The 131,871-nt window shown below is 33.2% G+C and overlaps 5 protein-coding genes across 7 annotated transcripts; 4 read left to right on the top strand and 1 right to left on the bottom strand.

Annotated features, from left to right (window-relative positions):
* The first annotated feature begins 9,730 nt into the window (after positions 1–9,730).
* Positions 9,731–17,636, top strand: LOC132735830 (S-adenosylmethionine-dependent methyltransferase Rv2258c-like). The gene is made up of 6 exons (XM_060722835.1): positions 9,731–9,887; positions 10,590–10,771; positions 11,722–11,725; positions 11,876–11,975; positions 13,471–13,605; positions 15,501–17,636. Exons 2-6 carry the CDS (start codon positions 10,605–10,607, stop codon positions 16,061–16,063), a joined length of 969 nt encoding a protein of 322 aa, XP_060578818.1. The 5' UTR covers positions 9,731–9,887; positions 10,590–10,604; the 3' UTR covers positions 16,064–17,636.
* Positions 17,637–27,064: 9,428 nt separating this feature from the next.
* On the top strand, positions 27,065–35,075 carry LOC132735834 (S-adenosylmethionine-dependent methyltransferase Rv2258c-like). The gene is made up of 5 exons (XM_060722842.1): positions 27,065–27,193; positions 30,957–31,138; positions 33,119–33,312; positions 33,756–33,890; positions 34,333–35,075. Exons 2-5 carry the CDS (start codon positions 30,972–30,974, stop codon positions 34,893–34,895), a joined length of 1,059 nt encoding a protein of 352 aa, XP_060578825.1. The 5' UTR covers positions 27,065–27,193; positions 30,957–30,971; the 3' UTR covers positions 34,896–35,075.
* Positions 35,076–54,551: 19,476 nt separating this feature from the next.
* LOC132735833 (heat shock 70 kDa protein 12A-like) lies at positions 54,552–60,205 on the bottom strand. Its single transcript, XM_060722841.1, has 5 exons — positions 59,738–60,205; positions 58,655–58,960; positions 58,224–58,445; positions 57,761–57,917; positions 54,552–56,775 (listed from the first exon to the last, which is right to left on the bottom strand). Exons 1-5 carry the CDS (start codon positions 59,738–59,740, stop codon positions 55,724–55,726), a joined length of 1,740 nt encoding a protein of 579 aa, XP_060578824.1. The 5' UTR covers positions 59,741–60,205; the 3' UTR covers positions 54,552–55,723.
* A 16,118-nt stretch (positions 60,206–76,323) lies between these two features.
* LOC132735832 (heat shock 70 kDa protein 12B-like) lies at positions 76,324–83,244 on the top strand. Its single transcript, XM_060722840.1, has 5 exons — positions 76,324–76,678; positions 77,310–77,615; positions 77,834–78,055; positions 78,373–78,529; positions 81,197–83,244. Exons 1-5 carry the CDS (start codon positions 76,676–76,678, stop codon positions 82,246–82,248), a joined length of 1,740 nt encoding a protein of 579 aa, XP_060578823.1. The 5' UTR covers positions 76,324–76,675; the 3' UTR covers positions 82,249–83,244.
* Positions 83,245–88,631: 5,387 nt separating this feature from the next.
* LOC132735831 (heat shock 70 kDa protein 12A-like) lies at positions 88,632–128,914 on the top strand. Of its 3 annotated transcripts, none has more exons than XM_060722837.1 (5): positions 88,632–88,725; positions 108,282–108,590; positions 124,232–124,453; positions 124,714–124,870; positions 126,751–128,914. In XM_060722837.1, the coding sequence occupies exons 1-5, from the start codon at positions 88,723–88,725 to the stop codon at positions 127,800–127,802; spliced, it is 1,743 nt and encodes a 580-aa protein (XP_060578820.1). In that variant the 5' UTR covers positions 88,632–88,722; the 3' UTR covers positions 127,803–128,914. The 3 variants fall into 3 exon arrangements, with proteins under 3 accessions (XP_060578820.1, XP_060578821.1, XP_060578819.1); XM_060722838.1 differs by lacking the exons at positions 88,632–88,725; positions 108,282–108,590 and adding exons at positions 122,636–122,892; positions 123,708–124,013 and having other exon boundaries at positions 126,751–128,910; XM_060722836.1 differs by lacking the exons at positions 88,632–88,725; positions 108,282–108,590 and adding exons at positions 122,957–123,208; positions 123,708–124,013 and having other exon boundaries at positions 126,751–128,910.
* Positions 128,915–131,871: the final 2,957 nt, after the last annotated feature.

Below are 131,871 nucleotides of genomic sequence, written 5' to 3'. Positions count from 1 at the left end.
TAAAAAATTCAAAGGCAAAAATCCTTTTTCCCCCCAAAAAAAAAAAAAAATTAAATTTTTCCCTTAAATCTTTGATTTTATTTCCCCAAAAACCTTTTATTGTTATGATTGTTGTTTTATTTTACACATAATTATGGTGGCTGATTGGAACGCCTTTTTTGCCAAACGCGTTGTCGGACTTTCGTCTTGTCATCCTGTCGCTAACTATGCTGGCCAAACAACGTGTTGCCGCGATGTCACATTGTTGCTTGGCTAAAATCGAAGGATTGGCTTATAAGCCAAGCGACAGGGCGACATCGCGACAACTCGCCGCACGAGAACGCGCCGTTTGGCTTGCGCTAGAGACAGGACGACAAGACGACAGTGGGACAACGCGCCGTTGCGCGTTTCGCTAGCGACAAGACGAAAAGGCGATAACGATATAGGTTGTGTTGTCGTTTTCGACAACGCAACGCACAAAGTGTACCAAATCAGCCAACATATTTATCAGAGTTTCAGGTATGAAACAAACAAATAACTAAATCAATCAGCGCGTTGTCGGAGTTTCGTCTTGTCGTCCTGTCGCTAGCGACAACACGCCAAACGTCGCGTTGTCGTGCGGCGCGTTATCGCGATGTCGCCCTGTCGTTTGGCTTATAAGCCAATCCTTCAATTTAAACCGAGCGACAATGTGACATCGCGACAACACGCCACAAAACAACGCGCCGTTTGGCGCGCCTCGCTAGAGACAGGACGACAAGACGACAGCGCGACAACGTGCCGTTGAACGCTTTGTCGTGTTGTCGCTAGCGGCAACGCGACGCACAAAAGCGTACCAAATCAGCCACCATAGCCACCATATAAATCAGCCACCATAGTTTTTAGTAGATTATCTTTTGAATGTATTCGTAATCTCGCGTGCAAAGCGGGCATATTAATTAGTAACTTTCTTGAAGTTGAAGACATTAGGGATGAGAACTTGATAATATTTAGTCGAGTATAATAATATTTCGGAATAGATTTTGTTCTTAACGCATGGAAAAAAAATACATTTAAGGAAAAAGTGGAATTCGTCTCCCAAATCGTTGCGCTGACAGTGGCGACACTTACGTTCCTCGTATTGGACAAATGACTCTCTATCTATGGTTGTGTTGAAAGGCAAATAAAGTTTACGTTTTTTTAAAGAAATACTAGTAGAATATAGAGAGTGATATCTTTAACAACTCATAATTATTTTGATTTTGTTTTTAAGTCGATAAAGTGACAAAAATATGTGAATAGTAAAATAGTATATGAAATTTCTTAAACTTTTGAATACTAGATAAAGAGGAGATTGTTAAAAACATTGTAAATGCAATGCATTGTAACATTGCTTCGTAACATTATTCTGATAAAATTTCGAAAAAAAGGAGCATTAAACCGACACCTGGAATGAGCAGTGGTACTCATTTACTCTGAAACAATTCTTCTTAAAAAAATCACCAGTTGTTTGATTTCAAAATGACACCCCCCCCCCCACAAAAAAAAAAAAAAAAAGCACCCATAGCCATGACTTACTTTGCTGTTTATAACGGAAGCGTCCTGGTGCCAATTCATAATGTTCTATATAATTTTTTTTATAGAACATTATGAATTGGCACCAGGACGCGTCCGTAGTTTATTATTACCTAAGGAGATATGGTTACATTTAAACCAGGTTATTGAGAATGTAGGACACGCTGTTATCCACCTGTGTGCAATTTTACATAAAAAATCGCCCGATTAAATATATAGTGCCATCCATAAATACCTTATTTTAACATAGTTTCACTGATTGTAGTATCTCTTTCATGTACTAACTATGCCTCTGATATGGACTGTCCCGTAATATTTTAGTTTAGGTTTAACAAGGTTTAAGGGGCTTTTAAAAAAGCCTAGTAGCGACTTAGCTTTCGTAATTTTTTTCCAGACTTTCAGCGAACCCATCAAAAATAAAAAGTTGACATAAAGTTATTGGAAAGGCCAGTTTCACTCAGTTTAACAAAGAGGAAAATATGAGTATATATGAAGATGCATGTAAAACAGATAGAATGAAGTCCCTATGTCTATGCAACATTTTACTATATGCCTTTTGACCTTGACCAAATAAATGTTAGATAGGTAGAATTCCATAAAAGATGTCTCTTTATACGAAGTTAAGTTGTAATATGATATTTAGTATTTAGGAATGAGTGACAGACACAAGTCCTAAAGTAAACACAAGTTGTCAATTACTTCAGCCAGAAAAGCCGGGATCCTATTAAAAAATATAGGGATCCCGGGAATTAACCAGTCTAAGATGCTTTTCAGATAAGCCGGGATCCTATTAAAACATATAGGGATCCCGGGAATTGACCAGTTCAAGAATATAGTTTTCAGAAAAAGCCGGGATCGTATTAAAGTATAAAGAGATCCAAGGAATTGGCCAGTTCAAGAATATAGTTTTCAGAAAAGCTGGGATCGCATTTAAAACATAAAGGGATCCCGGGATTTGACCAATTTAAGAATGTAGTCTTTGATTTTTCCAATTAATTAGGCATATAATTATAAGTATTGTGATTTTTAAGTTTGTTGATAAATAGCTCTAAATATATTTATATCCAAAGTTTAATTAATTTAACGTTCATTACATACAATAAAAAAACTTAACGTTTAATGGCCTTTCATTACGACAATAATCAACACAAATATAGTTTAAAAGTTTTTCCTCTATATCTTATACGATCCCGGATCCCGGCCAGTCTGGGCGTCCCGGATCCCGGCCAGTAAATATATGCACTAAATATCGGAAAGGTTAAAATGACCGAAAAAAAAGGAAAAAGAAAAAAATGCACAGAACCAGGTGTACACTTATATTAATTAACCAAACGAAAACTTACTACAGAGGAACAGGTGAAATCGCTAAATCAAAAGTCAGTGTTAATATGATTTATTGAAAAGAATTCATGAAAACAAACATTTTTAATCATCATAATACCTTTGCGCTCAAAATAAATTCAATACTTTGCTGCTTTTTAAATATGGCGTGAAAATTGAAGGTTTTTTGACGCTATGTAAGATTAAATTTGATTGGCTAAATAATTTTGGATCCTAGCCCTGATAGATAAATTTTTATAGAAAGCTGGAAGCCAAGCTTCGATTAAATTTTTGGATGGATTCGGAGTTTTAGGTTGTTTCTCAGTAAAATCCTAACGTAATACCGGCTCGCCGTGGCGAGCCGGCATAAATGTACATGTTTGAACAGATCTTGAAGGTTGCCCGGGTTTCCGATCGCATTTAAATGTACTAGTAGCAGTGTGCCACAAATTCTTTCAAATGTTATGAACACTGTACGCTTTTCCATCCAAAGAGTCACTGTATGGTTGCTTGAAACAACAACAATGGTATTTGGAGGCATATAAGTGTAAAAAAATTCAAATGTGGTCCATTTCAAACAACAACAACAACAACAAAAAAAATCAAATATCAATGCCAAAGTTAGATATACTAAGCAATCGGAACACCTCGGCTTTTATTCACAATAATCTCAGACTTGATATGGATTGAATTGATTACTTGCATAACCTTCCAAGCCATTTTTGATTTCCTTAAAAAAATAAATACATTATTTTTGTTTATTTCTTCTATATATGTCTTCATTAGTTTTAAAAGTAACAGTCAGTTGTACCAAGGGAATAGTGTAACCAAGTGAATAGTGTAAGTTCTGAAGACAGGTACAGTGATTTCGTAAGAGATGTTAAGGTATTTATGGACCGCACGGTATTAATTTTGTACAGTATATATATTTTGGGAGTCCAAACCAAAGAGGTTTTTTGCGATTAAAAAAACATTTTGGGGAAAAGAAAAATTACATTTAGTTTTTTTACGGGGTTTTTGTTTTAAAAACAGGTAAACAATTTTTTTAAATAGTTTAACAAATTAAAAAGAAGGGTTTAAATGTTTCTTAAATAACTTGTGTCCATCACGCATTATGGTTTAGCCATAGGGTTTTGGGGTAAAAAGAAAATGACTTCCACTTACACGAAGAGAACAACTATAAAATTAAGAAATTTTAAAAAACCGTTTGGGGTTTGGGGGAAAAAATGGACGCTTACCCTTTTGTGGGAAGCAGGGTTTTTTGTCGGGGTCTCAGGCGAAGCCTTTTTTATTGTATTTTTTTTTGGGAGACATTTTAAAAAATACCGGGGCCCGATATATGAAAAATTTTATTTCTTATGTTCTGGCTTCCTATATGTCTTAATATTGGGGTTGAACTGCGTTTCTATAATATTCAAATTATATAACGACGGGAAATTAACCACTCAAATAATTGCCAACCCCTCCACATAAATCAGAGGTGTAGTACGAATGTCGTTGATTTTAATTTAAAATGTTATAAAGAACGTGTGCGTGTTTAAAATTTTATGATATTTTTATGTCAAATTACACAGCTCATTGCCAATAACTGTTTAATCAAAGATTGTTGCTGTATTTTCAATTTTATTCTATTTTTTATTTATTTTAATTTATTCTTAACAAAGTATAAATATAAGGAGATATCAGTAGAAAAAGCAGGAACAGGTTAAAGGTCTGTGTTAACTAACCATGTTACTTCCTTAAATATTTCTGTTGAAATTCAGAACAAAAAGTGCACAACACGACATCTTAAATGACAAAAAAAAACAACATTTATTCTGCAACATTTTACTTCTCTTTGAAACAAAAAGAAAAAAGATTAAGTCATAAGTTTGCATATAGATTAAAGTAACATACCCACAGTCATATCAAAGTTATATGCTACTTTGCTATTTATTCATTAAAGGATATATGATAATGTAGGGCATGCATATTGTTATCAAATTACAGTTTACGTGTTTTATAGCTATGGAACGCCACAACTGTCTTATGTTGTCACGGTCTTTTTATGTCCCTACTAGGAGTCTCAAATTACCCAATAATTCCAGTAGTAATAGTGATTAAAATCAGTAAGATGATGACTAAGGCAATTGATAGTATTTGTTATATGCTCAATTGATGAATCTATTCTTTTTTAACAAAATTAAAATTACACCCAATTCAAATATTTAGATCATATACTCGTAATAATGACCTTGGTCAGTGTAGGGGACAAGAGACTAAAAATATTAAAAGCTATGTACGTAAAAGGTCTGGCGTTTGAATGACAATTTAATTTGCAATAAAGATTTTTAAGGGCTCATAACTTGAATATCTATGGATGTTATTTCAGTTTAAAGCATGATTAAGTAGATTAGTCGGATATATCTGATCATGAATGTCACACTTACCAACAACATTCATATATAATTCTGCGTTGTTTGTTGTCTTGTTTGGCAACATAATTTTTTATAGTATTGCAGACATTGCATTCACTTAAAGCATTTAACTGGTCAGCAATATGTGCTGTGCCTTATTCATGAAATCTTTTATCTAGATAATAATAATAATAATAATAATAACGAAAGCAAAAATGTTAAATATTAACCGATACGCATTTCAAAGTAAACTCTTTAAGGGCTTAACAATATACACTGTACAACATCACTAGTATTAATATTAAGTGAACATTTCAAGGAAAGAACTTTGCATGGGCGAAAGACTGAATGTTGATGGAGAAATGTGGCACGTGTATTTTAAAATGTGCAAAAGCCACCATCTAATATATACATTCACTTTTTTCTGGGAAGTCTGCCACACCCCACCCCTTCGGTAAAGGATTTGATTTTAAACTTAAGCAACACAGATGGACATTTCTATTTCTTAATCTGTTCCTGTAACGGTCATGCTAATTTGTCCAAGTTCAGTCGGTGTTTACGTGTCTAAATAGGGGCGTCCGTGGCCGAGTGGTTAAGGACTTTACCTTCAAACCACTTGTCCCTCACCGCTGTGGGTTCGAATCCCGACAGGGAACGTCGGTGGTTCTACTCAGGTGCCCGTTCGTGCCTGAAATAATGCATGGAAAGGCTCCACCAGTAAAGCTGGAACGTCGCCAAATGACGTATACTGTGTCGGTGTGACGTAAAACCTAATAAAACAAACAAACAAACAAACAAAACTTGTCTAAAAATTTTCTATGTCAAACGTTGTCTTATCGAAATATTGTACTGACTTATCTAAACAAACACTGTCTTATTTGGTCAAACATTTATGTTTCCTTGATCGAATTCAATGATGACTTATCTTATTTTAAATGATGTCAAATAATCGTTTTGTCTTGTCAAATCGACAAAATGATATGTTCTATCAACATTTGCTGTCGGAGAGTTTTTGCCCGACCAAAACACGAAAAGAATTATCATTGTTCCAAGAGCATGGCGGCCGATTATGTCAAAGTCAAAAAATAAAACATTAATTTCTCTCATTCCATGAACAAAAATGACACAATGAGGTGACCAACATGAATAAAAGTACAATGAGTCTCAAATAGCAGTTGATTAACTTGTGAAATGTATAACCAAACATGTGCTGCTGAAATCACTCCGCCTATCAGATATGGCTAAGGTAGCAAGGCTACACAAGATGATTGCATAATCAAATGTGTGATAAACGCTCTGTCAACAAACAGATGGAAACGGCCAAAAAAGATCAGTAAAGCGGATGCATTAAAATGCTATGAACAATTACCAAATGAACTATCGATATCGCATACTGAAAAAGGGAACTGTATTGCTACCAGGCACAAAAATATGCGATCCGCAAGAACTGCAAGAATGCGTTGTAGATCTAGCTCATGAGGGTCACCCGGTAAAAATATAATGAAAGGCGTTCCTGCGTGAAACTATCTGGTACCGTATATGGATATACTTGTAGATTATGTTGTTCAGAATTGTATACCGTGTCAGGCTGCTTCTACAAAAACAACTCCTGATCCAGTAAAGATAAGTCACGAAATGCTGTTTGGAGTGAAATTTCCGTAGATTTCTGTGGTCCATTCCCATCAGGTCATCAGTTCATGCTTATAGTTGATGACTACAGCGGCAATCCCGTTGTCGAAAGACTTACGTCTCTGAAAGCCAACCAGACCTGGCAAAGCGAGATGCTATAATTTTAATGTTCGGCATGGTCTCTGTTGTTCGTATAGACAAACGGGCCGCCCATTAATAGCTACGCATTCAAACAATTTGCAGAGCAAGCAGGATTAATTCATCGTAAGATTACACTTTTACATCCATTTGGCATGCAGCCGCGTGAAAAAGCAGTAAAAACAGCCTGGCAAAAACTACATCATAATCATAATTAAATATTTTTTTGCTGAACTATAAAAACACACAACATTCAGCAACAGATCGAGTAACTCACAGCGAACACTGTTTAGAAGAGCGCTTCTCACAAAGCTACCGAAGTTCACATAAGATAGACACTTCCGTTCGAGATAGAGACAAATTACATAAACTGAGACATTAATTTTAAACCCTGCCGAAAACCGACGTGACTTTTAAAGGTAACTGCAAAATACAATTATAAAAAACGATAAATCACAATGTATCACATTTTAAACCAGTTTTAGGCAATCATTGAAACGTATTTACATGTCAGCCGACGCTATCGACCAATGTATAACCGATAAACAGCCGCAAGAACCTTCTAATTAGAAACTAAAAGAAAACAACAACAACAACAACGAAAGATAAATTAATGTGTTCGAGTGAAAAGTCGCAGATTTTATACTAAATAAATGTTTCTTGTAAATTTGTTAACAACAAACAAACTAACAAACACCCCACTCCGAAAATCAGTATTCTTAATCATGGAATTCCAAAAGAGTGTGCTCTGAGTAAGTTTGACTTGAGATTAAAGTAAGTTGCTTACACTTGGATAGGGTGTCAGAGTGAAATAAACGAACTGTACGCCGGAAATAACAGATCATAAACGTATAGACGCCATTCAAAATTACTAATATCTTTACTGAACAAAGGTTATCTCTGGGGGCAGAAGGATGTCTATTAATAGCCAAAGTTCTAATTCTAATTCCGCGTCATCACTTATTTCACGGTAATGGCATATTTTCATGTGATCAGTGTTAAAATTGGTCAGAATTTACATATTTTATTCAAACACCTAAACAACAAAGTTTTTGTGCAAAATATTTTAAATCTATAGATTTTTACGTAAAACAGTAAAACATTTTACAAACTTCTGCAAAAAGCAACAATAGTCCGTTAAATTTGTACATATGTCTGAAACAATCATCATTTTCAAAATGTTCTTGTTTGTTGAAAAAATAAATTTTGAGTTACAATGTAAAGATACTTATAATATTTAAAATTATGCAAAGTAACATGTAGAAATTTTAACTGAAACATGAAAAAACTGAAATAAAACACCATTACAGCAATTTAAATGATGACATTCTGTTTTCAAAAGGGCCGACATATGATCTACGTCTGGCTCATTTGAACTGATTTTGACTAAATATATTGTTGTTTCCTTGTGCCATACAGCAGAAATACCTATTTGTTACAGCTTATGACAATTGTTGTACCATAAGTTTCATTTGTTGTTTTCTTTCTTGCTTCAAAACGTTAAGTACCGTGAACTAAGAGGAGCACAGTATACTAAACAATCAAACTTGTCACGCAACATAAAAAAGTCTATGTGGCAAAACGCTTGGTCATTTTTATAAAATGTATAATGGAGAGAAAATAATATTATTTGTTAGTTGCCAGGGCTTTTCTTTCTCCACAATGAGTATTTAGGAAATCTAATTATATATATAAGTAATGACATTGTGTTTTCTGTGTTTTGCCTATTTGAAAACCACCATTAAAATCTATTAAATTGTATAGAGCTATATCTCTGATGCCTGCATTTTTTTCAATTTAAAATTGAAAAAGTATAATATTCCAAAATGCCTGTATGAAATAGATATGTTGGTACATGTTTATTTCATTTTGAGTGAAGGCGCATGCACAAAATCATTGCTAAACGGTAGAAAACCTACTTAAATTTGCAGCATAATATTTTGTTACGGAACATTTTATTATGTTAATGCACAGTTTTTATGTGTTTTCAATGAAAGAAACATTCTTTGTTTCAACTCTTAAGAGAACCGACCCTGATACGGAAACATCATTTTACCGTTTTTGAATTTTATAAAAAATATTTTATTAGATAAAGTAGTAGTTTTATAACCTTTTACTTTATTTTATTTACTAATACATAATATCCTTAATTAAAAAAATCACAAATATCTGAAACATATTAGATGTATTCTGCTTATGATAACAATAAATGTCTGATTTATGTGAAATAACTTCTCCTTGAAATTTATCAGTCAACAGCACTCTGGCACATGAGGACCTGAATTTGACCTAAGATTCTGCAAGGCTTCTTATATTAGTATGCAGACATTCGTAAATTTCTAAAAAAAAACATTAACTGTCAGATACTTTGTGGGTTTGTAACGCTGTACCTGATTGATTGATTTAGTTTTGTTTGTTTCATACCTGAAACTCTGGTAAATGTTCAATGTCAGTTACACATAAAGACAGTCATTGCCTTTGATTTGACCCGTGAGAATATAAACATTAAGTGGTCAGTTCCTTAGTTCCAAACGCTCAATTCATTGTTAGCACTTTTTCTTATAGTAAAGTATATTATCCGTCTGAAGAAAAGGAAGAATGCTGTGTGCTGCTGTCAGTTATTATAAGCCCCGCCTCATATGTACAATCCTTGCTATGCATCTCTGATATTTATTAGTTAGTTCTTATAATACACTTGTACAGTACACATTAAAAGAAACTGTTGTTTGAGGGTCTGGTTCTATTTAGAACACTATACATATGTTAACGTGCGTGGGTATAAAGTTTATTTTAAGTAGGGTCATAATAGACTTTCAGAATAAAAATATTTTCACGTCAATTTTAACGGATTACTATAGTTTAATAATTCAGGTAAAAGATTTTTCCATTTTAATACTAAAATGACAATATCAAGTTAAAAGCTGTGAGAATGTTTTAGTGTTTGAAGGTATACACTGTGATATTTTTGTTACACCTTCTCAAACTCAAATTCAATGTTCTAGATTTATTCGACTTTTACAATATCATAATTTTAACATCTTAAATACTAGCGATTATGAGTTGTTGTTCAAGCAGTATTTATTGTATTAAAAAACGATTTCAAATATGAGTTTTTTTTCAAATCTTAAGGCAACAAAAATATTGCGATTTTCTTAGTTTTCTTTGGTTTTTGTTGTTATTTTAAATAAAAGATAAATATTTCGATTCTTTTAATTAAGTGTTTGAGAAAAGCAATTTATGGCATCATTTTTCTTATGCATACAAAGTTTTAAAAAGAAGGAGTTATTGTTTTCAAATGCTTTTAAATATGAAAGTTGTGTTTTTCTTGGCCAAACTTTGCGACAATAGAAGTATTGCGATTTTCTTTGTTTTCTTTTATTGTTTTTTTTTTGGTATTTTAAAATAAAATTTTGACCAAAGAAGTTAAAGAAGATTTCGATATTGTAATTAAGTGTTGGAGAAAACCAATTTATGGCATCGTTTATCTTACGTATACAAAGTTTTAAAAAGAAAATTATGTCTGAGTGAAATTATATCATTTTGTTCTAATGTACATATATTTTTCATGCACAGTTTTGATTAACAACAATGGAAAAAGCAGAATTTGGCAAATATTTTACAAACATATTTCAAGATGGGTTCATCATGCTATCAATTGGCATTGGGCATGACCTTGGATTGTTCAAGGTCATGTGTGAAGCTAAGGAACCTATCAGCAGTGAAGAAGTGGCCAAGAAGTTAGATCTTAAAGAGAGGTAATAAAAACAATTTTTATCTCACCTGCGCAAAGATGCTCAGATGTGAGATTTTGTGAAAGCAGTATGTCCGTCGTCCGTTGTACATCGTTATCCACATTTTTCAACAACATTTTCTCCTAAACCACTTAATGAATTTTGACAAAACTTTACAGGAATTTTCTTCGGTGATCCGCTACAAAAATATACCCAAAAGTCAAGTCAAAAGATTTATTCAGTAAATATGCAATGTGAAACATCGCAGGTTACAGGAGCTTACAAAGACTTAAAAATCTTCTTTTTTGGAGGCGCAATGCCTTGTGATGAGATATTTTACATAAAGCATCGTATAGTTGGGCCCTTATAGTTTTCTTATCATCACCCTAGAGAAAAAATTGACCCAACCAGGGGTCATGGATCTTCAATAAAAACTTGCTGTTCTCTTAACAAGAAATGTCCTGACCTTAACTATGTGATATGATACATTGTCTTGTGGATTGCTATCTAGTTAAATTCCCTTAGCAACCAATGACTAGATTTTCAAAAGTTTGATATCTGTAGAACTGTCATAAATGATCATTCATCTTTGAACACTTTCCGACGTAAGACCTCGATTTATATCTGACCTTGATCATACGTTTTGTGTTAACTGACATTACGATATCCAATTTTTTAAAAACGTTTATATACAAACAAATGCAATCCTTTATACAAAAGAAAAAAGAAATTTGAGTTATCTATACACCGTATACAATTTCAAGTTGTAAGTATATATTGGTGTGTCCGCCATCAGTTTATGTAGAGCTTTTCGTTCAATGATGGCTGAAAGAAAAAGTTTACAAATCAAATATAAACTAAATTGGCAAAGCGATGGAAGATTTGTGTTCAAGACATGAAGAAGATACAACACAACAATACAGAATTCCGTCTCTAAAATAGCTAAATTTAATGTATGCATATATTTTTGTCAGCAATGTAATGTTTGATGAGTTAGTCAATGAATATCACTAAAACTTCTTCCATTTTTTAGGTTTCACGAGGGGAAAGGGTTTTCAACAATGGTTGGGAGCTGTATCATAAAACAGGGCAGGATTCTAACCCTTTCACAGTCCCCAGCAATAAAAGACATCATTTGACAAAAAATGGGGGTTTTCGCCGGCTTTATTTGCTATGGGGATGAGGTCGAAGGCGGTAAAAGAGGCCTTTAAAAAGGACGGTCCTTATGGTAAAAGCATTCATTTTTCAAAGCAAATAGGCAGCAGGAACACTCGTGTTTCTATTATTTTTGATAATTTTATCTGATTATTTTTGTATTTCATTCACAAAATGGCATTTTTTATAGCTTTACAGCTTTTCAGGAATGCCAGATGTGTAAATATGTCAATCGCAACCACTCGGTCATTTCCGTCAATCTTCAGATATGGACCTCGGAATTGCAACTTAATGGTCACAGATTAGCTGTGAAAAAGCACGGGTGATGAAACAGTACTCAAGAAAGGAATACTGAAACCATCCATGTCGAAAAAGCCAAATAGAAAGAACTAAAGTACCACAAACACAACAATAGTGCTGAACGATCTATATTCAAGCTCTATTCAGCTTATTTAAATCAAATCCGATTGGGCCGAAATACAATATCCGTTCTATACTATTGTATATCTAAAGTCTGACGGAAAGGGCCGAGAAGTTGGGCTTGAAGGTTAATAATATTTCATACTTCTCATGGTGTAACTTCCCTTCACTCATAACCTTTAATTGATACTTCGTTACTGAAACTACCACATTTTAATGGCCATTATAAAACAGCAAGTGGTCTCTATTGTAGTTACATTATGCCTTTGCCTCTCTAATACCAGACATTCTCACATAACAACATGAGTTAAAGTATACACAAAATGAAGTAATCTTACTATCATTCTAAATTAATATAACAGTGTCATAAATGGAAACGTGGTTGCTCGAACCAACGATTCCAGAGTTAGAAAACACTTTTATTTTAAATACTTTCTATGTGTTTCAATTAGATATTTTAGGGAAACTTATTTATATTTTTTCAAACGAGACATGTCGGTCGCTTGAATGTACGATCCCTTGTCTTTTGAGACAGACAAGTGTACCGCAAATCCACTGCAACCTCCTTTTAAATTTAATATTTAAAACAAGCTAATTTAAATAGATTAGGAACGGAAATGAAACCCCACTTTTTGTAATTGCATTGCTTAACATATTTCCATGAAACTTACTTATAAATATTATAACCTTTGATTTGGCAAACTTTCACTTAGTTTGTGTTTTCTTGACAAGTTTTGTTTCTAAACAGAATACATGTTAAAAGAGTTTTCGCTTACATGTTCAAGACAATTTATTTATAATGATTCAGATTTTCTTTATAAACGGAATGTCTTTTCATGGATTAATCATTATGAATATATTCTCGTTTTCTACCTCATCAATGTTTGTTAATTTAATATTGTTAATTCTATATCAAAATAAGGATTTTATTAAATCCTAAGGCATATATAGTATTGTAATTAAAATAATAAAATAACATAAGTATGGATGTTCAAAGTGATAAATACAAATCATCAACATAGCAAAAGTCCAAAAATTTCAAAGAACGCACTACTTATCAATGCAAATTGTTATATAATTATATAATGTACAATGCATTCTTCGACTCGCAGTTTCTTTTTTTAAATATGATTGTGGTTCTATTTCAGGTATAAGTTACCACGATGAACATGCTTCCGAGTTTTTGCATTGGTTAAATAGTTATAGGGCACTGATGTGCGATGAGACAGTAGACAAGAAAATTATACCTTTGCTAGACCAGCAGGGAGTGGTTTCGAGACTGAGTACGTATTGTTAGCAGTCTTGACTGAATAAAAGTTAAAACTTTAAGAGTAAAAAACAAGATATTTTGTGAAACATGGATGTTCTCCTGATAGAACACAATAAGTCATGACACAAAGTCAATACGGTCCATCAAATAGTCACGAGGAGAGCGGTGGCACAGTGGTTATGATGTCTGCCTCTCAACCCAGAGATCATGGGTTTGAGCCCTATTCGGGTCACGACCATGTTTCTTCATATGACACCAGTATACTGGTTGGTTCCAGGAAGCGGACTCGAAAGTGATTAATATAAGTTGAAAGAACTTGTTTCGCAATCGAGCTAAAATAAATATGTTTAAACCAACCATATAGTCATGACACACCTCCTCACAAAATATAAGGACAGTAGACCTAAGCGTTCTAATTTTGTTGGTCATACGAGTTCTTTAATGTGACCGATTGGTAACCTTGACTTTTGACCGACTGATTCCAAAATCAACATGGGTTATCTGCCTCCACAACAAACCTGACATATGCGTTTTGTGTTCAAGGCAACAATGACCGTGACACATAGCTAAACTAACTTAAGTCAATAGCACCCATCTACTAGTTATGACCAACCTTTGAACAAACCTAAAAAATTAAGGCCTACTCTTTCTTCAGTTGTTCGTGTTCAAGACGATATAGTGATCTTTGCCTTTGACTTACCGGCATCAAAATATCTAACATACTAGTCATGACCAATCATAGGACTGTAGATCGAAGCATTCTTTATCTATTGTTAAGAAATTTTTTTTGTGTCCAATCAATGTCATTGTGACCTTTACCTTTGACCGACTGAAAACAAAAGGCTGTTTTTAACAAACTTCATGATATCAACCCTTGTGATAAATACCATCTCTGTCTCCCCTTTACCGTCGTGATCAAGTTATATGCATAATTGGACATTCAAGAGTAATACATTCTTAGCTTTTTAACGTTTTGATAAGAAACGATGCTCCATTTTGTATAGCTTGCAATGAATCTTTTTCTGTCAAATATTTCCATATTTGAATGCCATGTTCTTGCACATGTTCGAGATAGATTTAATTGAGTCAATTCACTTAGAGTTTTTTTTTAACCCTGATTGATAACTTAAAGGACCTAAACTTGTATTTTAAGATTTATCTAACTCACTTGTAAAAAACTCATTTTAGGCCTTACTTATTACACTTTTCTGCGCGTATGACCAGTAATGTGTCAGTGTCGCCGTTAAAGCCAAACAAACAAAAGATAGCGCATAAAAAGAAATTGACTCATAATCTAATTGAATATCGACTTACTTTTGTGAGATGTTAACCATTAACCATTATTTGAGTAAAAAGCGTTGCAACACTTTTCTTTTAAGGGCATTTTGCGCAATAAAAATGATTATTCTGGAGAAAATGGTGGCGAAAGAATGTTCTGAAAAAGTGCACACAAGTTTTTGTTCCAGGCTTAAATCCCGGAAAAAATATTTCCAGTCCAGCCCAGTCTTTTAAAAAAAAACATCAAATGTTGGGACTGTAGGCCTAGAGCTTTCCCTTCTCTTTGGTCAGGCATACTTTATGTGGTAAAGGCAACGTTGACCTTGGCCTTTTAGCGACTGATCACACAATCATTTACTCATGACCATCCTCTTTACCTAATCTTATGTTTGTTGTTCTAACCTTAATCCTTGCTAGTATTCTTTTTTAAGTCTTTGATCGGAAAAGAATTTTACTATGTCACTTTTAACCTAGAATTATTCCTCTCAAGAATTTTACATGGACAGACTTGTCTTTGGGCACATTAAACATTCAAATTGTTATATAGCAGTTATTTCAGTATCTGAAAATTTGATCATTGTTGTTTTTTTAAGATAACATATACATGTACTAGTATTTAAAATATTTTAGAATCTGGCATCAAAGTTCTCGACTTAGGATGTGGAGCTGGTAACCATGTCACTGCAATGGCGCAAAGATTCCCAAAGTCCACGTTCATTGGTTTAGATTACTCGGAAGCTGGTATAAAGCATGGTAACAAACACAAACAGGAAAAGGGGTTAACTAATGTCACATTCACTCAAGGGGATGCGCACAATTTACCGGATGAATGGGCAGAAAGTTTCGATTATGTGTTTGTGTATGACGTCCTACATGATTTACCAAACCCCCACAAAGCTCTAGGACAAATCTACAAAGTATTGAAGAAAGATGGCTTTTTCAGCCTCATAGAACTGGGTTTCCATAGCAACCCAGTCGACAATGCAGATGATAAAGGTGCTGCACTGTATTATGCAGCTAGCACTTTCATATGTCTACAATCCAGTATGTCAGGAGAACCTCATATAGGATATGGTGCCTGCTGGGGAAGAGAAAGTATTGAAAAAGCATTGCTTGATGCTAACTTCAAAATCAATGGAAAATCATCATTGATTGAGATTGACGAGGAAGCCTTTTTTCTCTGTACGAAGTAGTTAACAATGGAAAGCCAGCAAATGACATATTTACTGAAACATTGTTCAGTAACTTTTCAGATATGTTCTAAAATGATTTTATACTCTTCTTTTAATAGCTAGAATATATTTTTATTTATATCTGTTTGCATTTATGTATCAAGAAAAATATACTTCCTGTCGTATCAAAATTATCAAAACTTTACTGAAAGAGCTTAACAGTACACTGTATTCGAAAATCGTTGTTTTCAAAATATCAATAATATATTCAGTATATATATAAGACTGTTTGAAACAAGATTTATCATTAAGTTAGATTCACAAAATAAAGCAGATTTTAAAGATGACCCATGCATTTACAATGCATATAATGGTTTCGAACGGTAACTCAAATTAGTTATTTAGATTTTAAATGCTATTACATGCATGGTTATGGTTCTGCTCACGTTTGGATAAACCAATTTATACTGGATGACATATTTAACTTTGTAGTGGACACAAATGTACAAGATTACACCATAAGAAACAAAATGATTGTTATGCCCTAATGACCAGCGAAGATAAAGCAGTAATATTTTCTAGTGTTGGGCTGTCATGTTTCTCATATATGCTTCTTTTATGCTAAATACGCTTTTGGCCATAACTCAGCTAATCTCCATTCAATTTGAGACAAATTACAAAAGTGGGTAAATGTTCATTATGACTGTTAAACATCACAAAGATTTAAAATTTACATTTCTTGCCTACTTAGGGGGTCATAATTCTGCCAATATCCGATTAAAATTGCGTTAATTCATAAGTTGTTCCTCGAATAAAGTTTCATTTGGTATCACACACGGATTAATTGGAATTCGACTTGACTCATTTCCTTATTTTGATGCCAATCATATAAAGATATTTTAAAATCTAGTACGTCCATAGTGACACAAGTTAACAAGTGATATTGCAGTGCGGGGACAACTGTCAAACTTTTCTCATTTTTAAAAGCAAACACATCAGAGAATGAATATAGAGTAAAGAGTTTTCAAAGAAAACATCATTGTTTTGTACAAAATTTCATATTTGACCATAACAGTTAGCGTTGTCATAATAGTTGTTTTGTCCCAGTATGATCCAATCTGTTCATTTATAACAAAGTTATAAAAACTAATGAAAATTTCAGAAAACTAATCAAAGGCAATGTATGCCACTTTAAAGTCAATGTTTATTCAACGTACAATGTATTAGCTTTGCAAAAAGCATTTGTTTAGTCCAAGTTTGAAAAAGTTCGTGATAACGTAATATTGTTTTGTTCAACTTCAATATTTTTTTACGGTCAATGTGTTAATAAGATCAATATCATACTTAAATTACTCAGCATATTTTTTTCATTTCAAGTATGATAAAACAAAGTCGTCACAATGTCAGCAAAGTTCAATTAACTGACATTGACGGTAAAGACTTTTTAAAGATATATGTTAACCTTAAAAAAATTCACCATGTCGATTTGTCATCAATGTTGTTATGTCAAAGTATGGTAAGAAAATAGTCAAAGTCGTAAATGAATAACGAAGTTATAATAATTAAAACTAAATGAAAGAGCTTGAACATAATGGTCATAAGATTCAAGATTTCAAGATTTTATTTCAAAAGGCATAAACATTTTACAATGTCCGTCGCCATAAACAGAATGACGGTTACAAATAGTATATGAGAAAAGTATGTAACTGAATACAAATAATTTTTACATTAACATTCTTATATTGTAAAGAACACATATCTAATGTATAACAATATATATGTTTGTAAATAATAGTATTCTTTGTATACCAATATCAGTATTTGAAAACAATCAATCATTCGTTCTATCACGTAATACATTTGCAAAGTAGATATATTTTGATAATCTATTAACAGTTCCATGCTTAGAATTTTTCATTAAAGATATAAATTTATGTAAGGTAGGCCAAGAGCAATAATATTTTGGTAAATGTTCTTTCCTTAATTCCCTATAAAATGGACAAACAAGTAAAAAGTGATATTCTGTTTCAATTTCATTCATATTACATTTTAAACAAATTCTCTGATCTCTGTCAATATTCCTAAATCTACCTTTTTCTATCATAAGTCTATGTGCTGAACATCTAAATCGTGACAAAGCTTTTCTAAACTTTGGATTTATTACTAAAGAAAGGTATTTTTCAAAATCAAAACTATCTTTTATAATCTTATACGTCTCTAATTTTGATGAATTACTAATTTCCGATAACCATTGTTGATTATATTGATCATATATACGTTGAATGATGGTTTTTAAATCAATAACATTGGGATTATCAAAAATATTAGCAAATCCTAAATTTTGAAACACTTTTTTTAACATCAATCGACCATTTATTAACATATTGATTATTTCTATCTTTCATCATTAACAATTTATACATAAGAGAATCAGGCTGTTTAATTATTCTATACCAGTATTTAACAACACGTATTTTGCGTAATATTAACAATGGTACCCTTCCAAATTCACCATATACAGCAGCATTTGCTGTTTGCTGTCTTACACCCAGAAGTTGCTTCAAAAACTTTTTATGAACATGTTCTATGTCTGGTGCATTATGCAAACCCCATACTTCAGAACCATAATTGAGAATAGGCATAATCATGTAGTCAAATAATTTTAACTTTTCCGATATTTCTAGAGATACCTTATCAAAAAGTGAATTAAGTGAGTAAAGTGCCTTTAAAGCTTGTTCTGACAAAGATTTTTGTGCTTGAAACAAGCTACCGTTTGACGAAACAGATACACCTAGATAAGTAAATTTATTAACACATTTCAAAATTTGGTCATTATACATAAATACATCATTTTCTTGTCTAGTACCTTTTTTACATATCATAACAACTGATTTTTCTGGATTAACAGTGATTCCCCATTCATGACAATACATATATAGTTTATCTAGTAACAATTGTAAACCACTTTTCGTATATGAAAACAAAACTGTATCATCGGCGAACAATAACAGAAATAATTTCATATCTTCTAACGTAAACATCTCAACATTATCATCATACAAATATTCATACATATCATTGATAAAAAAGATAAACAACAAAGGAGATAATGGTTCGCCTTGTTTAACACCATTATTACAGTCAAAATAATCAGTTACAGACCCATTAACTCTAACACATGCTTTAACATTTTCATACATAGCTTTTAACATTTTGACAATTTTAGAGGAAGCTCCATAATTCAATAATTTTAACCATATACCATTCCTATATACAACATCAAATGCTTTACGAAAATCAATAAAGGCACAATATAATTTCTTTTTCTCACTATTAATAACTTTATTAATTATAGAATTTAAAACAAAAATACAATCTATGGTGCTTTTGCCGTTACGAAACCCATACTGGTACTCCGATAACAAATTGTTAGTTTCGGCCCACTTGCGCAAACGTGTATCTAACATTGAAGAAAATATTTTAGAAAAAACACTGGTAAGGGTAATACCTCTATAGTTGTTTACATCATCAGCATTACCTTTTTTGGGGATTGGAACTATCATACCTTTTGTCCATATCTCAGGATAAACACTATTCAGAAACATAAAATTAAACAATTTATAAAGAGAAGGAAGTAAAAGATCACTACATTCTATAAATATTTCACTAACCAACATATCTACACCCCCACTTTTACCTCTTTTCAAAGAAGAAATAGCTGATTTTATCTCAACAATACTAAATTCTTTATCAAGTTGTTCAATAACATTTTCATCTAAACTTTTCTGATTCAATTCATCCTCAACCTCATTATTAATGAAAGCACTATTTTCCGCAAATAATGTTTTAAAATGATTGAAAAAATGTTCTTCAGAAATATCTCCAGCTTTAGATTTGTTGTTTTTAATTTTTCGTATTTCTTGTCAAAACTTTTGAGGCTGGTGCTTGGCTAAATTTTGTAGATTTTTCCTCTGTTTCCCATTATACTCAGATCGTGCTTTTCTTTTAGCTTTTTTATATACTCGTCGTTTACTTTTTAACAATTCAAAATTTACTACAGATTTATTCTTATTAAGAGATTTATTAACAGTCCTAAATTCTCGCCTAGCGGTCTCACATTCTTTATTAAACCATGGGCTCTTATACGTTCTAACACATGTATTATTTTTATTACACGTAGTTTTACCAAAAACACTTTTAGTTTTATCATACAAAATATTAGATATTTCATTTATTCCAGCGCTAACATTAGTTTCTTTTGAAACAATACAACTAACAATGTCATTTATATTAGACAGCTCAGCAGAAATAACGTCTCGGTAATAATCAACTTTTTCATTATCCCATACAATTTTTTCACATAATGTAGAATTATTTGTAACATTACATTGTTCATAACTATTTACATTTAAATCAACTTGGATAGGACAATGTGGTGAAAAAGTATATAAATCATGTACTATAAAATTTGAAACCAGGGGAAATAAATCCTCCGAGCATATAGCATAGTCAATTAAACTATTACCGTTCGTTGACAAATAAGTAAAACTTCCGGTCCCGGCATCATCGCCAACTCTCCCGTTTATAATATATAAATTACTGCTTTGACATATTTCTAACAATCGATTTCCAGATGTATTTACAACAGGGTCCATTGAAAGTCTACAAGGGATATTAACAAATTGATAATCATCACCGTCGCTATTTTTATCAATTACAGAAATAAATTTATCATAGTGCGAACATTTTTGAATAAAATCATTCTTACCGCCACATCTAGCGTTTACATCGCCAATCACGGCAATTTTTCCTAAAAGAGAGTATTTTCTCACGCCTCTTTCTAATAATTCAAAAAAGCCTTCTTCGTGCATGGTAAAATATATAGAATTACTGGGCGGGATATATAAACAACAAAGGTAAACATCACTATCTAAATTGAAAAAAGATTTACACAGTTTAACCCATATAACACCACTATTGTCTATTTCAGCTACTGTAATACCACTTTTTAAACGACTTCTGTAAAATAAACATACACCCCCGTGACCTCTTTTTGAGTTTAAGCTTTCGGGTCGGGGAACTGAAATGCATTCATACCCATCTATTTCGTACACATTATTGATTTTTTGCCAAGTTTCACATAAGAAAACAATATCAAAATTTACAACAAAATTCAAAAAGTCTTCATCATTTGAACAGTTACCTAAACCTTCAATATTCCACGATACAATAGATAAGGCATACTTTTCTCGTCTGTCCTAGAAATTTGGTACTCCACGAGATTCCGGATCGAACAATATATTGTTTATATAGAGTTTATCGCGCACTAATACTGCTCTTTTGCCCTGCTTTCTGGCCTCGATCATTTCCGGTATAAGAGCCTTTCTTCTCTCTTTAACTTCTTGGGGATACTGCTCAGTAACATTATAATTACTGTGTTTTAAGTTTACATGTTTTAACGCGCTTTTAATAACAAGCTTTGATTCGGTGTCTTTTAACTTAACCACGATCGGACGTTCTTTGCCGTGAACGAATTTCCCAATTCTATGAGCCCTATCAATCTGTACTTTGTTATCAACCTCCGAAATTTTCAGTACATTTTTACAAAAATCTATTATTTTGGCTTCACAATTTTCATAATTTAAACCTGACGTCATATCCGGTATAGCAGACGATGTCGTTGACTGACTGGCCTCATCCGCTACGTCACTGTTTGCCCATGCTGATGTGGTTTCACTATGGCCTAGATATTGATCACCTACGACCTCCGTATGAACTACTTCTTGACCCATACCTGTTAACGGTGATTTTGACTGTAATTTGCCCTCGGGTATTCCAAAAAACATAAGATTGTCACGCATAGAGCGACATTTGAGATCAATTATTGAATCTTTCATGTATCTATTTTCTGTTATCAAATCACGATTTTCTCGTTTCAAAACTTTGATATCATTTTGTACAAGCGTTATATTGTCCTTGTTTACAGTAGTGCATGTAGAAAGCGTGTCATACTGTTCGCTTATGAATTTCTGACTATTTTCAATGTCACTCATTTTCTGCTCCATACTATTCAAACGTGAAGTAATATCATATACCGATTTTTGTATAGAATTTAACTGACTAAGTTTCTGATCAACATTGTCCAGCCTTTGTAATATACACTGCAAAATTTCATGATGCTGGTTCGATTGGCTTTGTTGAGTAGGTTGGTTTTGATTTTGTTGAAATACAGGAGACCCTGAGTTAAGATTCATATATGTTGGCGTATAAGGGTATACAGGAGGTACCGTAAAAGATTGATTACCCTGATTGCAAGCTGCTGGTAATGGTGTCGATATATTCGTAGACATAGTATGTTGTTGTGCAGATGTATTGCCCGCCATTCCGCCTTTTGTTTGCCTTTTTGTCTGAGAGTCTTTCTCGTTAGGTGTAATATCTTTCCGTTTCTTACCCATTAAAAGCAATAAATCCAATCACTTGAATAGTTAGAACAATAGTCCATAGTTTAACACCAAATAAAGTCCAATTTATCCTTTAAATCATTGCTTATTTATTATTTTTCACACAAGTTTCAAGAGAAAAAAAATTGTACCGCCATTCTCACGCATGCGCATTATAACCAATAGACATTCTAAGGTAACATTTTAATTACTCACATGTCGGTTTTGTCATGAATGCTGTTTAATCCAAGTATAAATTGAATGCGTAAATGAATTACAAAGATTTAATACATACCCGTGCCTCTTTTTGCAACTCCGTAAAATGGTATTGCACGGTCGTAATATATGTCACTGACATACATGTACATGTATTTGATTTATATGTTTTGCCATCAGTTTATTTCATGCTTTCCAGTGTTTTATTGTAATATATCAGATGATTATATTCTGATAAACCACTAGTGAAATTTATAAAATATAATTTTCACTGTAGCCGGACTATATCTGAATGCGGATGAAAAGAAAATCATATCTAAATGGAATAACAGGCAAAAATAAATGCCGTCGTACGTAAATTTTGCTTCTTTAGGAAAAGTAAGTCGAACTCACCATAAATCATGTTAAAAATGTAACAAAATTAAGGAAATTTAACAGAACTGTATTTCAAAATTGATGATGTGACGTCATGATATGATGACGTCACAAAGGAGAATGCGCGACGTTACGCGGCAAAATCAGTAAAACATACTTAAAATCACTTAAAAAGCATGAAATAAACAGAAAATTTATTTGTTTTACATATAAGATTGAAATATATTTCATTCGTGAACACCAGCTATGATATTTTCACTTCTGGCTACGCCACTCGTGAAAATATTGCATCTGGTGTTCACTCAGTGAAATTATATTTCAATCTTACATGCAAAACAAACAAATATCCTCTATGTAATTGTGTTCGAATAAGAATTAAATCTATCCATGAGACAATTACAAAGTTTTGACAATAAGTTAACCTAACCTTGACAGTCAGTTGGATGAAATTGATTGATTAAGCGAGACTTACCTGTAAGTTGAAGGTTGATCATAATTTCATCCAGCACAAATCTCCCTTAGGGCTCACACGCCCACCCACCCTTCCCGTTAGATTTGTTTCCTGCTTTGATTTCTTGCACGCAAGACATTGTTCTAAAGTTTGACCAAGCTTGGTGGTTGATGCTGCGTCGGTAGTCTGTGTGAGCCGTAAGGGAGATTTGTACAGGATGAAATTATGATCAACCTTCAACTTACAGGTAAGTCTCGCTTAATTAATCAAGTCATTTATACTAGCTGTACTACGGCAAGTACAATGAAAACTGCGCTAAGCTTTAAAATAAGGGTCTACTTAGTCAGCTTCACAGATATATGATGACTGTTATATACACGGGGTCTCTGTGTTGTCTAATAGTGACATATAACATTTCAAAGCTGCATTCGTCCAGGTCAGCCCAGGATCTTTTTTCAAAGCTTATGTTGCTACTGTGAAAATATCTAAATCAACAAGATACCAAAATGACAGATATAGAAATTGCTGATATTGTTGGTATATCATCGGGATCCGTTTATAAGATTTTGACTCAAGAGTTAAAACTAAAAAAAGCTTTGTGCTCGATTGGTTCTGCATCATAACAAAAAGCCACCTATGTAAAAAATGCCAAATACTTTTATAAGTACAAAACACTTGACAATCGGAGAAGTTTCTAACTGCTTACACGTAATGAAAATTGGGTGTATTATTTTGAGACCCAGAAACATGTCAAGAATAAGCAATGGTAATGCAAAGACCAAAATAGACCAGTCATTGCCAAACGAATAAATTGCGCGGGAAAAGTTTTGTATACCATATTTCTCGATTCTGAAGGAGCTATTGTTCATATATCAGTTCCCGACTTAGAGGCCTTTGCTTAATTCAAAACAATGTAGCTGCTCACAAGTACGCGCTTGTTCAGGAGTTCCTAGAAAGGAAACAGTGGTACTATCTCCCTTAGCTTATTCATCGGACCTGAGTCCCTATGGTCTTTTTCTTGTTTCCCTTATTGAAAAAAAGTCATAGGCTTTTCAAGTGTCTACAGGGTGTGCCAAAAGAAGCGTACTTTTCTGCCTTCACAGAGTGCATTTCAAGGCAAGAAAAATGTATATTTGTTAAGGGTGAATACTTCGAACGGTTAAAGTAAACGGTATATGACTGCGCCTCATAACGCGGTTTAAAGAATCACAGTGACAAATTTAAATGAACGCCCCTTGTAAACCCGTTACTCTTATTTTATCAATTTATCAAACAAAAACAATATAATTTGTACTTAATGTTTTTGTTATTGTTGCATTAAAAGTAGTGTACTTTTACATAAAGTCTATCTCTATTTATCACAATTGATTATGTTTGTAAATCAAGGCCGGTTTGCATTAAATTAAAGAATAAAACGTGAAAAATGTTATTATTTTATAATACTGCCAATATTGCATATGATTACAAAATTTATAAAATAAAGAAACAAACGGAAAGTTGTAGCAAACTTGATTGCGCGACTCTGGAGTAAATTCAGTTTATCGAAAAATGAATCTTATAGATATCGGATGGTAATTTTTAGGAACAAAGCTACTGTATATCTATCTACTGTATATTTATCATTAACATGAGATTTCACTCCCGAAAAAAGAAAAAGAAAAACGAAATGGTACTTAACCATTCAGTCAACATACATTTAACCAGAATACAAATGATTTATGTGTGCAAATAGCTCCAGAGAAAATTATTTTATTCTTTATCATATAAAAATATTGATTCCTTACACCAATATTACTTATTCAAATCGTTTAAGATATACTCCACATGCTTTTCTAATCAGTAGTTTTTGGCTGTCACATCGTATACGGCCTTTAACATTGTGTAAGGAAACTTACCAAATTTGTTCAAAACCATATCAATTTAACATTGACGCAATACATGTTCAGAGTCGGTTTTAGTCTTGAACGAGTTTTGTTTTAAGTAAATATAGTAAATATTTTATGTTATATTTTTCTGGTTCTTCGGGATCATTGATTCTAGCACTCTTAACTGTTGGAAATTTAGTACTCCACAAGCTGATGCTAGGGGAAGTGAGGGTTGATGCACTTTTTATAGTCCCTTATGTACAGACTCAATCAAACTGAGTCTGCAATTTTCATGTACTTTTGCTGATTTTAATGCTTCCGAGGGATCACTTTTTCCAGATACTTATAAATCACAACAGTAGGTGTCAAGTGCCTTGTGGCAGCCTTAACAATTAGCCCCGTACTTCACTTCAGTGTTGTTATAGTTTTCTGATCCTTCGGGATCATTGATTCCGGCACTTTTAAGTGTTGAAAATTGAGTTCCGCTCAAGCCGTTGCTAAAGGCCGAGAGGGATGTTGTACTTTTTTTCCACTATACTCACTCAGGCCGAGTCTGCAATTTTCTGATACTCCTTAAGGCCATGAAAATATTTTTTCTATAGTTTTATATTTTCAACAGGAAAATACATTGATTTTCAAATATATTTATTTTTATTACATATGTTTATTTATTTACCTATTTTTATTTGATCGTCGTATAAGTCAGATACAATTACTGTATTTTTTTCAAGTGTCTTCTTACACAAACAATTTAAACTCGACTCCACCACGGACAATTTGTTGTTTATCCTTGCAAAGCGCCTGTAAGAAGAAACTTCTAAAGAAAGATTCGTTCTGTATCAATTACATAATTTTACGGTTGCCAAATATACATTTACCGTTTGTTTTTTACATGTTTACATTTAAACCAGGTAGAATGTAGGACATGCTTTAACCTAGAATGTTGTTTATGCATAACTACGCTCGATGAAATATACAATACTATCCATAAATACCTTGACAAGGCTTAGAAAATTCATTTTGGTTGATATGTGCAAATAAATTCATAAATATTTATTGTAACTTAAAAGTATAAATAATATAAATAACTGTAATCAAAATAGATAATAAAGTAATTTTAGGAAAAGCGAAGAAAAAAATAACGTCAATTTATGCGCATTTACAATTTTACAGAAACTTGAAAATCGTTTGAGCATCTTTCGCATGTACTAACTATGCCTCTGTCAAACAGTAATATTTAGTCAAAGTATAATGAATAAACATTTTCAAATCTGGAGGATTGCTGGGGTTTATACCACAAGTTTTTACAGACGTTGAGGTCGACATTACAAAAAACACTTTACGCTATCCTGCACACAAGAACAATGATACTTGGACAAATATTAATTTTAAAACAATTTTGAATTTGGTGCATGAAAAATAGAATAACAAACCAAAAACAATCAAATATTCATGTCCAGGTTAGAAATATATTAAGATGTACATAACTATTTACCATACATGTATAAACGTGCATAACCTTTTAATCCCATTTTTGATATCCTTCAAAATTTGTTAATATGAATAAGTTTATATTATTTTTGAAACCTTTTTCATTCATTTAAGCTAAGAAACAGTCAGTTTACTAGGTATATAAAACAGGGTTACGCATATTATACACAAATCAATTTTCTAAGTTACGGACGGCACTGTATTTTAACAGGGTGTTTGGTTACATTACAATCAAAATGCATAACGGCCTTGCTGATAATAACAGTTTGAGGGAAATGCGCTTCAATTTGTATAGGATATCTCGTACATTCAGGTAAAATATTTCCTTATTTTGTATACTTTAACAATAACCTGATGCTTTGGTGATTGCTTGAAATATCCGCAAATACAGTTAAGTAGAAAGCTGTTGTACAGGATCTGTTTCGTTGTCTTCAATGTCGTTTTCATTGAAAAAACCCTGACACTTGAATTTGTTGTTGATATTACATGTATAATGCAATGTGTCCAACCATCTGTTGCAGCTCATTTTATAATGACTTGCCGGTTTTCTCGAAAGAAAAACGACATTGGATTATTTGGAACAGAACTGTGCGAAACTGAACTACTGATAGTACTAGTATATGTACATTATGTGCACATTGATTCTTTTAGCAGTAGGCCGTCTGTCATGGATTGAGTTTCTGTAAATTACACAATGATGGGTGGAATTATCCCCTTTTCTCACAAGTGCTCCGTGAAAATATATTAGATCACGGTGCTTTGTGGGTGAAACATTCATTTTTTATTATAAAACAAAACTTATGGCCCTTGATGGCATGAGTGGATAAACAATAGCAAATAATCTATGATACAATTTATGTTACAATGAGGCATTAAGGCAGTAACACCGAAATTCCACATAAGCTTGTTATAAGTGCTTGATTACAATATCTGTCATATGAATCAGAAATAATTTACATTTTAATGATAATGACATTAACTCTGGAAGCTCAAAAGCTATCCAAAGCGAGGCATAAAAAAAAACAAAAAAAAAAACAACACCTGAACTTACAATATCTCATTTTAACAGTAGAAATCAACTGGAACCCGTTTTTATAAATTCCATTTTCAGTCACCATGATATTGACATTGAAACCGGTGGGAACCTAAAAGCAATCCCAATCTCCACATAAGCTTGTGTTCAAATTTCACATCCATTTTGTCAAAATTGATATAAATGCATGATTAAGTGGCCTTCTTTGCGCATATTGTGCAATTTTGACTGAGTTGTTCTGTAAAGATGTACCTTGTTACATCTTAGATAATGTAAGCAGACCTAAATATCATTACCTTGTTACATCTTCTTAGATAATGTAAGCAGACCTAAATATCATTTAGATAACCAGTTTCAGACACATGCAAAATATCTTCTGTTATTTTGAAATAATTCTTTCCCCAGATAATTTCAACTAAAAAAAACCATCGTAAAATCAAGTTTCAAATTGTGTTGTGTTATATCTGTAAATCTTCGGTCTACTGAAGACAATAAAAAGAGCTGCACCTTTCTTTATTGAAATTGCGTCAGGGTTAAATTGTATACCCACAAAAGCACGTTGCGTTGAATGGCGTTCAGGTACTAGTTACCTGCACCCTAGTTACCGCACTGTCTGTCGGGGATAAACTGCTAGTTAATTGGCTACATTTTTCTGAGGTATAAGTTTTAAGACGACAAGGAAAGGGATAATGATACAAAATCATATCCAGATGCTCTTACATTTCTGGTGTTTTGTATTGTGACGACAGGGATTTTTGTTGTGTTTTTGCCTATAATACAAATGAGAAAAGACATCAAAACACTTGGCAATCTGTAGTCAAGTGTTTTGATACTCAATCTTTCCTATCGCATAATATTGTTGTTTTTTGCTTGTTAAGCTTTAGAATAGCATGCTATTTTAAGCCATATCCCTTATCATTTTCAAAAGTAAAATACCGAAAGAAAAAGTGGTTGTATAATGAAGTAAATGTAGATTTTGTAAATGATCTAAATTATCTTGGTATTATATCTTTAACTATTGAAGCCGCATGCCTCCAGAATCATGCTAATTTTCATGAAAATTTTGAAAATGTACTAAAAAAAAACATTGAAGTAAACAAAACAGTAATGTCTTGTAAATTACTAAAATAGGTCAAAATATGCAAAAATAGCCCTGACTGCGTTAGTCAAGTAGTAGAAATATTGTGGTAAATACTGAAAAATCAGTCATTTATAACACATAACATATAAATAACTTGAATCTTGATTTAAAAAAAAAAATCGTAAAATCTTAGTGCATTTTTCTCAAGTTTTATTTTCTTGAAATATTTTTGGCTAATCTGGAGGTATGCAACTTTAAAGCACGTTTACGTTGAATCAAGAACAGTTATTGGCAAAGCTGTGTATAAAGCCTTGAATATTTTATTTAAATTATTTATAAATCGTAAAAATTAGTAAACCATTTAACTCTTTTGTAAGATCAATTCTTTATTACGTAACTTATATAGGTATTGTGTTACAGTAAGTCAATTGAAATACAAAGAAGCCATATACGTTTTTGTAAAATGATATTAAAATAGTGTTAAAATAAATGCATGCAGTTAAAGAAGTATTAAATACTGGTTATTGCTACTACAGATATTGTAAAAGTTTCTATAATGATTGTTATAATGGTGAAAAGTGGTTTACAAATGTTCAAGATATATATTGTTCAAGTATGAATGTCATTATTGCTGTTAAATTATTGTAATTCCGAATTAATACAAACGTATTATCTAGCATACAAATAAAAACATCTTCTATAATATGTAAATAGATACATTGTTATTGTACTGATTTTAGGACATGCATATTGAAGTCAAATAACTTAACTAGCTGTTTGCAGTTGTTTACATATTTATACTTATGGAACGCCATTGCTGTCGTACATTGTTTCAGTTTTATTTTTATGTTCCCTTAGGAATAGGGGGAGGAGAGGATAGGGCCAAAATGTGTAAATCGACCAATTAATTCCAGTAGTTAATTGTGATTAAATAATAAAATGAAGTCTGAGGTAATTCATAGTATTTGTCATAAGTTCAACTGATCAATCTATACTTTTTGTCAGAATCAAAATTATACACAATCTAAATGTAAAACATATTCGTTACTCAGGGGTCATGACCTTTCTTTTGGTCAATGTAGACGAAAGTTTTAAGAGCCCATCTTTGTATTTACTGTTAAATTATTTGTCAAAAGGGCTGACGGCTTGAATGACAATATGGACTGCAGTCTAATATACAGCTTTTCAAGGACTAAAGATATGAATATCTATGCATGTTGTCTCGCATCAGCGCATATTAAGGCGGTCGCTGGAAAGCAATATGTACAGAGTCGTATATATGGATTTTTAATGATAATAATAATAATAATAATAATAATAATAATAATAATAATAATAAAAATGATGATGATGATGATGATGATGATGATGATGATGATGATAATAATAATAATAATAATAATAATAAGGTACTTCCTGAGAAGGTCTCCCAGACACCATCTCTCGCTTAAGGATGTCGGTGATAACATGTTTTGTTTGGTTTGACGGTTTTTCATTATATCACCATAAAACTATTTACAAACGATTTAAGATAAAAATGGCGTTCCATATGTCTACGTTTAATAACGGAATGCAGTAACAGTTTTCGTTTTTAACACTATTATGACAGACAATATTGTGTTAAAACTGTGTGCGTGTAGAGTAGTGTATGTAGTTTTTGCAAGTATGTACTGTGTGATATTTTCTTACACATTATGTAACTCAATGTTTTAGTTTTAAAATCAAACTTCAGACGACATTTGCAATCATTTTTTCCTTTTATCTTCGATAGTAGCGCTTAGGAATTGTTGTTCAAAGACAAATTATTATATTCAGACGCTTTAAATAACGTAACAAGTGTTACAGTCTAAAGCAAAATAAAAGGCTAACTTTTTCTTATGTATGTTCTTAAAAAAATATTACGTCGAAGTAAATTTATATGCATGCTTGACTTACCTTCATAATTATATCTTTCATGCACAGTTTTGATCAACAACAATGGACAAAGCAGAATTTGGCAAATATTTTACAAACATATTCCAAGATGGATTCATCATGTTATCAATTGGCCTTGGGCATGACCTTGGATTGTTCAAGGTCATGTGTGAAGCTAAGGAACCTATCAGCAGTAAAGAAGTGGCCAAGAAATTAGACTTTAAAGAGAGGTAATGAAAACAATTTCTAGATTAGAGTCTCTACCTACACACAAAGTGCTTAGAGATGAGTTTTTATGATAACAGTGTGTCCGTCGTTTATCGTTATCAACTATCTCTTCTCTCTTATTTTCCACTCATCAATTTTGACCAAACTTCACAGAAAATTCCTTCAGTTGGTCCTGTTCAAAATTATATAAATAGTTCAAGTCTGATGCATAGGTATGTCACAGGAACTTACATATCGTTTTTAAAAAATCTTCGGAAGGCCTTGTAATTAGACATTTAATAAGAAACATCGTGTGGTAGGTCTTTAACGTGTTTAGAATTAAAACAATCGACTCGAAATTGTCATGGGATTACCTTATATGATTACTATAAAAACCTGGAAAAATACGCTACTCCGTTCATGCAAGGCTAGAGCTTAAAAATTTGGCATGAACATTGTCTAGTGTATTGCTACCAAGTTTGTTTAAATCATAGCCCTTGTGTCAAAATTGAATAAACAGCCATTGACTTGCCTTCTTTCCTAGTGATTTCTATTTAAACCACGACTAATGGCTTTCAAAGCAACCAATAACTTTACTTTGCAAATATAGACTTCCAAAACAACAAATGGTTTTATTTACATCCATTTATTTTTCTTAGCAACCAGTGAACAACTATTGTCTTTCCATAGCAATCAGTAACGTTTTGGTGACAGATTTCAACATTGATATCAGTTGAACTAAATTTGAAGTTATAACTACTTTTCATTCAACATTAATTTTCCTTATCATCTAGAGTCATTTTAGTCAGTTAAGCGATACAATAGAAGGGGCATCAAAGTGCCCTCCTTTTATTGGCCTTATAGTGAACGTTTTTCTTATCTTTCTCTGAAAAGAGTCAATGTATATTCGTAGTTAAACTCTCTCTGATAAACGAATCATGTCGATTTTAGTACAAAGATAAAATGGTTGTCTTTTTTTTTTGGTAAGAAAATCGAGAGTAGATCTTGGTCTACATAAAGTAGGAATGTGATGTCTGAAAAACTTTCATAAATGTTTTTTTTCAACCGGACATTATCTGACGTAAGAACTGGTCTTATATCTGACATAGGTCTTATTGGCATGAAGAACACTTTTATACATTGCAAAATTAACCCTGAAGAGTTATCTAAACAGCTTTTATAATATCAAATCGCAAGTATACATACGAGTTTGTCAACCAACAGTTTCATGTTAAACATTTCGTTCATCATTCTTTTATGTGGGGAAGCTATCCAGCTAGCTAACGGAACGTCGTTGGTTCTACTCAGGTGCCCGTTCTTGCTTGACATAATGCACGAAAGGGTACCTGAGGTCTTCCTCCACCAGTAAAGCTGGAATGTCGCCATACGACCTTTTCTGTGTCGGTGTGACGTCAAACCCAATAAATCAAACAAACATTCATGGCTTTAAGAAAACATGTTATCACACACCCGCGCCGATTTTGCGACTCCGTAAATATGGTATTGCACGGCCGTGCATATATTTTGACGTGACGTCATTAGCGATATACAAACATAGTGTAAAGACGCGCTAAATGTTAGCGTTATACTATAGGCGCGTCAATGAAAAATGACTCTTATTTCACTTTAAACGGTCTTTATTTTGGGTATGTAATAAATAGAATATTAAATTCGTGTAAGTTCATTACTGAATTTATTGCACTCTTTGAATAAAATAATATAATGCTCGCCAGAGGCTCGCATAATATGATGTTATTTAACTCGTGCAATATATTCAGTATTGAACTTACATTATAAACTCAATAATATAAAAAGCACCCCTATGAAAGTTTTTGAACATGACATAAATATGGTGTTTTATCCGTTGTGTACTGTTTTGCTCGCCAACTATATAAACTGAAACTTCTTCACATTTGTATCATTATTGTTATTATCATTATACTAGTAATGTTTGATGTGTGTAAGTCAATGAATATCACTAAAACTTCTTCACATTATTACAGGTACACGAGGGAATGGTTGTCAACAATGGTTGCTGCTAGTATCATAAAGCAGGACAGAGATTCTAACCTGTACAAAGTTCCCGAGCAATATAAAGAAATTATCATGACAAACATGGGGTTTGCGCCGGCTTTATTTTCTGTGGGGATGAGGGCGAAGGCGGTAAAAGAGACATTTAAAAAAGACGGCCCTTATGGTGAAAAATTTTCTTATATCTCTTTGAAAAGACTCAATTTTCTTATAAAGTAGGCAGCAAAAATCCTTGTGTTTCCATTACACTAATTACATTGCTTGCGTTCGAATGAAACATTTTGACAAAACTTGCCAATAAAATACCGATATTTAAAACGAGGAAATAATGTCGCTGTAACCAGGACTCTTTATATTTCGGGTTTTTTGAACAAGCCAAATTATTTTGTAACGTAAAAGAAAACACTATTGTTTTTGTTATTACATTGCTTTTTTTAAGTTAAATGAGATATTCTAATGAACTTGCTGATATATCTATATCTAAATCCTTTGCTTTGGCAAAGTTTCACTTAGTGAGCTTATTTGTTGGTAAGCGTCGCTTCATAAATCAAAATAGACTAAATGTAAAACGTGTTTTTCGCGTTTATGTCCAAGATTGATCTATTCTAGGTATAAATTTCAATGGCGAAGAAGGAGCCGATTTCTTCCAATGGTTTGACGGTTACAGGACATTGATATGCGATGAGACAGTAGACAAGAAAATTTTGCCTTTGCTTGACCAGCAGGGAGCGGTTTCGAAACTGAGTAAGTATTGTAATCTTATTCAATGAAGATTCCTTTATGTTAAATTTACCCTTTGTGTATTGAAAAAAAGTTTCGTGAAGTTTGTACGATATACTTTAGAGTGAAACGTTTTAAACCAAACTTATATGTACTTGTCTATGTACTTGTCACGGTGACCTTCACCTCTGACCGGCTGATTCCAAAATCAACATGGGGGGTCTAGTTGTTTTCAGCAACCTCCGTACCAAACCTCATTTCTGTATGCCTAAACATTCTCTATTTATTCGTCGGACAGGCGTTGTTTTATGTTCCATGTTAAACTTCCATAACGGACTCGCCCAAAAAATAATAAGGCGTTATTTACTTATCATGACAGACCTCCACACAAAACTCAACGTTCTCCAGTTGTTGGTCAGACAGATGTTTTGATTTTTAATGTGCACAAGTATTTGAAATATTTCAGAATCTGGCATCAAAGTTCTCGACTTAGGATGCGGAACTGGTAACTATGTCACTGCATTTGCGCAAAGATTTCCAAAATCTACTTTCATTGGTTTAGATTATTCGGAAGTAAGTCTAAAGCGTTGTAACGAAAGTAAACAGGAAAAAGCCTTAACAAATGTAACATTCACCAAGTGTGATGCGCACAATTTACCGGATGAATGGGCAGAAAGTTTCGATTATGTGTTTGTGTATGATGTCCTACATGATTTACCAAACCCCCACAAAGCTCTAGGACAAATCTACAAAGTTCTGAAGAAAGATGGCTTCTTCAGTCTCATAGAGATAGGCTTTCATAGCAACCCAGTCGACAATGCAGATGATAAAGGTGCTGCACTGTATTATGGAGTAAGCACTTTCATATGTCTACAATCCAGTATGTCAGAGGAACCCCATATAGGATATGGTGCTTGCTGGGGTAAAGAAAATATTGAAAAGGCATTGCTAGATGCAAACTTCAAAATCAATGCGAAATCATCACTGATTGATATTGATAAGGAAGCCTTTTTCTTTTGTACGAAGTAGTTAACAGTAAAAAGCCAGCAAATACATATTTGCTGATACATTGTACAGTTACTTTTCAAATGTGATTTTAAAGTAGATTTTTTATGAATTCATTATAATACCCAGACTATTTCTTATATTTGTTTGCATTTTTCGTGTATCCGATGTACTCTCTTCCGAATTAAAATTATAAAAACTTTACACAAAGAGCTAGTTGTGTTGAAGAGAATAGGTGCTCAAAAATTATTGTTTTCGAAATGCTGATATCATATGAAAGGTCTTTGTTGCCATTACTGGACGGCGCGACATATACGATTAACAAGATTTATTATTCTACCCGTATACTGCCTGTTTAAAGCCAGGACTAGAGAATTGATACCGCATGAAAACAAAATGGACGACAATAGATCGCAAAAAGGGGCGCCGAAATGGCACGCCTTTCACTATGTTTTCATAAGGCTACCTATATAGATGTATATAATTAAAATACTATCTTTCTGTAATAATATCGAAACTAGTGTGTAAGCTCCTATGAAGTAAACAATATCTAGAGTATTCCTTTTAAAAGAACTTTTAAAAGAAGAGGCATTAGCTCTGTTCTTCAGGAAGAGGTCTATTTTAACCCAATTTATATTCGCGGATATGAACTTTCGCGTTTTGTCGATGGTCGACAATTGCGAAACTATCTATATTAGTATACACCTTCAAAATTTCCGAAGAAAAAGGTTTCACAGACCCGGAAGTGCGATAGTTTGTTAAAAAAGTATTTTACCGGGCAACCATAATCGTGGTTAATTTATGTTTATTTTAACTATAACAGGTACCTTCAAATAGTTTAGAAACCAATTTGTACACTTTACTGGATCACAATTCGGCTAGCACTATGTGCATATAAACACAATTTTGTGTACTTCATATTATGACAATGATCTTGATATCAAAACAAACATAAAATTGAGTTTTTAGATGTTTTACAACAATTTATTATATTTTTTGTTGTGCACTAATAGGTGCCTAAAAAAATCCGAATACTTTCGGTTGTGTAACTTTGTGTCAACAACGTCTGGACGTAAAAAAAAAACCAACACTTTTTAAACAATTTTTTCGCAAAATCCTGCAGACGTATTAGTACAGTCCCCGAGGACCTTTTGTGTGCAAAAAAGGTCCATAGATAAATGTTATACCAATGTAAAGCTAAATGTTTGAAGTTTACAAAAATTTTGGGTAGACATGTCAAATCATGGTACGTTTTCAGAAATCCAAGATGGCCGCCAAGATGGCCGCCAAATTATTGAAAATGACTAATACGCAATTTATATGATAAAATGAGTTCTTTTTTTGTATTTATTTTGGTACAGGTGATGTTAAAACTTCACATCCTATTGGAACAATATGAAAATGGAGGCATTTCCATTATTTTTTCATATTCTCAAAAATTATCAAAAATTGATATGGGGCTGACATTTTTTCCTACCAGCTAAGGCATAGCGGTGTAAATGAATATTTTTACCACATACTATAAGGTTTGAACACATTCATACTAATACCACCCTTATTTTTATCTTTATTGTAAAATAATGTGGATTCTGATATTCTTGAAGTGGGTGGGGTAACAAAAAATAAGTCTCTGTATTTTGTTTACTGATTTGTTATGATAATCAAAACTATGTATAGTCAACATGTATTGCACTTTGGCATGTACCTAAAGTTATAAATAATTAAGAAACTTAGACTGATATTTTGTTAATCAATATTCAACATGTTATGTTGCCATGGCAACGGAGAAGTAAAATGAAAGACACAATGAAATGAAATGAAATGACACTTTCAACTTTTAGCATTTAAAGCATGTTGTTAAGAATGACACAAACTTATAGATAGATAATCTGTGCACAAAGCCATGGTAACAATTTGAAAAAATAAATGTAACATTAAAAGAATAGAGTGAAATAAGAATCCCTAAAGAAAGCCCAACGCGACAAAATTGAAAATGATGCAGGCTCGGTTTGATTGAGCCTGTTCAAAAAGTCACATTTAATTCTAGCAAATTATCAACACAGATAACAGCCGATATTTTGAAATTAGATGAATAAATTTATTTCAAGAATTTGCATCATGCATTTGCTTTTTTCAAACTGCTATACATAGAAAAAGGTCATGTCAAATGTGAATGTTGTATGTTTGGAAAGGATAATTAATGGTGATAATAATAAGTAAAAGGCAGTCTTAAGGTAGAAATGTATATAAACATTATCAAATGTTTGAAACTGTACATAGGGTAAACATTTAAGACTTTGTAGCTAAAACCAGAAATGAATAGGTCTCTACCTGGTTCAAATTCTAGGTCAACCAATATCAAATTTTAATGACAATTGAATTTATTGTTGAGTTCAAACTTTTTGGTTGTAGCTTGTATTATGAAACTCATGCTTGCATTAGATGAAATTCTAGGTCAACTGATCTCAGTGTATAATTCTGCATCTAAAATTTTACAATCAAAATACAAAGAGATCACTAGAACAGATTAAGGTCAGCTGGCATGTCATATTGTATCTGTTATCAAAATTTCTTTAGCTTCAAAAACAAGAAAGTAGTTCACGAGGTCTTAAATTCTAGGTCACCTTATACCAGTGGGGCCATGATTTGAACAATCAAAGAAGAACACAAGACAGTTCTTGCAACCAAATGGTTTTGCATTGTGGTTTCTGACATAAAGAGTTTTTTTATATAAAAATCGACATCTAGGCAGGGCCATTTTTATGCTCCCCGAAAAATTATGGGGGAGCATATAGTCGCGTGTGTCCAAAACCTAGTCATGGAGCATCAACCGGTTCAACCGGCTCTTGTTTTAATCCAGACTCATGATCATTATTTGATGCCTGCAAACTTAGCACTTTACGGAGAGTGCCGGATGTGAAATCCAGGCGTCTCTTGTTCCACAGACAACAATTGATCTCGGACATTGAGTTTTACGATCATTTGTCTGTCAAAAAAGTTAGTACTGTAGCTTAGTAGGAATTGGTCATTACTCTTCTGGTTATTTATCCATGAAAGTCAGATAGTTTATCCGACCTTCAAGTTATCAACAAAGAAGTTTTGAAATTGGCGTATAACCCAGACCCGGCCCTTTCATGATTTGAAGAAACATGGTAAAAGTCTTCTAGAAATTGTTTCACATGCTCTAAACAATGGGGTTAAAGGGATGATTTTATAAAGGATTTATATATAAGTTAGCCTATGTAAATCAATTGACCCCTGGGAAAGGTAATTATAATCAAACGGATCATGACTTAACCAAGCTTAGAAGTTGTGTATTATATGATTTATATCGTGACATAAATTGATATGGTCATAGAATGAATGCTTCACACTTAAATATCAAAGCATTTTATTTATGGAGAAGAAAGTTTTCAAAGCCTTTTCTTTATAACACAAAGTAAAATGACTCCTGGGGTTAGGTCAACTTTGACCAGATTGTCAAGATTTGAAAAATAAATTAAAGTTTTTTTGACAATGCTTTTAACCCAAAATCTAAGATCTGGGCATTTAGTTTTAGAAAAAAATATGATTTTAAAACGTTTTCCTATGGGTCTCCATATGAAATAAGTTAACCCTAGGGGTGGGTTAAATTTTCATTTGAATAAATTTTGTACTGGTCTAAACAAGGCTACAACAGAAATAATTAGCTATAGGCATCGGTTTGGGAGAAGTTATTTTTTTTAGCTTTTCCTATATGTAAAATGAAGTGACCCCTGGCATAAATGAATTTGACCACAAGGTCGTGATTTAAGCAAATTTAATAGTATTCTATACTAGGTCCTGCAGTTATGGAGAAGAATATTTTCATGTTTTTCCTATATTTACGCTGTGTAAAGAAAGTTTACTCCAGGACTTCGCAAGAAACATAATTGTGTACTTCTTGACCGTTTACCAACCGCGACCTTGATTTTGGCATAAAACATTTGGGTCAGCCTAGGACCTCTGCTACCAAAGTTAATGTTGCTGCCTTGGAAAAATCTAATTAAACAAGATACCAGAAAGACAGATGTAAAAAATGCTGATAGTGTTGGTGTATCATCGGGGTCAGATCATGAGATTTTGACTCAAGAGTCAAAACTTAAAAAACTTTGTGCTCGATGGGTTCTCGATGGGTTCTGCATCATAACAAAAAGCCACCCATGTACAAAATGCTAAATACCTTAAAAAAGTACAAAACATTTGACAATCGGAGAATTTTTTAACTGCTTACAGGTAATGAAACTTGGGTATATTATTTTGAGACCAAGAAAAATGTCAAGAATAAGCAATGGTAATGCAAAGACCAAGATAGACCAGTCATTGCCAAACGAATAAAATGTGTGGGGAAAACCTTTGAATACCATATTTTTCGATTCTGATGAAGCTATGGTTAAGTTCCAGTTCCCGACTTAGAGCCCTTTGCTTAATTCAAAACAACGCATCTGCTCACAAGTACGCGCTGGTTCAGGAGTTACTAGAAAGGAAACAAACAGGGGTACCATCCCCCATGGCTTATTCATCGGATCTTAGTCCCTATGGTTTTTGTACTTTAAATAAACTTTTAAGTGTTGAAAATTGAGTACCTCTCATTTCGGTGCTATGGGGCGTGAGGGATGCTGCTCCTTTTCATAATCCCTAATGTACAGACTAAATTAAACCGAGCGTACAATTTTCATGTAATTTTGCTGATTAAAATGCTTCGAGGGATCGCTTTTTCAGATATTTATAAAGATAGTTATTCATCACAACAGTCAGTGTCAAGTGCCGTGTGGCACTCGTAAAAAATGCCCCGCACTGCACTTCAGTATTGTTATATTTTTCTGATACTTCTGGAGCATTGATTCCGGCACTTTAAAGTATTAAAATTGAGTTCCGCTCAAGCCGTTGTTTTAAGGGGCGTGAGGGATGTTTTACCCACTATTCCTCAAGTACAGACTCAATCAAGCAGAGTCTGTAATTTTCTGACAATCCTTAAACGCCATGAATTTTTGTTTTTATAATTTTATATTTTCAACAGGAACATACATTGATTTTTAATAATATTTATTTTTTATTACATGTGTTTATTTATTTTTCTTTTGACTTTATCATCGTATAAGTCAGATAAAATTACTTGCATTTTTTTTCAAAAGTGTCTTCTTGCACAAACAATTTATCCCCTGCTTCGCCATGAACAATTTGTTGTTTATCCTAACAAACTGTCTGTAAGAAGACACTTTTGAAGAAAAATTATTACTGTATCTATAACATAATTTTACGGTAGCCCAATACACATATACCGTTTGTTCTTTGCATGTTTACATTTAAACCAGGTAGAATATAGGACATGCTGTTATCCATATGTTGCACCTAGAATGTTGTTTTTTTGCATAACTACGCTCGATGAAATATACAATGTTATCCATAAATACCTTGACAATGCTTAGAAAATTCATTTTGGTTGATATATGAAATAAATTCATAAATATTCACTGTAACTTCAAATAAATAACTGCAATCAAAATAGATAATGAAGTTATATTTAGAAAAGCGAAGAAAAATAACTTTAACTTATGCACACTTACAATTTTACAGAAATTTGAAAATCGCTTGAGCTTGAGCATCTTTTGCATGTACTAACTATGCCTCTGAGATTGTCAAACAGTATTATTTAGTCAAAGAATAATGAATAAACATTTTCAAATCTTCAGGAATGCCGGGTTTATATTTACAGGTACTAAAACTGCTAATTTACCACAAGTTTTTACAGACGTCGAGGTCAACATTACAATTTTCCCTGTATGGGTCCTGCAGACAAGGACAATGATACTTGGACAAATATTAATGTAAAACAATTTCGAATTTGGTGCATGAAAAATAGAATAACAAACCAACAAAGAAAAACAACAACAAAAAAAAACAAGAAAAAAACCCCCAAAAAACACACAAAAAAACAGTCAAATAATCATATCTAGGTTAGATATATATTAAGATGTACATTACTATTTATCATGCATGTATATACGTGCATAACCTTTGATACCCTTCAAAATTTGTTAATATGAATAAGTTTATATTATTTTTTTATTTTTGAAACCTTTTTCATTCATTTAAGCTATGAACAGTCAGTTTAGTAGCTATATTAAACAGGGTTACGCATATCATACACAAATCAATTTTCTAAGCGGTGTAAATGTATTTATGGACGGCACTGTAATTTAACAGGGTGTTTGGTTACATAACAACCTAAATGCACGACGCTTGCAGATAGATAGCAGTTTGAGGGAAATGCACTTCAATTTGTAAAGGATATCTTGTACATTCAGGTAACAGATTTCATTATTTTTATACTTTAACAATAACCTGATGCTTTGGTGATTGCTTGAAATATCCGCAAATACAGTTAAGTAGCACGCTGTTGTACAGGGTCTGTTTTGTTGTCTTCAATGTCGTTTTCATTGAAAAAACCCTGACACTTGAATTTTTTGTTGATATTACATGTATTATGCAATGTGTCCAACCATCTGTTGCAACTCATTTTATTATGACTTGCCGGTTTTTCTCGAAAAAAAAAACGGGAGCAGAACTGTGCCGAAACTGAACCACTGATAGTACTATGTACATTATGTGCACAGTGATTTTTTTAGCAGTAGACTGTCTGGCATGAATTGAGTTTCTATAAATTGCACAATGAAGGGTGGAATAATCCCCTTTTCTCACAAGTGCTCCGTGAAAATGTATTAGGTCGTGCAAGTCATGGTGCTTTGTGGGTGATATATTCATTTTTATTATTAAAAAAACAACTTATGGCCCTTGATGGCATAAGAGTGGACAAACAATAGCAAATAATCTATGATACAATTTATGTTCAAATGAGGCAGTAAGGCAGTCACAGAAGCTTGCTATATGTGCTTGATTACAATATCTGTCATATGAATCAGAAATTATTTACATTTTAATGATAATGACATTAACTCTGGAAGCTCAAAAGCTATCCAAAGTGAGGCATCCAAAAAAAACAACAACCGAACTTACAATATCTCATTTTAACAGTAGAAATCAACTGGAACCCGCTCTATAACTTCCATTTTCAGTCACCATGACATTGACATTGATACGGGTGGGAACCTAAAAGCAATCCCAAGCAAAATCTCCACATAAGCTTGTGTTCGAATTTTTCTTAAATGTTTCTACATCCCTTTTGTCAAAATTGATATAAATGCACGATTAAGTGGCCTTCTTTGCGCATATTGTGCAATTTTGACTGAGTTGTTCTGTAAAGATGTACCTTGTTACATCTTCTTAGATAATGTAAGCAGACCTAAATATCATTACCTTGTAACATTTTCTTAGATAATGTAAGCAGACCAAAATATCATTTAGATAACCAGTTTCGGACAGATGCAAGATATCTTGTGGTTTAAATTTTAAGACAAGGAAAGGGATAATGATACAAAATCATATCCAGATGCTCTTACATTTGTTCATTTTTTCTGGTGTTTCGTATTGTGACGACAGGGATTTTTGTTGTTTTTTTGCCTATAATACAAAAGAGAAAGAACATAAAAACACTTTGCAATCTGTAGCCAGGTGTTCTGATGCTCGATCTTTCCTATTGCATAATATTGTTGTTTTTTGCTATTTAAATTTTAGAATAGCATGCAATTTTAAGCCATCTTCATTCATTATCATTTTCAAAAGTAGAATGCCAAAAGAAAAAGTGGTTGTATAATGAAGTGAAGGTAGATTTTGTAGATGCGCGCCTAAAACCGGTTTAAACTCCAAGTGGTTTAACTACCACTGACCGTTCCAAGGCGGTACCCCTTTGTGTTCCTTCACGTGTTTTTCTTTTCTGTATTGTTACTTGTTTTTGGATGTTTACATGTTTTGTGATGTCTGTCTTGTTGGTTTGTCGTTGACGATAGGTATTTTCTCTCCCCCACCTCTTCCATTTACCCCCCCCCACCTTTTCACCCGTACAGCCCTTTTCCCTTTAATTCGCTTATGGGCCTGTTTTTGTTAATATTATTTCACATTACATGTCCCGCTCCTTTCGCCCTTGTGTCCACTCCAGGTACTTGTTTGGTGCCTTCTGGGTGTCCTGCTTGGGTGTGTCCGAGGGCGGCGTCCTGTGAACGTTGCCTTTGCCTTGTTGATCTTTATTCTTGTTATTTTGTAAATGATCTAAATTATCTTGGTGTTTATCTTTAACTATTGAAGCGGCATGCCTCCAGAATCATGCTAATTTTCATGAAAATTTTTAAAATGCGAGTACATGTATACTAAAAATAAAACATTTTGAAGTAAACAAAACAGTAATGTCCCGTAAATTACTAAAATATGTCAAAATATGCAAAAATAGCCCTATCTGCGTTAGTCAAACTGTAGAAATATTGTGATAAATACTGAAAAATCATTTATCACACATAACATAAATAATTATAACTTAATTGTTTTTTTTTAATTTTCGTAAAATCTTAATTAGTATATTTTCTTCAAGTTCGATTTTCTTGAAATATTTTTGGCTAATCTGGAGGCATGCAGCTTTAAAGCACAATTACGTTGAAGTTGGCAAAGCTGTGTATAAAGTCTTGAATATTTTATTCATAAATCGTAAAAATTAGTCAACCATTTAACTCTTTTGTAAGTTCAATTCTTTATAACACGCCGCGCTGCACGCAGCGTCTAGTAGATATGCATTCGTCTACACAGCAATGGGGAAAATTTTAGATTTGATAAATGTGTATTCTTTTTTGTTTAACAAAATCACACTGTTTTCAAATTTTCTTATAAAAATAGTTTTTTGATGTACAACATGTCACTGAGCTTTAAGGCATTAAAATTAACGTTTAACTGAAGTGATAGTGCCATGTCTGAATGTCATATTCTTTTTATCATTATCTAATTTTATTTACCTAATAAATAACGTGCCAATGAGCCATTCTAAAGTCCTAAACAGTTGAGAGAGGTAACGACTGAGGCAGTGTCACTCACTTCATTTGCTCCGCCCATGTTGAAGTACGGATCCGCCTTAAATTGTCACCAAATTTAATACGATGCTTACTCTGTTTGCCAGCATTCAGTCTTCGTTGACGGAGGGTAGTAAACTAGGACAACTACGATCAATATCACTTCCCTGCAACATTAGGACGAATCATTAAATTGCAAGTTACAAAGCCTAAACCACGCCTACTATCAGAGAGGCGGTTCTCTCTCAATCGTTAGCTCCGAACCCGTGAGGCAAATATGCAATCGTGTGTTTAATCAAGTAGTTTAATCTTTTAGAAATAAGAAAACAATACGAAACTAAAAATTGTTTATATTTAACAATTTATTCTTAACTATTATTTGATATTACAGACATATTTTTGCTATTTGTAAAACAACAGAACAGTTCGTCCTCAAAATCATTCGAACATTATACAATTCGCACCAATATATAAACGGACATATTCTCGACGCAACGAAGATATTTTTTTTACCTCTGTCTTTGTCTTGAATTTATTTTAAGTATACCAATCATTTCAATTTTACTTGTTATCCAGTTTATTTTGCTTTGACAAGACCTTTCAATCTTTGTCGCAACAGACAAACATTTCAGAATTTCAGACAAGGCATTACTTTGGGAATTTATGCATTAGGTTCTACTGTTTCACAAAAATATGCAACGTAATTATTATACAACGAACACATAAAAAGGACATGGAGAAAAAAATAACTAGTGCTTTGGATACTCAACTTTAATAGAAAACGATTTTCAAGGCTGATTTTGTGCATTACCTGTTGATGTGACTGTTCACATCATTTGGCGGCGTCTTTGATGTGAAGCATGTAACGTGTTATGTAAATTATATATTGTGTTACAGTAAGTCAATAGAAATACAAAGAAGCCATTTACGATTTTGTAAAATGATATTAAAATAGTGTTGAAATAAATGCATGCAGTTAAAGAAGAATTAAATACTGGTTATAGCTACTCAAATATTGTAATGTTATCCTAAAATGTTTTATATTTATTGCTATAATGGTACAAAGTGGTTATCAAAGGATCAATATATATATTGTTCAAGTATGTCTGTCATTATTGCTGTTAAAATATTGTAATTCCAAATAAATATAAAAGTATTATCTGGCATACAAATAAAAACATCTTCTATCAAAGGTTAAAATATTCATTTGTTTTGTAGGCTCTGATTTGAAGTGTGATACGCGAGTTGGCATATTGTGTCCAATAAGTGATAGTCATAGTGATTTTGCGGTTGTTTATCGATGATTTATGAGTCTATTATGGGGTACTTCCTATATTTGCGCTTTCGGTAGCGAAAAGTCCCAAAAGCCTCATGCCTCATGGTATTTTACTGGGTTAAATTATTTGTCAATGGGGCTTGACGGCTTGAATGAAAATATGAGACATGCAGTCTAATCGGGTAACACACTTCCTTTCATATATAAGACTCTTTATAGCATTATATTCTCTATGGCATGGTTGTCTCGGCTCAGATTCACCTGCATATTCAAATGTCGGTCTGCTGAGATTGCCAAGCCATAACTATTTGACATGTGAGCTGTATTATATGTGGTTGTATTTGTCTTGATAATGCAATAATGAATTTTGACGCAACTATTTTAAGGACTTTAGAGTAAGTTAATTATCTCGTCCCCAGAATAATCATAATCTAGAATCAATAATAATTAACCATCTAATTAGGTTTTTTTACTTGCCTTGGTCATATATCGTGCGTCCTCCACACCTACATCTGTCTGCCTTAACGGAATGTGGTTGGATGTAAATCGTTTGGTTTTGGTTTTTACGGTTTTTCATTATATCAACCCACTATATAAACATATTTGTACCCAACGTTATTTAAGATTGAAACCTCGTGGCGGTTCCTATATTTACTACGTTTAATACCCCCCGCTCTGTTCGGAATGCAGTGACAACATATAGTTTATTCGGGTTTTACTCATCTAGTATGAGCAGACCAATTATTCCTGTAGTCACGTAGACCTGTGTTGACGCGGTACGCAAGTACGTGGGAGTACCTGGTAGTTCTCTTGCAGATGACTCGTCTATCCCTCCCCGTGTGTGGTAGTCTATCCTTACACATTAGTGGCACAACTTCATGTTTTTATGCGCCGTTGTATAATCTAATCTCTTCTAGACGACATGTGTCTCACGTTTTTTTTTCCTTTTATCTATTCTCGATAGGCTAAGCTGGCTTAGGGTGAATTGTTGTCAACTTGTCGAGACCAATACTGAGGATCATAACCTCGTGTGTAGGCTCCTGCTGGGGTACGCTTTTTACATAACGGGTATACAATAAGTGGGTTAAGGTCTTTCTTATCAAGTCAAAACTTTCATAAGGCTCAACAACGATTTTCTGAGTGTAGTAGCTTCTTATAAAATGACGATATTTTACGACTTCGAAGTAGAGATTTTATCATTTGTAATCAGTGCGCTTGATCTTTACCTTATCAAATTATATGTCTTTTCATGCACTATGTTTTTAGATTCAATTCATTGGCACCACAAAAGTCATAATGTCCTGCGCCAAACTTACCTCTTATTAACAAACATTTTCAAGATGATTCATCATGTTATCCATTGCGACCTTAGGTGCATGTACTTTTTGGATTGTTCACGGCTCATGTGGTGAACGTCTAGAGAATACTATCCAGCATGAGGTCAAAGAAGGTGGTCCTCAAGTAAATTAGCCTTATAATGAGACGGTAGTTGAACAACTAATTTCTAGGACTTAAAGAAGATCCATATCATCACTAAGGTGACTTAGAAGATCGGAGGTTTTTAGTGATATATAACATGTGTGTGTGGCCTGTAGTTTATCGTTATCCACTATCCTGTGTTCTATGCTTTTTTTCACACTGCACTCTGCAACTTTTTGATCCAAACTTTTACAGAAAATTCCTTAGGTGGTCCTGTTCACAATTCATGTTAAATATCATTCAAGTGGCCATAAGGAGGGGGTCACGCAAGAGCTTACATGACGTTTAAAACAAATCTTCGCGGGCAGGCCGTTAGCTCTGTGGGTAAGTTCACGATATTCAGATACTGATAGGAATATCGTCGTGTGGAGGCACTTTACGGAGTTTTTAGTATAGCTTATTATAAACATTCGACTGCGAAAATATGGACATGGATTACTGTCTGATTATGTATTATTCTGTCAAATACCGTGTTGACAAAATCTCTACTTCGTTCTCAGGCTATAGAAGCCGGATAACTTATATATTATTTTGTACGCATGGTGACTCATGTATAATTTTGTAGTGGTACCCTTCTACCCACAAGTTTGTTCATATAACATCTGTGGAAGATAGCCATTTGCACATTTACCTTCTGCTGCGATAGGCAAAGTGGTTTCTAATATACATGAGCGCATGGACTGCCCGCTCTGTCTTTTGATATCAGAGAGAGCAACCATATTAACTACTAACAAATTTAGACTTCAAAAACAACTAAAATAGGGTTGGCTTAGGGAGAGTACTTATCTTCGAAACTATTTTTTCCATTCTCATATTTATTATTTGACATTAGAGCAACAATACTTTTATCTTGGAGTATGTCAATACTATATTAGACCTGCTTGCTAATGCTAGTTATAGTCAAGATCCCGCGATAGAATATTTGACGTTCTTTCTTCAGGTGGTTATTTCCAATCATCACTTTGTCAAATTATCAGGGTTTGGTATATTCATTAGAATTTAATTTTGACCATTACTAACCCCATACATTCTTTTCATGACTTCTACCCTCATCTAATTGTACTTGGAATTTATCGTAGTTTGAAAGCCCAGAGATACCTTAATTGTATACCACTTATTTAACTTCGATTAAGTTGGTCGGAATTAATCGTGATATAGGAGAAGGCGGATCAGTCTCAGGGTTACTACTCTCCCTGTTTTGTATTGTTCGTTGGCTTAACATACGTCCGCATACTTATCTTCAATCTGGTTTTTCTCACTTTATAGTTAAAGTCTCTTTTACGAAAGGGTCCCATATTAATTGTATATCTTCACTTTAACTGCCAAAGATTATTAATCAGACCAACCTGTATTCTGCACGTATTAACGTAACATCATCTTGTATTCTGTTAAAGTGTCACTTTCTGTTACTAAGTGCGCCTTGGCCCATTATTTATTTAGTTTTCCGACAATGGTCTACGTGAGGGCACAGATTTTCTTGTGATTTCCTATTTTATCAATATCAGCGGATTTCATTCTCATTCTGTGTTAACACTTATTATTGAGAATTCGGTCCCAGCCGGATTTAAGTCACGAAGAGGTGATAAACCAGTGTGCTGGCCTCTTTCTGTCGTATAGATCGACACAGAGTGTGAAGTAACGGATTTTGGTCTACTCATAAAGTAGGCAATGTCGACATAGTCTGAAAAACCCTTACAGCTTCATGTACTATGTTTACAACTAGCGGGCTATTCACTGCGCGGGCACGAATACGCAATTTTGAGTCCATCTTCTACTTGGCACTATGGTTCTCTTCATTTCGGCCATGCACAATCTTCCACTTATTCACTACTCTCAATCTATCGCACAACATTAATCCTTGTTTATATTGAGATGTGATCATAGACACAGGGGCTTTTACATATACACTACCATAGTAAATCCGCATAGAACTGACGCTTCTGTACCTCATACATGCGCGTACTTTCGTACACGGACATCACTATATCCAGGCTCTTAGCGACATATTCAGTGTTTAATTAGAATTGTTTTGTGTTCAGTTTACATTTGGCTGACTACAGAGAACAACTGAGGGTTGCAGCGTTCTCACACTCAATGAGAGCAAGGCTTTTTTCTGGTATACATGAGACTCAATTATTCATCGCTCGAGCTCATCTTTTGCTCCTGAAGACTGTTGTGCTAGCTGCGGACGCCACACGCAGTATGAAGTGCACTGAATATGATCCTCATCCACCCACTGGACTTATTATTCTATTGTGTTATTCGCGCTGCCTTGAGCGGATCGTGAGTGTGTGTTATTGGGAGATCTCAGTTCTTTAACTTGGTATAAGTTAATCGTTAATTGGAGGTTGTGTTTCTGCGTGCTGCCAGGAAATTTGCATAGTGGAGTCAGCTCAATACTGGTCCTCACCATCTATTACAAGGACACAGGGGGACCGATGAAAGGTAATGGTGCCAATCATGTTGCTGCGGCTATGAACTTATTACCCACGAGAAAAAGGTCACAGTTATGTAAACTGACTGTATACAAAAGTTCTGCGAAAAGCACTATAATATAATAAGTAATATTTATCTTATGACAAACTTCCATGCATAATTCCACAAGCAGTAAAACACCACCAAGTGTAACGCAGATAAAATATTATGTATTAATTTTATGGGCAGATGCCACTACGAATATTTCTTTTGTAGATTTTCTGTTATAACAATTTATTGTTTGTAAATTTGAGATATATATATTAAAGAAACAATGATAATTTTCAAATACATCATTTCAAGTTTTTCCACCTTAAAAAGGTTAAATAATTATAGAAAATTAGAATATCGCGTAATAGTTTTTTGTTCTTAATTAGATGTAATTCTGACGCTAATCCCCTAGAGGTAATTCCGTTAAAACGGTATTTAGCGCAGGTTTTCGAAAAGGTCAATTAACCATCGTGTACGGTCCGATCACATGATCCTCCATGTTCTTTTAAACGCGTACCAATACCCTGTCTAGAGACCGCAGGGAAGGCGTTCTTTTAGGGAATTCAAATCGTGATGACTTTAGCGTTCTTTGGGGATTCTTTTTTAGGGATTCCATAGCGTTCTTTAGGGATTTCGTAGCGTTCTTTTAGGGATTCCGTAGCGTTCCTTCAGGGATTCCGTTTAAAGGGATTTCCGTAGCGTTCTTTAGGGATTTCTTGAGGGATTCCGTAGCGTTCTTTAGGGATTCCGTAGCGTTCTTAAGGGATTCCATTTCTCTCTATACCAGGCAGTATCGCGAATATGACATTCTTTTAAACTAAACTATAAACAATGGTTGTCTATGAAATCTCCATAAGAACAAAAAAGGCATGTCAATTAGAAGACTGCTAGAGGAGTCACCAAATAAACATATGTATTTTATTTCAAATCATCACATATTTATGTAAAAAGAAGAAGTCTGACTTCAAAGTTCAATACTCATGCATTTACAGTTTCTTGGATGAGAGTCTTACTACTTCAGATGTTCTACATGTATATAGATCTAGGTAGTGGCCGCATAATTTGACACAAAAAGAGTTGATATGAGATAACGTTTTGTCCTGCAATGAATTATCGACTAAACATGACGTTAATGCTTAAGTTTGAGAATGCACGTATGCAACCACATTTTAACGTATGCTATAGTAAGTTGAGTGGCATTCGACTACCCGCAGTTTGACGGAAAAGGGCGAAAACATGCATTTGGATTGCAGGTTTAAATTTTTTATCTAAAGCTATTATTACCAAACCGCATATGTTAAACGTAATGTACCCTTTAAACGTATGAATGATCCGATGTTATTTAACTTCTTTCGACATTATCGTTCACACTTTTAGAGATGATTTTATACTATCTTGTGAGAAAATATATACAGAATGTTGCAAATAACACGCAAATATATGTAATACATATATGCCCTATATCAAATCGGGAAAATTGAAACATGAAAATTTTGAACAGAAATTAGTCAAATTACAATGGCATTCATCTTCAAAGAATAAAACACACACACACCGCCATGAGCTTATATCGTCAGGTCGGCAGTTCACGCCAATATGAAATAAATGACGATTTTACATTAGGATTTATAAAAACTGATTAAATGCAATAAAACTAACAGACCGAGGCGTAACATCTTTTTGCTAAAACTATGCCACTTCACAACACATAGATAGAATCTTATTTTATAATTTACACTATAAACTAGGATATTTATAAGCCAATATTAATGATAAATGGTGATTTATGACAGTTAAAATACGTTACAACTTGGTGTATGGTAGAAACTTTAGGCTATCATAATGTCAACAACGAGACTTCAAATGTAACCATGTTGTCATAAAGCTATTCCTAGTGTCAATGCTTAACATATTCATAAAAACGATAAAAATGTACCATTTTGATATTCTTATAAATTGATGCTTGAAAAAAATATTGATAAAATTCTAAGTGATTTAGAAGGAACATTTATATGATGAATAATAATATTGTGTTCTAGAACACTTTATTATCTGCTATATAAATGTATGTAATATTGCTAACAACGCCATGGAGATTTTTCCGTGGTTTGTCGATATGTAGGCCTATAACAACGTAATTATTCGTCACATTACAGATCTTCCATTATAGATCATGTCACTTTAAACACGGCAAATATGTGTAATCCATATTATACACATTTCAAAACGTATTTTATCATTTTTATTGCACATTTACAATTTTGTAGAACATATAAATTTTTTGTGATAGCAATTATGGAACATGCGCTGCTGACTAGTATTAAATTAATGAAAATAAAATTTATAGTGTATTTATAAACTTTCTAAAATTCAATATCCGTCTTAAAAATTAATGTTATAGAAGTCATTTCTTGATAAAGAAAAAAATATTTCGGAACTTGTAAATAATTTTTGTTTTGGTATTAGCGAGCGCAGTTAAATGTGTGATCATATTAAGTAAGCTTTATATGTACTCGCAGAAAAAAAAGAAAAATCATAAGTGTTATAAGTGTTTAAATATTTGTGGATATCCAACGTAAACATCTATAAACTTATAAACCTAAAAATTGAAAGTTTGAAACAAATTAAGAGAAGAAGGTAAAAACTTACATATTGGGATAAATCTTCCTCGCTCATGGTTAAGATATGATACTATATCCAATCCGACAGTCACTGGGGTATGACAAGAATTTGTGGTGTTTAGCCTTAACCGATCGGCAATCGGACACCCGTCAATAAATTGTAAATAAACTACAGCTGTTTGCAAAAGTCTGTTTAAATTATAAGTTGCGATCGAAGAGAATAGAAGCACATTTATTATGAATAAAGCTCCATTTTTGTTCATGAAATATCTGCTTTTAGTGACAGGCAATGTATGGTCTATGCAGTTTTCATAAATTAAACAAAGGTTTGTGCTACGACACCTGCTTGGCATTAAAATGCACATTATTTTCTATCGGGCGTAATTATTTAAAAGTCATATTCCTCATGATATAGCTCATTTGATAATAATAATAATAATAATAATAATAATAATAATAATAATAATAATAATAATATTAATAATGATAATAAAAATAATCGTCATCGTCATTTTTTCAGCATCAGCATCATCATCATTTTCATCATCACATTATCATAAATCATCACCATCTCCGTCAACATAATTACTGAAAAACAACTTCGTTATTTTCTTCTTCTTCTTTTATTCTTTATCATCATCATCATCATAATCAAAGTCATCATAATCAGCATCATCATCATCAGCATCATCATCAGCATCAAAGCCATCATCATTATCAGCATCATCAAAGTAATCATCATCATCATCATTATCATCATCATCATCATCATCAAAGTCATCACCATCATCATCATCAGAATCATCATCAGCATCATCATCATCAAAGTCATCATCATCATCAAAGTCATCATTAGTATCATCATCATTAAAGTCATCATCAGCATCATCATCATCAGCATCATCATCAGCATCAAAGTCATCACCATCATCATCGTCATCATTATCATTACTAAGAACATTAAAACATGTTTAAATCATGAAACATTCATGAGCAAAATCAAGATAGATGTAACACAAGGCTAACTGTTAGACAAAAATACTATAACCTCATTGCATGAACAAGAAAAGAATAACACTGATCAGTTAAAAACAAATATATCTAAACCCTGCCATAAGTACCCTAAATATCCCCCGAATACCATATTTCCACTTTCCACAGCGATTTGCTACGGGACGTAGATTGCTTTTTCTCTTACCTCAGAATGGGCATGTTCGGGATAGTTTAATATGGAAACGTTTGAGTTATAGGAGTAATTATAGGAGGCAATTAACTATCACACTATTTGTCTACGGCTAGGTATAATAGTTCTAGCTATTGATCGCTGCCATGCTACTGTTTGTCTTAATTTATAAACGAAAATTTTCCCCTATATAGTCTACAAGAAAATATCTTCTTGTTCTCGTGCAGTTAAATAAAAATAAATCAAGTAACACAATTTCAGAAAGAATGATCACAAACGGTTGACATAGATTCGAACTAGCAAAAATAATCGCACCTACCATAAGATATTTTAAGCCACCGGTTCAATAACTAGGGACAGCAAATTGTTTCTGATCTGTCTGTCTAATCTTAAGAAAGTAAGAAAACTTGACAGTTACACGAATGTCCTCCCACCTATAGCCTCCAAAATTTCGAAATTTCAAATGTCCAACTTGATAAGCTCTGGCTGCAATACCTACATAGAGGTCACGATGTCAAATGTCAAGGTCACCAGTGTAAAGCCTCCGAGGATGTGACAGGGCCTTCGTAAATTTGACGGAGTCAACACAACCATTCAATTAGTGTCTATATTGTGGTATTATGCCAATTTATATTCATTGATATGAGATAGGTTCTTAATTATATCTGTAAACTTATTAACGTACCATTTTCAATCACTTCTTCTTCACTAATTGGATGACTTTCAAGTGAAAAAATGTTCTTTTAATGTTTTCATGTGTGTAGAATGTTAAATTTGCAAAAGAAATTTATTTGACAAAGATTATTTGAGTTGCTTCTTTGGAACTTGGTCTTTCGATGCTCAATCTTTTATTGGGTTTTCGCCAGTGTGATACGTCGGAGATTAATTGTTTGATTAAATTTTCATTGTTTTGACAATAACTTTAAAATAGTGTTGTATTGCTTTGGCGAAATTTACTTCGTGCTACAATCATTTAAATACTAGTATTTCATTTGGTAAAAGTCACAATGATTGAGGTATTTCTTATCAAAATTGCATCCAAAATGATGAGAAAAAGAATGTTCTACGTGGCAAAGCATTCTTGATTTTTTAAAAACAAGCATGTTCTTTTAAAAACGATATTTGTAGGAACTATGTTTACCTTTTCCAGCTATGTTTTCCTCGAGGACAATTTACAACGGAAGTGTCGAGGACTGTCATTTCAATAGGTCACCAAATTGTGTAGAGAGAGCAAACATACCACAATCGCGATTGTCAATTTGATACCGACTGCATATTATATTTCGCTAAGGACTTCTGATATAAAAAGGCGACATATTGGAACAACTTACAGTCACATGGTAAATTGGGGGCTTCCATGTGCCTCCTTTGTGGCAGAAGTGATAGAGATATGTTTCTTTTAAACAGGATAAAAGAGTAACATTGATATTTTCAAATTGATAACAGTCAATTTTCGTTCTAAATGAGGCATAGACTAAGTGGTAAGTTTGCAGAAGTTGTATGAGAACGTATATTGCCTTGTGTATTCGCGTCCTATGTACGGGGCCATACGAGAAGAGCCGACGTGTTCCGGATAGACTAGATATCCATATTTCAGCTACTTGTGACAGAAAGTGCTGACGAGCTTCCGTCATATTTAAACGATAAACAGTTGATACAACATAACACAAAATCTCATATCGCTGTGATTTATTAATTTATTATAGTCCATATGTATGAAATTAATCATAACATTAATATTGGGAAACAATTTCTGAATAAATAATACACGAGTGTTATTCGATAAACAGTAAATAAATGAGAATTATGAAGCTTTGTAGCAATTGTCGAGAATGGCTACTTAATCAAAACCTGGTATATGGAGTTTAAAGAGGAAACAATGTAATATGATCGTTATTGATATTTTGTTATTTGCCGACAAATAAGTTCGCGTGCTTTTGGTTTTGACCAGTAGCATGGGAGAAAGTCAATATGTCAGTTCAAGAATTAATTGAATGTCTGTGACATCACCCCGATATGACAAAGTTACTGAAAGTATAAATTTGCTTGTAACATAGGATGAGAAAAATGTGAGGTCTGACCAAAACTCAAACCCGGGACCCTCAGAATACCAATCTGCATATCTACTAACTGATTGATTATTTTCTTGACATTTGACACATTGAATTCTGTTCGAGTTTTTTACTGCGATTTTTCAAACCTGTATACATGTACTTTAAAACAATACAAATTATGTGTTTGTTAATCTTATTAAAAGCATTAGATCTCTCTCAAACACATATATTGGGTGTAAACTTGATTTTTAAGCATTTGAGAATGCTTCACCGGTCAAATTCTATCTGGTTTTCCGTTCCAAGTGAACTTTTCTATATCTGTGATTTATAACCCATCTTATAGCACATCGTTTTCGTTTATCCCTTATGTTTTGTGAAATTGCAAATTAGTCTCTATCTATTATTATTACATGTAAGTTTAAGGCAGCTACGCAATATCTTGAAATTCGAAGGTACAGTAGTAATTCGCCCTTTTATAAGTATTAGTTATTAAGCACGTTTTGATCTGTATGTGTGCAATAACAATTATTTCTGACAAATAAGCAACATTTTAGTTTCATTTTAACTATATATTTTAACTTTATAACAATTAAGCCTTGTTATATTAAATTACAAAGATTACTTTACAAATTTGTGTATTTTGACAATTCTTCATAAATCGGTCACAATCTTTCTTCTAGTGTAACGTTGGTGTATCCATATTTCTTAAAATGATTTTCATTTTCTTTGTTATCAAAGTTTTAATTACAGTCAACAGAAAAAAAACTTCATGCACTATGCACTATTGGCAGACACGCATCAAATTTATCCAAGGAAGTTGATGAAAACGCTCCAGTCCTTGCCTGTTTTCTTATCCACTGCTTTCACGATAATCTCTGTACCACTAAATGTCATAGTCACGATGATTTCTCTTCCAGGCTGTTCCTCTGGATCCGGAAGATCAAATTTCAATTCTCCAATAAGCGAACATTCAGTCGTATATTTTGGGTTACATTGTTCCGTGGCGAAAATGTCAAAAGCTACTTTACTTTGGAATTTGTGACCTGTTGCGTAAGTCTTGTCAACTTGCGTTTCATTACATTTGACGACTTGTCCTTTTTCAACATGTTTGCTGAAAACTCTACATCGTACACCAGTTGAATCTATAACCTTCAACTGTTCTGGGTCAGTTCCTTCTTTGAATGGGTCAGTTGTTTCAACACCATACGTGTACTTCAAGACTCTTTCCCGTATGGATAGAGGACTATGTCCATACACTAAAGCTCCTCTAAGAATGGTAGAAGATGCACCAATGGGTATAACAACATCTTGGTCTGTAAACGCTTCTTTAATTGCATGCTGCAGCATAGGAGACTCAGAATATCCTCCTACCATCAAAATTGTTTTTATCTTCCCAACGTTTTCATCTCGAAGTAGACTTGTCACATGGTTGATGGTTCTTCCGATTGAATGATCAAAAAGGCTTTTGAAGAGACTTGCGGAAATTTTTATCTTGTCTCCGCAAAACTCAATATCACTTGCATACTTTGAAGCTTCAATGGCATCCGATAGTTTTCCTTTAGTGATTTTTGCAAAGGTTTTGCTGAACGAAAGAGGAAATCTCATATTAACACGAGCATTTTTATTCGGTGCAACAGCTCGCTTTTTAACTTCAAAATCGCGCCAAATTTCAAGCCAGTCTTCTGTCTCAGAACGTTTAAAGGTATCATAAACCTCGGGTCCAGCAAGATCAACAAGCAGATTTTCGAAAGCTTTGTCAACAAGTATACCTCCCCACCCACCACCACTTGCGGACTGGATCTCTTTCACGCTGTTCTCACTGACAACCTCGTGTACCGTTATATCTATTGTTCCCCCTGCAAAAAAACATCAATAAACATCAACAAAAATCCTAAACAAAACAGTTTGATTAAACAACTTTTTGTCAACTTAACAATAAAACAGTATAGCCATTGTCTAAGGAGCACGGCCGATCTTTTATCATTTTAAAGTCAATCACATCAGAGGAATAATAATGTATCAAAGAGTACTCCCAGAATACAGAATTTCAAGATCGTGACGGTCAAGATCATTTAGAGCTCAATGTCACATTTAAATTAATCATCATGATAGTAATGTCACAAGTGTTTTAAAGTCCCCTACAGGGTTGACCGGAGTTATAGGTAGCCTACCTCCTGTTAAGAACTTTGGAAATCATTATAAATATATAATGTAATAAGAAGAAAAGACTTTTATTATTTTGTCGAAGAAAGAGGAATTTTATGTACAACGGTTGTTAATGTAAAGACCGACAAGAGTGTGCAACGTTCTAAGATTTGATCTCATTCAAAAGTATGCATATAAATAGTTATAAATATACCATACACCAAATTGATATTGGAAACAATGGACAGGGAGACTGTAACGCAGTACATGTGCAACTTCATTTATTAAATTTTATTTTTGCTATAGATTTGCTCGATAATAAAAATAGCTTGAAACTTCTAAGTATTGTAATCATTCTCGACTCTGCTTCCTGGATCTAATAAATACTGGCATCATATATGCATATATACTCGGCACATGCTCCCTGTCTTAATTAAGACTCGAGAACCAATAGACCATATCTGTACTATATTGACATTTATGAAAGGACAAATAAATGCACCTTTTGAAAATTTTGCAGCAACTTTCATTTATACGCCATTTATAACATGGCTGTAACTTTGCATATCAATTAAAAATAAGAATTACGAGATATTTGACTAAATGAAAACCTACTAGAGGATAAACAAATCACAGTCCGATATAGAGACATATGTGATTGGGTCTTTCGTTTAGATAAAAGAAAAAGTTTCATACCTCCTGCATCGAGAACCATGTATCTAGTACCGACAGGCATCTTTGCTATTGAAATATTTCCACCAGAAATGGCTGTGTCCACCGATAAATGCCGGCAAAATATCGATGCTGCTTCTGGCTCCAGTGCAATCGTCAATTTGTTTGTTAAAAGGCCAGCCTTGAAACAAAAAAAATATAATCATATATCAAAATTTTATTTTTGAACATAATTGACGAACATATGTTATTTTAGAGAAAAAACACTGTATCGTACGTTTATAAAAGCAAACAGTACCGTATACATATTTCTATTTCAATCTCCCACAAAAGCAAAAAAACCATAGTGATTTACATTCTTTGAAATCTAATTGTCAAATGACAACACACACACACACACACACACGTTAACAAATTTTAAAGATGAAGGTAGCATTTAAATGAGTGAGCTTTAACGTCTACATGACAAAGAGAAAACAATTATAACCTGCACGGCAGCCTCTCTCATAAATTGTTTTGCAGCATCTGTCCATATTGCTGGAACAGTAAGTACCCAGTGGACATCATCTTTCTTGAAAGCAGATGTAAGTTTATCTTTTACACTCTTCATCATATCTCCTACAAGATATTCGATGGCCATGGCAAACACGTTTAACGCAATCATCGACTTTCCCATCTCATCTTCTATTGTCATGCCGCGGTCCAGTTTCTGTAGTTTAAAGTCATTCTTTTTTAGATACCAATCAACAATTCCTAATCATATGTTCATTATAGCATGCATATTGTTATCTATATACACTTTTAAAGGAAATAAACAAATGATATCCGTTTCTTTTTCTGACATTTGTAAATCGAAAATCTGATCATGATACACAAAAGTCACATTAGAACAGTCAGTCAACAGATACAAGTACCTACCTCACCAAGTTTTTTATTAAGTGCCATTTTAAATCTTCTGAAGTAATAATACTCCTCGTGCATTTCATTGTCTGCAAGTTCCCTGTATTGGTTTTCAGCATCATATCCAAAAGCTTCAAGAGTCTTTCTATCTGACTTTATCAACAAACACGTGGGTGCTTTTTCTGTAACTAGAGTTCCACTAGAGTGCCATTGCTTGACAGACGCTTTAGTAGGATCCGCTTGAAAATCATGCAGGAATGAGAAAGCCCAGCCGGAATAAGTCGTGCCAAAATCTATCGCCCCGACGAGCAAGTCCCTTGTAGCCTAAAGAAAACAATGGGAAATGGTAATAGCAGATCTTAAACAGTATTATATTGTGTTGAAATATGTATTATTATTAAGATACCGTACGCCGTAAAACTAATATGTAAATCAGCTAAATTAGATGTAGAAATCATTAAACAACCTTAATAGGAGAGAATCTCCGAGAAGTGTAAATGATCCCGAAGAAGGGGAACGATATCCTAGTGGTTAAGGTGTTTGCTTTTCAACCCTGGAATCAGGGTTCGAGCCTTATACGGGTCACGACCACATGTTTCTTCATATGAGACCAGTACTGGTTGGTTCCAAGAAACGGACTCGAACGTGATTGATATAAGTTGCAAAAACTTGTTTCGCAATCTAGCTTATATAAATATGTTTAAACCAATCACGAAGAAACAGAAAATGAAACGATAATTCATACAAGAAAATATAAAACCTTGATGTCATCAAACATAGCATTAGATGTTTAGTTTGTAAGAAAATACATACCATATGTCTTATTCGCACTTTCTCTTTCAAACAACCAGGAACATATTTTTGTCAATTTTTTCCATGAATTTACGCTATAAAATCTTGGTGTTCAGCCAATATTACATTGAATCTTTGAAGGTCATAAATCTAACACCCGGGTAGAAATTGTTAATAAGATTTGCCGATTTAGTCCCCTTTTGTTTCAAAATCTACGTGTTATTATAACTATCAGTTTGTAACTGATACGTCAAAGCATTAATCAAACAATAGATTTATTATATAGATTGTAAAATAGAAAATACATACCATGACAAATGGCCCTCTTATAATTGCAGTTTCTCTTCCCAAAGACACTTTAAATCAACCAGGAAGGTAAATGTCATATTCGAATTCCATGAATTTACGTGTCCAAACTGTTTTTCTTTATCGATTATTGGTGCTCAGCCAATACGTTTTACATTATAATTTTGAAGGTCATAAATAGCACAATCAGGTAGCATTTGTTGCCGATTTAAGTAAATAGCAAACTGACTAAATATAAGAAAATATATCAAACAAAATTCTTTGCTACTTTCAATTTAACCTTGTGATATGAAGTTTACATATCAAGTTTACAAAATTCCATGACTTTCCAATCATGGGTAAATATACGCTACCAATACAGTGTACCCCTGACATCCAAGAGCCACCTGCTACTGATCAGCCTTTATCGCCTCCAAGTATCTACAGTCCCTTCTCCACACACTCAGTCCAACACAATAGTAATATCCAGTCTATCAGCTGGCGCAAGCAACGCCAAAGTTTAACAATCATTTGATTCAATCTTATAATACCCTTAGAACAAACAATCGACCAGGACTTGGCCAGGCAGATTCCACATTTGATACGATGTACGCAGTTACTCAAATACTTACAATGGCTTGATACGATCGTCAGAACATACAATTAATATATAAGCCTACGCATAAGAATTAAAAACAAAACAAAAATGTTAAAACAAGCGTTAAGGCAGAACGCGACACTTTGCGAACTTTCGACTAGCGTCTTGAAAATTGGCATGCAGCAAGTTGACCATATTTCTGATTTGATTCCGTTGATTTTATTCCAATAGTTTCAGCCAATTTTTGTACACACGACGTCAAAGTTGACCATCAAAGCCCGTTTTTGAACATGACGTCGTTGCGTATCCTTGGCAACTGTAACGGGTATTTCACCGCCATTGGCGGACAAAATATCTTAAATCCTACAGCATTCGACGGAAATTATTTTTCCCTTTAAGCTGATATAAAATTTATTGTTTTACGCCGAAAAATGTTTGAGAAATGGAAAGAAAATTGTCAATTTTGTGTAATATTTGACGTTCAGTTTATCCGCAATTTTCGGCTTTAAAGCGGCTTATTAAAAAATTCCTGAAATAAATTTTTGATTTTTTTCTTTAAACGTACTTTAAAATGTATACTTAGTCAAAATAACTAAAAAATAGGGGGTCACCGACTCAAATTTTTCGGTACACGTGATTTTATTTCCCCCACTCCTTGAGTTATTTTGTAACGAAATTCGATGTATGCAGATACGTTTGAGAGTTCAAAGTACGGCAATAATGTTCAGCTTATCAGGAGAATTGTTCTAGAGTTTTACTTATACATATAAAACAACAATATGTTCCATTGCAAATTCTTAAAATTTAAAAATGAGACCTCACGATGAAAAAGCATATTTATATTTAAAATTTTAGCCTGGGATTTAGTCGTTGATTGGCGACGCCGGTGAGCGGCGTCGTCTTTTATGGAATGCTTTTTATTTTGGCCTATGGAAGGAGCTATTATTATTAGCAGTTAATTTCATGTTGTGTTAATTAGATTTATTTTGATTCGTAAAAATCAAGCAAACAAATATGTTGTTATATTTGTATTTAATAACTTTATATAAAAAGCATGTGCATTGTGATATTATTTTCACAAAATTGCAGGCTCAGTTTAACAGCTTGTCGACAATACTACATTCGGAACTGCCTCGGCTATTATCTATAATATTATCCGAAGACTGACGGAAAGGGCCGAATTGTTGCGATTGGACAATACTAAAACCGGATTTCGAATATCGTTGTGGTCTACATTGATGCCGTATCCATTCGTTCATTCATTTATATATTTTCAAAATTTTCCTACAAGAAGAAAGTTCACTTGCAAATGAGTGTAAGGATAGGTAATGGACTGTTGTAAACGATTATCCTATTGATTTTATCCATATTGCGTTTATCTGTTGCACAGAATGGTTGTTTTTACAAAGTGTACCAGTATTCGGATGTTGACAGCTATCCGATTTTCTGCAATTACAGCTGTCACACGGCCATCTATTTTTTATGAATACTTTACCATTAATTTGCATGGCTTAATAAAACTGAGCCTGCAACATTTCTTAATTTTGATGTTTAGGGTGTTCTTTTGGGTTTCAGTTTTTCTCTATTTTAAGGGGAAGTAACTCATGTTTACTAAATTATTTGTTCTTTTCTGTCTATCTTAGGTATTACTTACTATTTTGTTTTATAAAATTTACCAGTTGTAAGGTCATCAAAAGCAAAGAGGCCCTGATGAGTGAATATTGATATATATTTTTTACTGGCTTTATATACCCTAGACCAGATTTTACTAGTTTGTTCAGTTAGTACATACCTATAGGTATTCTGCTAGAGCATGTAGAGAGGAATCTTCTAATCAATATGTGATATTATTATTTTCTATGTGTTTGTATATAAATTGTTAATAAAATAACCTTTGGTAAAAATGAAAGGTAGAATATTTTAGCTATACATATAGGTGCTCATTAATTTTAAACACTTGATACATGTATATATATATGCACTTAGTTATATAGTAAAGTCTAATGGAAGGTTAATTTGTTAGTTGTTACTGTAAGAGATATGCATTTAATGTTTAGACACTCACACAATTTAATCTTTATTATATGATATAGACTATTTGAGATTTTTTTTTACTTTTATACTATACAATATCATGTACATTATAGTTTTCTTTCTACAAGATTATGAATTCCATCCAAACACCAGTGATAATAGGATGTTATATAATATTTATTTTAAATTGAACCTGAGAATTATTAATGTAATGTAGCATACAAGTGTATCATAGTATATGGATATAATGTGTATTTCTGTATTTAAAGACTTACAGTTATGATGGATGAGACTTACATTACATTTAAATTCTTAAATTGATAATACATGTATTTTGATCAGTCTACAGTTATAGATGTTATACCCAGTGTTAGCTGGCTAATAATAGTATCTAATAACAGAGTTTTATATATTATAGTTTTCTTTCTACTAGATTTTAAATTCCATCCATAAGTTACCAATTGTTAAATTTGTTAATTTTAGGAATTCATATTTATTTAATAGAAACTGGAATTATTATATGTTATGTGCATACATTTATATCTTAGTATATTGATATGATGAGACTATAATATTTCTGAATTTAAGAGTTACAGTTATGTCATTATTATTAAAGGGATGAGACTTTCATTTTAAAGTTATAAATAATAATATACATGTATTGATTGAAAATGTCCTGAAACTTGGATCAATCAATATAATTGATAAAGTCTCAAAAAATCATATTCTGAATAGTAATTCTAAATTTTTTTCTAACATGTGAATAGTTTGAAAAGACAGCTTCTGCCTTAAATCTAATTGTAATAGAGGGACCACCAGTCTCATCTCCAGGTCTCCTGATCAACCCGACACTACAGACTTTTCATATGAGTAGATTGTTACTTGTCCTCTGAATAAATTTGTACCACTAACTGTCTATAGTGATATTTGATGCCAGCAGGACAAACCAACAAAGCTACACAAAAGTAACTGGGCGCTAGATGAAAACTGAAATACATCTACCACAAAGTGGTTCTTTATTGCATTTCATTTTTTGCCCGGGCCCTGCATGCAAAACTACAAATCAGCCTTCATAAAATTTCTATCATAGATATGACATGTATTTGCACAGTTATGTTCACTTTCAATTGACCTGTTATAAATAATGGCACAAACAATAACTCGTCTATCCAGCCTTTTGAAGTAAAATAAGGTGTGATACAATATTATATATAAATGTTATTATTAACTTTAATGAACTATGAGTATGTAATGTTTTATTTCTTTATTTATTAATTTAAGAATTATTATATGTATAATTTAAAATCTAAATATCTGTCTTGGTTAAAACTGTTCATTATTAGGGAAAAAGTGTAAGCGGTCAGATAGCCTCAATCGTACAACCGCGGTTACATTATTCTGTGAGGTCCCACAGGGTATTCTGAGTTCTGGTCAAGCTCTGGAAATTTTTGCTCATCCTGTGACTGCAAATAACCATGAGTTTAAATCGACTATGCTCTTAAACATCAGAAATTGCAAGGACATGAATCAATATAGTGGGAAATAGGTTTAGGTTTAGAACTCTTTCATTATTATAAGAGAAATATGTGTAGCCCGGCGTGGATACCTCAGTTGGTCTTCTGAAAGTCATGGGTTTGAGTCATGGTCAGGCAATTTTTCAGTCAGGGTTTCAGAAGTGGTTTATTAACTGACACATGTTGATTTCATTTAATAGATTGCATATTTAATTTGAAATGGACAAAGGCAGTATTGCATGATACTTTTAACATTCTAGAAAAAACATTTGATACAGTTGATCACACTATTACGGCACCGAAAAAAAAGAAGTTCCGTTTTCTTCTTCTAGCGATGGAACTTCAAGAATCTGCCTTATGTAATGACATTCTTACATGGTTTAAGTTTATCTCTGATAGACATACCGCAGCTGGTACTCATTCTACTACTTCTCTGAGTACCTATGGTGTCCCCCTGATGTTCATTTTAGGTCCTCTTTTATGTCTAATATATGTATATATTTTTAAAGGGGGTCATTATTTACATTTTTTTTTTTTGGTTTTTGACACTTTTAAGATGAACACAGTTTTTTTTATCAATCTGGTCTTATTTTTTCTTCCCAGGTCCAATACGAATGACAGACTATTCTCTTCCTTACCAGTTCCTCCCCCTGACGGTTCTCTCCCTAACCGTTTCCTCCCCTGACGGTTCTCTCCCAAATTTATAATATGCAGACAGTTCTCCCCCAATTTCATTTTTATAAGTTGTCATTTTAGTTTAATAATATTTCTTAATGAAGATTATTAAAAGATTGTGTTTGATATCAACTGCATTTTATGTTTTATGTTTATCAGCTGAAAAGTGTTTGTAAATTTAACACCTTTTTTCAGTATTTTAATCCTATCAACACCTTTATTGTGAGAGATATAGATCATTGGACAGTGATTGATATACACCAGTAATTATGTTAAGGTCTAGCTTGTAATGTTCATTCATTTGTTAAATAGCGAATAAGGTGGAAACAAGTATGTTCTAGAAAATAAATAAACAACAACTGGTATGCAAACACATTCCACATTTACTTTTTTACGAAATTGATTTAAAAAACATGTAGTCATCACTAGTCATTAACTTGAAACAATATATAATACCAAATAACTAATATAATACTTATTCATCAACACCTTTTCACAGCTATTTTAATCTAATCAACACCTTGATTCTTGAGTAATGAATTAATAATCACCTCAATTATCATTGACAGCAAACTTAACGCATACATGTGAGTATTGAACTCCTTTTTTCATTATACAAAAGTTTAGCAATTAAAATTTATTAATCATTTTTTGCCTATAAATTTCATTTTTATTTATGAAAAAAAAAAAAAAAAAATATCTTATGATTATCCTAATCAAGTAAATTATTTTCAATGACTAAACACATTAAAATGTATACATTACATCAGAATAATTAACTAATATCATCATTGATCAATTATTATTATATGTTAAAAAAAATGTTTTTCTAATTCAATTTATATCAATTGATAATAAAGTTACAAATTTATTAAACATCTTAATACTTCAATAATTTTTTTTCTCTAATTTATATTAATTTTGATAATAAACTTACCGATTTATTGTTGTTGATGATGCTAACAAAATTGAAACTTGAATTAAACATCTGAATACTTCATTAAAGTATTTTTCTCTCTAATTTATATCAATTTATAATAAACCTACCCATTTATTTAACATCTAAACACTTCAATAAAATCTATTTTTTTCTAATTTATATCAATTGATAATAAACTTACCCATTTATTTATCATCTAAATACTTTAATAATAATGTAATTATGAAAATAAGAATGGGGAGGAACTGTCTTCTAATTTTCAAAAATGCAGACAGTTCTCCCCCAAAATAGGGAGAGAACCGTCAGGGAGGAAACGTCAGGGGAGGAACTGGTAAGGGAGAGAAAAGTCTGACTACCGTCCAATACTCGATTATATGATGATGACTCAGGTATCCTTGTATCTGGTAAAGTAAATCTTAAGATTGGTTTATTGACTATAAATTGTCTTTGCATCTTGGCAAGACAGAGTCTATTCTATTTGGTTTAAGTTTCAACTTAAACTGGGCCTAGCCTCCAGGTCACATGAAATGGTACTGCTATATAATTAAAGTACACATCTTTTGTTAAGTATTTAGATGCAAACCTGGATCAAATTCTTTTGGCGTCGCCCTTTGATGCTTTGCATCAATGCTTTTCTTGTATATTGCTTATTCGCTTTAAATTTAGGCGTTGATATTTTGCTTATTAGCTTAAAATACGCGTCATTTCCTACGAGCACGTCACAATTTCTGATTGATATATACTCGATTTTTTTAATTGAAGCAAAGACTGAAACCCAGGCTAGTAAAGTTTAAATGCATGTACATTTCAATATAACGTGTTACTTGAGCAAAAAGGAACTGCCAGCAGTGTACGAAACTTGCTATATATGTAACAAAAATTGTCTAATTAACTATCATGGGCTTGGTCGCAATATTATCGCATTTCCATTTTGTGACGTTTATGTTTGCTGAAAAAAAATGTACGAAAAACAAACGATTTTTTTTCTCGTTTTTAAGCATGATTAATAACTTCTTAAAGAATCGTGAACAGACGCATGTAAAGAAAATGACGTCAGGCGTTCAACGGCAACATATACGCTGCGCAAACAAAGAATGTCAGACGTTTCACTCCCAAGACGTTTCACTATTGAGACGTTTCACTCCCAAGACGGTTCACACCTAGAAGTTTCACTCCCATTTTGTCTATTGTATGGACGTTTCACTCCCAATTTTTAGAAATGATTACTAGGAAAGTTAACACATTTTAATTTCATTAATATCAAACAGTGTAAAAAGGAAATTCAATTTAATGTTTCATTTTGTTGATTTCAATGGTATTGTTAATACAGATTATTAGAAGAGTACTCATTTAATTATGGGCTGAGTGATAATTAAGAGGTGTAAATGAAAAACAAATTTCTGAAATATCACTTTTATAATGAGAAAATTATATTTATAATAAATTTAAAAAAAATAGAATAACATAGAAAGAACAACGTTCCAAAGGCATATTATAAGTATCAGTTTAAAAATTGAAATCACTACCAGTAAAGTAATTAATATTATTCAAATAATAAAAAATATCAATATATTAAATATAATGACTATATAATGATTTTTTTTGTAAGTCTTAAACAATGAAATGCAAAACATGTGTATAAAATAAATTATTTTTAAAATTATTAGTTAGTTACATCAGAGACATAGATAACAAAGTACATGTACATGTATATTAAAGTGTTATTTTAATCAAAAATTTTTTTTATTTAAGTGAAATAATGTGATAATTGCACATATGGATCAAAGAATAGAAAAACACCTTATTTCAAAACAACAATAAAGAAAATAAGATAACTGAAATGATAGAACTAGAAGTACTGAGTTTTAAGTCATTGACAAAAAGTGAAATCCCCCTTTATTCTTATTAAATTTTAAGGTCTATTTTAGTTCAATTAAATATTTTAGGTCTATTTAAGTATATCATAAGTATCAAAATAATTTTGGTATAAAACGGGAATGAAACATCTTCAAGACGTTTCACTCCCATTTGGGAGTGAAACGTCTTGGTGTGAACCGTCTTGGTGTGAACCGTCTCAATAGTGAAACGTCTGCCTACCCGCAAACAAATACAGCTGAGAGTTATCAGTGTAACTTTTTGATATTTTAATACAATAAGATCAATAAACTTGAATCGAGAAATATGCCATAAGGAACAAAAAGCAACTATATATTTTTATGTAAATTTAGAAATTTACGGAAATTCAATCATAAATTAATACTTAGTCTACAAGAAATTCTGCAAAGCTATACATTTTGCATTACCCACACTATGAGTGATATACTGTGAGTGATATGTATTTCATTTCACCTATTAAAAACCAGAATTTGAATTTCACTTGTAATCAAAAATTATCGCAACAATTAACAGAGTATATGCTAAATAATTTGCGAAATATTGACAAATTAAAATATACGGTTCATAAATGAAATTTAGTCAATTAAATTAAGTGAGGCAACAGTCATCTCAGTGGGTGTTGGATAACAGATGTAGCACGTTCGATTCTGCAAGTAAATAAACATCTTTAATACAAATTCTCTCGTTTTGGTTATCATTTTAGAACAATCATCATAATGTTAAAAATAATGATTAATTGAGAATTCACCATAGACGCTGTTCTTTTGGCAACTGGATAAACGTGTTTAGAAAATAACTTACATTCACTGCAGTCATTTGGGAATTTGTTTCATTTAAGTAAATTTATAAATGGAAACATTTTCTCTGCTTTTAACAGATATTTGTTGGCAGAGGTGTAAATAATCAAAATACCTCTACACTTGTCCCATCTACCCATGGATGACCAGTTTGTTTTTAAATTTTCACAAAGAAAAGGATCAAACAAACTTTTAGAACTATACTAAATATGCTTATTATCTTAGTTGGTATCTATATAGCATTTCCAGTCTTTCTTATATTTCAGGCAAAGGCAAATTAAGATTACTTTTAAGCTCGACTATTCGATAAGAAGAAGTAAAGCTATTGTAGTCACCCGAGCGTCCGCGTCGGCCTCCGCGTAACCACTTATGTTAAAGTTTTTGTAATACCTCAAATATTTTCAAAGTCCATTCACATATGGCTTTGAATTTTTGCACACTTGTTCATGATTATAACCCCAACCTGTAGACAGGAGGAGGTAACTGCATCAAGCATTTCGACAAAAGTATGCCCCTTTTCAACTTAATTAGAATTTACATTTAGGTTTGCATACCACCTCAGATATTTTCATATTCTATTGAAACAAGTTGAAATTTTATACTCTTCGCGATCTTTGAGAGCATAATATATAGGACTATCTACAAGGCCAAGAACTGTAACATGGATTTAACGAAAAAAAATTGTCCTTTTGTTATTAGCTCAGAAAATTTTACATTATCAAGGCTCTTTGACTATCAAGCACTAAGAATAGTCGAGCGTTGTTGTCTTACCGACAGCTCTTGTTTTGTACCCGGTCAATAGATTACCACTGTTGTCTGCTCTGGAACGAACGATGTCTCATCAACGTGTTTTGTAATAGACAGGCATTGTCTGTTTTGTATACTCGTCTGTCGATGTCAAATAATAGACACTGAATATTTTCCAACAGGTACCCATATGTCTTCTTGAATAAAGAAATCCCAGTGATTTAAGCGAAAATATTTTCTCACATAATGTGTTCATTGGTTAATGGTAGACATAGATTTTTCTTCAGTAACGAAACCGTGTTTCTGTCCGTTTCATGACGTCATTACAAATATCTTAAAAATCCTGAAAAGCACGAGGGAAATGCATTGTTTCTTGGCAGGGATAATATAATGATCAGTGACAAGGAATTGAATGATTTAAATTATTGTGATAGTGGTACATGTAAAGCAGACAAAATAAGGTGCATTTCTTCTCCCTAAATACAAGAAGTAGCTACAATGTACGTATGTTTATAGGCCTACAGCAAAAAATAATTAAACAGATATTGCAGAGTGAATCGTTATCGGGATAAAGACAATTATAATTTATTATATTATTGATGCATTATTTTACGAGATAAAACATATTTGGTGGAGAAATACATGTAGTTTTATTCAGAATCTAACTCATTGCTGAATTTCACTTCGGACAAGAACATGAAGAAGTCGACCGAAGTTGCGTAGATGCTCTTTTCAGACAACTCTCTAAAACCTCCTTCGCGATACTTTAATGATAGTAAAAAATCGTGTAGATTCTTGTAACTTTAATATAATGCCGTGATTCTGATTCCCTGAAACTCTTATACTTAGTTTATATTACCTATCAATCGTATTGTGTTCAATAATGGTCTAAATGGGTCATAAACATAACATTTCAAAACGTTATTTATCCAGCTAATTTTAATTTTCTGATCTATGAATATCTATTCTATGAAAATAAACAATGGAGAATAGTTGTGTCACGGACTTAAAATCCGTGGTTGAAATCTAAGTGAAACGGGCCGGGCCATAGTTTTTCAATGCCTTTATATTTGAAAGATCCTGGTGGGTTAAAATACCACACCGTGCATATCCAGTAATGGTCGAATGTGCAAATAACGTAAAAGTAACGCCGAATCTGTGCAACGCTATTGCCAAAACGAATAAAACAGTAAGTAAACGAACCAAAATAGTTTATTCTAGAAATGAATTAGCGCATACGGCTGCTACGACATTATACTTCAACCAGAATTACATTTTATTAGCAGAAATATGTTAACTTTTTTGATCATATGTCAGAAAGACAACATGATTATCGTTTTGAATGTGACTTTTGTGTTTCGTCAAAAAAATATGCACATTTAACACATTTAAAACATAACATTTTCATAGTCTATATACCTAAGACTTTTGCCAAACTATAAGTGCCGTATAACAATAGAAGGAAGCTGGTAAAATAAGATTTAGCTACCTTTAATGGGGTAACCGCCGTTAAAATCGCTTAGACGAAGTAGTAAGTTTGCAGAAGTTGTATGAGAACGTATATTGCCTTGTGTATTCGCGTTCTACTTACGAGACCATACGAGAAGAGCCGACGTGTTCCGTATAGACTAGATATCCATATTTTAGCTACTTGTGACGGAAAGTGCCAACGAGCTGCCATCATGTTTAAACAACAAACAGTTGATACAACATAACACAAATCTCATATCGCTGTGATTTATTAATTTATTATAGTCAATACGTATTAAATTAATCATAACATAAATATTGGGAAACAATCTCTGAATAAATAATACACGAGTGTTATTCAATAAACAATTATGAAGCTGTGTAGCAATTATCGAGAATGGCTACTTTATCAAAACCTGGTATATGGAGTTTAACGAGGAAATAATGTTATATGATTGTTATTGATATTTTGTAATTTGCCGCCAAATAAGTTCGCGTGCGTTTGATTTGACCAGAAGCATGGGAGAAAGTCAATATGTCAATTCAAGAATTAATTGAATGTCTGTGACATCACCCGGATCTCACAAAGATACTGAAAGTTTAAACTTGCATGTAACATAGGATGAGAAAAAATGTTAGGCCTGACAAAGAGTCGAACCCGGGACCCTCAGAATACCGTTCCGCAGCTCTACTGAGATTTGACACACTGAATTCTGTTCAGGTTTTCTGCGCTTTACTTATTCAAATCTGCATGTTTTAAAACAATACAAATGATAAATATATCTTTCTCATACAACATTTTGGGTGTTTATATTTGAGAATGCTTCCCTGGCCAAATTTTATCTGTTTTTTCCGTTTCAAGTGAACTTTTCTATATGTGGTTTATAACCCATCTTATAGCACATCATTTTCACTTATCCTTTATGTTTAGTGAAATTGCTCACTAAGTTATTTTCTAAACACGTGTATCCAGTTGCCAAAAGAAGCGGAGATCGTTTGTTCTTGGCACCGGATTATCCTCGAGCCACTGAAACGTTTTAACGCTTGTTTTATCATTTTTGTTTTGTTTTTAATTTTTATGGGAAGGCCTCTATATGTTCTGAAGATCGTATCAAATGTGGAATCTACCTGGCCAAGTACGATCCAGTAGATATTTGGTTCTTCTTGACTTTAGCCACAGGGTATTATAAGATTGAATCAAATGATTGTATAATCAGTTCAATGAATACAAACGCTTTTCTTGCAAATCAGACAGGATTATCTACCGTTTACACCGGTGCTAGAAAACTCTGTCTTACACCCCGCATGTAAGACAAGTCGCGTGCTTTAAATAACATCATTGACGCGCGCCTTTTATGAATGAATCGCGTTCTTAGGATGACGTCATGTTTCCGTTATGTTCAATGAAGTTGTATGTTCATACGCTACTATAAAGAAAAAGTGCGTAATGAGAATATCAGTTTTCATGATTTCAATTCCGAAAATAATTGACATGTAATATGCAAGAAAAAGAATCAAACACCGGCTGTTGGTACAAACGGGAATATCTAGCTCTCGGGTAACTGTTTAGCGGAAACTCGACAGAGCCTCGTTACCGCTGTAAACAGTTACCCTCGAGCTAGATATTCCGGTCTGTACCGGCAGTCGGTGTAAGATTCTTATATTCTTTAGCTTTTGACGTTTACTCTTCTTCAGAAAAAAAATGACGTTATAAAATAACAAATGACGCAACCTTCGTTTAACTATACGCTAAACAGAACGTGGCGTTAACACGGGAATAAAAACTTTGTCAAATATCATGAAAATAAATACAGCAATATACAATTAACTACATATAGAATATGAATCTGCACATGTGATACAAAAATTATCATAATTAATAATGATAAAAAGCCCTTGATATGACAAAAAAACATACCACATGTATATGTATATTTTTATATAGGCTGATCAGTAGCAGGTGGCTTTTGAATGTCAGTGGTACACTGTATTGGTGATGCATTGTAAGCCGTTGGAGGTGATAATGGCAAATTAATAGCAGGTAGTACAGGTAGTTTTTAATAACTGTCTGACAAGCAATCTGATATACCAGTACATGAAAGTGGTATAAGTGTATCAACAGAAAAATGCACCTCTGAGATGTGTTTTAACCAGAATCAATTAATGTTGATGCGAAGAGTTCGCATGAACAAAGTTTTAGTGTCGAAAGAATACGAAACTCGTCTAATGGAAACAAACCAGAATTACTAAACCCTCTCCCGGCAATATCAGTAACTGTTGTTTTTGCTTTCATCCATTCATCTAAGACATATTTTTTTATTTGTAACAAAATGACCAATTTTTCAAAACTGAAAGTCCGTGGCTGCTTGCTTCCAATGCTTCAAATCGCAAGTCTGTAGAAGTTGCGAGGCATATTTTAATAAAAACTAGAAATGTGTCCATAGGACACGGATGCCCCACACGCCACTGTTCTGTCAATCTTATGACTCTAGGTCAAATATTTTTTGGACTACATGTGCCACAAGTTAAAAACTAAAAATCAACATAGGGCCATAATTCTGTTAAATTTGGTCGCAGCAAAAATTCCTCCCTTTAGTACCATCTACACATTAAGGTTGTTAATCCCTGGAAGTTTAAGCAAAATCTGCCATCCGGTTTAAGAGGAGTTGCGTTCACAAAATTTCTACATAGTATATTGTGAAATAATCAACAAAGGGCCATAATTATGTTAAGTTTGGTTGCAGCGAAAATTCCTTCCTTTACTACCATCTACACATTAAGGTTATTCATCCCTGGAAGTTTAAGCAAAATCTGCCATCCGGTTTAAGAGGAGTTGCAGTCACAAGATTTCGGGACGTACGGACGGACAGACGGACGGACGGACGGACGGACGGACAAGTGCAACGCTATATGCTCCCACTTTGTGGGGGCATAAAAAAAACAATAGCATGTGCATAAATCACTGACAGGAAGTTTCAAAGGCGTATAATTCCCATCATAGGTTTCTTAACTCCCCGAAACTTAACAGCTGACATGAAAGTGTCTTTTATCCACGTATAAAACAACTCAGAGTTCATTTTTTCCCTAAAACAGGTTTAAGGAAACTTTCAAAAGGGTTTTGATGAAACCTTTGACCTGGAAAAATCATCCGAGGAAGACACTATTCAGTTGCAAGCTAGCAAAGATTTGCATTTCATCGGACGACGTAAAGTTATACACATTGAATATTTTATCAGGCTCATTCATTAAAGAGTGAATGGTCCTCTACCTCGTCAGTGATATACGTGCAACGACGTTGATAGAATGTCATAATGAGCATGATAATATGCAAATACTAAAGTTGTTGAATTAACATCAGGAAATGTTTCCCGTATATATAAGCACGGGGGAGGAAGTGTTACACGAGGGATGGTGTTCTTATGATAACTTGTCAAGGAGTTCTTGTGATAACAGTCACGGAGTTCGTCGGAAAACTATTATATACACTGCAAAACACTCGTCAAAAATGGTAATTTTCATCGTTAAAATTAAGTTTTAGGTGCTAAATTAAACTTTATACATATTGTCGGTGTGACGTAAAACAAAATAAAAAATGTACATTGTATTATGTGTCAAAACTAATTCATAGTCCATTTTTTCATGGCCTCTTGCAATCAGGTAGTTTTGAGTAAAATTTTCAAATTATTTGCCAATTTGCAAGTATTGACTTTTTTATTTCATGTCTTCATCCTTGCCATACGTAATTACCTAATCATAATGCAAAAAACGCAAACATAAAGCCCCGACTAACAAATTTATACCCGATTTTTTTAAATGTCCCGGAGTTCTTGTGATACCTCAAAATATGTTCTGGAGTTCTTATGATAACTTTTGATAAATTTGTCAATACTTGGTGGCCAGTGGGGGGGGATGTAGACAACTGCCGGACTGGAGTTGCCGTACCCAAAGATTTCCCAGTCTTTGTCTCGGGACGAGACTTCTCGAGGGGAAAGGAATGTAATGACGTTGGTAGAACGTCATAATAAACATGAACATGATATTATCACATAAATCGCGGCGCAGGAGTGTAATAAAGCCATTTATTTCATGCTTTTCGGTGGTTTATAGAAATATATCAGTGATATAAAACTGGTAATTTCACTGTTTGAAACAGTGTAATTACCACTTTGATAATTTCACTGTTTTGAATTTAAGCCCCTTACGTTGTTTCGGTGAAATACCAGCGTGCACAGAACTGGGTACCAACTTAATGACGTGACGTCGTAAATGACGTCATGTTGTATTATTATTTGGCGCGCTTATCATTCAGTATTAGGTTAAATGTCTTTTTAAAACGTTTCTTTGCATATAATAAAAAAAAATTTGTTTAGTTTAGTGTAAGATCGAAATATATTTCACCTTGTGAACACCAAAAGTTCATATTTCACTCGTGGCTGCGCCACTCGTAAAATATACCTTTTGGTGCTCACTCGGTGGAATATATTCCGATCTTACACTGAACTAAACAAATATCCTCTATTTAATAAAAACAATATTACACTAGACGATATCACTAGTGTAATAACACTTTGACGTCACTTCATTTGCGCTAAAAACATAGCGTTAAAGCGCGCTAATGTTAGCTTACACTACAGGCGCGTCAAAGAAAAATGACTCTTGATAACAGTTTACCGTTCTTATTTTATATATGTGATAAATAGAATATGATATTCGTGTAGACTCAATACTAAATTTATTGAACTCGTTGAATAAAATCATATTATGCGAGCCTCTACTCGTTGAATAAAACAATATTATGCTCGCCAGAGGCTCGCATAATATGATTTTATTCAACTCGTTCTTAAACCTACACTCATTCAATATCCTCTATATATTACCGGCGCCAGTGATGGCAGATCACTGCAGTGATGGCAGATAGCTGAAATTTACCGCTCGGTACAGGTAGGTTATAAATTTGGTTGGTATTATTATATTACACAAATACAGCCCATTTCATTGCTATGAAAATATTGTCCATTGACTGGAGATACTATTTGGACTCGCCTTTCCTGTTTTTAGACTATTTTGAGCAGGTTTAAAGTGACAGCTTCGGAAAAATCCGTGAAAATGTCTGTTTTTTGTTCAAAATATCTCAAGTTTCAACTAAATGGCAGGATTTCGTGTTATTAATATAGACGTTCATCCATTTGGGTCTCGCAAGCCAAATATCTACCACGTGAATCTTTTCTTGAAAGTTTTAATGACGTTCAATCTGGTCCGGTCGAAGAAAAAATGCTGCCGTTGTAGGCAGATACTTATATTAAATGCTGCCGTCGATGGCAGAAATACCATGAAAGTGGCTAACATTCTGACAGAAAATCAAAGTCAATCTTTTATCATTTCCTCTATTCTTTGCACCCCTTTAGTCGGAATTGAGACGTTAAACTATCATTTCTAATATTTTCTCAAGATAGAAAAGTTTTTAATGTGGTATGAGCATCCAGCACGCAGTTACAATACAAAATGTGATGATTCAGTACGACCGAATTGCACGAATACGCCCTATACAAATTGAAACACGTCTGAACCTTTGATGGAGTAATTACGGTCCTTTCCAAGTTACTGTGGCGTGCTCTGCAATTTCGGGATGTCGCTTAACAAATGCATACCACCAATCTTTACCTTGTCTATATTGGTAAAGGGATTTTGTGACCATCATCATCCGTTATTTTTTATTCATGCCGTAGTTCGTCCAAAGCCAACACTTTTTTTGTTTTTTGTTCGCCAATTGCAGTAAGAATAGTTCTCGATGTTGGAGCTAACGGAGTTCTGGCTATTGCTGACTTTGTTACACAAAGTCGATCGGCTGACTTCTTATACGCTCTGACTTGATGCTTCCCACAACAGTGTTTTTCATTGCAAACTGATCGTACGTCGTCTGTATTCGCTACGCTGCTTAGGTAGCTTATATTTACCCATGATTAGAAAGACATGAATTTTGTAAACTTGATATGTAAACTTTATATCACAAGGTTAAATTAAAGTAGCAAAGAATTTTGTTTGATATATTTTCTTATATTTAATCAGTTTGCTATTTATTTAAATCGGCAAATGTTATCATCTACAAATGCTACTGATATGTGTGACCTTTAAAATCATAATGTAAAACGTACTGGCGGTGCACCAATAATTGATAAAGAAAAAAACGTTTGAACACGTAAATTTATGGAATTCGAATATGATATTTACCTTCCAGGTTGATTTAAAGTGACTTTGAGAAGAGAAACTGCAAATATAAAAGGGCCATTTGTCATGGTATGTATTTTCTATTGTACAAACTATATTATAATAATATTGTTTGATAAATGCTTTAACGTATCAGTTACTATTTACTGATATACATGGTAGTTATAATAACACGTAAATATTGAAACCTTTTTTTAAAGGGGACTAAATCGGCATATCTTGTTTACAATTTCTACCCGAGTCTACATCTAATGCTATGTTTGATGACATCAAGGTTTTTTATTTTCTTGTATGAATTATCGTTTCATTTTCTGTTTCTTCGTGATTGGTTTAAACATTTTTATATAAGCTAGTTTGCATAACAAGTTTTTGCAACTTTTATTAATCACGCTCGAGTCTGTTTCCTGGAACCAACCAGTATTGGTGTCATATGAAGAAACATGTGGTCGTTAACCGATAAGGGATCGAACCCACCATGATCCCAGGTTTGAGAGGCAGATACCTTATTCACTAGGCCATCGCTCCCTTTCTTCGGGATCATTTACACTTCTCGGAGATTCTTTCCTATTTAGGCTGTTTAATGATTTCTACATCTAATTTAGCTTTTTACGGCATACGGTATCTTAATAATAATACATATTTCAACACAGTATAATACCGTTTAAAATCTGCTATTACCATTTCCCATTGTTTTCTTTAGGCTACAAGGGGCTTGCTCGTCGGGGCGATAGACTTCGGCACAACATATTCTGGCTGGGCTTTCTCCTTCCTGAATGATTTTCACTTGGATCCTACTAAAGCGTCTGTCAAGCAATGGTACTCTAGTGGAATTCTAGTTACAGAAAAAGCACCAACGTGTTTGTTGATAAAGTCAGATGGAAAGACTCTTGAAGAGTTTGGATATGATGCTGAAAACAAATACAGGGAGCTTGCAGACAATGAAATGCACGAGGAGTATTATTACTTCAGAAGATTTAAAATGGCTCTAAATAAAAAGCTTGGTGAGGTAGGTACTTGTAACTGTTGATTGACTGTTCTAATGTGACTCTATCTTTTGTGTATCATGATCAGAATCTCGATTTACAAATGTCAGGAAAAGGAATGGACATCATTTGTTTATCTTCTTAAAATAATGTACATAGATAACAAATATACATGCACTTATGAACATATGGTTTAAGAATTATTGATTGGTATTTTAAAAAGAATGACTTTAAACTTCAGAAACTGGACCGCGGCATGACAATAGAAGATGAGATGGGAAAGTCGATGATTGCGTTAAACGTGTTTGCCATTGCAATCGAATATCTAGTAGGAGATATGATGAAGAGTGTAAATGATACACTTAAAACTCCTTTAAAAAAAGATGATGTTCATTGGGTGCTTACTGTTCCGGCAATATGGACAGATGCTGCAAAACAATTTATGAGAGAGGCTGCGGTGCAGGTTATTTTCGTCTTCTCTTTTTCATGTAGACGTTTTAAATGCTACCTTCATCTGTATTTCAAACATTAAAAATTTGTAAACGTGCGTGTGTGCGTTGTCATTTGACAATTAGATTTCAAAGAATGTAAATCACTATGTTTTTTGCTATTGTGGGAAATTGGAATAGAAATATGTATACATGTACTAGACACCGTACTATTTGCTTTTATAAACCTATGGTAATGTAAGTGTTTATTCTCTAAAAACATATGTTCGTCAATTACGTTTAAAAGTAAAATGTTGATATATGCTTATTTTGTTTTTGTTTTTATTTCAAGGCTGACCTTTTAACGAACAAATTGACGATTGCACTGGCGCCAGAAGTAGCATCGATATTTTGCCGCCATCTATCGGTGGATACAGCTATTTCTGGTGGAAATATTTCAATAGCGAAGATGCCTGTCGGTACTAGATACATGGTTCTCGATGCAGGAGGTATGAAACTTTTTCTTTTATTTGAACGAAATACCAAATCACACATGTCTCTATATCGGACTGTGATTTGTTTATCCTAGGTTTTCATTTAGTCAAATATCTCGGTATTCTTATTCGTTTTACTATCGACAGATTTATAGTTTTGTCAAAGTGTTTTTTAATAGATGGGGGACTGGGATAAAACTATATAGTATCGTTAGTATGTTTGTTTCCGGGGATAGTCTGTCTACCTTTTTATTTCCTTTTAATCGGGACAAATGAAATCACTATGCTGGAAGCTTAAAAGAGGAATTTGTTCTTGCAATTTAGCTTAATTTGATGCAAAAGTTGACTCTTCAAAACAAAATCTTCTGCAGGCATTACATATATAATGGTCAAAGATGCTGATGGCGTTTTTATCTTTTAATATTGATATATCCAGGTAAAAGGATTTTCCTGTTTATGATTCATAGGATCTTCCGTAATCCGTAATTAGATTGGGGCATATTTTCTACATATTGGTAGCTAAATATTTATGCTACAATTCTCTTTCAGAAATACTCAATTAAAACGTGTATATATGTTATCACAATAACGGTTCTAGATTGTTTGGTGTTTGACCGTGCTTTTGGCATCCCTTAAAGGGAGACACAGGCAAAATTTTCATTTCTTTGTTTTGAATTTTTTATTAATTATTCTGTTAATGCCCTGAAAATGAATACATTAGACAGTCAAAGGAACCAATTGTTTCTCCATATAAAGAATAAAATGGTGGTTTTCTATCTTGACCCGCGTGGGTCAGGTTAGAGTCACCTAGGATTTCATAATATTAGTCGTCAAAGTGAACTCTGGAAACGTTAAAAACATGTCAAATGAATGTCTTAGACTTGTTTCAATCATACAATATCCACAATACCTGTTATTGTAACTTCAAGGGTTTGTTCAAGTCACATGACTTGTTTTAAAAAATATTCGGTGATTCTATTGGCGTCTAAATTTTGTTCAACATAAATAGATATATTTACGCGTTAAACCTAAAATATATAGAGTTTAAACAGAAATTCATCTTGAAACTTTAAGAAATGTCATTCTAGTGTGATTTGAGTACATAAGATCAGTTTAATATTTTTTGTTATTTGTTTGCCTGAGTATCCCTTTAACCCATTAAAACAAATATTTGCAAATGTCATAAATGATTAAATGTCATGACATTAATAGTAACTATCAATGAAATATAGAAGAGCCGAATAGACTTTTCCAATTTTCAAATTCATTTGTACTGTAGGTAGACGTAACTCGAAATAAAAATGCGCTCCATACATTGATTGTAAATTCTTATATATCAAAGGAAGCCTTAATACTTTCTATAGAAGAACATTACGGTCATCCATAAACATTGGTTTCACATGTACCATCGCTACACTTACTACATAGTTATATTCCAATTCCTCTGTATAATAACACTTTGATAAGACTATGAATCAGCCGATGTACAATGTATGTTGCTTTGACTTTGACTACTGGCATTTGCAACTATAAATTAGAATCTATACCTTTAAAATGTATAATTATACAACTTGAGTTTAAGATTTTAGTGAAGTGCCTTTGTTCAGCATTACAATTCGGCGATTGATTGAGAGTTGCAGTATGCCCCAAGCGTAAAATCAGCCCGTTGCCTTGTTTTCCCGTAATATGAATCAATTCGGTGCCATTAAAAATTTACAGGGTTGTCAAAATATACGTATTACAAATTCATTAGGCTACCGGACAAAACATTTTACTAAAACCATTATATTATCGCGGAATGATTTTTTCTTTAATTGATCATTGAATACCCGAAAATTCATGGATAATAATTACTTTTTTGGCAATTTTATGCTAGTGTTTGCTAGTACTTCACTGACATGTGAAATTTGTTTTTCGATTCCAACTCATAAAAAAGACCGTTAACAAACCTTATAAAGTTTTATAGGATTTCCTTAAACATTGCAATGTTCCGTGCAAGTAGAATATTCATAGACTTTAAGATGTAAATGTGTTTATTTTATATATTTTCTTACCTTGTCAAGCTAAATATCAATTTTATCTAAATCAACCGGTGTCAATAAATCCAAATCAGTTCAGGAACGGGAAAATATTCCAAATCAGCCCGGAACGATTACGCACCGTGTATATATGATTATGCATACTTTTGAAAAAGACTTTGCTCACTCTTGTCGGTCTTTACATTAACAATCGTTGTACATGTACATGAAATTCCACTTTCTTCGACAAAATGATAAAATTCCTTTTCTTCTTATTACATCATACTTTTATGATGATTTCCAAAGTTCTTAACATGAGGTATGCTACCTATAACTCCGGTCAAACCGGTAGGGGACTTAAACACTTGTGACATTACTACAATGATGATTAATTTAAATGTGACCTTGAGATCATTTATGATCTTGACCGTCACGAGATTGAAATAATATTACGTTCATGAAAACATGTTTTCTTGGAATACTCTTTAATACATTATTATTCCTCTGATGAACTTGACTTTAAAATGATAAAAGGCCGAGCGTGCCCATCAGACACTGGCTATATTGTTGTATTGTTTAAGAAGCTTACTCAATTAAAAAATACTTTGTTTAATCAAACTGTTTCTGTTTAAAATTTGTGTGTATGTATTGATGTTTTTTGCAGGTGGAACAGTTGATATAACGGTACACGAGATTGTTAATGAAAACAGCGTAAAAGAGATCCAATCAGCAAGTGGTGGTGGGTGGGGAGGTATACTAGTTGACATGGTTTTTGAAAACCTGCTTATTGATCTAGCTGGACCCGAGGTTTATAAAACCTTTAAACGTGATGAGACAGACGACTGGCTTGATATTTGGTGCGATTTTGAAGTAAAAAAGCGATCAGTTGGACCGGAAAATAACGCTCGGGTTAATATGAGATTTCCTCTTTCGTTCAGCAAAACCTTTGAAGAAATCACTAAAGGAAATCTAATGGATGCCATTAAAGCTTCAAAGTATGCAAAGGATATTGAGTTTTGCGGAGACAAGATAAAAATTTCCGCAAGTCTCTTTAAAAGTCTTTTTGAACATTCCATCGGAAAAACTATCAACCATGTCACAAGTCTACTTCGAGATGCAAATGTAAGAAAGATAAAAACAATTTTGATGGTAGGAGGATATTCTGAGTCTCCTATGCTGCAACATGCAATTAAACAAGCGTTTACAGGACAAGATGTTGTTATACCAATTGGTGCATCTTCTATTATTCTTAGAGGAGCTTTAGTGTACGGACATAGTCCGGTATCCATACGGGAAAGAGTCTTGAAGTACACATACGGTGTTGATTCACATAAATCATTCAAAGAAGGGACTGATCCAGAACATTTGAAGGTTATAGGTGCAAATGGTGCACGATGTAGAGTTTTCAGTAAACATGTTGAAAAAGGACAAATCGTCAAATGTAATGAACCGCAAGTTGAAAAGTCTTACAAGACAAGAAACAAATTTCAAAGTGCAGTAGATTTTGACATTTTCGCCACAGAACAATGTAACCCAAGATATACGACTGAATGTACGCTTATTGGAAAATTGGAAATTGATCTTCCGGAACCAGAGGAGCAGCCTGGAAGAAGGATCAAAGTGTCTATGACGTTTAGTGGAACAGAGATTATCGTGAAAGCAGTCGATGAGAAAACAGGCAAAAACTGGAGCGTTTTCATCAACTTCCTTGGATAAATTTTAATGCGTATCTGCCAATAGTTATATGTACAGTGTACTTAGTTTTTTTCTGCGTAATGACTAGTTTTATTTTAAAGATATTATGAAGTAGTAAATGAAAATCGTTTTAAAAAAATCTTGATAAAGTTAGACCGGGAGAAAACTTTTGACTCATTTATGGGGAATGGTCAAATGCACAAATTTGTAAAAAGAATTCTTCGCAATTAAATATAATAAGGCTTCATAAGTTAAAACATATAGTTTATATATAACTAATACATGTATGTTGCTTATTTGTTAGAAATAGTTGTTATTGCGCACATACAAATCAAAATGTGCTAAATAACTATACTAATATAAGGGCGGATACGGGTGTGCATACGAATTTAAAGAGAGTGCGTAATCACCTTAAAATTATAATAAATAATAATAGAGACTATAGTGAGCAATTTCACTAAACATAAAGGATAAGTGAAAATGATGTGCTATAAGATGGGTTATAAACCACATATAGAAAAGTTCACTTGAAACGGAAAAAAAACAGATAAAATTTGGCCAGGGAAGCATTCTCAAATATAAACACCCAAAATGTTGTATGAGAAAGATATATTTATCATTTGTATTGTTTTAAAACATGCAGATTTGAATAAGTAAAGCGCAGAAAACCTGAACAGAATTTAGTGTGTCAAATCTCAGTAGAGCTGCGGAACGGTATTCTGAGGGTCCCGGGTTCGACTCTTTGTCAGGCCTCACATTTTTTCTCATCCTATGTTACATGCAAGTTTAAACTTTCAGTAACTTTGTGAGATCCGGGTGATGTCACAGACATTCAATTAATTCTTGAATTGACATATTGACTTTCTCCCATGCTTCTGGTCAAATCAAACGCACGCGAACTTATTTGGCGGCAAATTACAAAATATCAATAACAATCATATAACATTATTTCCTCGTTAAACTCCATATACCAGGTTTTGATAAAGTAGCCATTCTCGATAATTGCTACACAGCTTCATAATTGTTTATTGAATAAACACTCGTGTATTATTTATTCAGAGATTGTTTCCCAATATTTATGTTATGATTAATTTAATACGTATTGACTATAATAAATTAATAAATCACAGCGATATGAAGATTTTGTGTTATGTTGTATCAACTGTTTGTTGTTTAAACATGATGGCAGCTCGTTGGCACTTTCCGTCACAAGTAGCTAAAATATGGATATCTAGTCTATACGGAACACGTCGGCTCTTTCTCGTATGGTCTCGTAAGTAGAAACGCGAATACACAAGGCAATATACGTTCTTCATACAACTTCTGCAAACTTACTACTTCGTCTAAGCGATTTTAACGGCGGTTACCCCATTAAAGGTAGCTAAATCTTATTTTAAACCAGCTTCCTTCTATTGTTATATACGGCACTTATAGTTTGGCAAATGTCTTAGGTATATAGACTATGAAAATGTTATGTTTTAAATGTGTTAAATGTGCATATTTTTTTGACGAAACACAAAAGTCACATTCAAAACGATAATCATGTTGTCTTTCTCACATATGATCAAAAAAGTTAACATATTTCTGCTAATAAAATGTAATTCTGGTTGAAGTATAATGTCGTAGCAGCCGTATGCGCTAATTCATTTCTAGAACAAACTATTTTGGTTCGTTTACTTACTGTTTTATTCGTTTTGGCAATAGCGTTGCACAGATTCGTCGTTACTTTTACGCTATTTGCACATTCGACCATTACTGGATATGCACGGTGTGGTATTTTAACCCACCAGGATTAAATATAAAGGCATTTAAACTATGGCCCGGCCACACTTAGATTTCAACCACGGATTTTAAGTTATAATTGATTTTCATAGAATCAAATCAGATTGTATAATCAGTTCAATTGAATACAAACGCTTTTCTTGCATATCAGACAGGATTTTGAAAATCTACCGTTTACACCGGTGCTAGAAAACTCTGTCTTACACCCCGCATGTAAGACAAGTCGCTTGCTTTAAATAACATCATTGACGCGCGCCTTTTATGAATGAATCGCGTTCTTAGGATGACGTCATGTTTCCGTTATGTTCAATGAAGTTGTATGTTCATACGCTACTATAAAGAAAAAGTGCGTAATGAGAATATCAGTTTTCATGATTTCAATTCCGAAAATAATTGACATGTAATATGCAAGAAAAAGAATCAAACACCGGCTGTTGGTACAAACGGGAATATCTAGCTCTCGGGTAACTGTTTAGCGGAAACTCGACAGAGCCTCGTTACCGCTGTAAACAGTTACCCTCGAGCTAGATATTCCGGTCTGTACCGGCAGTCGGTGTAAGATTCTTATATTCTTTAGCTTTTGACGTTTACTCTTCTTCAGAAAAAAATGACGTTATAAAATAACAAATGACGCAACCTTCGTTTAACTATACGCTAAACAGAACGTGGCGTTAACACGGGACTAAAAACTTTGTAAAATATCATGAAAATAAATACAGCAATTTACAATTAACTACATATAGAATATGGATCTGCACATGTGATACAAAAACTCTCATAATTAATAATGATAAAAAGCCCTTGATATGAGAAAAAAACATACTAAATGTATATGTATATTTTTATATAGGCTGATCAGTAGCAGGTGGCTTTTGAATGTCAGTGGTACACTGTATTGGTGATGCATTGTAAGCCGTTGGAGGTGATAATGGCAAATTAATAGCAGGTAGTACAGGTAGTTTTTAATTACTGTCTGACAAGCAATCTGATATACCAGTACATGAAGGTGGTATGAGTGTATCAACAGAAAAATGCACCTCTGAGATGTGTTTTAACCAGAATCAATTAATGTTGATGCAAAGAGTTCGCATGAACAAAGTTTTAGTGTCGAAAGAATACGAAACTCGTCTAATGGAAACAAACCAGAATTACTAAACCCTCTCCCGGCAATATCAGTAACTGTTGTTTTTGCTTTCATCCATTCATCTAAGACATATTTTTTTATTTGTAACAAAATGACCAATTTTTCAAACTGAAAGTCCGTGGCTGCTTGCTTCCAATGCTTCAAATCGCAAGTTTGTAGAAGTTGCGAGGCACATTTTAATAAAAACTAGAAATGTGTCCATAGGACACGGATGCCCCACACGCCACTGTTCTGTCAATCTTATGACTCTAGATCAAATATTTTTACAAGTTGAAAACTAAAAATCAACATAGGGCCATAATTCTGTTAAATTTGGTCGCAGCAAAAATTCCTCCCTTTACTACCATCTACACATTAAGGTTGTAAATCCCTGGAAGTTTAAGCAAAATCTGCCATCCGGTTTAAGAGGAGTTGCGTTCACAAAATTTCTACATAGTATATTGTGAAATAATCAACAAAGGGCCATAATTATGTTAAATTTGGTTGCAGCGAAAATTCCTTCCTTAACTACCATCTACACATTAAAGTTGTTCATCCCTGGAAGTTTAAGCAAAATCTGCCATCCGGTTTAAGAGGAGTTGCAGTCACAAGATTTCGGGACGTACGGACGGACAGACGTACGGACGGACAAGTGCAACGCTATATGCTCCCACTTTGTGGGGGCATAAAAACACAATAGCATGTGCATAAATCACTGACAGGAAGTTTCAAAGGCGTATAATTCCCATCATAGGTTTCTTAACTCGAAACTTAACAGCTGACATGAAAGTGTCTTTATTCCACGTATAAAACAACTCAGAGTTCATTTTTTCCCTAAAACAGTTTTAAGGAAACTTTCAAAAGGGTTTTGATGAAACCTTAATTTGACCCGGAAAAATCACCCGAGGAAGATACTATTCAGTTGCATGTTAGCATCTGACGACCCAAACAAATAATTATTATGTGTCAAAACTAATTCATAGTCCATTTTTCATCGCCTCTTGCAATCAGGTAGTTTTGAGTAAAATTTTCAAATTATTCGCCAATTTGCAAGTATTGACTTTTTTATTTCAAATCTTCATCCTTGCCATACGTAATTACCTAATTATAATGCAAAATTGCAAACATAAAGCCCCGACTAACAAATTTATACCCGATTTTTCAAATGTCCCGGAGTTCTTGTGATACCTCAAAATATGTCCTGGAGTTCTTATGATAACTTTTGATAAATTTGTCAATACTTGGTGGCCAGTGTGTGTGTGTTGGGGGGGGGGGAATGTAGACAACTGCCGGACTGGAGTTGCCGTACCCAAAGATTTCCCAGTCTTAGTCTCGGGACGAGACTTCTCGAGGGGAAAGTAATGTAACGACGTTGGTACGAGAACGTCATAATGAACATGAACATGGTAATATGCAAATACTAAAATTGTTGAATTAACATAAGAGAATGTTTCTCGCATATAAGGACACAAACCACTCGCGGTGGTGAGATAGCTTTTCACCGACAGAGTTTGTGTGCCTTCAAAACGTTACATACGCCCTTTACAAATTGAAACACGTCTGAACCTTTGATGGAGTAATTACGGTCCTTTCCAAGTTGCTGTGGCGTGCTCTCTGCTATTTCGGGGTGTCGCTTAACAAATACATACAACCAATCTTTACCTTGTCTATATAGGTAAAGGGATTTTGTGACCATCATCATCCATTATTTTTTATTCATGCCGTGGTTCGTCCAAAGTCAACACTTTTTGTTTCCCAGCTGCAGTAAGAATAGTTCTCGATGTTGGAGCTAACGGAGTTCTGGCTATTGCTGACTTTGTCACACAAGGTCGATCGGCTGACTTCTTACGCTCTGACATGATGCTTCTCGAAGTGACATTGAACTCGACTGGACTGCCGCAACAGTGTTTGTCATGGCAAACTGATCGTACGTCGTCTGTATTCGCTACGCTGCTTAGGTAGCGTATATTTACCTATAATTAGAAAGACATGAATTTTGTAAACTTGATATGCAAGGTTCAATTAAAGAAGCAAATAATTTTGTTTCATATATTTTCTTATATTTAAACAGTTTGCTATTTATTTAAATCGGCAAATGTTATCATCTACAAATGCTATAGTCTGATTTTATTGACCTGTCAATTATGAATACATAATAGCACTCATTTAAATATTCGATCCTACTTTTTTAGATTAGAGTTATTTTTTCTTTATTTTTAAGTATATTATAATGAAAATGATCAAGCGCTTTCAGAATTTTCTACACAGATATGAAACAACTAAGAAACACTGAATTGTCACGTTTTGTATTGTATTTTACGGCACTGAAATGACATTTATTGATCTTAACCCAAATGAATTTTGAATATTATTAATTCTTTAACAATGTTATATAATAAAGTATAGTGTTAACAAAAAAGTGCAAACACCTATTAAAACAGAAAAAAACAACATTAACTTCAAAAATTTTGAAAATAGTTATGATTAAGAAAAAAATGCCTGGACATACGCTGTCTCGATCTTACAACACGTAGGACATTTAGAAATTATATACCCGTAGTTTACCCTATTGCGCTATAACGGTCAGTGTAACTTATGCATAGAAACCAGATGAATTTAATCATATCTTACTGCTTAAATCTCACGGAATTTACCGAACATTTAGCGAATATTAATATATTCTGTGCATTGACCGTATAATCAGTATGGAATTGACAGGTTAATAAAATCAAACAATACCTGATATTTGTTACCTTTAGAATCACAATGTAAAACGTATACTGTCCTAGGATAATAATTTGAGCCTTTGTTAACATAACAAAGACCAATAACAATGTGAAAAATTGGTTTGGCAGATCAATGCCACAACCTATAAAAATGAAAATAAAACTACAAGTTTTCATATGTCTTGTTAGCGAAGTAGGTAGAGCAACCGTGTCAGTAATATATTTTACCCGTACAGGCAGAAGTTCGACTACTGGTAAGACACTTTTTTACCTCAGAAAACAGTCAATTGTTCAGAAAACAAGTTTGACCCTTTTTTTTCATTTTCATACATAAATATGAGATCGACTATTTTATTACACTGCGATCAAAAAAAAATACAAAAAGAAAATAGAATAGAAATAAAAAAAAAGATATACTATAAAATACATATTATAAGAAGAAAACAAAAAGGAAAACGAAAAATAAATAAATAATAATGATAAAAAACAGAGCAATAAGAAAAAACTGTGGTTATAAAATGGCACTACGTGGAGTTCGAACCTATGAGTACAAAACACTAAAAGTGCCAATAACTTCGATCTCCCGACAGAGCCATAACGGTCATACACCAACTATACTGTAAGAATAATGCTATATAGTATATGTAAGTGTTTACTTTTACGATATCGGATAAAAATTCAGATATCCGGTTTTTGAACTTTCCCATGTACCGTTAAGACCAAATTATCATCCTAGTACTGGCTGTGCAAAGAAATAAACGTTGAACACGTAAATTTATGGAATTCGAATATGACATTTACCTTCCTGGTTGATTTAAAGTGACTTTGGGAAGAGAAACTGCAATTATAAGAGGGCCATTTGTCATGGTATGTATTTTCTATTTTACAATCTATATAATAAATCTTTTGTTTGATTAATTATAGAATGCCGGTAGGGACATGCCACTTTGCTTATTTGCCAACTACTGAATTGCTTATTTGCTAAATGCTGATTTGCCAAATTTCTTATTTGCTAATTGCTTATTTGCTTATAAACATAAATTCGTATGCTATTGTCAGGCGACACGTCCGATTCGCAAAGTTCTTGTTTGATATAACATAACAAGTCTTTGTAGACTTTATTTCAAGCTCATGAACCAATATCATGTTATTATGTTTATAAAGTTTTGTTAATTATAACTTGTGAAATTATGATCAATCCATCATTACCTAGAATATATGTAGAAAGACAGATGGATACTTTTTATTCAATTTCGAAAAAAATAAATTCAGTTTCAAAAACTAGTTTTTTAATTATCTTGAGTTTCAGTTTTAGCTCCACTATTCAGAGAATAGGGATGCTATTCTACCCACCAAGGCATTGGTTTTCTTGGTAACTTGTGTTTTCTGTCGTATCTCTTTCACTTTAGCTGCATGATTCATGCATCTTAATGCAACTTATGACACACAGACATAAGTGATCTCAAAATCTTACAGAGCTAAAAACGAAGCCTATTGCGTTATGGAGGGCGATCGTTGCCAAAATTCCAGACATGTAATGTGTTCCTTTTGAAAACTACTTTTGAAAATGCGAACATGTATGTCTAGCATTTTTGATTGTATTCGTGCACAGAAAATGATTTGCCTCTTAATCCAATCTTTTAATTGAAGGCAACCGCTTTTAAATAACAAGTTTACATGTAAATCTTAACAACTGAACTAACATGGAGAACTACAACAAATTTACAAGTTCGTATCTTCTATTGCATATAATACATAAGCATGTTTACACACTTGTAGATATCTATCTGTACCTGAAAAATACAAATGAAATGTAAAACTCGAATACAGAAATTATAATTTAATAAAACGTGTTTGCAGTCGTAGAACTACAACAGTACGTTTACACAGTAACATGTTTAAAATGACAAAAGTAGAAACGAGTTAAAACAAAGTTAAACGATTTTAAGTCATGCATGCCGCCCCGCCCCTCTCTGAGTATTTATTAAGGAAATGTACGGACAGATATAATAACCGTCGCCTCTCTCCTATTTCTCAATAAAGTGAAGGAAAACACGGCGTCCATTCTAACTTTGTTTTTTTATTTCTATAAAAAGTCAAATATTTTTGGTATCAAATGAAAAATTACTCCATACGCTTTCTATGAGTGCCTCGGAAATAAAAATGAATTAAATAGATGTATTGAAATTTTTGTTTCAAAATTTATCATTTTTTCCTCTAAAAATAACACTCTCGAATTGGTAAGAAAAACACGGCGTTCCCTCCAAACCTTTTTCTTATTTCGTAATCAATTTTGATAATTTTGGATTGAAATAAAAGTGTGCTTCATACGATTTATGATATATGATTATATAATACCTAGAAAAATAAAAATGAATTAAATCAAAATGAATTAACTTTTAAAATCGCTCAAAACGATAAAATTGAAAATGTTGCAGGCTCAGTTTGAATGAGCCTGTTCATGGACGGTAATGAAAAGAGCAAGTCACCGTCCATGCCCCCTAGCACCGGCTTAAGCAAAATTCAACATGAACTGGTACAATTTGGAATTTTGAAACATCCGCAGATGTGTTCATATGGCGATTATCATGGAACCTTCAATGTGAAACGTAAGTGCCATACTATGAAAAACGGCATATGGTCCCCAAGTAAAAAAACAAAACACACTCTGAAATTCAATAAGAGAAACATGGCGCCCCTACTTACTTTTTTCATTTGTTGGTCAGTTTTGATAATTTAAGGGGCCTAATTATTTATTTATGGGCCTAATATTCAATTATTTATTTGTTTTCTGTTTGTTCCTTATCAGTTTCTAATTATTTATTCTTAGGTAGTGGTTTGCCTGCCCGTGCTCTGTCTTGTGCCATTTCCTGTTTTTGTTTGGGTTCCTCTTGGGGTCCTTGCCGCTGGCTCTTGTTGCTGGGTCGGTTGGGGGCTGCGTTCATTGAACGCCGCCTTTCCTTGATGATCTTGTTTATCATATTTTTTGATAATTTTAGACTCAAGTAAAAGAATCCTTTATGAACTTTCTAGTGATGCCTTAAAAATGAAAATTAATAACGTAGAAGTATTAAAAATTTTGTTTCAAACTTATCGTTGTTTATTTTTTTCACTCTTAAAACCACACTCATATATTCGGGAAAAAAATCACATCGCTTCCTTCAGATACTTTATTCAAAAAAGAAAATGAATATTGAATGACAGTGAAGACGTAGCTTTGAACAAGTATATTAAAAATCTGGACACAAAGTGATCCCCCGGAAGCATAAATCACAACAAAATTACATTAGAATTGCAGACTCGGTTTTATTGAGTCTGTACATAAGGGAAAATGAACAAGTGCAACATCCCTCACGCCCCATAGCACCGGCTTGAACGGTACTCAATTCTCAACACTTAATAGCGCTGGCATCAATGATCCCGAAGGACCAGAAAAATATAACAACACTGAAGTGAAGTACGGGACAACTTTTACAGCTGCCACACGGCTGGCAGCACTTGACACCTGCTGTTGTGAAGTATAAAAATCTGGAAACAAAGTGATCCCTCGGAAGCATTAATCACAACAAAATTACATAAGAATTGCAGACTCGGTTTGATTGAGTCTGTACATGAGGGATAATGAACAAGTGCAAAAAGTTTTTATTCATACTGAAAATACCTTATTAAAGATTGTACATATGTGCTACGAATAAGTATTTTCTTGATTTCGGAAAGGAAATCTCGGTGGCCGCTTTAAAATCCTATTTTTGCAAATACTTGCATAGTTTTTGTTGAAAATGAAATTTGTTTCAATACATTTTTCAATGATACCAATAAAAATATTGGATGGTTTTTAGATTATCAATAAAATTTCTCCCTTGAAGTTGGTCATAGTTTCCCCTAAAAATTTCCTAATCGCCGATGTTTCTCAGAAATATATGATAAACAAGATCAACGCTCAATGAACGCAACCCCACATGACCCAGCAACAAGAACAAGTGGCAAGGAGCCCAGGCGGACCCCAAACAAAACACAGGACAGGGCACTAGGCAGAGCAGGCTAATCACTAAAATGATAAATAATTTGTAACTGATAAGAACACGATGTTAAATAATAAGTTAATGCATAAGTTATCTTCATCATAAATGATAAAATCAGCAATTTTAAAGTGATGTTGTTAAAGACAAAACTTTTGTAACAAATGTAACAACTATATGTTATGAAAAATGCCGTATTTTGTCCTTCAGTTTTATTTAGAAATATGGGAGAGACGCTGTTTTATACCTGTCCGCAATAGAAGTTCGTAAATACTCCGAGAGGGGCGGGGCGTTATGCTTGACTTAAAATCGTTTAACTTTGTAAATCTACTTTTGTCATTTTAAACATGTTATCGGTTAACGTACTCTTGTAGTTCTACAACTGGTAACACGTTTTCTTAAACTCTATTTTCTGTATTTAAGATTTACATTTCATTTGTATATTTCAGATCTATAAGTGTGCAAACATGCATATGTATTGCATGCAATGGAAGATACGAACTTGTAAATTTCTTGTCGTTTTAGATGTTAGGTCAGTTGTTACGATATATATGTAAACTTGTTTTATAAAGGCGGGAACCTTCAATTAAAAGATTGAATTAAGAGGCATATTATGTGCTTTGCACGGGTACAATAAAAAATGGTAGGCATACAAGTTCGCATTTTCAAAAGTCATTTTAAAAAGGAACACTTTACATGTCTGGAATTTTGGCAACAAACGCCCTCCATATTGCGTAAGTGCAAAGACAAACAACCGTGTTAAGCATGCACCAAATGTATCATTCGTGATATTGTTTGGTTTTATGAACCTGTCAATTTCATACTAATTACACGGTCAATGCACACAATATATTAATCTTCGAAAGATTTTCGGTAATTTCCGTGAGATGTACTCAGTGAGATTTGATTAAATATAATTTGTGCCTATGGAGCAATTATACTGAGCGGTATAGCGGAATAGGGTAAGCTACAGGTTAATGATTTCTAAGTGTCCTACGTGTTGTGAGATCGAGACCGCGTACCTCCAATGTTTTTTCTTTCTTCTTCTTATAACTATTTTCAACATTATCGAAACTATAATTGCTTGTTATGTTGTTCGTTTTGATTTAATATGTTTAGCAATTAAACTCCTTTTAAATAACATGCTTTCAGAATTAAAATTCATAATGAATTCAGATTAAAATTAGAAAATGTCGTTTCAATGTCGTTAAACACTATACAAATTGAGACAATATTTCTTAGTTGATTCATATATGTGTAGACAATATTGGAAGCACCCGGCCATTTTCATGAAAAAATACTGCAAAAATAAAGAAAAAGAGTAGGCCTTAAAACAACGGCAAAAGTAGGGATCGAACTACAGACCCCTAATATATAAGACAATCACTCTACCGTCTGTGCTATCGTGGATTTGACATGGCCTATGCATTAAGCTGGTGTGACTTTTCTAAACATTAGTTATTTACTCCATATTAATTCTCGTAAACTACACGGACAGAACCGAATTGAAATCGAATATTTAAATGAGTGCTATAATTTATTCAAAATTGACAGGTCAATAAAATCAGACTATACTATCTGTTCGTACCACTAAAATGAGGCCCTCCGTGACAAATCTGCTGAGAATAAAGACATTTTATATGCCATAAAATAAGAAATAGTTTTGTTTTCAGGTTCCTTTATTTTCAATCTTTACCCAATAATTTTCACTTATATATGACTAATCAAGTGTTTATAATGCCATCAATCTCTGACTTAAGCTGCACAAACAGATCTATAGCTGAAACACATTATTAGGCATTCTCAAGCACAGGCGCTGGGAGTCAGATCCTGCCCCAACGTGATACTCCTCTGTAAACACTATATCAAACACTATTTTAATATCTAAATACGAATAAGACATCCGTTACAAAGATAAAACCAGTAAGTACTTTATTGAAACTTGGTATTATATGGTATTTTTTTATACCGGTTTATGTAAAAATTGTTTGAAAACCAGTTTTATCGATGCCCAATTCGTGTTTAAATATTAAAATATTTTAATAGAGTGTTTACAGGGGCGTAACACGTCGGGGTACGGGATCTGAACCCCAAGCTTCTGTGTTCTCAAGGACATGTCAGCCATCAGTTTTAGACACATATCTGCGTAGGCATCACTGCAACTAAATTCATTGACCAACAGTATTCTTGGAAAAACACTGAATTTACAAGAATACTGTTGGTAAAAGTTAACAGATCTGACTCAACTGGTTGTCTGTAGTCAGATTTTCCATATACTTTCGGCACAGTGTTAACTACAGTATTTCTATTGCAAAAAAGCAAATTAGCAATTTGCAAATAAGCAAATACGTAAACCAGCGGTTAAAAAATAAGCAAATTAGCAACTTAGCAATTGGCAAATAAGCAAATTTGTCATTAAGCCTATCAGCCATTTGCAAATAAGCAAATTGGCAATTAGCAAATAAGCAATTCAGCAATTGGCAAATAAGCAAATTGGCATGTCCCTACCGGCATTCCATAATTAATGCTTTGACGTATCAGTTACAAACTGATAGTTATAATAACACGTAGATTTTGAAACAAAAGGGGACTAAATCGGCAAATCTTATTTACAATTTCTACCCGAGTGTTGGGTTTATGACCTTCAAAGATTCAATGTAATATTGGCTGAACACTAAGATTTTATAGCGTAAATTCATGGGAAAAAATGACAAACATATGTTCCTGGTTTTTTGAAACAGAAAGTGCGAGTAAGGTCATTTGACATGTCAAATGGTATGTATTTTCTTACAAACTAAACATCTAATGCTATGTTTGATGACATCAAGGTTTTATATTTTCTTGTATGAATTATGGTTTCATTTTCAGTTTCTTCGTGATTGGTTTAAACATTTTTAGCTCGACTATACGAAGTATATGGAGAGCTGTCCTACTCGCCCCGGCGTCGGCGTCCGAGTCCGCGTCCGCGTCCGCGTCCAGATTTTAGATTAAAGTTTTGGTGCAGTAAAATATTTTTCACTATAACTTTGTCATTTCTTAAGATATCAACTTCAAACTTCAAATATATGTTCCTTATCATCAACCACATCTTATGTGACAAGGTTCATAACTCTAGCACCAATATTTTCAGATTTATCTCCCCTTGAACTTAGAATTTTCCTTAAAAAATACTATTTTTTTACTGATACTTCTTTATTTCTTAAGGGATCAACCTCATACTTCAAATATATGTACCTTATCATCATCCCCATCTTATGTGACAAGGTTCATAACTCAAGCACCAATATTTTCAGATTTATCTCCCCTTGAACTTAGAATTTTCCTCAAAAAATACTATTTCTTACTGTTTCTTCTTTATTTCTTAAGGGATCAACCTCATACTTCAAATATATTTACATTATCATCATCCCCATCTTATGTGATGTAACCTGTGTATCGTTTTCTGTTTATCACTGGTATATTGTATCCTCCGTGTTATGTTGTATTTGGTTGGTATTCGCCTAACTGTTGTGTCGTCGTTTGTTTGCCTAACTGTGGTATTGTTTGATTTTATTAACCTGTCAATTCCATACTAATTATACGGTCAATGCACAGCATATATTAATATTCGATAAATGCTCGGTAAATTCCGTGAGAATGTCCAACGTGTTGTAGATCGAGACATAGTATGTCCAGGTTTTTTTCTTATTCATAACTATTTTCAACATTTTTGAAGTTATGGTTGTTCCGTTTTTAATATGTTTTTGCACTTTTTTTTGTAAATACTATACTTTTGTATATATAACATTGTTATATTATAACTGTTTTATAATAGAATTAATTCTGTAAATTCATTCGGATTAAAATCAATAAAATGTAATTTCAGTACACAAAATGTGACAATTCAGTGTTTCTTAGGTATTTCATATCCGTGTAGAAAATTTTGCAGGCGCTTGACCATTTTTATTAAAAAATTCTTTAAAAATAAAGAAAGAATAAGTCTAAAAAGAAAGCCGAAAGAAGGGATCGAACCTCGAACCTCTCATGCAGTAGGTAATCACTTAACCGGCTGCGCTATTGCGGATGTTACGAGAATTTTTATTAAGCTAGTGGGAGTTTTCCAAACGTTAGTTATATACTCCATATTAATTCTCGTAAAATAAACGGACACAACCGAAGTGGGATCGAATATTTAAATGAGTGCTATAATGTATTCATAATTGACAGGTCAATAAAATCAGACTATAACAGCTTTTCAAGTTGGAGATAGACGGATGTTGTGACGTTGGCACGTACCGGTACAACTCTACGCATCATAATGGTATATTCCCCCTGTCCCCTTTTAAAGAGCTCTTTACCCATTATAATGATTACATTCCATTTTATAAAGCCAAAAAGTCTATAAACTGTAGAAAACTTACGTTTTCTAGCCCTATGTAATCAGGAAAGGATCGCCGTGGAACTATTTTCATCGCGGAGGACGACATATTCGACTATGCACGTGCAGGAACTTTAGTGTGTGTGTGTGAACTTTATTTTGTGTATTTGTACATGTATGTGTTTTATAGTGAAAAGTGTGTATATTTTATTGGATTAAGGATGTAATGTAAGTACTCTTTCTATATAATTATTTTGGTCACTTCGGTAGTTAAATTATTAGAATCTACTTGTATACTGTACAGTTTATTTACATCAAAGTTAGGTTATCTTCAGTTAGGCATTATTCGTTTCAGTACAGTACATGTAAATTTTTGATATAAGAAGACTTTTCTTTCCTACGAATATTTTTTTTTGCTTGTTTTCTTGACATCTATATTAAATTTTTTGCTATTTCTTTTTTATCATTTTGATAAACTTACATATATCATTTAACAGTAAAGTTTTATTGTTTTAAATTGACAAACAGAAAGTTAGGTTCGTTTTACAATATCTAGTACACATTATATTTTTGAGTGAATATGTTGCGTAAGTAAGAAGTATTTTTTTATACAGTTGTAACAAATATTGTCTGTACATATAGATGTTTGTGTTGAATTTTGTGTTTGTGTACATATCATGGTTTAGAAACCGTTTAGCATAGAATTTAAGCAAAGTTGATTTGTTCTGGTGTTCACAGTAACCAATGATTTGTATTAGATGTACTTAGTCCGTGTCCAATTTTCCCAAACTCTCTCCCAAACCACTTCCATATACTAATACAATAAATGCACTCACGGTATGAATGAAAAGATTGAAATGGTAACCGAGAAAAATATCGTGTTTGGTTTTATTTTTTGTCGGAGTCGGTTTATTTGATCGTGTTTTTGATTGACCGTTTGTGTAAAACGGACTATAGATACAGGTATTGAATAGATCAATTGACCTAGTTTGTAAAAAAAAAAATGACGTATGTTACAAATATTTTCCCACGCTATGTTGATCTAGTTCTAAGACAATTCTTTATTTTGATGTGACAATATTTGGAGTATGATTGATATAAAAGTTGGCAATTAAGGTTTAATAAATAAAAAAAGGTGTAATAATAACAGGAAATAGTTTGAATACCAAAATAGTGTAAAAAAAAACAAAAACAATTACTTTTTTGTGTTTTAAATAGATCTATATTGATTTTTTATTTGGAAGTTTGCCCTATATTATCCAATATTGACCCATATATACATGAGTTCATTATTTATAGCAGAGTGTTATATTGATATTAATACATAGCTGTAATTACATAAAGCTGTGATTACTATTTGATAGCATAGTGCTGTATATTTTAAGATACTTTATAGTCTACTGATACTAAAAAAGTGGATTTGATTCAATAACATGTCTGAAGAAGGAAATAAATCTAGCTTGGATAGCACTTCTCCTCAGCCAGATATGGAGGAAATTTTGAAATTCATTGAGGACAGATATATGCTTATACCCAAGACTAAGCCCCCACATATTAAGGATACTATTCCGTCCACATCTACCATACCAACTGTACCATTTGATATTTCTGGTACAGGGGCACCATTATTTGCCAATACAGGTACAAAACCTAAGGTTTCGGTTAGTATTCCTCCTCCTATTCTTTTGCCAAATTTGAGTCTTGGTAACCCATTAGCAACTGGATCTATGGCTGGATCTGGATATGCAAATCAATTTATGGCTTCTACGCCTGGTCCCTCTTTGTCTGTTCCCAATCAGGTAACAATGCCCCATTCAGTCATTCCCAAGATTCCTTGTTTTTCAGGAGATGAACCTTTACCTAAGGGTGAAGTTCCATATGTTGTTTGGAGATATGAAGTACAATGTCTGTTGACAAATCCGGATTTAACAAGGTCTACTGTTCTCCAGATTATTAGGGATCATTAAGGGGTACAGCTAGGATCATGACAGTACCATTAGGTCAAAATGCAACTGTCAAAGAAATATTAGGTAAACTTGATGTTATGTTTTCAGAGCTTCAACTAAGGAAGATTTGTTTGACTCAATTCTTTAAATAGTAGACAAAATCCCAATGAGTCGGTAACTACATATGCATGTAGGTTAGAAACCCTTTTACAGTCAATTATTGACAAAGGTCAACTCCCAGGCTTAGCAAGGAATGACATTTTGCGTCATAAATTTTGGACAGGTTTATATTCTGATATGCTGAAATTTCAGACTAGGCATAAGTATGACTCTCTTGATGACTACAATTTGTTAGTTCGAGAGATAAGGAAAGTAGAAAAAGAGACTTCTATTAATCCTACTCGAACGTCTTCTGTCCCATCAACTAAGCATACAATAAAACATACACCATTGTCTGCTGAATCTTCTTTTGAGCAACAACTGTCTGCTTTAGAAAATAAGTTGGATTCTAAAATAACCAATATGGAATCTAAACTTTCATCTTTTAAAGATACTATTGAAGCAAATATAGATTCCAAATTTAACTTGATACTTCAGAAATTAGAAAATCGAAGTTCTAATTTCAGGTCAAGTTCACACAATAATTTTGGAACCAACACAAATAACAAAAGCAGGTACAACAACAACAACAACAGCAGCAACAACAATAACAGTAACAACAACAAAAACAGTAATTCTCACACAAACACAAGCAACACCAACAATAACAACACAATTTTAGTTCTAGATCTTATTCTAGAGGTAGAGGCAGAGGTTCATGGTAGATATAACCCTCGGGATTCGAACCAATCAAACTGATAACCCGCCTCTGTTCGCGGGCAGAATAGAGGTTGGTAATCTTAGTGTTCACTGAGCCCAAATCATTTGTAAATAAATCAAGTAGGACTCAACATAGTTCAATTGTAGAGAATCTTATTGGACCTGCAAATGAACACAGTATTATTGTAAATGGAAATACCTTCAAATGTCTGCTTGATTCAGGTTCTATGGTTTCTACCATTAGTCAGTCTGCATTTGAGACTTTAAATCCTAAGGCTACTTTAAAAGCTTTAGATTCACTTGGACTTACTCTCTCTATTGCAGATGGTTCTTCATTGAAATATTCAGGTTATATTGAAGCAACTGTATGTGTTCCATTTTTTATCTTCTTTTAACCTTGACATTTCCTATTCTGGTAATACCAGACAATGATTTTAATATTTCTTGTCCAATAATTATTGGAACAAATGTACTTCGCCGTTGTAAAATGTTTTGTGAAGGAAGTACCTGAGGAATTATCTATTCCTGAACAGTGGCAAATGGCTATGGATAGTATTGACTCTCATACTTACCCTGTAAAGGTGTGTGGAAAGAAAAGTGTAAAAATACCTCCATTTGAGAGTATCACACTTAATGGCATTGCTAGGAATCTTGATCAGTTCTATATGTTCTGTAGTTACTGAAAGTCCTGAAATCTTTAAAGGGTATACAGTTTGTCCACGTGTCATCAAAACACATAATGCTGTTTCTGCAAAAATATCAGTCAAGGTTTGTAACATGACTGCTAAAATATTGACTATCAAACCCAAGTCAGAAATCTGTACTATTACAGAAGCTAAAGTGATAGATGATATTTCTTCTTATATTTCTCCTGATGTTCCTTCAGAACCTCCAATCAAGGACATTTCAGTTGATTCTTCCAATCTAACACCAGAACAAACTTTAAGATTTTATCAGGTTCTTGGTAAATGGAAGGGCATTTTTTGTACATCTACTAAAGAAATCCAAACCACTGATTTAATTGAACATCATATAGAATTGGAAGATGAAACTCCTTTCAAGGAACCGTATCGCAGAATACCTCCAGCTTTATATGAGGAAGTTAGGGCAGCACATCAGAGAAATGTTAGATGCCAATATTATAAGGGAATCTAATTCGCCTTTTTCCTCAAATGTTGTTCTTGTGAGAAAACCTACAGGTGCCCTTAGATTTTGTGTTGATTGGCGTAAGTTAAACAACAGAACACGCAAAGATGCATACATGTACCACGCTTTGACGACACTATTGATGTCTTATCTGGTTCAAAGTATTTTTTCTAAAATAGACCTTCATTCTGCATACTGGCAAATTGGTTTTAGCAGAATGTGATAAGCCTAAAACTGCTTTCTCTGTAGGAAACTTAGGTTTCTATGAGTGGAATAAAATGGGATTTGGTTTAACAAATGCCCCCGCTACCTTTCAGCGTTGCATGGAAAAATGTATGGGTGATATGCATCTCAAAGAATGTTTAATTTTTTTAGATGACATTTTAATATTTTCTTCCACTTTTGAGGAACATATTTCCAGGTTAGAGTCCGTCTTTCAACGACTCAGTGATCATAATTTGCGTGTCAAGCCTTCCAAGTGTGAATTTTTCAAGTCTTCAGTTACATATTTAGGGCATGTTGTTTCTGCCAATGGTATTTGCCACAGACCCAAATAAGCTTTCAGCTGTACAAGATTGGCCTGTCCCTATAAATATAAAAACTCTTAGACAATTCCTTGGATTTACAGGGTACTATCGTAAATATGTCCCAAACTATGCCCAAATAGTAGCCAACCCTTGAATGAACTTTTACAAGGTCATGGTGACAACAAACGATCAAAGGGGTCTAAGAAAAAGGCTAAAACACCAGTTAAGTGGGTCTGGGGTGGAGCACAACAAAAGGCCTTTGAGTTAATTAAGGAAAAGTTAGTTTCTCCACCAATATTAGGTTATGCTGATTACTCCTTGCCTTTTATCATGCACACGGATGCAAGTACCCATGGTCTTGGTTCGGTCCTTTTACAGGAACAAGATGGTAAGGAACGCGTAATTGCATATGCAAGTCGTAGCCTCAGACCAAGTGAGCGTAACTACCCCGCCCATAAACTAGACTTTCTAGCCCTTAAATGGAGCATTACAGATAAATTCCATGATTATTTATATGGAAATGAATTTGTTGTTAAAAACTGACAACAATCCTTTAACCTATGTGACTACCACAGCTAAGCTAGATGCCACACAACATAGATGGCTTGCAGACTTAGCCAACTACAATTTTACTATGGAATATCGTAGTGGTAAGCATAACATGGATGCTGATGGCCTATCCAGACGACATATTTTCAGGATGAGCTTAAGGCTATCTACCAAGCAGTTATTATTTCTGCTCCTATCATCAACTGTACTTCAGGTGCAGCAGCCCTTCAGATGGCCACTGAAGAGGCTGATGTTACTGATTCAATTGCAAACATCGATTGGTTTAATGAGCAGTCCAATGATAGTACTTTGAGTCTTGTAATGAACTTCCTACGTAGCGGTTCCCTGTCCAGGGGGAAAGATACCAGTATTAAGCAACCTGCTGTACAGAAGTACATTAGAGAAGCAAATCGGCTTTTCATACAAAATAATATTCTGTACAGAACCGCTACATTGGATGGTCAACAAGTCAAACAGCTTGTCATTCCTGAATCACATAGGAACATCGCCATGAAAGGTATTCATAATGATGCCGGGCATCAGGGCAAAGAGAAGACATTGTGGCTTGGTAGACAAAGGTTTTACTGGCCTGGTATGGAAAAGGACATTTTCAGTTGGGTTGAGAGATGCGACCGCTGTATCAAGCGTAAGACGCCATGTAACAAGCCTTTCGCCGAACTGAAACCTATCCATACTACCAGACCAATGGAATTGGTTTCCATAGACTTCTTAAAGCTTGAGCCCAGTAAAGGTGGTATTGAAAATATCCTTGTAATAGTGGACCATTTTACACGTTTCGCACAGGCTATTCCATGCAGGAACCAGACTGCAGCTACCACAGCGAAGGCACTCTATGAAGGGTATTTTCGATACTACGGGTTCCCAGAGCAATTGCATAGTGACCAAGGTCGCAACTTTTTAAGTCGCACCATTCAGGAGTTATGCAAGATTGCTGGCATTAAGAAGTCCAGAACTACTCCATATCACGCCATGGGAAATGGAGGTGCTGAACGTTGGAACCAAACACTCCTGAAAAATGCTTGGAACCCTTGAAAACCACCAGAAGTATGACTGGAAGGCATACATAGGTCCATTGGTTCAGGCATACAATGCCACCAAAAATGATGCAACCGGATATGCCCCTCACTTTCTGATGTTTGGTTGGCACCCACGGCTTCCTGTAGATGCTTATCTTGGCACAGATCCTTCAGAAGAGCACACAGGGAATCAGTCCTCTTATGCATCAAAACTCCATCGGAGATTGCAGATAGCATACCGCAGGGCTGCAGAAGAAGCTGGTAGGATGGCTGCCAAAAACAAGACCATATATGATCAGAAAGTGAGGCATACTCGACTTGATGTTGGAGATAAGGTACTGATTCGGAAAGTTGGAGTGAAAAGGGACTAACAAGTTGTCAGATCGTTGGGATGAGGAAATTTATATAGCAGTCCTTTCTATACCCAATCCTGACATTCCCGTGTATAGAGTTCAGCAAGAAAGCAAGAAGGGCCCAATTAAGACTTTACACCGGAATATGTTACTTCCCTATCCTTTTACTCAACTTGTGGAACAGGAGAGTATCAAACCTAGACCAGAAAGCAGCTCTCGCAAGAGAACTCCTAATAAGTTCAGGTCGACAGCCGATACTCTGTCCACTGAAATCAAGGATTCCACTGATTCCGATTCAGATAATACCGAAACATTATACCTACCTCCACCACTAAGACCCCAGAAACGTCCTAAAGAACAGTCCAGTAGGTCTAAAACATACTGTGTCTGTGACCCCAGAACCTTCAAAGGCTCTGGAATCATTTCAGAGTGACCCCTCTGCAGAGACCATTACTCTATCTGACCATTTTTCAAGAATTGATGGGTTATCACCGCAATCAGCGACTGAGACTAATTTGGTAAGTGATCAGGAAGTTGGCTCCACCCCAGTACCTGACCCTGAACCTCCACCTCCAAGTCCTCGTCCTGTAAGGCGCAGAGTCCCACCGCAGAGATACGGTGAATGGGTTACCCCTATTGTAACAAATCCTAGCCAAGATTTGGAAGTATTTGTATGATTATCATATATTATTATATAATGTAAAATTTTGAATTTACTTAATCAATTTCTTCACAGAAATTAAGGTCAGTAAACCTGATTTATCAATGTTTCTATTTTAGAAATAACTAGGAACTATGTCTGAACAAATCATATATGTTTTTCATGTGTTTATACAGTTTTAAAAAAAATATAAATAAAAAAAAATATTGTCTCCACATCTGCCATATGTGAACAAGTTGTTGTTTGTATGTGGAGAAGTTGATCTTGAAGTATTAGAGAGGATGACGGATTTATTATTGCATACTAGTACCAGTGTACTGTGATGCAACTTTGTCTATCCATTGTAAATATTTGTAAATAGATTTATTTGAATATAGAGCTGAATCATATATATGAACCTATTTCAATTAAAGAAATTAACTTATTAATTTCACATTACAATTGAAAATTCATTAGAAAGATATCAATAGATTTATATTTGTCATTTCATAAAGACAAGAAATAAACATAATTGTTGTGTATTATTATACACATAATTATGATTTATTGAAGATGATTATGTCCTGATGTTTTTATTTGAAACTAAAATATAACTGAGTTATGGAAATGTCAGGAGCCATTTCCTTAAAGGGAGGGAATGTGTAACCTGTGTATCGTTTTTCTGTTTATCACTGGTATATTGTATCCTCCGTGTTATGTTGTATTTGGTTGGTATTCGCCTAACTGTTGTGTCGTCGTTTGTTTGCCTAACTGTGGTAATGTTTTGTATAGTCTGTTTCGTATGAGAGGTCACTGTAAGTTGAAAAGGTTGTATGAATGTGTTCACTAATATTTCACGTGCATGACCCTAAAATCCCCGCGAAACATTTTCTTGCTTAAGTAAAATATTTCCCTTCGCCAGTTCCACATTATACGAGTAACTGATAACTTACTTTACAGTATAGTTGTTGATAGTAGTAGTTACTTATTATAGTAAACTTGAACATCATTTATGGAAAGTTCTTGTATGCTGATCCTGGTAAGAATTTATATATTTCTAATGTCATATTTATTCTTTTCCATTGATGAATTGGATGAAATGTGTAATTTTATTATTTTGTGTAAATCAATTATTTGTAATTCCTTTGTATTTTGTTTGTAGGCTCGTTTTTGTATGTCCGACAATAAAATGATGAAATAGAAGCAAGTCTTCAATCAATTATCCCCGGTTACAGTGACAATGTTCATAACTCTAGCACCAATATTTTTAGATTTATCTCCCTTTGAACTTAGAATTTTCCATACAAAATATTATTTTTTACTGTAACTTATTTATTTCTAAAGGGATCAACTTCATACTTCAAATATATTTAAGTTATCATCATCCACATCTTTTTTTTTTTTTTTTTTTTTTTCGAGCATATATAATTTTATTTTATAACAACATTATCATTTTTGTCCTAAAGTAAGACTTTACAATAAACCTCTGTAGAGCAAACACCCTCTCTACAACAACATTTTTTTTTTTTTTTTTTTTTTTTTTTTTTTTTTTTGGGAACCACTTTTAAGGCCCGTTTATTTAAGAAAAAAATAATACAATACAAGTAAACAAACCATGATAACTTTAGCATTTTCATTGACATGTATATAATTAAAGAAAAAAAAATATTTTGTTATGTTTTTAGTTAGAATATATAAGACATTTTAAAAAGTTAAGAGGTTCATTCATTTATCCAATTACACAAGAAAAGGGGCAAAAGGTTGAAAAGTAAATAAAAAGTAAAAAGTAAATAAACTGCTTTAGTAGCATATTTTTCTTCATGTACTATTTAGAAATCAAACAATTCAATTAGATTTATCCAGCAATTTTCAAATTCTTCTAGTGTATCATTTTGTAACGCAACAAATCTTTCAATTTTTAATCTGTTTAAAAATTTTCTTTTGAAGATACTTATATCTGGAGTTTGTTTTTTTTAATTTACTGGTGTAAATGTAATATTTTGAAAAGAGAGAAAAATATACGATGTTTTTCTATCTTTAGCATGAAAGAAAGATGTGAAATTATCATACGTAACATTTATTGCTATTTCATTAAGCCATTTGAATAAATTATTCCAGAATATTTGTACTGTTTGGCAGTCCCAAAATAGGTGTTCTATACTTTCAACATCCATACAGCAAAAATCACAGAGACTAGATTCGGTTAATTTACATTGAAGGAGAAATTTGTTTGTTGCAATATTCCTGTGTAAAAAATTATATTGAAAGTTTTGTAAAATATTATCTTTGCAATACACTAAAACGTTTTCGTAAATATTTTGCCATTGAAATTCTTTTTGTGGAAATCGTTCATCCCATTTTATTTGCGATTTTTTTTTATTTTTTACACAGTGTTATTTGCTTTTGAATCTGTGTTAACTTGTTACTAATATTGGACGTGTTTGTTTTTTCTATGATATCAAAAGTGCTTATTTCTTTAGGCGTTGAAGTTTGATTAATTTGTTGTAGTTTACGTTTCCATTCTTTGGGTATTGATGAAATTAATTTATAAAAGTTAAATATTTCTGTATTAGGAATGTCAAAAGTAAGTTTCAGCTGGTCAAAGGTTTTAAATTGTTTTGTTTCAGTGTTAAAAATGTCCTTTATTCTATTGATATTTCGACATTTCCATTTTGGAAAAAGAATTAAAGATCCATTATTTTTTATGTGTGAATTCTGCCATATTATTTGGTCTAATAGATTTTGTGGATTTTTATTAAAATTTATTTTACTCCATGACAGTAGTAATTCTTTTAAGAATGTATTTTCAATTTTAAGTTTCTGTATATCATATGTGTTTAAATTACTTTTAAATATGTCGATTCCACCTATTTTTTGTAAATTTTTCTTTATTATCTCTTTCCACAATCCATGGTTATTTTCATCAAATATTCTTTTGATCCAGCTTGATTTAATCGAGTTCATAAAAATCGGCAAGTCTATCATATTTAAGCCTCCATATTTAAAGTCTTGTATAATTACATCCCTTTTAACTTTGTCTCTTTTTGAGTGCCATATAAATTCAAAACAATTTTGTGTAATTGTTTTCATAATTTCTTCTGGTGGACTCGGAAGAACAGATATTATTAAGGTTAGTTTTGAAATAATTAAGGATTTTAAAATTGATATATTGCCAATTGTTGTTAAACGTCTTGCCCTCCATCTATTAATGTCTGTTTTAAATTGGTTCAATTTATTCTCGTAATTTATTTTGGTTATTAAGTCACATTTTGAATGGAAAGTTATGCCTAATGTTTTTGCACATTCTGAGGTCCAAATTATATTTGAATATTTTTTTCTACAATAGATTAAATCATGTTGATTTCTAAGTGAACCTATTCTGAGAACTGTACATTTTTTGTAATTAAGTTTAAGACCAGAAATAAAGGAAAATTGTTCAAATATGTTCAAAGTTTCTTCAAAGCTGCTTGATTTACCATTTAATATTATAGTCGCGTCGTCTGCAAACATGCTATTTTTAACTTCTACATCAAAAATTTTAAAACCTTCAATATTCCTATTTTGTCTTATAGCTATTGACAATAGTTCAATTGCTAGGATAAATATATAAGGAGACAATGGACATCCTTGTCGTACTCCTCTTTTTATAGGGAATGACTCAGACAAAAAACCATTGTAAAGTATGCAACTCGTGGGTCTTTTGTAAATAAGTTCAATCCATGCTTTTAAATTTGGTCCAAAGTTAAAAAGATCTAATGTTTTAAATACGTATTTGTAGCTTATGCTATCGAATGCTTTTTCAAAATCAGCAAAAAATAGAAGTCCCGGTTTATCATTCTTTTCTGCATACTCTATCACAATATAAAGCAATCTTATATTTTCACCTATGTATCGCCCTTTAATGAAACCTGTTTGACTATCATCAATGAGTGTATTTAACACCCGTTTAATTCTATTAGCGATAACCTTTGTAAGTATTTTATAATCTACATTCAGTAAACTTATTGGTCGCCAGTTTGACAATATTGATAAATCTTTATTTGGTTTTGGAATTAGAGTTATTAAACCTTGTGCTTGTAGCTGACTGAGACAATTAATTTCAAAAGAAAAATTCAGAGCACTTCATCCACATCTTATGTGACAAGGTTCATAACTCTAGCACCAATATTGCAAGAATTATCTCCCCATAAACTTAGATTTATTTACTAGAAAAATGTTATTTTTTATTTTAACTTTTTTATTTTTAAAGGTATCTACCTCAAACTTCAAATACTTATTCCTTATAATCATTTACATTTTATGTGACAAAGTTCATAACTCTTAAGCAATATTTAAAGATTTATCTCTCTTTTTAACTTAGGATTTTCTTTAAGAAATATAATAACTTCTTTATTTTTTAAGATATCTACTTCAAACTTCAAATATATATTTCTTATCATTACACAAATGTTGTGTGGCAAGGTCCATAACTCTTGCATGACTATTTCTAGAATTATTCCCCTTGATCTTGGAATTATGTTAACAAATGTTATATTTTTACTATAACTTAATACTTAATTATACATAATTGATTTTTCTTTCATAGTTTTGTCCTCCTTACTGCGTCCAGCATTTTATTAGTCGAGCTTCGCTGTCTCCTGTGACAGCTCTTGTTATATAAGCTAGATTGCGAAATAAGTTTTTGCAACTTTTATTAATCACGCTCGAGTCCGTTTCATGGAACCAACCAGTACTGGTGTCATATGAAGAAACATGTGGTCGTTAACCGATAAGGGCTCGAACCCATGATCCCAGGGTTGAGAGGCAGATACCTTATTCACTAGGCAATCGCTCCCTTTCTTCGGGATCATTTACACATTAACACTTCTCGGAGATTCTCTACTATTGAGGTTGTTTAATGATTTCTACATCTAATTTAGCCGATTTACATATTGTTTTACGGCGTACGGTATCTTAATAATAATACATATTTCAACACAATATAATACTGTTTAAAATCTGCTATTACCATTTCCCATTGTTTTCATAAGGCTACAAAGGACTTGCTCGTCGGGGCGATAGATATTGGCACAACTTATTCCGGCTGGGCTTTCTCCTTCCTGCATGATTTTCAGTCGGATCCTACTAAAGCGTCTGTCAAGCAATGGCACTCAGGGTCTGGAACTCTAGTGACAGAAAAAGCACCCACGTGCTTGTTGATAAAATCAGATGGAAAGACCCTCGAAGCTTTTGGATATGATGCTGAAAACCAATACAGGGAACTTGCAGACAATGAAATGCACGAGGAGTATTATTACTTCAGAAGATTTAAAATGGCTCTAAATAAAAAGCTTGGTGAGGTAGGTACTTGTAACTGTTTGCTGTTCTAATGTGACTTGCTTAAATTCTCCACTGCTAAAGGTATCCATAACTTTTCATTCCGGTATTCTTATGTACATGTAACAAAAAGAGAATTAACTTTCACACATTATTTCGTAAATTCAGTTGTTTTAAAGAATTTACTTGCACAATTTCATGTTCTAGCTATCTCTTTTGTATTATGATTATAATTTGAACAAATGTCAAGGGAAAAACAGATATCAGTTGTTTCTATTTGCAATAAAAATGTATATAGAAAACAATATAGTAGTGATAAAAGCCGATTTAAAATTGTTAATTGGTATTTTGAAAAAAGGGTTATATATTACAGAAGCTGGACCGTGGCATGACAATAGAGGATGAGATGGGAAAATCGATGGTTGCTATAGACGTTTTTGCCATGGCAATCGAATATCTGGTAGGAGATATGATGAAGAATGTAAAAAATAAACTAACCTCCGCTGTTGAGAAAGATGAAGTCCACTGGGTGCTAACTGTCCCAGCAATATGGACAGATGCTGCAAAACAATTTATGAGAGAGGCCGCGGTGCAGGTAATATTCGTTTTCTCTATATGACCTTACATGTCAGAATTGTTTCCGCTTATTATCTTGAAAATTATTTATCACAAAGTCTTCCTTATCTTTCTTTTTTTTTGCATAACTGAACACTTTCATGTACCCATTTATGGCAAGTTTCTATAAAAACATTACCAATGTTAGAAAGGGGGCATATGTGCCGTTCGACATTTCTTGTTAAATTTGTCTTTTGATGTCTTATCTGTGATATGCAGGCTTCATAACATCATATCTCCTTTCAAAATTCCATTTTTATTTAGTTCCACACATTGTTTTCTCGTTAAGGGTTCACACATTTTTTTACTTGGGGACCATACGCCACTTTTCATGGAATGACACTAACGTATCACACTGAAGGTTCCATTAACAAATTTTCGGATGTTTCTAAATTTAAAGTTTACAATTTTCATATTTAAAAGTTGAATTCTGCTTAAGCCGGTGCTAGGGGCATTGATACCTACTTGCACTTTCCAGTACCGTCCATGAACAGGCTCAATCAAACCGAGCCTGCAACATTTTCAATTTTGTCGTTTTGGGGGTTCTTTAGGGATTCCGTTTTTCCGTAGTTTATTATCTAGAGGCCACGAGTTATTTTAGTAATTTTTTTTCATCTTGAACGATAGTTAATATTGTTACACAGAAGCAGTGGGCAAATAATGATTTTCAGTTCAAGCCACCCAGGATTTTTTTCTGTTATTTTGTTCTTTCATATATTTTCATTATTCTTTAAAGTATTAAATTAAGAAATATAAGCTATTAGTATATACCATAAAGATTGCCGAGTCAAATAACTTGACACTAACCAACGCACACATGCACGCACTCACGCACGCACCAACACACACACACACACACACACACACACACACGCACACACACACAACCGTGTGGATTCGAATCCCTTTAGAGACTTTTTTATCTAAATATTTATTATTGAAGATGTATTACGATGTCGCACTTTCAAACACGTCTGTCGATTTTTTAGATAGATATTTTCTTTGACTCTGCTTGTTAATATTCCAAAAACTCTTCCTTCGAAAATATCATTTTTTAAGGTATCTACTTCAAATATATATTTCTTATCATCACCCACATAAGGGATGTGTCAAGATTCATACCTCATGCACACATTTTCTTTAGAATAATCCCCCTTGAACTGACAATTTATGTTGTAAATATTTTATTTTACTATAACATCTTAATTTCTTAAGGTATCTAATTTCAAGCTTCAAATATTTCATATTTATTACCACCAACGTCATGTGCCACAAGATGCATAACTTTAGCATGGATATTTCCGGAATTGTTCCACATTGTACTTTGATTTTTTTTAATTATTACTTTTTTGCTCCAACTTCTTATTTTTGTTAAGGATTTACTTTATACTTTAAATTTTTGTTTTATATTAACTCTTATATAATGATAATAATAATAATACTGATGATGATGATGATGATGGTGATGCTGATGATGCTGGTGGTGCTGATGATGATAATAATAACATGACAATGTCAATAACTCTAGCGTCAATATTGTCCGAATTATCTTCCCCTTAAAGTTAGAATTTTCCTCATTATTTTCTGTTTATTTATTGCTATCAAGTAAGAAAAGTTATAAATACACGTCCATTTCAGTTTTTTGTTTAGATTCATATTAGACAAATAAAACGGATTTCTAGCGTTTGAGAATATACCTTTTTTTCAGAACAGTTGAATTTGATATTATATCAAATTATAAGTGGATGTTTTACAAATATGAATAACATGATTTATGATTTAAAATGTGTGTTGAAATTCAACAGAATCTCAACCAAAAAGAAAATATAGCTACAAGTATGAGTAGCTTTTTATAAACTTATGTAAATAGAAGTGATCTGGGTTGGGGTGAGTTTATCTTTGCCAAATATGTTTAAATTTTTTATGTCTGCATATTTCTTTCAAGGCTGGCCTTTTGACAAACAAATTGACGATTGCACTTGAACCAGAGGCAGCATCGATATTATGCCGCCATCTATCGGTGGACACAACCATTTCTGGTGGAAATATTTCAATAGCGAAGATGCCTGTTGGAACTAGATACATGGTTCTCGATGCAGGAGGTATGGTACATTTATATTAATCTGAATGACGACCATGCTTTTGCATATGACACCAGAAGTTCTTATTTCTATAAAATACTATATAGCCTATACACGTATTTATAGTAGGTGGATCACGTAAAATACAACAAGGGCAACATTGTCGCAAAATACGCCTCTCACAAAAATTTTTGTTAGGGATGTTGGAATTGTAGATATGTATATAGACGATATGCTGTGGGCAATATCCGGACAATATCTGGATATTTTATCATCTCTAGTGACCTTGACCTTGCAAATATTAACCTAAATTACATGTGTCACATTTGTAGCCATGATAGTTATTATTTGTGTTAAACATTAAAATCCATCAATAAATAGTACCCATACACAATTTTACCTCTCTATGTGACCTTGATTTTGGTAACAGGGACATGGATTATGTGCGCAAAACTTAGCTTCACAATGGTAATGATAATGACTATTAGTATGTTGCAATTCCTTAATAAATGATGACTACATAGTCCGAATACACATTTTCATCAGAAATTTGACCCCTATGTTTGACCTTGACCTTGGCTGCAGGGTCCTAAATTTTGCATGGGGACACTCCGTCTTACCATGATGAGCATTTGTGCCAAGTTGTATTGAAATCACTCTATGCATGTAGAAGTTTTGCTCCGGACAAGCGTTTTTCAATGACCTCTAAGTGTGACCTTGACCTTTGACATAGAGACCAGGTTTATGCACATGACACTCCTTCTTATAGTGGTGAACATTTGTATGAAGTTTCATTAAAATTCCTAAATTCCTCAATGTGTGTAGTAGATATGCTCTGGACAAAATCTCTATATCTTATCACCTTTAGTGACCTTGACCTTGCATATATTAATCTAAATTACATGTTTCACACCAGTAGTCATGCTTATTACCATTTGTGTTTCATTCCCTGAATAAATGATGACTTAATTGTCCAAATACACATTTTCATATTTTTATCTGAACTTTGACTCCTATGTGGACCTTGGCCACGCAACACTCCGCCTGACCGTTGTGAACATTTGTACCAAGTACATATTGAAATCCCTTTATGCATATAGAAGTTTTGCTCCGGACAAGTGTTTTTCAATGACCTCTAATTTTGACCTTGACCTTTGACCTAGAGACCTGGCTTATGCATATGACACTGCTTCTCATAGTGATAAACATTTCTATGAGGTTTTATTAAAATTCCTCAATGTTGTAGGAGATATGCTCCGGACAAAAATTGGACGCCGCCGACCCGCCAGGTGAGAAATTATAATACGACACGTTTTTCAAACGTTTTATAAAAATGTATGCATTTCGCTTAAAAATTTACAAAAAAAATCGGAAAATACCTGGGCATTCCAAAAGGTTTAATGAGAACCCTTCTGCCGTAAATACACAAAAAGCAGCTCTCGTTGTCGAGTACGGATCCCGGACATGTCACCAGCAATGCTCTTAAAGGGTTAATTTTGAAGCGCCAAGTGGTGATAACAAAACGTCATGCAATTTTCACTGAGTATAAGACAACGATATAAATTTTCAACAAGGACATAGTCTGAAGCCGATAGTGACTTATTATCACATTACTGATATATATTATTGGTGTGCTTTTATTACTTTTATGTAGTCTTGAAATAGTATCGCTTACTATTTATACAATAGCATAAATCTATGGTGGTTGATTTTTGCCATTCGTGTTTTCGCCCCGCCCCCAAGCCAGTTAAACTTGTTAATTCTCGATCTTTCGCTTGGCAGAATGTAAATTCGGTAATTTCTTTTCAAAAAATGCTTTTTGGAACTTACAATATTGATAAATCTTCATTTGAGCATTATATTTATGATATAAAACCATAAAAAATTGACTTACAAGATATATTACTTGTTGAAGATATTTAATTTAACCATTTATTGTTCTGTTTTTAAGTTTCCTTTTAACGTATCGACGTTTCTTTCAGGTGGAGCATTAGATATAACGGTACACGAGGTTGTCAGTGAGAACAGCGTTAAAGAGATCCAGTCGGCAAGTGGTAGTGGATGGGGAGGTATACTTGTTGACAAAGCCTTTGAAAACCTGCTAATTTATCTAGCTGGGCCCGACGTTTATGATACATTTAAACGAACGGAAACGGAAGACTGACCTGACCTTTGGCGTGATTTTAAAGTAAAGAAGCGATTAGTTGCACCGGATAAAAATTCTCGCATTAATATGAAATTCCCAATATCGTTCGGACGAACCTTTGAAAAATGCACTGAAGGGAAACTGCTGGATGCCATTGAAGCTTCCAAATACGCTGATGACATTCAGTTTGGTGAAGACAAAATCAAATTTTCCGCCAGTCTGTTCATGAGAATGTTCTATTAAAAAAGCCATTAGTCATGTGTCAACTCTACTTCGAGAAGAAAAGTTAAGAAAGATAAAAACAATATTGATGGTAGGCATTTAGTCAGAGTCTTCCGTGCTTCAACAGTCAATAAGAAACGAGTTCTCCGACATAAATGTTGTGATACCAATCGGTGCTTCTTCCACCGTTCTGAGAGGAGCTCTTGTTTATGGACATAGTCCAATATCTATAAAAGAGCGAGTCTTGAAGTATACCTACGGTGTTGGGTGTCGATTACAGTTCAAGGAAGGTGTTGACCCTGAACACTTAAAAGTTACGACTGACAAGGGTATAGAGTGTAAAGCTTTTAGCAGACATGTTCAGAAAGGTCAGTCAGTCAAATGTAATGAGCCCCAAGTTAAAAAAAGATATACTTCAAATAAAACTTTCCAAAAACGCATGACTTTTGAAATCTTTGCTACAGAGTTGCCTAACACCAGATACGGGAGTGAATGCTTTCAAATTGGCGAACTTAGTCTTAACTATCCGGAACCAGAGGAACAGATTGGAAGAGCGGTTTTTGTTTCTATGACGTTCAGTGGTACGGAAATTATCGTTAAAGCAGTTGATGAGAAAACTGGAATGGATACGAATGCTTACATAAACTTTTTTGGATAGAAAAAGAAACATAAACTCCTGTTAGAGGATGGAATTGCAAACAAATGATCTTACTATCACCAATTCTGTGTACTTTCCCATGTAGATGATATTATCAATGAAACTTAAATGTACTTGTAAATCAACATACCTAGATAAATACATGTATAAAGGAAGGAAATCAACTTATAACAGGAATCCAGAAAATGGATAAGACTTTGAGGAAATAATATATATATATATATATATATATATATATATATATATATATATATATATATATATATATATATATATATATATATATATATATATATATATATATATATATATCAGAATCGAATATAAGGATGAAGTTCATGTTAAAGTTTCTGATGATGTTATACACAGCATCAATTTCTATTGCGACTTTTATTATTCTTGTATCTAAAGACAGGTTTAAAGCAAAGATTTTTTCATTGGTTATCTAAAATGTAACGTTTCTGACAGGTGATTATAAATCATATGTAGTTCAGTATATAAGTATATTCCAATTTCAAGTGTGTTGTAAGCAAACAGTAAAAAGCATTCAGCATTGTGTTTTTAATGTCGTGGATCTTAGCAAAATACGTATATCACATTGTAACTCAATATATCGTTTTTCTTTTTTGAAAAATCCGTCCATGTTTGGGAACATTTGTTTTGACATTTGACGCCCAATTTGATTGTGCAGATATGTTAGTGTTAATAGAATATGTTTCAAGACTGTTAGAAAAACATATTAATAAGTGATATAAAATTGAGTGAAATAAAATCCCTAAAGAATGTCCAAAACGCATAATTGAATATGTTGCAGGTTCGGTTTGACTGACCCTGTTCATGGACATTGTTAAAATCATACTTTTATCACTCTGTACTTCTTTTTGTTAATTTTTTACCATAATAACAATTTGTTTTATGTGTAAAGATCCATGGAATGTTTGATCATATTTACCTTTCGAGGTGACTCGTCGGGAGAAAGTACAGCATCTTGAATTTATAATATATTGTTTTTTTCTATCCTTTAACATAAAGAGCTATCTATAGCATTAGCAACGCATTCAGGTTCGACATTGTAAATGTATTTGCTTCGTCTGTTATATTTCGTTATATTTACTGCATGTATCACATGAACAAATATGACTCGACAGAAAGAAGATTAGTATGTAGGTACTCGAATAGACAGTCAGAAACAATTACTTGTAGCATTATTCTGTATATATAGTATTCTCAGACTGTTTTTGTACATGAAATTTTGATATTTGTTTTGTGCTTTTTTTGAGTTTGTTTGTTGATTCCGTGCATATATTAATTGAACCGTCGGTTAACCTAAACCGGCAAGTTGGATTTTTCTACCTGTACCAATGGCTACATAATTAACACACTAATTAATCAATATAAAATACATGCTATGGGCAAGTTTTTATCCTTGTCAACACTTATAAAATGGATAAAGTTACCCTAAACCGGCAAGTTTGAGACGTCTTAGGTTTTATCTATACATGTACTACTGGCTTCATAATTTCCACACTTACTTATCAATACAAAGTACATGGTATTGCCAAGTTGATTAACTGTGCCATTATTCACCCCCCTTGTTATTTCCTTTTTTATCACTTGGAATATAAGACCTTGAATGGTAAACCTATTCCGACAAGTTGGATTATTCTTTAATTAACAACTTCATTTATTTAATGATTTCTTCCATATTCGGGATTAGGTGGATACCTTAAATGGTTCTCTTACATTTTGTTGAGTAAGGGTTCACTAGGTTCAAGGTCAAGGTCACTGATGTAAAAAATGAATTTATAAAGTTTTGCTCATATAACCATATTTTTTAAATTTATGTCTTTCATGCTTAATACGAACATGCCTATTGAGGTCCTCTTTCTCCGGATTTGGTTATTGGTCACTTTTTTGAAGGTCAAGGTCGCAGATGCCAAAAACAGCTTTTTACACTTTTACAGGTGTAGCCTATTTTTATTGGCAGATGTCTTTTATATTTTGTAGGGACATATATTGAGAAGCATTCTATCAACGTGCTTATAAAAGATTTTTACACTTTTAACCATACAGCCTTAATTTATTAACAGATGTCTTTCATATTGCATGGTTATTGGCGTCCGCGCCGAAGCGCGGCGCCCTTATGGAATGAAATCAGATTTTGTGAAAGGGCGACAGCAACTTCTCGAGCCTTTAAGTCGGTCATAATAAAAGCCGATCAGTCCGATCGGTATGAGGGTGCTTGATTTTATTAATTAAGAATGAAATGTCGCGATATGTTACAATGAATAGCGAACTGGAAAATTTCGCAATGCAAACATTTTCAAATGAAATAATCTTTTCCGTCAATAAATCGCGCTCTTCGGGGTTTTTTATTTATCATTTTGTAGTACAAAGTGGGTTATCATGGTATGTCATTGTTGTACATGTATCCTAGAATGATCAGTTGATGACCTAAATATTCCAAAAATCTATTTATAGATATATCTATTTATCACTCCTATCGGTAATTACCGGTCTCTCCCGGTCTATATTGACCGGGATTTACTAGTGACCGGCGAATAGTACCACACGTTTATTGTCCGGTCTCTCCCGGTTTTGGAGTATATGTTTGATATTGTTACAATTAGAAAAAACAAAACAACAATAGCATGTTTCATTTTATCTATATGAGATAAAAACAATAAATATGTACACGGATTTATATGTAATATAAATCCGGATTTATATATAATATAAATCCGTGATATGTACAATAATTGAGAAAAAGGTACATTTTTATGGTATTAAAATGACATTATCAACTTTAAAACATTTTATTTAATTTGTTATCCGTGTTTAGTAAAGATTCCGAGGAATTATTCAAAGTTACAAATTAGATTTTATGAATTATTCAATTAATTGATAATTTAAAAAGTGATAATGAAAAATACAAATGTACATGTACATGGTTTAAGAATAAACAATATTATATATTGAAAGATAAACCATAATTTACTGACTTTTTCCAGTTAAGCTTTGACTTATAATCGTCGGTCAATATGACAATTGAATTCTTAAAATTTATTTTACAATTTTAATAAAAAAAGAGTTACTTTTTATTTTACAATTTTAATAAAAAAAAAGAGTTACTATAGTAAAAACTCAGTATTAAAATAGCACATAAAACACAAAAAAGAAAAGAAAACAATATTCATAAAATTTGTATTTTTTTTAATTAAAATTAATAGATATTACAATTATTGTATAATAAACAATTATGCTCAACATGATCAACATGGTAATATAACCAGTGTCATATTTTTACTAACTTAAGAGGGGGTCTTCGCTAATAGCGATAACATAATAAGAGACAATTACAAAGTTGTGGTACGTGTCGATCATGCGTTACACATATGGATTATAAATTATTGCATACATGTATATCCGTTGCTATTAATAACCACGATCATAAAGAAATTACAAGTAAAATTCTAATCTCTAGCATGCCAATCAAAGTTCATGATGAACAATGTCTTTCGTCCGCTCATTTATAAGTGATATACATTTCTGGTAGTTTATAAGAATATCTTGTCATCATATGTGTACTAGTTCATCTTCACTTGCTGCATTTCTTGCTTGGACGCCCTTTGATGCTTTGCATCAATGCTTTTCTTGTCTTCCTTTGGATTACGTTAGGGGTCAGACGGTGTAAATAATAGATTTCTACACTTTGCTGACCCAGCCTTTATGATGTTTATCATATTTGGTAAGATGATAAATTGCGTAATCTTCTTCCTTTGGATTGAGTAAGGGGTCAGTTGAATCAAGGTCTACAATCCTTAAAGTGATTTTTACACGTTAACAGGTGTAACCTTTTTCTATTGACATATGTCTTTTATGTTTGATAGGAACATAAATTTAGAAGTCGGTTAGGGTAGGGGCAATTAAGTCAAGGTCAACAGTACTAGAAATATATATTTACACTTTTGCCCATTCAGTCTTTATTTATAGATAGATTTTTTTAAATATTTTCTGGAAATATTTCTGGCATGGTATACGTCCGTTGGACTGAGTAACAGAAGATCAAGTTCAGGGGTTCCAAAATAGATTTGTGTTGCATTTCGATAGATAGATTTTTAGTGACGCAGACGATAATCGTAAACAGCAGACGACACCACGGGAGTAATCACATATGGTGAAAATAGGATGTAAATTACAGTAAAAACCACAAGGGATTAGCAAACAGGTGTCTAAAATGCAGTTATGTTGGAAATCGAATAACTAGCATGTGCATTGGAAATTATATTAAGAATTATAAAGTGAATTAGTCCATAATGGTAATGAAAAGCATGTTATATAAAATTATCATGTTGATATTTTTTAGTATTATACATGACAACAAACCACGCCAGAATTATATATAACTGGTTTTGTAAAGTGTGATATACATGATCAAACATTACATATCTATATATAGCAGAAAATAAAATATTCTAGAACAAAATATTATTGTTCATCATATAATGTTCATACTAAATCACTTAAAAACCTACCAACATTTTTTGTCAAGAAATATTGCATATGAGAATCCAATTGATACGATCCTTTTATTTTTGTTTATATGTGAACCACTTTTCGAAATGTGCTCAAAAGTTGTAGACAATCCTCTCTTAAGCTTGCTTTTTAGTGTAAAACTCCCGTACTTCACTTCAGTCATATATTTTATATTTTTAACTTCAGTGTTGTTATAAGTAAATGAGTAAGTAAATTGTTTATTAAAGTGACATGTGTTGTAAACAATACAATAATGAGGAGAATTATCAGAACAACCGGCCCAATGTGCCTATATGTCACATATCACATTTATACAATTATATACACGTCTTGAAGTGAGATATATATTTTTACAGGTTGATAATACAGAGAGCTTTAGTACGTGAATGATGAAACACAATCTCTGAATCAATACCTTCTAATACATGCATTAATTTTAAGGATTGTGTGAACTACTTATTATAAATATAAGTCCTTCTTTTATGATAAGCTTTCACTAGATATTTAACAACTTTGCGTGATTGTAGGTTAAGCAATGTCCTTAATTTATCAGTGGTATTTAACGAGGTAAACTGACTATCCAACCATTGGTTGCAAAATAAAGAGTCTAATTTCATCATATAATTTACATTCAAGTAGGAAATGTTTTTCATCCTCAACAGTGTTCATATCGCACAATGTACATATTCTACGCTCTAGTTCTTCGCCAACATATCGACCTGTCTCAATCCTTAATGGAAGTATACCTATGCGAATTTGCGCGACCAGTGAACGTTCATTTCTATCAAGATTTAATTGCACATATTTTTCTTGCGTAAAGGTTGTTTTAAATGTAACATATGTTCGTAATTTTCTAACAGTAAAAGTTGTTGTGCCAATAGATTAGAATAGTATTATTCTATTTTTGATTTACATATGTCCAGGTAAATAGGCGTTTTTTGTCAAAGTATTCACTCAATTCTAGTTTGTTTAACAGTTCTTTAAAATCACTACACCACTTATTTGTACAGTTTTCATAATCCATGTAAAAAGCTTGTTTAGTTAGTCTACTATCATTCATTGATAAAAGTCTATTCCAATAACGGATTATACAGATCCAACGCCTTTTTTCACAAGGTAACCATGCGGTATCTCCAGTTATTGCATGTATTGGGGCGAATCTATGTACTCCGAGAAAGTAACGTACTGCTCTATTCTGAACACTTTCGATCACATAACTGTGTTTAAATTCCCATACTGCAGCCGAATAATCTAGTATGTGCATGACGTAGGGCTGCGCTGCCGGTCATAAGCTAGCTCATGCCCTTCGTTCAAATATTTGGTAGCTTCATGGATTCTAATTGGCATAAGAAACTGAAAACAATATAATATTATCATAGATAATTTATCTATAAATGCGTCTACACAAAGTGAGAACAGTGACGGAATGCAATGATGCATTACCGTCCTAAACATAAAACATGTAAACAAATAACAACAAAAGACATACATGTATACAGTACAGGTCTATAAATATTTAGGGTATTGTATTCTACTTATTTCCAAAGATTAATTACCATTTTATTAATAACAACATTTTAGAAAACAATTACAACTGAACCATATGAAAAACTAGGAAGATATAACATCACTAACCTGAAAACAATATAACATTATCACAGATAATTTATTATATATAATATATAAATGCGTCTACACAAAGTGAGAACAGTGACGGAATGCAATGATGCATTACCGTACCCGTAAATATCACTTTGTATAAACACTTTAAACGGTTAGTACATGTTACTATAGGAATATAATAATGGGATAACGGGACTTTAAGTTATTGATTTACTGGCGTAGAGAACATAATATGAGACCAAATTTGTGTTTAAGGATTAAAGATTGAAAACAACAACCAGTATTTATTCATATTTTATTTATTAACGATTACTACCCTATACCCTATGACAGGCATAGCGCATGCATTATACATTTTTTCAAACGTTTGAAATCCAAAGTCTTTAATTCCGTGTATTTTTGATATTATTTTTCCCAGTGCACGCCCACACCTTTTAGCCAACGTCTGTGAATTAACGGAAAAGTCCTTATAACAATGAAATGTTACTCCTAAGTATTTATAAGTTTTAACTTTTTCTAAAACACTATATTCGATAGTAAAGTCATAGTTTCTTTCAAAGGTTCTTGATTTTGATTTATCAGTATTGATTAAGACTCTCCATTTTCTGCACCACTGACGGCACTGAGTCACCACGTTTAATAGGAGTTGTAGGTCATTTTCAGATCTTGCAAAAAGGGCGATATCGTCCGCATATAATAAAGCTGACACTTTTTTATCACCGACATCAAAGCCAATGTCAAGGTCGTTTATCTGTGTCACCAGGTCATTGATAAAGATCGAGAAGATTGTCGTGGACAAGTTATCTCCCTGTTTCACGCCCGTGAAACAGTTAAGCCAGTCTATATTTTTCCATTTATACGAACACAAGAGAGTGAATAACTGTATATGCTTTAGATAGAGGTATACACTTTTCCGTCAACTCCGTTCAGAAGTAACTTATATAACATTATATCACGATTTATAAAGTCGAAGTGTCAAAGAGTTCTTATTATATAGTAAGTGTCTTTGTGATTTGTTATTAATCTTCGGGAGCTGTGCCACCATTATTGAAACTTATCAATAAAACAATTAAAATTATATGATGTGTCGTTTTTATATACAGTCCATTTCATTAATTACAATCCATCTTACTCCATGATCTCAAATCCCGTTATCCACCTTACATTTCATGTTAACTATTTACTAACAATACAATCATACTAACCTGTCACCCGTAACTGAATCGCCGATGTATGCAAATGTATGCATCGATGCAGTTGCTACATGACACCATTGATGTATTGAGTGTTTAATAAATATATCTTGGATATATGTAATAGTTACCGTACGAGGAATAGGTCTGCATAGTATTTACAGACCCGGGTGGCGATTTGAAGACAATTTTCAAACATCGAAGAATATCTAAAATATGTAATGCAAATAATTGTACATATTATATGTAATCATTACATATATGCTTTCATTTCTTATTGAACAATTTGACTTGATTTCCTCCCTTTATTTACATGAAATGTTAAATTCTGTAATATCTTTATAAATAATGCTTTTTGGAACTTACAAAATTGATAAATTTTCATTTGAGTATCATATTTATGATACAAAACCATAGAAAATTGTGTTACAGTATCTTTAAACCACTTCTGAACCTTTGATAGAGTAATAACGGTCCTTTCCAAGTTGCTGTGGCGTGTACTCAGTAATTTCGGGATGTCGCTTAATAAATGCCTACCACCAATCTTTGTTTTTGTCTGTTTTCGGTATAGAGGTTTTGCGACCATCATCATCCATTATCTATTTAACCATGCCCAGCAATTTTTTTTTGGTTAGTCCAAAGCCAATACGACCAATGTGTTTTGTCAACTCAACACATTTTTGTTCCTTAGCTGCAGTAAGAATAGTTCTCGATGTTGGAGCCAACGAAGTTCTATTACTGACTTTGTCAAACCAAGCCGATTGGCTGACTTTATACGCTGTTGCTTCTTCCCGAAGTGACATTGAACTCGACTGGACTGCCAAAACAGTGTTGTTCATCGCAAACTAATCGTAGGTTCTCTTGCGAAGTATCACGATATTCGCAACGCTGTTAAGGCGGAGTATATTTACCCATTATCGGAAAGACATGGAATTTTGTAGACTTGACGTGTAAACTTTAAATCACAAGGTAAAATTAAAGTAGCAAAGAACTTTGTTTGATATATTTCTAATATTTAATCAGTTTGCTATTTATTTAAATCGGCAAGTGTTATCATCTACAAACGCTACCTGATATTTGTTACCTTCAAAATGATAATGTAAAACGTAATGGCTGTGCACCAATATATAATAAAAACAACCAATTTTAACACGTAAATTCATGGAAATCGAATATGATATTTACCTTCCTGGTTGATTTAAAGTGAGTTTGAGAAGAGAAACTGCAAATATAAAAGGACCGTTTGTCATGGTATGTATTTTCTATTGTACAAACTATGTCACAATTCTATTGTTTGATTAATTATCTGACTTATCAGTTGCTATTTACAAAGTGATACATGGTAGTTATAATGGCACGTAGATTTTAAAACATTTCTTAAAATGGAACTAAATCGGCAAATCTTATTTACAATTTCTACCCGAGTGTTGGATTTATGACATTCAAAGATTTAATGTAATATTGGCTGTACACCAAGATTTTATAGCGTAAATTTATGGAAAACGATTATGACAATTATCTTCCTGGTTTATTGAAAGAGAAAGTGCGAATAATGTCATTTGACATGGTATGTATTTTCTTACAAACTAAACATCTAATGTTATGTTTGATGAATATTTTGACTTTTTTCTGACTTAAAATACGTAAAATAATATTGTACCAATAACATTGATGTTCATGTTAGCAACGTTTATATTTTCTTGTTTAAATTATTGCTTTATTTTCTGTTTCCTCGTGATTGGTTTAAACATATTTATTTCAGCTACATTGCGAAACAAATGTTTGCAACCAACCAGTACTGGTGTCATATGAAGAGACATATGGTCATCACCCGATTAGGGTTCGAACCCATGATCCCAGGGTTAAGAGGCAGACACCTTATCCACTAGACCAATGCACCCCTTCTTCGGGTCGGAGATTCTATTTTCCTATTAAGGTTTTTAAAAATGATTTCTATATCTAATTTAGCTAATTTATATATTAGTTTTACGGCGAACGATATCTTAACAATAGACCATATTTCAACATAATATAATACTATAACCATTTTCCCTTGTTTTCTTTAGGCTACAAGGGACTTGCTCGTCGGGTCGATAGATCTTGGTACAACTTATTCTGGCTGGGCTTTCTCCTTCCTGCATGATTTTCAGGCGGATCCTACTAAAGCGTCTGTCAAGCAATGGCACTCTAGTGGAACTCTAGTTACAGAAAAAGCACCGACGTGTTTGTTGATAAAGTCAGATGGAAAGACCCTTGAAGCGTTTGGATATGATGCTGAAAACAAATACAGGGAACTTGCAGACAATGAAATGCACGAAGAGTATTATTACTTCAGAAGATTTAAAATGGCACTTAATAAAAAGCTTGGTGAGGTAGGTACTTCTAACTGTTGATTGACTGTTCTAATGTGATTCTATCTTTTGTGTATCATAATCAGAATTTAGATTTACAAATGTCAGGAAAAGGAATAGACATCATTTGTTTATCTTCTTAAAATAGTGTACATAGATAACAAATATACATGCACTAATGAACATATGGTTTAAGAATTATCGATTGGTATTTTAAAAAGAATGACTTTAAACTACAGAAACTGGACCGCGGCATGACAATAGAAGATGAGATGGGAAAGTCGATGATAGCGTTAAATGTATTTGTCATGGCAATCGAATATCTGGTAGGAGATATGAGGAAGAGTGTAAAAGATAAACTTACATCTGCTTTTAAGAAAGATGATGTCCACTGGGTACTTACTGTTCCGGCAATATGGACAGATGCTGCCAAACAATTTATGAGAGAGGCCGCGGTGCAGGTTATATTCGTTTTCTCTTTATCGTGTAGAAGTTTAAGCTCATTTATTTAAATGTGTGTATGTGTGTGTGTGTGTGCGCGCGCGCGCGCGTGTGTGTGTGTGTGTGTGTGTGTGTTCTAGTCACCGACTCACCGTACGGTTTACTTTAATAAATTTATGATTATGCAAGTGTTTATTTTCTCTCAACATATATTTTCGTCAATTATATATTCAAAAATAAAATGTTGATGTATGAATATTATTTTTTGTTTTGTTTCCAGGCTGGACTTTTAACAAACAAGTTGACAATTGCACTGGAGCCAGAAGCAGCATCGATATTTTGCCGCCATTTATCGGTGGATACAGCGATATCTGGCGGAAACCTGTCAATAGCGAAGATGCCTGTCGGTACCAGATACATGGTTCTCGATGCAGGAGGTACATGTTTTTTATTTGATCACATTTGTCTCTATATAGGACTGTGATTTTTTAGTTGGGTTTTAATTTTGTTAAATTTCTTGTAATTCTAATGTTTGAACATTTATATACAAAAGTTACAAACATGTTTTAAACGGTATGTAAACTATGTTTACAACCCGCAAAATTTTACAAAGGCGCATTTATTTGTCCTTTCATAAATGTTTTCAGTTTAACTACATGTCAATATAGTTCAGAGGTGGTCTACTGGTTCTCGAGTCTCAACACAGAGATCATGGGTCCGAGCCTCTCTGGAGTCAATTGCAATGTTTTAACATAATATGTATCATATTATGATACAATTACTTATTAGTAAGTAGAATCGATAGTGATTCAAATACTTATAGAAACTTCGAACTATATTTACCTTTGAGCAAGTACATAATTAAACTAAATGTTAATATATGACGCTGTACATGCACTGCATTACAGTCCTCCTGCATATTGTCTCCAATATTCGTTGTTACTTATATTTTATTGAATGGCTGTGCATGGCTTTATGACAACTTTTGTTTAAAAGAATCAAATCTAAGAACGTTGCTCACTGATGTCGGTCTTTAATTTAACAATCGTTGTACATAAAATGCCTCTTTTTTCGACAAAATGATGAAGTTCATTTTTTAATACTTAATTCATCTTTTTTATGATGATTTCCGAAGTTCTCAACATGCCATCAGTAGGGATTTAGGTAGCGTGCCTTCTGTTGAGAAGTTTTGAAAATCAACATAATAGTAGATCTGGGTTAGCAAACAAACTGACCATGCTAATTCATATACAGTGTTTGTTGGTCAAAAAATATTTAGCTTGTCTGTTTCGAAGAAATATTTTGAGCTATTGCTACATTGCTACATTCAGGTTGTCGTTCTCGTTGCCGTTGCCTATGCCGATGTCGTTGCCGTCCAGAAACTTTAACATTGGCCTTAGTAATTTCTTTTAAAGAATTAATTAAGATTAATTAATACATATTCTTAGTTTTAAAGTGCAGCCATCTTGAATTACATTGTATTAGATTTTTATTCTTGTAAACAGGACTTGCGACTATTTAGATTTATTAGTTTAATAGTAAATTATAAAATTATCTAAACCACTACTTATGAGCAAACTATTAAAACAAATTACATAATTACAACTAAGGTAACTCCAAAATCCAAATTTTAGAAACAGAAATTATTTTACAACACTACAACATGGCCATATATTAAAGACACTGTCTATAAGAGATTGAAACCAAATTTGACCTTTATTCATAAATGGCCGTGACCTTGAAGATCAAATTACTGTAATTTTACAGTTTTTTTTATTATTAGCAATAACTTTGTACATAAGTAAGGAACGGATTGTCTCCATACTTGGGTAAAATTATCCTTGGAACATAAGAATAAAGAAGATTTAATTCAACTTGTCATTGACACTTCAGATTTTACTGCAATTTTCAATAAAATTTATTATTTATTTATGGATTTAATTCATACATGTTCTACTTGGAACAAAACCGACATGTTAAGTTATTCAAATATGGCAGTGACCATTAAATGACCTTAACCATCATCAAACAATTTAGCTAAGATTGTCATAACTTTGATATTTATTTATAGATTTGATTTTATTTATACTTGGACACAAGAACACATGTGACAAGATAGTCTGATTTGACGTTAACCTTAAATTTACCTTAACCGTCTTATTGCTTTTGATTTATGTATCTGATTAATAATGGACCAAAAAACCGACTTGTTCGATTATTCTGTGAAAGTAGCTTACTCAGTTAACAGAACGTTGCTTAATCAAACGGTTTCTGTTTAAAATTTGTATCTATGTATTGATGTTGATTTTTTTTGCAGGCGGAACGGTAGATATAACGGTACACGAGGTTGTCAGTGAGAACAGCGTTAAAGAGATCAAATCAGCAAGTGGTGGTGGGTGGGGAGGTATCCTAGTTGACAAAGCTTATGAAAACCTGTTAATTGATCTGGCTGGACCCGAGGTTTATGATACCTTTAAACGTACTGAGACAGAAGACTGGCTTGACCTTTGGCGCGATTTTGAAGTGAAAAAGCGAGCTGTTGCACCGGATAAAGATGCTCGTGTTAATATGAGATTTCCTCTTTCCTTCAGCAAGACCTTTAAAAGAATCACTAAAGGAAAGCTATTGGATGCCATTGAAGCTTCAGTGTATGCAAGTGATATTGAGTTTTCAGGAGACAAGATTAAAATTTCTGCAAGTCTCTTTAAAAGCCTGTTTGAACATTCCATCAGAAAAACCATCAATCATGTGAGAAGTCTACTTCGTGATGAAAATGTCAGGAAAGTAAACATAATTTTGATGGTAGGTGGATATTCCGAGTCTCCTATGCTGCAGCATGCAATTAAAGAAGCGTTTACAGGCCAAGATATTGTTATACCAATTGGTGCATCTTCGACCATTCTTAGAGGAGCTTTAGTGTATGGACATAGTCCGGTATCCATACGGGAAAGAGTCTTGAAATACACATATGGTGTTGAATCAACTGAACCATTCATAGAAGGAACTGACCCTGAACATTTGAAGGTTATATATGCAACTGGTGTACGATGTAGAGTTTTCAGCAAACATGTTGAAAAAGGACAAGTAGTCAAATGTAATGAACCGCAAGTTGAAAAGCCTTATGTAACACAACACAAATTCCAAAGTAAAGTAGCTTTGGACATTTTTGCCACAGAACAATGTAACCCAAGATATACGACTGAATGTTCGCTTATTGGAAACATGAAATTTGATCTTCCGGAACCAGAGGAGCAGCCTGGAAGAAAGGTCATCGTGTCTATGACGTTTAGTGGTACTGAGATTATCGTGAAAGCAGTGGATGTGAAAACAGGCAAGGACTGGCGCGTTTTCATCAACTTCCTTGGATAAGTTTTAATGCGTGTCTGTCAATAGAAATATGTTCAATACATTAAGTATTTTTTCTGTTGACTGTAATTAAAAAAACTAACTTTGATAACAAAGAAAATGAAAATCATTTTTAGAAATAAAGAGAGAGTTAGACTGGAGGAAAAATGTTGGCCCTTGTATGAGGAATGGTCAAACTACACACATTTATAAAGAAAATCTTCGTAATTAAATATAACAAGGCTTAATTGTAATGAAATAAAAATATTTAGTTTATATATAACTAAAATGTTGAAATAATTGTTATTGCTAAATAACTTATACTAATATAAGGATGAATTACTGGTGTGCATACGAATTTAAAAAGTGTGCGTAGCCGCCTTAAAATTATAATAAATAGTAATAGATATAGACTATATTTAACAATTTCACTAAACTTTAAGGGTAAATGAAACTAATGTGCTAAAAGATGGGTTATAAATCACAGATATAGAAAAGTTCACTTGAAACGGAAAACTAGATAGAATTTGGCCAGGGAAGCATTCTCAAATGCTAAAAATATAAACACCCAAAATGTTGTATGAGAAAGATACACTTATTTTACTGAGAATATTAACAAACACATATTGTATTGTTTTAAAACATTCAGAAAACCCGAACAGAATTCAGTGTGTCAAATCTCAAATATATAAAGCATGCTATTAGTAGAGCTGCGGAACGGTATTCTGAGGGTCCCGGGTTCGACTCTTGGTCAGACCTCCCATTTTTCCTCATCCTATGTTACAGGCAAGTTTAAATTTTCAGTTACTTTGTCAGATCCGGGTGATGTCACAGACATTCAATTAATGCTTGAATTTAGATATTAACTTACTCCCATGCAATTTGGCAAAATCAAACGCGCGCGAACTTATCTGCCGGCAATTAACAAAATATCAGTAACAATCATATTACATTGTTTCTCCATAAACCAGGTTTTGATTAATAAGTAGCCATTGTCGATAATTGCTACACAGCTTCATAATTCTCATTTATTAACTGTTTATCGAATAACACTAGTGTTTTGTTTATTCAGAGAGTGTTTCCAAGAGTGTTATGATTAATTTTATACATATTGACTATAGTAAATTAATAAATCACAGCGATATGAGATTTTGTGTTATGTTGTATCAACTGTTTGTCGTGGCAGCTCGTTAGCACTTTCCGTCACAAGTAGCTAAAATATGGATATCTAGTCTATCCGGAACTCGTCGGCTCTTCTCGTATTGTCCCGTACATATATCTTCTCATACAACTTCTGCAAACTTACTACTTAGCCTATGCCTGATTTATAACGGAAATTGACTGTTATCAATTTGAAAATATTAATGTTACTCATTCTGTTTAAAAGAAACATATCTCTATCACTTTTGTCAAAAAGGTGGAAAATGGAAGCCCCCATTTTACCATGTGACTGTAATGTCGCCTTTTTATATCAGAAGTCTATAGCGAATTCTAACACGACCCGCATTTTTCCCTATTGAACATAGAAGAACCGAAAGTGTGTTTTATTATGCTATAAAATAACTGTTTGGCGTTCTATATTTAGACATGTGACGTAATCATTATACACGTGACGTAACCACTAAAAATGTGACGCGCTGACAATAAGTACGGAAACAAATCAGACGCAATTTAGCTAATTATCATGTACGGCAGCATTTATTTGTTGATGTCTTGTTAGAATCGAAATAATATATCCAAATCGATGATTTTATTGCTTGATAACATCACTGTTTGTCGTTCGGATGCGCATCATTATATCACTCGGGCTACGCCCTCGTGATATAATTCCCCGCATCCGAACTCCAAACAGTGATGTTATTGAGCAATAAAATCACAGTTTGGGATAAATTATTTCTTAAATATAATATGGAGTCGGTATCAAATTGGCAATTGCGATTCTGGTGTGTTTGCTCTCCTGTTAGCTTACAATCGCAACATTTTTGGTCCTTTCTTTTTACATCCCTACTAAACGCTGTCTCTTTCACAATTTGGTGACCTATTGAAATGACAGTCATCGACACTTCCGTTGTAAAGTGTCCTCGAGGAAAACAAAGCTGGAAAAGGTGCACATAGTTCCTACAAATATTGTATTTAAAAGAACATGCTTGTTTTTAAAAAAATCAAGAATGCTTTGCCACGTAGAACATTCTTTTTCTCATCATTTTGAATGCAATTTTGATAAGAAGTACCTCAATCATTGTGAAGTTGCTAGAACTTCTGCCAGATGAAATACTAGTATTTAAATGATTGTAGCACGAAGTACATTTCGCCAAAACAATGCAACACTATTTTAAACAATGCAAATTTAATCAAAAAATGAATCTCCGACGTATCACACTGATATTGTGCATCGAAAGACCAAGCTGCAAAGAAGCAACTCAAATAATCTTGATCAAATACATTACGTTTGCAAATTTAACAATCTACATCAAGGGAAACATTAAAAGAACATTTTTCACTTGAAAGTAATCTAATAAGTGAGGAAGAAGTGATTGAAAATGGTACGTTTATAAGTTTACAGATATAATTAAGAACCTACCTCATATCAATGTATATAAATCGGCATAATACCACAATATAGACACTTGATGAATGGTCGTGTTGGCTGTGTCATATTTACGAAGGCTCTGTCACATCATCGGAGGTTTTACCCTGGTAACCTTGACATTTGACACCTTGACCTCTGTGTAGGTATTGCGGGTAGAGCATATATCAAGTTGGACAAGTGAAGTTTTGGAGACTGTAGGTGGGAGGACTTTCGTTGAACGGTCAAACTTTGTTACAAATGACAAACAGACAGACCAGAAACATTTTGCCCTCTTTTGCTATTGAACCAGGGCCCTAAAAATCATCAGAATGGTAGGTGCAATTGTTTTTGCTAGTGACACAAGCATGTTCGAATCAATGTCAACCGTTTGAGACCATTCTATCTGAAATTGTGTTACTTGGTTTCCTTTTTACTTAACTGCGCGAGAAAAAAATTCTTGTAGACTATAAAGGGAAAAATTTAGTTAATAAATTACTGGAAGTGAATAAGTTTAGACAAACAGTAGCATGTCAGCGATCGATAACTGGAACTATAATAACTAGCCGTAGACAAATAGTGTGATAGTTTATTGCCTCCTATAATTACTCCTATAACTCAAACGTTTCCATATTAAACTATAGTCCCGAGCCATATCAGTGTTCATGCCCATTCTGAGGTAAAAAAAGCAATCAACGTCCCGTAACAAAACGCTGTGGAAATATGAAAATACGGTATTCGGGGATGTTAAGGGTAGAGATAGCAGGGTTTAGATGGATTTGTTTTTTTAACTGATCAGTGTTATTCTTTTCTTGTAAATACTATATATATTTATTTTTGTTCGTTAATATTCGTACGTTTTCCGATTTTTACCTTATATGGTTATGGTCAGTGAGCCATGTACTGACTGTATACGTAAACCAGTGTTATAGGTATATTGGTCATTCGACGCAATACTGGGCAATTGTTAACATCCATCAAGTCCCACCCACCCGACCCATATATGTATTTGCTCGTTTACGGTGTTCTTTTCAGCTTATAAAGTTAATGAATCCCATATGATATTAATTTAAATTTGTTGATTACAATATGATTATCTGTTTCAGCACGGATTTATATTACTTATTTAATATAAATCCGTGGTTTCAGATAAACAATTATCTGTTGTTACAAGTGTGACAGTATTAACGCGTGATTGTGCAGTATGTGTGTAGAGGTTTCATGAACTGTTATCGCATTAAGCGAATGTTATCGCATTAAGCGAGACATGTGTTTTTTTCCAATCTGTTTATGTATAAGTGCACGGACACATTTACCACTCATTCTTCGTGGTGATTTTTTTAACCATGAAACTAATGTGCGTTTGAGTTTATGTACGTTTAATAAACGCTTTGTCCAGTATTGGTCACTCCTATGTAGTCGTTGTTGTCATTATTCCTTAAGATAATAATGTTTAGACAATAAATGATTTATGTTTGGCTGAAGGAACTGAAAGAAAACATAAGAAGTTATAGTATTTGTGTCTAA

Source organism: Ruditapes philippinarum, unplaced genomic scaffold, assembly GCF_026571515.1.
Source record: "Ruditapes philippinarum isolate M1 unplaced genomic scaffold, ASM2657151v2 ctg7448_1_1_1_1, whole genome shotgun sequence".
NCBI classification, from domain to species: domain Eukaryota; kingdom Metazoa; phylum Mollusca; class Bivalvia; order Venerida; family Veneridae; genus Ruditapes; species Ruditapes philippinarum.
The sequence above is the reverse complement of the archived record's forward strand: the minus strand, read 5'-3'. Positions and strand labels throughout refer to the sequence as shown.

Coding starts and splice junctions, on each gene's coding strand:
- LOC132735834 (XM_060722842.1), top strand. CDS start 30,972: ATGGACAAAGCAGAATTTGGCAAATATTTTACAAACATATTCCAAGAT. Junction 31,139..33,118: donor AAATTAGACTTTAAAGAGAG/GTAATGAAAACA, acceptor ACATTATTACAG/GTACACGAGGGAATGGTTGT. Junction 33,891..34,332: donor GGGAGCGGTTTCGAAACTGA/GTAAGTATTGTA, acceptor GAAATATTTCAG/AATCTGGCATCAAAGTTCTC.
- LOC132735833 (XM_060722841.1), bottom strand. Junction 58,446..58,654: donor TTAATAAAAAACTTGGTGAG/GTAGGTACTTGT, acceptor TTTAAACTACAG/AAACTGGACCGCGGCATGAC. Junction 57,918..58,223: donor TGAGAGAGGCTGCCGTGCAG/GTTATAATTGTT, acceptor TTTTGTTTCAAG/GCTGGCCTTTTAACAAACAA.
- LOC132735830 (XM_060722835.1), top strand. CDS start 10,605: ATGGAAAAAGCAGAATTTGGCAAATATTTTACAAACATATTTCAAGAT. Junction 11,976..13,470: donor TAAAAAGGACGGTCCTTATG/GTAAAAGCATTC, acceptor GTTCTATTTCAG/GTATAAGTTACCACGATGAA. Junction 13,606..15,500: donor GGGAGTGGTTTCGAGACTGA/GTACGTATTGTT, acceptor AAAATATTTTAG/AATCTGGCATCAAAGTTCTC.
- LOC132735831 (XM_060722836.1), top strand. CDS start 123,137: ATGGAAAACGATTATGACAATTATCTTCCTGGTTTATTGAAAGAGAAA. Junction 124,014..124,231: donor TTAATAAAAAGCTTGGTGAG/GTAGGTACTTCT, acceptor TTTAAACTACAG/AAACTGGACCGCGGCATGAC. Junction 124,871..126,750: donor CATGGTTCTCGATGCAGGAG/GTACATGTTTTT, acceptor TTTTTTTTGCAG/GCGGAACGGTAGATATAACG.
- LOC132735832 (XM_060722840.1), top strand. Junction 78,056..78,372: donor TGAGAGAGGCTGCGGTGCAG/GTTATTTTCGTC, acceptor TTTTATTTCAAG/GCTGACCTTTTAACGAACAA. Junction 78,530..81,196: donor CATGGTTCTCGATGCAGGAG/GTATGAAACTTT, acceptor TGTTTTTTGCAG/GTGGAACAGTTGATATAACG.